The sequence below is a fragment of the Mobula birostris genome, chromosome 5 (assembly GCF_030028105.1).
Source record: "Mobula birostris isolate sMobBir1 chromosome 5, sMobBir1.hap1, whole genome shotgun sequence".
Lineage (NCBI taxonomy): Eukaryota > Metazoa > Chordata > Chondrichthyes > Myliobatiformes > Myliobatidae > Mobula > Mobula birostris.
In genome coordinates, this window is record NC_092374.1 from 18,239,729 (window position 1) to 18,383,907 (window position 144,179).

At 43.4% G+C, this 144,179-nt stretch overlaps 1 protein-coding gene across 1 annotated transcript; it reads right to left on the reverse strand.

Moving 5' to 3' along the window:
* Positions 1-10,279: 10,279 nt before the first annotated feature.
* Positions 10,280-79,696, reverse strand: LOC140197561 (15-hydroxyprostaglandin dehydrogenase [NAD(+)]-like). The gene is made up of 7 exons (XM_072257668.1): positions 79,114-79,696; positions 78,158-78,281; positions 69,431-69,537; positions 59,949-60,045; positions 17,968-18,044; positions 14,976-15,139; positions 10,280-10,577 (listed from the first exon to the last, which is right to left on the reverse strand). Exons 1-7 carry the CDS (start codon positions 79,204-79,206, stop codon positions 10,439-10,441), a joined length of 801 nt encoding a protein of 266 aa, XP_072113769.1. The 5' UTR covers positions 79,207-79,696; the 3' UTR covers positions 10,280-10,438.
* Positions 79,697-144,179: the final 64,483 nt, after the last annotated feature.

A 144,179-nucleotide genomic window follows, 5' to 3' on the forward strand; every position in this document is an offset into this window, starting at 1 on the left:
TTCTGTACCTCCTACCTGATGGCAGCAGTGAGAAAAGGGCATGCCCTGGGTGCTGGAGGTCCTTCATAATGGACACTGCCTTTCTGAGACACCGCTCCCTAAAGATGTCCTGGGTATATAGATATATATCTTCTTAGTGAAATTTATGGTTATTATTATATATCGCAATGTACTGCTGCTGCAAAACAACTAATTTCACATTTGCAGGAGATATTAAACCTGATTCTGATTGTCTCTATAGATACTGCCTGACCTGATGAGTTTCTCCAATACTATCTGTGTCTGCTCTGGATTTCCAGAATCTGCAGAATCTCTTGTGATAATGCCTTTGGTTTTTTTCCACGTTTACATAAACTTGGATTATTTCCCCTGTCAGAGTGTACGGGAAATATTTAGAAGTTTTATTTTGTCTTAACTTGTGTGATTCCTACTGTCTTGTTTATTATTTATTATTATTTATTGTAGTGTCTGCACTGTTTTGTGCACTTTATGCAGTCCTGGATAGGTCTGTAGTCTAGTGTAGTTCTTGTGTTTTTTTTCTTACGTAGTTCAGTGTAGCTTTGTGTTGTTTCATGTAGCACCATGGTCCTGGAAAACGTTGTCTCATTTTTACTGTGTACTGTACCAGCAGTTATGGTTGAATGACAATAAAAAGTAACTTGACTTGACTTGACTTGTCATTATGGTTATTGTAGTTTATTTTGATCATGAGTTATGTAAAATTTATGTCACTTTATTTTTTCTTAACTGCAATTTACTGTGCTGTTGCTTCAATAAGTTTAACTTTCATGGTGTTTGTCCTCTGGGTATATGGCTCAAGAAGCTGCTTTAGCCAAAGAATTAAAGAATGGGCCATGACTGGGCATGTATCTGGATAGTGGTTCAGCATCCAGAGCTGAGAACACAGAAATCAAAGACGTAGAGATCTGGAGAATTTCAGTCTATGTTGTAAGTGCAAAGTGTCTCCGTGATGTGTGCCCAAGAAGATGTCCAGAAATCTAATGTTGGCTATGATCATCTTGGGTGCGAAATGAATCAGGTTCCAGGAAAAACAAAAAGCAGCTAAGTCACCGAAAGAGATTGCTAGAGTCCATTAAAGAGAATCCATGGCTTTCTAGTAGTTAATAGTTCAACAGAAGACCTCAAGTATTCGGTATATCCGAAGAAATAGGAGCAGCATCTACCATCAGAGATCGTCATCACCCAGCCCATGCTCTTCTCTTGCTGCTGCCATCAGGTAGGAGGTACAGGTACCTCAGGATTCGCACCACCAGGTTCAAGAACAGTTACTACCCCTCAGCCATCAGGCTCTTGAACAAAAGGGGATAATTACATTCAATCTTGAGTACTAGCCTAAAACTACCCAGGACATCTTCAAGGAGCAGTATCTCAGAAAGGCAGCATCCATTATTAAGGACCTCCAGCACCCAGGGCATGCCCTTTCCTCACTGTTACCATCAGGTAGGAGGTACAGAGGGCTGGAGGTGATTCAGGAACGGCTTCTTCCGCCTCTACCATTCGATTCCTAAATGGACATTGGACCCATGAGCACTGCCTCACTTCTTTTATACTATTTCAGTTGTTGCACAATTTTAATCTATTCAATATACATACACTGTTATTTATTTATATGTTCTATATTAAATATTGCATCGAACTGCTGCTCCTAAGTTAATAAATTTCACGACACATGCCAGTGATAATAACATGATTCTGATTTTGATTCGTTCTATTTCTTGTGTTCCCAGAACGGATCGCTTGTAGGCCAGGCCAGGAGAAAGAATCTCGGGGTTGTATGTGGTGACATGTATGTACTCTGGTTATAAATTTTACTTTGAGCTTACTGAAATTTGATTAGGCAAGGGTTAAATCAGGGGATTTCTGGGCGGCATGGCTGTAAGGGCCAGAAGGGCCTGTTCCATGCCTTATCTCAACAAATAATAAATAAAATTGCTGAAACTGTGAGATTGGATTCTTCCTGGGACATTTTATAAAGCCTTCTGCAACGATCAGGTAACATTTACCACAGGAATTCTCCCTTTCTTTAAAGAGTTATTAAAACAAAACCTTCATTTCAGTTTGAGTTTCTTCCCTCAAGCATTTAATCTGACAAATAGTGACTCCCGCCACCATTCTATCTATTATCCCCATCACTACATTACATTGTAAACACTTTAAACCACTTTTTATAATTCTGTTTATATCATAAAAAGGCTATTATTTATGTACTTAGGCACTCTTTATTCCACGTCTGTTATTTAAACTCCAACTTTTACTCATGCACATTTTATTCCATATCCGTTCTTTAACCTCCTACTTTATTTTTATATGATTTTTTTCTACTTTATAATTGTTGAATGTTTGTCTTTTGTTGCATGTTACTCCCTGACCAACACACCCCAGCAATTCCTAATACATGTAAATGAATACGACAAATTAAGTTGGTCGTTGAAGTGCTTTATTTTACCACTGGGTCATGCTTGTGGCCTCTCTGAGTTTGGATGAGGACAGGGAAGAGAACGTGAGTTCACACAGAGCAATGAGGAGTTGTAACAGACCATCCCCTCTCTAAAACAAGTCTTCCACTGTATTTGGATGAGCTCCATCTGATTTTAGTCTGTGCCTCCCTTCCCCATGCATCCAGAAACTTCACACCTTCAATTGTCTATGATTAAACCACACACGCTTCACCTGCACCACTAAGTCTGTATGCTAGACCCACTGGAGGCAAGTCCAGATTCTCATAATTAATAGCAAAATCTAAAATTATATCCAGCAGACGAGTCAGATATTTCACCCATAGGCCAACAACCATCATCTCACCCATCCTCCACTTGTTTTTGTGCCTCAGTGACTGAAGCTGGGCACAGTATTATTGAAGGTGTAATTTGAGTAGTTTAAAGATTATATGCTTGATTTATTTGTCACGCGCACGTCAAAGTATACAGTAAAATATGTTGTTTCTGTTGAAAACATGCTGGAGGCAGTCTGCAGGTATCAATATGCTTTTGGCACCAACATATCATGCCCATAACTTACTAACCCTAACCTGCACGTCTTTGGAATATGGGAGCACCTGGAGAAACTCACAGGGAGAAGGTAATACTCCTTGCACAGTGGAGGCAATTGATCCCTGATCTTTCAGTTGGTGCTGTAAAGCATTATGCTATGCTTGTATCCCACCCGTCATCAATAGTGTTTGAATAAAATTTCTTTTAACTTTACATTTTCCACTTCAGTTTCCAATGTCTGCAGATCTTCTCATGTAAGTGATAATTATTTTCTGGTATTACCCTAATAAGCAAACACTAGTTTTATATCCTCTTCCACTAAAGGAAATAGTTGCTTTTGACCAAATCTTTCAATAAGCAACTTAATTAGACTACCCAGTAGGGATTCTGCACCCTTTTCATCCTGACCTCATAGTGATTAGTGTAAATTTTGCACATATACAAAAAAGACAAGGAAGTTAAGTAGATTTAGTAATATATGGGTTAATTGCACACTGGAAAGTTGAGGGATTGGCCTGATCACCAGATTCAGGGCTCTACGACCATCAGGCTCCTGAACCAGTGTGGATAACTTCACTCACCTCAACTCTAACCTGATTCCGCAACCTATGGACTCACTTTCAAGGACTCTACAACTTGTGTTCTCAGCACTAACTACCTGTCTATTTATTTATTAATTGATTGATTGGTTAATTATTCTTGATATTTGCATAGTTTGACTTCTTTTGCACATTAGTTCTTGTCAGTCTTTGTAGTTTCTCATTGATTCTGTTGTATTTCTTCCCTTCTACTGTGAATGCTGACAAGAAAATGAATCTCAAGGCAGTATATGGTGGCATATACCATCTTTTTAATTAATTTATTTGAATATTGGCCATTCACTACTTTCCTTGTGAAACTACATGACTGAAGCCTTACCTCCCTGTTGGTACTCTGTAGATCTTTGATGTTGCAGTGTTCACTGAGCTTAGCAATTAGCTTACAGATGTTTCATCACCAGTCGAGGTGATAACCTCAGCGCACAGTTCTTGGTGTTTCTCTCTGGGAGTGCTCGCGTTTATATTGGCCCCGATCGCTTGCCTCGGTCCTGATTGGCTACCACTTCAGTTGACCTTTTGAGTTCTATTGGCTGTTATAGGTTCGTAGATGGCATCTACTTCGATATGTTTGTTTCTGGAGTTATCAGAAGAAAATCACGCTTCTAAAAATTCTTGTGCCTGCTTTGTGCGTGATCCATAGATCTCTCTTTACCTTGTCTGTCCTTCCTTAATGACAAGAATATAATGCTATATTGGTGTTGGCGTGTGGCCAAGTGGTTAAGGCGTCGGTCTAGTGATCTGAAGGTCACTAGTTCGAGCCTCAGCTGAGGCAGCATGTTGTGGCCTTGAGCAAGGCACTTAACCACACATTGCTCTGCGACGACACCGGTGCCAAGCTGTATCAGCCCTAGTGCCCTTGGACAACATCGGTGGCATGGAGAGGGGAGACTTGCAGCATGGGCAACTGCTGGTCTTCCATACAACCTTGCCTAGGTGTGTGCACTGGAAACCTTCATAGGCATCCATGGTCTCACGAGACTAATGGATGCCTATGAATAATGCTATAACTGGGGTCAAATGTAATTTCTTATGTTTCTGTATCTTGTATCATATCTAATGTATTTTAACAAGAGAGGAGAATAAATTATATAAACATGTAGTTGTTTGCTCTCTGTAAATTATTAAAGGAAAGTGCTGAGAAGGCCACAGTGAGCTCAGCTCTGGAGCTGTGAGAAACTGTTCTATTAATAGAGTCAATATATGAAAACTTGTTAAATGCACACTGCTCATCTAACTTTGCATGTTAAATGAAATAAAGAAGTTACTAAACATATAGAGTGCAGAATTTGATACAAGCCCAACCAGTTAACATAGTCACCTTGTTTTAATACCAACATCTACATTATGTTCTACCTCGTGAAGGCAAAATTTGTCATTGAAGACCACCGCCACGCTCACAGAGACCACTGGTCAGCACGTACGGAAGCCCCACACTGCCAGGTTCAAGAACAGTGACTGCCCTTCACCCACTCAGTTCTTGAACCAACCGACACAACTGGTTATGCCAAAACGGGTATAATTTTAAGGTGATTGATGGAAAGTATAGTCGGAGGGGGAAACATCAGACGTAAGTGTCTGGCAGAGAGAGTAGGTGCATTGAATGCGCTGCCAGGGATGATGGTAGAGGCCGATACATTAGAGACACTAGAGTAGTTGTATACATTAGAGTGGTTAGCACAATGCTTTATAGTGCAGGCAACCGGGTTCAATTCCTGCTGCTGCAAGGAGTTTGTAGATTCTTCCCATGACCTTGTGGGTTTCCTCTGGGTGCTCCAGTTTCCTCTCACAGTCTAAGGAGAGGAACAGTTGTCAGGTTAATTGGTCATTGTAAATGGTCCCGTGATTTGGCTAGGTTTAAATCAGGGGATTGCTGGGTGTTGACTTGAAGGCCGGAAGGGCCTATTCCACATTGTATGTCAATAAATAAAATAAATGTTTAAATAGGCACATGGAAGAGAGAAAATATGGAGGTCTATGTTGGAGGGAAGGGTTAGAATGATCTTGGAGCAGGTTAAGTGGTTGGTACAACATCTTGGGCCGAAGGGCCTGTAGTGTTGTCTGTGACACGGATACTACAGTTCAGCAACACTGTGGAAGTTTACACTACAATGGACCTTTTTCTTTGTTCTGATTGTGTTCTTTCTTGTATAATGAATGTCAATGAATTCTTGTTTATGTTGAATCTCAGATTCTATGTGCCTGTAATACTGAAGCAAGTATGTTTTTCATTGAACCTGTGCACACATGCTCGACTTTGACTCTGTTATAATGTGGAAATAGCGACTGAGACAGTCGGCTGGTTGCCACCCAATCTCGCAACCATAAAGTTACTCTAGACTGGCATACATGACCCACTGTTACAACAGTAGACATAAGTGCCTTGAGTGATATTGACATCAGGCTGTTGGCGAACACCAAGGTCCCAGACAAGAGCAACAACATACATTTACGGTTATTCTTGTCTGTGGGAGAAATATTGGTCACTTCCAAAAGAATCATTTACTTAGCTCATAAATATTTTACAGCCCAATGTGTGTCATTGTAGTCATGGCAACTAGCTTTAATATAGTTTAGCCGATCAATTCAACTTTACAACAGTTAAGATAGTGCAGTAATATCTTAATTCATAGAAACAGGCAAATTTTATTTTCATCAAACAGTTTTGGCAATTTATCTGTACGTTCTAATCATCTATCAGACCCTTCAGCCCGAATGGTCCATCTGATCAAGATTCCTATCTAAGCCAGTCCTATTTGCTAGCATTTGTCCCATATCCCTCCCTTTCCTAACTATCTCCCTGTCCAAGTGTCTTTTAAATGTTGTCATTGTACCTTCCCTAACCACCATGTTGGTGGAATGTTTTGTAGGGATGGGTTATGATAGTCTTCTCTCACAGGGCAGATCTTTGGTGCATAGTGACATGTGGGTTCTGTAAAGTCCCCACATCGGTCTCTGAGTAGTTTGTGTAAATGTTATTTTAGTACATCCAGTAGTTAACAGAAATAAGAATGAGGAGCAGAGGAAGCCAGGTCACTCTGACATTGAACAAGATTGTGGCTGAACTTCTACTTCAGGTCTGTGTTCTGGCACTATCCCCACATCCCTCAGTCTCTCCTGATCCAGCTTTCCTTTTCCCTGTTCAGACTGAACTCAGTTATGGAGGGGTTGCACTCCTAAAAAAACGTGCATCGCAATGTTCTGCACCACAAACTCTTGACAGAAATGGTAAAAGTTAGTTAATTTTTTTGGGTTTTTTGTGTTTATTTAGTTACATTTTCTATTATATATTTCATAAGAGTGGATTCTTATTCTGTATCCTAATCCTTTTTTTGTGAATTCTCAAGAGTGAATTTCTGTTACACTGAATTGTTCTAACATTGGGGTGCATTCATTCATAAGGTGTGTATTTTGCTGTCCATTCCTGAATTGTCCTGGAGACTGGATACCTTGAATTGCCTCTTCAGACAGCAGTTAAGAATAAATTGTATCGATGGGTGGGTCTGGAGTCACCAAGAGATATCCTTCCTTATACACTTAGTGGCCTACTGTTGCTATAGCCCATCTGCTTCATGGATCAATGTGTTGTGTGTTCAAAGATGCTTTTCTACACAGCACTGTTGTAACATGTGGTGACTTGAGTTACTGTTGCCTTTCTGTCTGCTTGAACCAGTCCGGCCATTCTCCTCTGACCTCTCTCATTAACAAAGCATTTTCACCCACAGAACTGCTGCTCACTGGATGTTTTTTGTTTCTTTCACCATTTTCTGTAAACTTTAGAGACTGATGTGTGTGAAAATCCTAGCAGCTCAGCAGTTTCTGAGATACTCAAACCACCCCGTCTGGCACCAACAATCATTCCATTGTCAAAGTTACTTAGATCACATTTCCTCCCCATTTTGACTTTTGGACTGAACCTCTTGACCATGGTACCACAGTAATGCAGCAGTTAGTACGAGGCCATTACAGCTCAGTATGTTCCAGAGTTCAGAGTTCAATTCCAGCTCTGTCCTGTATGGAGTCTCTGTATCTCCTCCCTGTGGAATGTGTGGGCTTTCCCCAGGTGCCCAGGTTTCCTCCGACAGTCCAAAGATGTATCAGGTAGGTTAACAGTTTATTGTAAATTGCCCCATGATTAGGATAGGGTTAATTGAGGTTGTGGGGATGCTGGGGAGGAGTGGCTCGAAGAGCTGGAAGGGCTGACTCTGCATTGTATTGCTAAATAAATAAATAAATGTCTGCATTCTTTTATGCATTGGGTTGCTGCCACATGATTAGATAGTTAGATTAAAGACCAAGTGTACAGGTCTGCCTAATAAAATGGCCACTAAGTGTTTATTAATAAACCAGATAGATTTTTAATAGCTTTCTGGCAGTGTGTGGCCACCATTACTGACCTTCGCTTCGTATTCTGGATTTATTTAAATAATTGAATTTAAATTTCCTACCAGAGGGAATCAAAGTCCACAACCTGCAATACCGGATATTTGATCAGCAATCGATTTCTTCTGTGAAATTCATTGCCGCAGGCAGCTGTGGGGGCCAAGTCTTTACATATATTTAAGACAGAGGTTAATAGATTCTTAATTGTTCAGGGCATGAAGGGATACAGGGAGAAGGCAGAAGACTGGGGTTGAGAGGAAAATTGGATCAGCCTAATTCTGCTCCTATATCTTATGTTCTAAAATGTACTTGACCCGAACAAAGATCACCAGGATAAACATAATCTCAGCCATCCCTCATGGATGTTGTGTGATGGAATATGATCCTAGTTCTACCCTAGAGTCATTGTGGATGAGTACTGAATAAGACATAAATCTTCTCCTTGGATCCCACTTCTTTCTTGTTGCCACAACTTAGGTTCAAATAATTTCCCTTCTCTCCATCAAACTGCTCACTTAACTTCTGGGCAAAAATGGCTTAAAAATCAAAGAGCATCTTAAAAGCTTACAACTCCTTCACACACAAGTAAAAATCTGCAGATGCTGGAAATCAAAGCAACACACACAAAATGCCAGAGGAACTGAGGGGACCAGGCAGCATCCATGGAAAAGAGTAAAGAGCCAATGTTTTGGGCTGAGAACCTTCATTAGGTTGATAAAAATTGTTTCCGGGTTGTGGATATTGTTCGTTCAAACTTTGCTTTTCCACTAATCATAAAAACAAAGCAAATCCTGACAAAGGGTCTCAGCTCAGAATTCCTCTCCATAGATGCTGCCTGACCTACAGAGTTCCTCCAGCATTTTGTGCATGTGTTCTCTGGATTTCCAGCATCTCAGAATCTCTTGTGTTTTGAAAACAAAAGACCTCGTGAAAGCCAGATAATGTTATCAATGATGAAATATTACAGAGCCGACGTGTTTGATTTGAACAAATTAACATTAATCACTTCAAGTTACTTTTGCTGCCTTTGCTAAAAGATACAGTAATCTTTGGTCCCAGTGTGAAAGTGACACCGAAAGAAAAAGACTTTAAATGTCAAAATATAGACCCGCTAGAAGCATGTGATCCTTAAAGCTTGATTTTCACTTAAGTGGCCTGATAAAAAAAGATGTTGGTGGGGAGGGAAGAATAACTTGAGCAGAATAAGTTGGAGGAGCATTCTTTCTCTCTTTCCAGACTAACCTACTTAATGTTGAAATACTTAAATGGACTGTTTTCAAATCTCTTCACGATGCTGAAATTGATGAGGCTCTCCATTCCTAATCTCACAGAGAAAGGATGAAGCTTTGCACTGCTCCTCTTTCTCTCACAGGAATCATATTTACGACAGACACTCTAAATTTTTATTCCTTACGAAACCCTGAACTAAATGGCTGGAACTCTCCAATTCATGGGGGCAGCTGGCAAAGAACATCTATCCTTTTGCCCCTTCCAGAGAGGTGGTTGGTAAACATATCTACTCCCCAGCACTCAGCAACGTGGACTGCAGACAATGATGGGTGATCCTTGAGCGGTGCTGTAATGAGGTACGCTGCCATAAGGTTCCTCAGCCTTGATTTCACAGGTACCTTGGCAAAACTTAAACTTTCCCTCCTCTAAAATGCCCTTTAAAGCCTCTATTTCCCACCAGAATTTCCAGTCACTTTTTCTAAAATTTTGCATTCCCTGTTATATTAAATAGGTGACGGGGTGTAGATATATCTCTACTAAAGGAAGTGTAAAGTGCTCCTTTCCTCCGTTAGCCTGCAGGTTACCCTTGGGCGAGATGTAGTACCTGCTTAGCGATGCAAGTCACACAAGTCCTATTTATGCGACCACTGACGTCAGGCAGACAATCCCTGAAGAGTGTTGATAATGATAGGGGTCACCCCTCTTGTAAAGATACTGCCCAGAAGAAGAGAATGGCAAACCACCTCAGCAGATAAATTTGCCAAAAGCAATCCTGGTCATGGATGAAGACCATGATCGTCCACGTCATACCGCACGGCACATAATAATGATTATGACAATATTATATTAAAGGCACCGTAATAATTTTGATGGAATTTGAATGATTATTTGTCATTGTAGCCTGAAGTTTGAGCAGTTCAGGAATTATCCTGAAGTATACAATGCCCAGATAACCTTTTCTATGGAAGGAGCATCAAAATTCAAGCTGCTTTTAATTTACATCAAAATTAGCTGAAGGAATCCTCAATGATCTTACATTTCAGGACTGCATAAACAAAATCAATTTATAAATAATTTAATCCAAAGAGAAAGGACACCCAGGAACAAGTGTGTACTATCAGTTTGCATAGGTGCCAAAGCAAAAGTTCTTTCTGCTCCGTTGAGTCCCCTGTCCAGATAGTGCACTCCTGGCAAGACACAGCACTTCTTGGTGATAGTTTACTTTAGTGCTGGCTGAACCAGAGCCGAGTCATAATTTTCAAAGTGGATTCCCTTTGTCTTGGTTATTCTCATTACTGCTCCATTCAAGTCTTCCTCTTGAATTATTTTCATCAGTCCCTGAACGATTAATGCAGGGCTGGAAATTGCAAATAAAATAGAGGATAAGACAAAAACATATTCAACTGCATGCAGAAGCAATCAGTCCTATTAAGCAATTTAAAATGTGTTCTGCTGTTTACTACCATGACTGATATATATCCATGATCTAGAAATTAGATACCACCTTTATGTGAAATGTGCCTGTGCTAACCTACAATCAAGGATCAATTGACAAATAATGTGAAAGAAATTGTTTGCTTGGGTCTGGCTCATTAAGAAGATAACCTGTAATTTTACAGAGAGTATCTGGAATATGCTGACAGAAAAGGTGGTGGAATCCAATGCATTTGAAGATTTATTTCTTTGTCACATTTACATTGGAACACCAGAACATAAGACCATAAGACATAGGAGCAGAAATAGGCCATTCGGCCCATCAGGTCTGCTCCGCCATTCATTCATGAGCTGATCCAATTCTTCTAGTCATCCCCACTCCCCTGCCTTCTCCCCATACTCTTTGATGCCCTGCCTAATCAAGAACCTACTATCTCTGCCTTAAATGCACCCAATGACTTGGCCTTCACAGCCGCTCCTGGCAACAAATTCCACAGATTTACCACCCTCTGTCTACAGTAATTTCTCTGCACCTCTGTTCTAAATGGACGTCCTTCAATCCTGAAGTCGTGCCCTCTTGTCCGAGACTCCCCTCCCATGGGAAGTAACTTTGCCATATCTAATCTGTTCAGGCCTTTTAATATTTGGAATGTTTCCATGAGATCCCCCCTCATTCTCCTGAACTCCAGGGAATACAGCCCAAGAGCTGCCAGACCTTCCTCATACAGTAACCCTTTCATTCCTGGAATCATTCTCATGATGTACTGTATGTTACCTGTTTCAATAACCAACACAATCTGAGAACAAGCTGGGCACAGTCCGGAAGTGTTGCCATGTTTCCTGCACCAAAAGTTTACTAACTCTAATCTGTGTGTCCTTCGAATGTCGGAGGAAAGTGGAGCACCCAGCGGAAACATGCGTGAGAAAGTACAATCTCTTACAAGCAACGGTGGGAATTGAACCCCAATTCACAATCACTGGTGCTGTAAAGCATTACACAACCACTACCTGAACTGTTGATCAATCAATGTTTAATGAGCCTCCCCTCTATTGACTCCACCTACACTTCCTTCTGACTCGGCACACCAGCCAACATAAACCCTAAGCCCATTGAGGACCTAAAGACCACTCTCACCCCATCAATCTCTCTTCTCCCCACTCCCGTTGGGCAAAAGACAGAAAATCCTGAGAGTAGGTAACCCCACTCTCAAGAAGAGCTTCTATTCCACTGTGAATGGAGCCCTCCTACACTAAAAGATAAACTCCTGATCTCCATTCTACCTCACTGTGGACCCTGCTCTTTATTTCTCCACTTTCACTGCACGTCCGTTGTGATACTGTAACTGTCCAAGCATCCTTCAAATGTTGTTATTGTACCTGCATCACTCTTCCTCTGGCAAGTCATTCCAGACAGTACTTTGCCAAAGTCTGAGGCACACATGTAGAGCTAGGCTGCCTAAGACACTTCCACAGTACTGTAGTAATTTTATGTATTGCACTGTACTGCTGCCACAAAGAAAAACAAATTGCACGACATAAACCTGATTCTGATATATAGAAACATAGAAATCTACAGCACATTACAAGCCTTTCAGCGCACAATGTTGTGCCAACCATGTAACCCGCTCTAGAAGCTTCCTAGAATTCCCCACCACATAGCCCTCTATTTTTCTAAGCTCCACGTACCTATCTAAGAGCCTCTTAAAAGACCTCCACCACCTTTGGTGCCCTGACTAATCAAGAAGTTATCCATGCACCCACCACTCTCTGTGTGAAAAACTTACCTCTGACATCCCCCTTGTACCTTCTTCCAAGCATCTTAAAACTATGCCCCCTCGTGTTCGCCATTTCAACCTCGGGAAAAAGCCTCTGGCTATCCACACGATCAATGCCTCTCACCACTGCCGAATTCACTGCTCATCCTCCGTTGTTCCAAGCAGAAAAGACCAAGTTCACTCAACCTATTCTCACAAGGCATGCTCCCCAATCCAGGCAACATCCTTGTAAATCTCCTCTGCACTCTCTCTATAGTATCCAGCGGATACGGGTCTCTATCTGATCTGGGTCTCTATCGTGAACTGAGAGTGGGAAGGGGGCAGAGAGAGGGGAATCATAGTTGGAAAAAGGGGAAGGGAGAGGGGAGGGAACGGGAAGCACCAGAGAGACATTCTGTGATAGATAGATACATTATTGATCCTAAATATTACGGTAGAAATAAACAAATATTAGAAGAGAAGGAAGAAAGAATAAAAAAAACAAATTATCTTAAACAGTCTAACAGGAGGGGGCCATCACTTCCCCGACTATAAGTCGACTCATTATACAGCCTAATGGCTGAGGGTAAGAATGACCTCATATAGCACTCTTTGATCAATACACCAATTGTTTGGAATCAAATGAGCCTGCCCGGTGCCTCATTGCTGGGTGTGTCTGTACCTGCACCACCCACACCGCTGGCACCCCTCCAGCGGTGCTCCTCTCTCTCCATTCCCAACATCCTTTGTTCCCACCAGATTTACAAACTCACTCTCCACTCCACATTGTAAATACCGTACCGTGCAAAAGTCTTGGGCGCCATAGCTATAGATATGTGCCTTAGACATTTGCATAGTACGGTATACACCCCTCCCTCTGCGCAAAGAAGTTGTGCCTCAGATCCTTTTAAAATCTTTCCCCTGATCACTGCGAACCGTTACACTAGCTTCACCATCCCCTTTGCTCCTGATCTCTACATAGACAATACCACACAGAAACAGGCCCTTTGGCGTACTGAGCCTGTGCCAATCATCAAACACCTACTGTACGTATACTAACACCAGCACTCCCAACAATTCTCCCTGGATTCTGTCACAAACCCACAGAGTTAGGGTCATCGTTACTATTTACCTATTGAGATACAGGGTGGAATAGGCCCTTCGAGCTGTGCCACCGAGCAACCCCAGGTTTAACCCTAGCCTAATCATGAGACAATTTTCAATGACTAATTAACCTACCAGCCGGTACATCTTTGGACTGAGAGAGTTAGTTAGTTAGTTAGTTAGTCCTACTTTATTGATCCGGGGGGAAATTGGTTTTCGTTACAGTTGCACCATAAATAATAAATAGTAACCCCATGTATTTGTAATCATCCACCATGTCCACACTGACCCCCTGGATGGAAACAGGGGTCACCGGTACCTTAGCTAGTCCTGGTCTACCACCAGCTCCCTAGAAAACTGGAGCAACTGGAGGAATCCCACATGGTCACAGTGAGAACATGCAAACTCCTTATAGACAGCGGCAGGAACTGAACCTGGGTCGCTGGTACTGTAATTATACTATGCTAATTTTAAGTGGCCACTTAAGCTGCATGTTTTCTGCTGCTACATCTTATGGCCTAAGTCACGGGGAGACATTCAAACTCCACACACTCATAACCAGGGATCTGGATTGATCTCAAGTTACTGGAGTAAGAAACCACACCTTCACCAGCTGGGGTCACTTTGTTGTCTTGGAACCTCTTTTATTCCTCAGCAACTCACACAAAGTGCTGAAGGAACTCAGCAGGTCAGGCAGCATTTACAGAACGGGATAAACCGTTGATGTTTCAGGCTGAAACTCTTAGTCAGAACTGGAAAGGAAGGGGAAGAAAACAGATTAAGGAGGTGGGGGAGGAGGAGGAGGGCAGGCTAGAAGGTGATAGGAGAAGCCAGGTGGACGGGCGAGGGTGGATGAAGTGAGAAGGTGGGAGTGATAGGTGGAAAAGGTAAAGGGCTCAAGAAAAATGAATCTGATTGGACAGTGAACCACGGAAGAAAGGGAAGGAGGAGGAGCACAGACAGAGGTAATGGGCAGGTGAGGAGAAGGGGTAAGAGGGAAGCCAGAGTAGAGAACTGGAACAGAAAAAAAGGGGAAGGAGGGGAGAGAAATTATGGAAGTTAGAGAAATCGATGTTCATGCCATCAGTATGGAGGCTACCCAGATGAAATGAGGTGTTGCTCCTCTAACTTTAGATTGGCCTCTTTGTGGTAGTAGTGGAGGCCACAGACCAATGTGCCAGAATGGGAGGTAGAATTAAAATGGGTGGTCACCGGGAAATCCGATCTGTTGGGGTAAATGAAGGTTTTCCTTAATCCTCTCTGTCCACTTGTCTCTCCCAACATAAACTGCTTTTACCTCAGATCTTCATCTGATTTTTATGAAACAGTCATTGACCTAAAACAATGATCCTGTTTCACCCTTAACAGATAATACTTGACCGATTGATACTTCCCTAGATTTTCTATTTGATATCTTATCACAGACCATCGTTCTACATAAACATCTCTCAAAATGTACTTACTCTAATATTCCATAGTGATCAATCAATTCTTTGACAGTGTCCTTGAAAATGTAAAACTTCCCCATCATTTCCTGGCTGTCAACAGAGTTAAGCAGGGGAGTGTCCACAAAGGCTGGACAAATGGTGTTGACCCGGACTCCGTAGCCTGCCAATTTTGATGTGGCCTGAAAGCAAAGACACAGGGGAGTTACCTCCTGCCATGCCAAGTGGTCGAGTTAAGCACACACAATCTGAGGCAGGTAAAGGTCAGCAGATGAACCTCTGTGAGAATTCTAAGACAAGGCGAAGCTGGAAGGTTTGCTCACCTTAAGAATTTCTACTGTGCAGAAATAGGCTGGGAAGCCATTTTGTTTTTGGGATTGGCCCTTTACACCCTTTTACTTACTGCCCATTACAGCACTGGCGTTTGGGGCAGCATTGAAGGTCTTCCATCTCTGGCAGTGTTCGGGGCTTCCTTCATCACAGCAGTAGCTTCCTTTGTGTTTTCACTACTGTCAGTCACGGAAGTCCCAGGTGGAGGCTCAGGAATACCATTGCACTCAGGTGTAGAAGGATTCTTCATTGCTGTTTCCACAGCAATTTTGTTTTATCAGTCAGTTGTTAGTTCTGAGTTGAACCCCTGACCTGGAGGACTGGTGGACCACTCTTAGTCTGGCCTCTACCCTCTGACCTGTTTGGCATGGGTGACCATACCAACAGCCAAAGCATACAGCCTTGACTCCAGTCAACATAGCTCTCCGGGTCATTAAGGCATGCAAACCTCCAAACCCAGCAACAAGGTTGTGGTTCTCTTGGAGGTTCACAGCCTTTACTCATAGTGTAAAGGCAACGGTGGGCTTACATCTTGAATGTCAATAGCCAACAAGGTTACTCCAGCAAGATTGTACCCTGGACTGTGATGTCAAATTAAGGGGTAGGCCATTTTGGACTGAGATGAGAAAGAAATCTTTTCACTCAGAAGGTGGTGAACTCGCTGTGGAGACTCAGTCATTGAGTTCATTCAAAACAAAGATCGTTGCATGACTACAGTCCAATAATTTAACCTCTATTCAACTGTACAGTACCTCCAATAGTGTCGATAAGACTCATAAGCAAAATTCATAAACACAAGAGACTCTGCAGATGCCGGAAATCTTAAGCAGCTCATGCAGAATGCTGGAGGAACTCAGCAAGTCTATGAAGAGCAATAAACTGTCGACACTTTGGGCCGTGACCCTTCGTCGGGACTGGAAAGGAAGGGAAGGTAGAAGCCAGAGTAAGAAGGTGGGCTGAGGGGAAGGAGTACAAGCTGCCAGGTGATAGGTGAGGAGCAGAGGGGGGGATGAAGTGAGAAGCCGGGAAGTGGTAGGTGGAAGAGATAAAGGGCTGGAGAAGAAGGAATCTGTTAGAAGAGGACAGTGGACCATGGAAGAAAGGGGAAGAGAACAGTGGACCATGGAAGAAAGGGGAAGAGGACAGTGGACCATGGAAGAAAAGGGAAGAGGACAGTGGACCATGGAGAAAGGGGAAGAGGACAGTGGACCATGGAAGAAAGGGGAAGAGGATAGGCACCAGACAGAGGTGATGAGCAGGTGAAGAGAACAGTTCCCCCTTCCTTCCCAGTACTGATGAAGGTTCTCAGCCTGAAACATCAACTGTTTATTTCCCTCCATAGATGCAGCCTGATTTGCAGAGTTCCTCCAGTATTTGTGAGTGTTTCTTTAGCAAAAGTTACTAGTCTTCTAGTGCAGGGAAGCAACAGTGTGTACTGACTAAGTAAAACTTCAATGGCTTGAAGTCACTTAACACCCATTTGAGTTTGTTCATTAGTTGGGGTCGAACATGGATGTTGGCTTCTCTGCTATCAGCACGATACACGAGTCAGGGCAGTACAATATGGAGAGGGAGCTGTTGCCCGTATAACAGGCACCCCCTCTCCACGCAACTGATGAATCCAAAGGAATGGCAGATACCGATACAGTTTGGCACCAGCAGTGTTACAAGAGTTGCCAGTCAATGCTGAAATCAACTTAAGGCTGCCTTAGGGGCCTCAGCTCCAGACTCTTCCTTGGGGTTTACTCCCAAAGCCTTCCCCACGAGTGGGTAGAGCCACACGGCAGCACAGGTTTGAGATCAGAGGTTTCCTCCTCCTAGATGAGCTGCCAACCACAGCTGAACAGCTGTCCAAAGTGACTGGTTTCAAGGTGCCAGTGGCCTTTGCTCCTTCTTCTGTCAGTAGAAATATTTCCATTGGGCTTAGTAGCTGAGCCACATGTGAAGGCTAGGAGCCGGACTTGGTTGTCAGAGGCTATTTGAGATGCAGATCAACGGGAGCATGATGGAATGTGGGGAGAAGGCAGGAGATTGGGGCTGAGCGGGAAAACGATCAGCCATGACAAACTGGCAGAACAGTCTAGATGGGCCAAATGGCTGAATTCAACTCCTATATCTTATGGTCTTATGTTCTGAATTGGTAGTGGAAGCTCACGCTCACTACCACTGTACTCCACCCTCCCCACCCCCCATCCTGGGTTGTAACGACCTTAAGGAACCAAACAACTAGTACAATTGGGGTTTTAGTGACATGGTGATTTCAATGTTAAAAGCCCTTCTACAAACTGCTGCAAACCCAGTCCAGGAGAAGAGGGTGAACAACATTCTTTGTTAAGTGGCCTTCCTGAAGCCAGTTGTGCAGGTTCCTGGATGGGAAGTCTTTCTGCTTCGATATGCAGTGCAACAGAGAGCAGGTACAGAGAATGGTAACGTTTTAACATGAAGCACCAGGGGTTGCTAGCCATACGGTAGACCTAAAACCTGCTGGGGTGGCAGGGTGAAGAAACTCTGCATCAGTGTACCGGGCAAAGCTCCCTCGTGCCGAAATCCACCGGCAGTTCACGTGACCAGTGGACACGGCATTTTAAATGCTGTTTTAATCAGCTACATTAAGTATTAGCAAGAGAATGAAGTTGAGCAGGGAAGGTTAATGATTGTGGGAGGACTTGTGTGTACTCACTGCTATTGCCCTGGTGAAACCAACGACACCGTGTTTTGTGGCTGTGTACACTGGCCCATGCGGCGCTGGGTATATACCTAAAAGGATAAAACAAAACAAAGCAAGGAGATGAAATAGCTGAAACAAATAGGTAGCATACAGTACCGTATAAAGGTCTGTCTTAGGCACATATATATATAGCTGGGGTGCCTAAGACACTTCCACAGTACTGTAGTAATTTTATGTATTGCACTGTACTGCTGCCGCAAAAAATTCAAATTTTGTGACATATGTGGGTGATGATAAACCTGATTCTGATCTGGGTCTGAGGTGGACTGAGAGTGGGAAAGGGGCAGAGAGAGGGGAATCATGGTTGGGAAATGGGGAAGGGAGGGGGGGAGTGGCAAGCACCAGAGAGACATTCTGTAATGATCAATAAAGGAAATGTTTAGAATCCAATGATCTTGCCTGGTGCCTTCAGGGCTGGGTGTGTGTGCTCCTGCGCCAGCCCATCCCATCCCAGCACGCCTTCTCTGCCACCTGCCCTTTAAACCTCTGTGGCGCACCACCCACTGCGGGGAACCTGAGGGGGAACTTGTTCACTAGAACAGCATGGTGCGAGCGTGTTCTGAACTGCCAGCAGAAGTGGTGGATGGAGGTTTGATTGCAAAATTTAAGAGAAGCTTGGATAAATACGTGGATGGCACTGGGATAAAGGCCTGCGGTTCAGGTGTGGTTCGAGGGATTAGACAGGACAACAGTTCCGCATACTCTAGCTGGGTCAAAGGGCCTGTTTATGTTCTGTGAGAGCAAGTACAACAAAGGATTATTCAACATCTGTTTCACGGCGAACTACCTCATGGTGTTTAATGAGAGCGCAATCAAATACAATTTGGCGCTGAGGCAGACAGGAACTTCGAGCTGGGAAAGGGGTTAATTTAAGGAGTTTAGCAACATAAGGGAAGCAGGGGGAGAGAGTCATAGCGAAGGGTTCCAGAGTCACGAGTGTAGAGGCAGCCTCTAATGAAAATCTAGGAAGGGCAAGTGTCCATAACTGGAGCCCTTGGATGAAAACTTGGAGAAGGAATGGGGTGGGTGTAGTGATTTTAACAACTGAGATATGAATATTCAATGGAGTTTGTACAACTCTGGCAGCATGCAATAATGTTCCATTACTATTTACAAATCAGTCTCACATCTGCTTGGATTTACAGTACCATTACAATGAGTTATTTCATGATTAAACCTTCCAAAATGCAGAAGGAATTATAAACAAGAGGTTAAGGATTAAGATGAGGCTGCACATGGAGTATGGTGTACAGCCTTGGTGAGTACAGTATACAGTCTTTGTCATCCTGTTATAAGGAAGTCAAGCTGGAGAGGGTTTACGAGAGATTTACGAGTGTACTATCTGGACTAGAGGGCCGAAGATATTGGGTGTGGTTGGCTACACTGGAACTTTATTCCTTGAGGTGTAGAAGAATGGGTGGTAACCTCGTGGACGTTTATAAAATCATGAAGGGTACCAACAAAGTTCATAGTCTTTTCCCTGGAGCTGGGGAGTGCAGAGATATGGGATAAGAACAAGCCATTTAAAAGGGACCTGAAAGGTAACATTTTTACACAGAGGGTAGTGTGGGTCTGAAATGAGAAATGGTTCTCACAGCTACATTTGCAATGGTTACGAAGCATTTGGATAGGTAAATGGAGGGTCCTGGCCTGAACATAGGCAACTGGGAATAGCAGGCAGGATGCTGTGTTTGGCATGGACCCATTGGACCATGTTGCATTACTCTGCGAGAGTGAGAGAAACACATTTCTTCAGAAAGACATAATACAGTTCTGGGAGATTAGAAAGGAGAACAAAAAGAAAAACAACAGAACAACATGAGAGAGGTCTGGAGGGGGATGAGGACCATCACCGGGTTCCGGGAAACTAGCAACAGAGGAGCTGAAGGCAGTGTAGACAGGGCCAAAGAACTTAACCTGTTCTTTAACAGATTTGACATTGTGACCCCTGCCCATCCCCCACATGAGCCATCTGTTGTCGGCCCCCAACCAACACATATTCCACTCTCCCCTCCTACCCGTCCTCACAGTCCCCCACCCTGCTCTCATGACTATACCCCTTCCCCACACAAAACCACCACGGTGGGCTTCACGGCTGAACAGGTGAGAAGACAGCTGAAACGTCTCAACCCAAGCAAGACTGCAGGACTGGATGGTGTCAGTACCAGGGTGCTCAAAGCCTGTACCCCTCAGCTATGTGGAGTACTTCGCCATGTCTTCAACCTGAGCCTGAGGCTCTGGAGGGTTCCTGTATTGTGGAAGACGTCCTGCCTCGTCCCTGTGCCGAAGATGCTGCGCCCCAGCGGCCTCAATGACTACAGACCGGTGGCATTGACCTCCCACATCATGAAGACCCTGGAGAGACTTGTTCTGGAGCTGCTCCAGCCTATGGTCAGGCCACACTTAGATCCCCTCCAGTTCGCCTACCAGCCCCGACTAGGAGTTGAGGATGCCATTGTCTACCTGCTGAACCGTGCCTACACCCACCTGGACAAGCCAGCAAGCACTGTGAGGGTCATGTTTTTTTGACTTCTCCAGTGTGTTCAACACCATTCGCCCTGCTCTGCTGGGGAGAAGCTGACAGCGATGCAGGTGGATGCTTCCCTGGTATCATGGATTCTTGATTACCTGACTGGCAGACCACAGTACATGTGCTTGCAACACTGTGTGTCTGACAGCGTGATCAGCAGCAGTGAGGCTCCACAGGGGACTGTCTTGTCTCTCTTTCTCTTCACCATTTATACCTCGGACTTCAACTACTGCACAGAGTCTTGTCATCTTCAGAAGTTTTCGAATGACTCTGCCATAGTTGGATGCATCAGCAAGGGAGATGAGGTTGAGTACAGGGCTACGGTAGGAAACTTTGTCACATGGTGTGCGCAGAATCACCTGCAGCTTAATGTGAAAAAGACTAAGGAGCTGGTGGTAGACCTGAGGAGAGCTAAGGTACCGGTGACCCCTGTTTCCATCCAGGGGGTCAGTGTGAACATGGTGGAGGATTACAAATACCTGGGGATACGAATTGACAATAAATTGGACTGGTCTAAGAACACTGAGGCTGTTTACAAGAAGGGTCAGAGCCATCTCTATTTCTTGAGGAGACTGAGGTCCTTTAACATCTGCTGGACAATGCTGAGGATGTTCTACGAGTCTGTGGTGGCCAGTGCGATCATGTTTGCTGTTGTGTGCTGGGACAGCAGGCTGAGCGTAGCAGACACCAACAGAATCAACAAACTCATTCGTAAGGCCAGTGATGTTGTAGGGATGGAACTGGACTCTCTCACGGTGGTGTCTGAAAAGAGGATGCTGTCTAAGTTGCATGCCATCTTGGTCAATGTCTCCCATCCACTACATAATGTACTGGGTGGGCACAGGAGTACATTCAGCCAGAGACTCATTCCTCCGAGATGCAGCACAGAGCGTCATGGGAAGTCATTCCTGCCTGTGGACATCAAACTTTACAACTCCTCCCTTGGAGGGTCAGACACCCTGAGCCGATAGGCTGATCCTGGATTTATTTCATAATTTACTGGCATAATTTACATATTACTATTTAACTATTTATGGTTCTATTACTATTTATTATTTATGGTGCAACTGTACTGAAACCAATTTCCCCCGGGATCAATAAAGTATGACTATGACTATGAAAAAAAAATGAGACTGTGTGCATACTATCAGGAGACTGTTCCTTTGCAAATTGTACAAAAGCAACTAAATTTTGGAATTTTACCTAATTCAGTGATGCATTCATATGTTCATATAAATACTCAGAGATGAGTAATTGCAATGTGGCTGATCCACATATGCTCGCAGTTCATAGTGAAAAGCAAAAAGGAGATAAAGGACCCTAACCCTAAAGCCCTTTGAAATGGCGGGATTAGATCTGCACCTCATTTCACCAATCCTAAGGACAAGAGGCTTTGACCTCTGGAGGACAACATGAAATCTGTGCTCAAATTTCACTTCAGTAAGGCAGGAGCAGAGTACACTGCTGTAATCTAATAACACTCCACGTAGAAGAATACAACACAGAAACAGGCCCTTCAGCCCACATTGTTGTGCCGAACCAATTAAATTAGCAATTGAATGGCTAACTAAATGAATCTCTTCTGCCGATACAATATCTTTCTATTTCCTCACATTCATGTGGCTACCTAAACGTCTCCTTAAAGTTTCTGGGTTCTTCATGCTGCCTTAATGGCGATAGAGTTCTTCTTGTCCCTACCTACCAACTCATGAACCTCCGTATCCAACATATCATTGTCCACTACTTCTGCCATCTCCAAAGGAATCCACCACGAAACATATCTTTAGCAACAGCCCAATCCACTTTCTTTCTGCAGGGATCGCTCCCTCTATGATTCCCCTCTCTATTCGTCCCTCCACACTAATCTCCCTCCCGGCACTTATCCCTACAAGAGGCCAAAGTGATACACCTGCACATTCACCTCTATTCAGGAGGGCCACAAGCAGTCCTTCCGGCAATACTCCACCTGTGAATCCGTTGGGGTTGGCTATTGTGTCCGGTGCTTCCAATGCAGCTTCCCCTACATTAGTGAGACCCGTCGAAAATTGGGGGACTGCTTCATTGAGCATCTCTGCTCTATCGGCCAAAAGTGGAATTTCCTGGTGGCCAAATGTTTTAATTCAGAGCCCCATTCCAAAATGCCAGTCCATGACTGCCTCTTGTGCTAAGATTAAAAAAGGGCCTCCTCCTGGTCCCCCCTTCCTACCCTTTCTTCTATGGACCTTTCTCCATCCTCCCTAGACCTTTACCTTTCCTACCCATATGGCTACACCTATCACCTCCCCCCAGCTTTTTATTGCAGTATCTTCTCCCTTCCCATCCAGTCCTGAAGAATCACCTTGGCATGAAACATCAACTGTTTATTCACTTTCATAGATGCTGCCTGACCTGCTGGGTTCCTCTAGCATTTTGTGTGGGTTGCATTTCCAGCATATGCAGGATTTTTCATGCTCCTAAAAGTCCCTAGTGTATCTGCCTCTACCACACCAGGCAGCACATTCCAGTCACCTACCATTCTCTGTGTGAAAAAAAAACTTGCCCCTCACTTCGACTTTGAAATTAACCACTCTCACCTTAAATGCGTGCCTTCTGGGATTAGGTATTTCAACCCTTATATAAAAAAATACTGTCTGTCTACTCTACGCCTCTCAAAATCTTATAAATCTCTATCAGATCTCTCCTGTGCCTCTGCCACTGCAGAGGAAACAACCCAGGATTGTCCAGCCTCTCGTTAAGATACATGTCCTTGAATCCAGGCATCATCCTGCTAATCTCTTTTGGCACTCTTCCCAAAGCCTCGACATCCTTCGTATAAAGGAGCGACCTGAACTGCATACAATAATTATGTAATTACATGCAGCTTTATCCATATAAGTCATGGCCAAAACTAAATTATTGTAGGTGACCTCATCAGTGATGTAGTACTTTATAATCCAGGCACAGAAACGTAGCCTTGTTTGCTGTTCTCCCTGTTTACTCTTTTTTCCTGTTAATTTTTGAAATCCAGTCCAGAAATAGATAAAGTAATCGACAAGGCAAAGGAGTTACTACACAAAATCTGATCAGTGGATAGATAAAAGGGATTGCCTGAATAAGTGTTTCTATTTACTCACTAATACATATCCTGGAAGCTGGCATGGTTGGTTATTTATGTGTCCCTGGGTTTTTTGAGTAGGGTAAAGAGCACAAACAGCAGAAATTCCTGGCTTGTGCCAATGTCGATCTGTTAAGTTACTCTTTCTAACCTGACTTGCGCTTAGCATGCTATTTGTAGGATAAACACAAGTGATTCTGCAGATGTTGGAAATCCAGAGTAACACATAGAAAACGCTGGAGAAACTCAGCAGGTCAGGCAGCATCTGTTGAAAGAATAAACAATAAAAGTTTCAGACCAAGACCCTTCCCGGCCCTGAGGTGTGACCGTTTATTCATGATTGTTTAATGTCATTTCCAATACACTAGTGTAAAGGAGAATTGATACTCTGGAACTGATGTAGCACAAAAAAAACATTAAGATAAAGACAGACATCCTACCCTGCAAAAACTTATTTCAGAGAGGTCTCAACCGGAAGTCTCAACCTCATAGCAGTCTGTGTCAATGAATTTGTTAATTTTGCAAGACATCAGATTCACAAGTGTTTTGTGAGACAGCTGACTTCTGAATTCTGTCTTAATGTGCCACGTTCACAATAGCTGCTGTCTTGATTGATGAGCAGGCATAGTTTTTTGCTATTTCTGAATCAGGAAACATTTTCCTGAATAGCTTGCCTGTGTGCTTACACACCTGGATGGCAGGTTATGCTCAAAGATGAAAGATGTAAAGTACACCTCAGCTCTAGTGACCTTCTCCGTCAGACTTTGGTTTTCTGCTGAAAAGAACTGTCAAATACTTGAGCAGCCTTCCCTGCGCTTAGCCTCCCTAACATATTGTGGTCCCTAAAAGAAATAATAGCATAAGGTGTATCCTTATTATAGGTATGCGCTGCTTAACGTCCATAGTCACACACACACACACTCACACATTGCCTGTAATAGTCAGGATCAGAACTTACTTTTTTACATCGAAATGGGGGGTTTAAAATGACTGATTTAGAAGTTCTGTATCTTCAAGTTCAAGTTTATTGTCATCTGGCTGATTGTCCGCAAACAAAACCATCCCTGTCCGGACCATGGCGTAGCCACAATACATATATCACGCACACCACATAAAACAATATATTACCATATTACTTAATAAAGTGTAATTCAAAATGCATATAAAGTGCGCAGCACAGGTAAACAGTTCGCTGTCCTAATGACGAGACCTCAGTGGGGGCCAGGTATTTATTAAAATCGTTTTTTCTTCTGAAAACAGCAGTGCTTAAACCCAGCCCATCATGGGCTTCGATGTACCTGTAAGTGGAAGTATTTCAGGAAAAACCCCCTGAAGAATTTGCTCCTTGCGAGCGCATTTTTAAAGATGTCTTAGCGGATGATTTTGGAATTTCACTCCAATTTAAACCCCGCTCTAATCCCCTTGAAGACGCCAACGCGCCCTGCCCGTATATGACAGCCTCACGTAGTCAGGTTGTCATCGCCAGCCTTGGGAATTTCTTCACCAGGCTTTTGTACTTCATCAACGACAGTTGTCCGGATGATTTCAGCGTCATTACAGACGGCAGTAACTGAACTGATGGAATATGGAAGAGATAGAGAAGTCGACTGTAAAGCCTGCCCACAGAGAAAACTGATCAGTCTACTTAGCACAAAGAGAGATCAAGCAGGATTCATTCGTTTTCTTTCTTTCTTTTTTGTCCCTCTCCCTCTCTAAAAAATCGATTTCCGGGATATTGTATATAATTTGCGGGCATCAGGGAGCTGCTATCCATATGCGGGAGACTCCCGGAACTCCCGGGAGAGGTGGGATGTCTGTAAAGAGCACAATAAAAAACAACACAATATATTATAAATACATAAAGTATCTTATATACAGGTCAACCTTCACTCATCCGACTACCTGTAATCTGGTTCCTTCGATAATCCGGCACTGATTATGCTTTATGTGATCCTTCTGTAATTCCGCATTTTCACTAATCCGGCACTCCTCAGGTCCCAATGGTGCCGGATTAGTGAAGGTCGACCTGTATATAGATTCATTGTATAAGACCATAAGACCGTAAGATATAGGAGCAGAAGTAGGCCATTTGGCCCATTGAGTCTGCTCCACCATTCAATCATGGGTTGATCCAATTCTTCCAGTCATCTCCACTCCCCTGCCTTCTCCCTATACTTTTTGATGCCCTGGCTAATCAAAAACCCATATAGTGATGCTAGGCACTGGAGTGTCTGTATATAAGGCGACTGACATGAAATGATAAAGTAGTGGTGATGGGAAGTGTGGAGGTTACTTGTCTGGCACCGCTGTGCCGTCAATATAAAGAGGGGTGTGAGTTCTCCTAAAGCTGATAACTATCTCCTTTGTCTTGTTGACATTGAAGAAGAGGTTACTTGCCTGGCACTGGGGCTCAAGCTCTTCCACCTCCTTTCGGTAGGCAATGTCATCGTTATCGGTGCTGAGCCCCACCCCCTATCATGTCATCGGCAAACTTGACAATGCGATTCCTCAGGTGTTTGGCCATGTAGTCCGGTGTGAGCACAGTGTACAACAATGGGCTCAGCACACAGATCTGGAAGGCACTCATGTTGGGGAGGAAGGAGTGGTTGTGCATTCTGACTATCTGAGGTCTGTTGGTTAGGAAGACTATCACACAGTTGCATAGAGGTATATTTTTTTAGATTAGATTATGAAGACACGCAGTCCTCTTTTATTGTCATTTAGTAATGCATGCATTAAGAAATGATACAATATTTCCTCTGGTATGATATCACAAAACACAGGACAAACCAAGACTGAAAAGACTGACAAAACCACATAATTATAACATATAGTTACAACAGTGCAACAATACCATAACTTGATGAAGAACAGTCCATGGCACAGTAAAAGAGTTCAAAGTCTCTCAAATGTCCCACATCTCACACAGACAGGAGAAGGAAGAAAACTCTCCCTGCCATGCCCAACCACAGTCCAACTCTGAGTCATCCGAAAACTTCGAGCCTCCGATCGGCCCTCCGACACCCAGTACTGAGCACCATCTCTATCCAAATGATTCGACCTCAATCTTGGTCGTCAGCAGCAGGCAAAGCCGGGGATTTTGGGGCCTTCCCTCCAGAGATTCTCGATCGCGCAGTAACAACGGCAGCGAACTGGTGTTTCAGAAATTTCTCCAAATGTTCCTCTGTGCTTTCATGTCTGTCTCCATCAAATCAGAATTGTCCACAGCCCCTATTTAACTGATACAATATCATTTTCACCGGAGAGCTGTGCACGCACGGCGCGCTGCTATCTCATCCTCCCGCCTGACTGAGGAGAAGGAGTTTGCACAGATCCTTTCCATAAATGTTGCCAGTATTTGTAGGATACATTTTTTCCACAAACTGGACTACACAACCAGTCAGATAGAAAGTCAATGAATGCAGATGCTGGAAATCTGAAATTAAAGCAATAAATGCTGGCAACACTTACAAGGTCAGGCAGCATCTACAGACAAAGAAACCGAGATAACATTTCAGTGTGAAGAACTTTTATTGAGCGCCTTTATTCTGAAGGATGTTGAACTTGAGAGTTGCTACGCCTGCTCTGATGAATATCACCAGCATTTTCTGTTTTTATTAAAAAGCAGAATTATGGTGAAAATGAGACAGAGTTACATTCACCATAAGATAATGGAGCAAAATTAGGCCATTTGACCCATCGACCCTGCTCCACCATTTCATCATGGCTGGTCCATTTTCCCTCTCAGCTCCAATCTCCTGCCTTCTCCCTTCATGTCCTGACTAATGAAGAATCTGTCAACCTCTGCATTAAATATACCCAATGACTTGGCCTCCATAGCTGCCTGTGGCAAAGAATTTCACAGATTCACTTCTCTATAGCTAAAGAAATTTCTCCTCATCTCCATTCTAAAAGGATGCCCCTCTGTTCTGAGACTTGTGTCCTCCAGCTTTAGACTCTTATGTCATGGGAAACATTCTCACACATCCACTCGATCAAGGCCTTTCATCTTTCAATACGTTTCAATGAGGTCATCCCTCATTCTTCTGAATTCCAGTGAGTAGAGGGCCAGAGCCATCAAACACTCCTCATATGACAAACCTTTCAATCTCAGAATCATTCTCGTGAACCTCCTTTGGACCCTCTCCAATGTCAGCGTATCCTTTCTTAGACAAAGAGCCCAAAAGTGCTCACAATATTCCAAGTGAGGCCTCACCTGTGCTTTATAAAGCCTCAACAATGTATCCTTGCTTTTATAGTCTAGGCCTTCTGAAAGGGTGAAGAGTAAGGCAGGTCTCAGTGGAAAGGTTTATAAGTTTCATAACAAGGGGAATTGAGCATAGGAGCAAAGAGGTCCTTCTGCAGCTGTACAGGGCCCTGGTCAGACCACACCCAGAGTATTGTGTGCAGTTTTGGTCTCCAAATTTGAGGAAGGACATTCTTGCTATTGAGGGAGTGCAGTATAGGTTCACAAGGTTAATTCCTGGGATGGAGGGACTGTCATATATTGAAAGATTGGAGCGACTGGGCTTGTATACACTGGAATTTAGAAGGATGCGAGGGGATCTGATTGAAACATATAAGATTATTAAGGGATTGGACACGCTGGAGGCAGGAAGCATGTTCCCGCTGATGGGTGAGTCCAGAACCAGAGGCCGTAGTTTAAGAATAAGGGGTAGGCCATTTAGAACGGAGTTGAGGAAAAACTTTTTCACCCAGAGAGTGGTGGATATGTGGAATGCTCTGCCCCAGAAGGCAGTGGAGGCCAAGTCTCTGAATGTTTTCAAGAAAGGGATGAATAGAGCTCTTAAAGATAGTGGAATCAAAGTTTATGGGGATAAGGCAGGCACTGGATACTGATTGTGGATGATCAGCCATGATCACAGTGAATGGCAGTGCTGGCTCGAAGGGCTGAATGGCCTACTCCTGCATCTATTGTCTATTAGCCAAATGGTGGTAAATGGGACTAGCTGTGATGCACAGTTTGGTCAGCATGGGCTGAAGGACCCGATACTGTGCTGTACGACTGGATAGATACAGCACGAATGTTCCCAATGAGTGGCGAGTACAGGAGTAGGAATACCTTCAACACGACGACTTACATCCTAGGAGTTTAGAAGGAAGTAGATATGGAAATTCTTGAATTGTTCTTATAGATTAAATGTGGAACATTCCAAACAAAGGAGACAGGAAACAGGAATGACAGGCCAGTTATCCTGAAACCAGTGGTATGGAACGTGCTTGTTTCTATTATCATGGAAGTGGTTTAGAAACGCTTAGGAAATATTAACAGGATTGGGCAGGGTTAATGTGGATTTATGAAAGCAAATATGCCAAAAGAATCCTAACTGGTTGCGTTGTGGCCTGATATGGCAATTCTAACACACAGCAACACAAGAGGCTGCACAGAGTATGGACACAGCCCAGTCCATTACAAGCAAAGCCTTCCCCACCATTGACAGAATCTACAGGAAGGCAGCACCTGTCATCAGCAAGCCACACTATCTAGGTCATGCCTTCTCGCTGCTGTCAGGCAGGAGATACAGAAGTCCAAAGTCCTACACCACTAGGTTCAGGACCACCCATGATCCTGTTTTTGAACTGATCCTACTCCAGCAAGAGAAAACTATGGACAGCCTCTTCCACTACCATGGACTTGGCTCTGTACTGATGTCTTGTTTTGCATAGTCTATTTATCACTTCACTATCTAGTCTGCTCCTCACTGATAACTACAATACTATGCAAAAGTCTTAGGCATATGCAAAAATATTCTATAAAGTGAAGAAGATGCTTCTAAAAATGATGCAAAATTTCTAAATATAATTTTTTTCTATATAGAGCAGAAAACAGTAAAAAAACTAAATCAAATCAATATTTGGTATGACCATCCTTTGCCTTAAAAACTGCATCAATTCTCTTGGGTACACTGTAGTTCAATTTTACAATAAAATTGGCTGGTAGGTTGTTCCAAGCATCTTGGAGAACTTGCCACAGTTCTGCAGACTTTGGCTGTCTCGCTTGCTTCTGTCTGTCCACGTAACCAGAGGCAGCTTCGATGATGTTGAGAGCAGAGCTTTGTGGAGGTCATACCATCTGGAACCACATAAAATAGTGTCCTGGGGTCCACAGACCACTTGGTTAATGGTAGGGATCCAAGTCATAAAAAAATGTTGGGATCCCCTGATATAAAAATCTAGGGAGCCTAAGACTTCTGCAGAGTGCTATAACTCAGGTGCACCTCAAGGATGGGTGCTTAGCCTCTCTAAACTCATTACTGTGCAGCTCAAATGCCATTTATAAATTTGCAGGTGACACCCCTGTTGCTGGAGGAAACTCGCATGACACTGAGGACTGAGGTAGATGGAGTTGTGTCGCAATAACGCACTCAGCATCAGCAAGACAAAGGAACTGACTGTAGACTTCAGGAAGGGGAAATCAGGAGAATGCACACCCGTTCTCATTGAGGGATCAGTGGTGGAAAGGGTGAGCTGCTTCATCTTCCTGGGCATCAGCATCTCAGAGGATCTAATCCTGGGCCAACACATTGATGTATTTACGAAGAAGTATGAATACAGCGGTTATACTTTGCTGAGTGTGTGACGAAGTTTGGTGTGTCACCAAGACTCATACATATACAATTGAGAGCATTCTTGAGTACATGCATCAGAGCCTGATATGGAGCCTCCAACGTGTAGGATCACTAGAGGCTGCAGAGCAACATAGCTTCAGCGTATTATCGACTTAACTTGCTCCATCATGGGCACAATCCGCTCCATCATCAAGGATGTTTTTTTAATCTTCCCTTTTGCTCACAGTGCTTAGCAGTGGAGTCATTGAACACAGAGTTTAGGGCAACAGTGCAACTCATAGCTTGGCCATTTGGCCCACAACATCTGTGCCAAACACAATGCTCAGCTAAAGTAAATCCCTTCTGCCTGTACATAATCCATAGCCCTTTGTCCCTGCATATTTATGTGTCCATCTAAAAACCTTACAAACAGCACCATTGCATTTGGTTCCTTCACTTCCAATAGTGGCATCCTTCAGGCACCTATCACTCAAACATAGCAAAATGTCCTCCTCTCACCTTAAAGCAATGCCTTTTAGTCTTCACCCTGTGAAAAATATTGACTGTCCACCCTACATCTATGACTTATAATTTCATTAACTTCCATCAGGTCTCCCTTTAAAGCCTCTGGCGTGCCACAGAAAACAAATGTTTGCCCGACCTCTCCTTAAAGATAATATTGTCTAAATCCAGGCAGCATCCTGGCAAACCTGTTCTGTATCCTTTCTGTACTCACCTCAACTCTGAACTGATTCCACAACCTAGGGACTCCACAATTCATGTTCTCAGGGTCTACCTTTCTATCTATCAATGCAGAGCTTCTCTTTTACTGCACATTGGTCACTGTTAGTTTTTATTTGTGTGTAATTTTTCATTGATTCTATTATATTTCTCTGTTCTACTACAAATGTCTGCAAGAAAATGAAACTCGAGGTAATATATGGTGACATACATATCTTTTGACAATAAATTTACTGTGAATCTTGAAGATCCTTCCTGTAAATGGGGTGATGAGAACAGTACATGATACTCCAAACATGGCCTAGGCAAAATCTTCCGCAGCTGAAAAGAGTTGTTATTGGCTTGGTGGTGTTTGAGGAAGCGTTTAGACAAATACAGTGGATAAAAGATATTTTCCTGCAGGCTTCCATTCTTGTTTTCCCCATGTCACACTTCTGTAGCTCCCACAAAGCCACAATGCCTGCAGCCTACAAGGAGGGTGAGGTAGGTCATGTGACATTAACAACAGATCTTAACTTTATCAGCAAGTCACTATCCTACTGTCAGTGTGATGCTAATTTCATGTAAAGCAAGTCTGCTCAGGACTGCTGGTTTATAAATTATTAAATTAATTGTTGTTATTGATATGCAATGAGAGGCCAAAGATGTCCTTGCACATTCCAGCCAGTTAGTTGGTTAGCACAGGTTTTCAGAACACAGTGGGGCATGATGCAACGGGTTCACCCTTCTGAAAGATACTCTGGTCTCTGAGATAGAGATCACAAGATCGCTGGATGATGTGGGAAATCACACAGGTGTAGTGTTATAGTGTTATACTCCCTCTCAAAGTGTGCATAAAAGGCATTGAGCTCATTGGGGAGGGAAGCATCACAACCATTAATGCTATTAAGTTTCACCTTGTGGGAAGTAATGACATGCAAACTCTACCTCAGCTGTCAAGCATCCAATTGTGCCTCCATCTTCTGATGGGATTTGTTTTGCTCTCACCCTTCCATAGGTCGTTCCTGGACATCTTGTAGGGTATTGGATCACTGGTCTTAAACGCCACAGATCTGGCCCTCAGCAGACTGTGAACCTCCAGGGCTTCTGGTTTGGGAAGACTCGGTATACTCTCAAAGCCACATACTCTTCTGCATATTCCCTCAGATCCAAAGATGAATCCCTGAATATTGTTCAGACCACTGATTCAAAGTAGTCCTGAGAGCTCACCTCTGCCTCCCTTCACAATACATTAATGGTGCTCACTGCTTGTGTTGCAATCCTCAGTCTCTGGCAGGGTACTGTGAGTAAAAGGAAAGCTCTGTGTGCATGGGATGACGTGCAAGCGTTCTTGATGGTGGTATAACCGTGATTAAATATGCTGGCTCTGTTGGTTTTGCAGGTAGCGCGTTGATGGTAATTAGTCAGAGTTCTTCAAGCTGGCCTGGTTGAAGTTTCCCACGATGATCAGGAAAGCATCAAGGTGTGCTGTTTTGCGACTACCGATCACATTGTTTAGCTCCTATAGTGACAGTTTGACGTTTACCAGTGACAGAATGCTCACCATTACCAGGATAACAAGGGAGAACTCCTTCTGTAGATAGAATGGATCACACTTGACTTCTACTAAAACCTACTCTAAGATCAATCTAACCCTTCCCTCCTGCATAACTCTCCATTTTTCTATCATCTATGTGCCTATCTAAGAGTTTATTAAATGTCCCTGATGTACCTGCCTCTATCACCACCCTTGGCAGGGCATTACATGCACTCAGCATTCTCTTTGTGGAAAAAAAAAACTTACCTGTGATGTCCTCCCTATACTTTCCTCCAATCACCTTAAAATTATGCCCCCTCGTTTCAGCCATTTCTACCCTGAGAAAAGGTCTCTGGTTATCCACTCGATCTAAGCCTCTTATCAACTCCACCATGGACAGTCCTAAGCCCAGCTGCAAAAGGAGGAGGGTTGGGCATGGAGCTAGCAACCCCATCGTGTAAAAACCCAGTGCTACAGAAACACCAACAGAAGCTCCAAAGACCTCATCCCTGGGAAAGAAAGGATCTTCAAGGATGGGTTACACCTGGGAAGGACTGGCGAAGGACAGAGGATGGCAAACTGCTGTTGGTGGCCTATGCCCCAGAAGGGGTGATGACCTTAAGAGAGCAGCCTCTTATCATCTTGTACACCTCCATCATCACCTTTCATCCTCCTTCACTCCAAAGAGAAAAGCCCTAGCTCAATCAACCTATTCTCAAAAATACATCCTAATAAATCTCTTCTGCACTCTTTCCCAAAGTACAATACCCAGAAATGGCCATAATACTCTAGGGAGGTCAAAGCTAGTGTTTTATATAAGATCATTGTGGCTTAATTGCTTATGCCTAGTTTGACAAGAACACAAGAAAATAGGAGCACAGACGGTCATCAAAGGCACATTTGACATGATGGAAAATTTCTCGTGAGTAGCACCACCAGAATCAAGTTTCTGGAAGAGAAAAAGGATTCATCGTGGTTGGATGTCGAAGGGGTCAACAGAATTTTCCAAAAATGAACCATTATTCACAAAGAATGTTTGCTCTTAATTAAAACAAACAACTACTGATAGAAGCAACACACATCAAAGTTGCTGGTGTTAACGCAGCAGGCCAGGCAGCATCTGTAGGAAGAGGTGCAGTCGACGTTTCAGGCCGAGACCCTTCGTCAGGACTACTGATAGATATCATTTCAGAAAGCACTCCAGTGGGTAATGCAGGATATAGAATTCTACATTAAATGTTTTGTGAAGGCTAAAAGAGGTGTTGCTAAAGTTCAAGCTTTTCCATCTGAACTTGAACTGACTTCTAAGGAAGTTCCCAAGGTGCTGTGGAGCCAGTTCTCTACTGTTTGAGATCTGGTGTACAATTTGGAGTCAGCGAGGGACTCTCCAAGTACAGTTTGATGTTGCAATATGTCAAAGCAATTCACCCTTGGAAAGAAGCCACCAAAATGCTTGTTACCACATGAACCTAACTATTTGCTGAGATTAAGTAATGCAGGAAGAAAAATCAGCTTTACCTACTGAAAGCAAAGTGAATTGAAAACCACGATAAACTGAACTAATTGACCACAAAAAAACAGTGAACTTTTCTAGGTTAGGAAGCAAAGTCCTGAGGCAGGCCTTGAAAGAAGCATAACTTTGTTAATCTCCAGTTTCTCCTCAGCAACATCAATCACATGTCACTCATCAGCATGTCTAATACCAGAGGGCAGGCATTTAAGGTGAGAGGAGCTAATTTTAAAGGAGATATAAAGGACAAGTATTTTTATACAGGCAGTGGTGGGTTTCTGGAATGCACTGCAGATACAGTGGTGACTTTTAAGAGGTGTTTAAACGGGCACATGAATGTGAGGAAAATGGAAGGCTATGGACATTATGTAAGCAGAAGAGATTAGTTCAGTTGGCCATTTGGTAACTAATTTAATTGGTTCAGCACAACATTGTGGGCAAGAAACCTTGGGCTACTGAACCACTCAACACTAAGAATGTCAGGATCATAGCCCAATTCAACAATCAACTTGGTCGAGGAGTGTCTCTAATGTCTATGATTTGGTGCTCTATTAACAAGTCTCTTTGATGTATGCCTACTGTGAGGAAGTTTAACTCCTCCCTTCAACGGGAGTTCAGTGAGATTCTCTCTCAACTGCTTCCTCTCTGAGATAAGGGTCACAGCCTGAAATGTTGACTGTGATCGAGAACCATTTTTATGGATCAATAGTTTTAGACAAGGGTTCCGTGGAACCCCTGCTTTAGATGCTGCCTGACTTGTTGAGGCCCTCCAGCACTTCGTATAGGTTTCTCAAGATCTCTAGTATTTGCAGAAATCTATGGTGTCTACAGGTGGGTCAAAAATAGTTTACCTAGATCTCCTTTTCCCTAAAGGGAGAATTGAGTCTCTAAGTTTTCAACTTCTACAACAGTACCAGGTCTAATAATGAGATATTGTGCTAAATCTACTCTAAATCTTGGGAGAGATTCATGAAGTGGAGCAGCCATATAGACTGCTAAATTGAAAAACAGAGCCACTGACAGGCACTGTGCTGGCATGGTGGTGAAGTTAATGATCCAGTGAAAGAGCTGCATCAATGATTGTTATTATTTCATATACAACAAAAACAGCTAGCTCATTAATGATCTTCAGGGGAAGAACTCTCCTCTCCCTACTTGTCTGGCCAATATGGGACCCAGACCCACAAAATAGAGCTTTGACCAGCTGCCAATCCGGAAATTGGAAGTTTGGAGAAAAGGGTACTTCAATCAGGTCCACTATCCGAGGATAAGGGGGAGGAGCGGGTCGCTGAGTTTTGACCAGTGACCAATCGGCATTTGGGATTGATTAGTAAGAGGAGGGGCAAGCACAGTGGCCATTGTCTAAGTGGACATAGTCAGAGTGGTGATTGTAAGGCTTCAACAAAGAGGGGCTTCACTCAGAGAAAGCAAAGGAAAGAAAAGAAAAGCTAATTTTTTTTTCATTCTCCTTTATATCTGCTCAGCTAACAATAGGGATTGGCCAGGATAGTGAAATGCTCCTCTTGCAGGATGTGGGAAGGCAGAGAGAACTCCAGTGTCCCTGATGACTACAACTGCGTAAAGTGCATCCAGCTACAGCTTCTAACAAACCACGTTAAGGAGTTAGAGCTGGAACTGGATGAACTCCAGATAATTCGGCAGGCTGAAGGGGTGATAGAAAGTCCTATAGGGAGGTAGTCACATCAAAGGTGCAGGACGCAGGAAGCTGGGTGACATTCAGGAAGGGAAAAGGGGTTAAGGAGTCAGTGCAGAGAACCCTTGTGGCCATCCCCCTCAACAACAGGTATATCACTTTGGGTATTGTCAGAGAGGATGACCTAACAAAGGAAAGTCACACTGGTCAGGTCTCTGGTATTGAGTCTGTGTCTGTGACTCAGGAGGGAAGTGGGTTGAAAAAGCACACTGTGTTGATAAGGGATTCTTCAGTTAGGGGAACAGATAGGAGGTTCTGTGTGCAAGAATGAGATTCCTGGATGGTATGTTGCTTCTCAGGTGCCAAGGTCCGGGATATCTTGGATCAAGTTCTCAGCATTTTTAAGTAGGAGATGAACAGCCAGAGGTCGTGGTCCATATAGCTACTGATGATATGGGTAGGACAATTGCTGAGGTTCTGCAAAGGGAGTTCAGGAAGTTAGATGCTAAGTTAAAGGCCAGGACCTCCACGGCTGTGATCTGAGGATTCCTGACCATGCCGTGTGCTAGTGAGGCCAGAACTGGGAAGATTTTACAGGTTAATATGTGACTAAGGAGTTGGTTTAGGAGGGTGGGCATAAGATTCTTAGATTATTGGATTTTCAGCTAGGGAAGGTGGGGCCTGTACAGAAGGGATGGCTTGCACCTGAAATGGTGGGGGACCAATATCCTAGCGAGAAGGTTTGTTAATGCTGCGCAGTGGGGTTAAACTAGAGATTCAGGGGGATGGAGGCCAAAGTGCCAAACCAGATAGTGGAGAGGTTGTGGAGGCAGATGTTGGTAAGACCTCAGACAAAGTTAGGAATCCAAAGGTTGAGCATGTTGTGACTAGTGTCCTGAGCTGCCTATATTTCAGTGCAAGAAGTATCATTGAAAAACTGGAAAACAGTGCTGAAGATGGGGTAGGTAGTTTACAAACAGGCAATGAGTAGAGAGGAGAGTTTGTTGATAGGGCAAAATTGCAATCAATAGGATGAGTTGCAATGTAAAGAGCAGACAAAAGGGTGAATACAGGACTGAAGGTGTTGTATTTGAATGTGCGCAGTATACTGAATAAGGTAGATGAACTTGCAGCACAGTTGCAGATTGGCAGATATGATGTTGTAGGTATCAGTGAATCATGGCTGAAAGATTATAGCTGAGAGCTTAAATATCCAAGAATACACGTTGCCTGAAAAGGACAGGCAGGAAGGCAGAAGGAGTGGTGTTGCTCTGCTGGTAAAAAGTGAAATCAAGACATTAGAAAGAGGTGACATATGTCTGGAAGGTGTTGAATCATTGTGGATAGAGTTAAGGAACTGCAAGGATAAAAAAAATTCCTGATAGGAGTTGTATACAGACCCCCAAATAGGAGTAAGAATGTGACCTACAAATAACAATGGGAGATAGAAAACGTATGCCAAAAGGGCAATGTTACAATAGGCATAGGGGATTTCAATATGCAGGTAGATGGGGAAAATAAGGTTGGTGCTGGATTACAGAAGGGGGAATTTCTAGACTGCCTATTAAATAGCTTTTTAGAGCAATTCATGGTTAAGCCCACTGGAGGATTGGACATTGTGCAATTGATTAGAGAACTTAAGGTAAAAGAATCCTCAGCTGATCATAATATGATCAAATTCACTCTGACATTTGAGAAGGAGAAGCTAAAGTCAGATGTATCAGTATTACAGTTGAGTAAAGGGAATTACAGAGGCATGAGAGAGGAGTTGGCCAGAATTGATTGGAAAAGAACATTGGCAGGGATGACGGCAGAGCAGCAATGGCTGGAATTTCTGGAAGCAATTTGGAAGGCACAGGATATATACATCCCAGAGAAGAAGAAGTATTCTAAAGGAAAGGTGACACAACCATGGCTAACAACAGAAGTCAATGCCGCCATAAAAGTCAAAGAGAGGACATATAATAGCGCAAAAGTCAGCGGGAAGTTAGAGGATTGGGAAGCTTTTAAAAACCAACAGAAGGCAACTAAAAAAGTCAGTAAGGCAAAGACGAAATATGAAAGGAAGCTAGCCAATAATATTAAAAAGGATACCCAAAGTTTCTTCAGATACATAAAGTGTAAAAGAGAAGAGAGACTGGATATTGGACTCTCCAGTGGATATTGCTGGAGTGGTGGTAATGGGGACAAGGAAATGGTGGATGATCTGAATAAGCATTTTGCATTAGTCTTCACTGTGGAAGACACTAGCAGTAAGGTTGAAGCTCCAGATGCCGGGGGGCATGAAGTGTGTGAAGTTACCATAACTAGAGAAAAGATTTTTAGGAACCTAATAAGTCTGAAGGTAGATAAGTCACCTGGACCAGATGGTGTACACTCCAGGGTTCTGAAAGAGGTGGCTGAAGAGATTGTGGAGGCATTAAGTAATGATCTTTCATTAGATTTCATTAGTAATGATTCCGGAAAATTGTAAATGTCACTCCATTCTTCAAGAAGGGAGAGAGGCAGAAGAAAGGAAACCATAGGGCAGTTAGTCTGACCTCTGTGGTTGGGGAGATGCTGGCGTCAGTTATTAAGGATAAGGTCTCAGGGTACTTGGAAGCACATGATAAACATAGGCTATAGTCAGCATGATTTTCTCAAGGGAAATTGTTGACTGATAAATCTGTTGGCATTCCTTGAAGAAATTACAAGCAGGATAGACAAAAGAGAATCGGTTGATGTGTACTTGGATTGTGAGAAGGCCTTTGACAAGGTGCCACACTTGAGACTCCTTAACACGCTATTGGCCCATGATATTACAGAAAAGATTCTAGCATGGATAAGCAAAGAGTGGGAATAGAGAGCCCTTTTTTTGGCTGGCTGCCAGTAATTAGTGGTGTTCCACGGGAGTCCCTGTTAGTACTGATTCTTTTTACATTATAAATCGGTGATTTGGATGATGGAGTCGATGGCTTTGTTGCAAAGTTTGCAGACAATATGAAGGTAGGTAGAAAGGAAGGTAGTTTTGAGGAAGTAGAGAGGCTACAGAAGAACTCCCACAGATTAGGAGAATGGGCAAAGAAATGACAGATGGAATACAGTGTCGGGAAGTGTTTGGCTGTATGGTCATGCACTTTGGTAGAAGAAATGAAAAAGTTGACTATTTTCTAAATGGAGTGAAAATACAAAAAACTGAGGCACAAAGGGACTTGGGAGTCCTTGTGCAGGATTCCCTAAAGGTTAGTTTGCAGGTTGAGTCTGTGGTGGGGAAGGCAGATGCAATATTAGCTTTCTTTTCAAGAGGACTAGAATATAAAAGTAAGGATGTAATGTTAAAAGTTTATGTAGCACTGGTGAGGCCTCAGAGTATTGAGAGCAGTTTTGGGCCTCTCATCTTGGAAAGGATGTGCTGAAACCAGACAGGGTTTAAAGAAGGTTCACGAAAATGATTCCAGGAATGAATGGTTTGTGACATGAAAAGCATTTGATGACTTTGGGTCTGTATTCACTGGAATTCAGAAGAATGAAGGGTGACCTCATTGAAACCTATTCTTACGGTCAGAATTGGGGCAGCATGTTATCATAGCAGTTAGCACAACACTTTACAAGACCAGTGACCAGGGTTCAATTCCTTGCCACTGCATGCAATGAGTTTGTGCGTTCTCCCTGTGACCACGTGGGTTTCCTCCCACAATCCAAAGACCTGCAGGTCGGGAGGTTCATTGGCCAATATAAATTGTCTAGTGATAGGACAGGATTAAATTGGGCATTGCTGGGCCAGCTGAGCTCAAAGGGCCTGAAGGGCCTGTTCTGCATTGTTTCTCAATAAATAAATACATAAGTAAATTGGTCCTCAAATCTTAACTAATAAACCACTTAGCTCTAGTGCAAATATAAGAGACAGCAGATGCCGGAATCTGGAGCAACAAAGTGCTGTGGGAACAAACTCAGCTGATGAGTTAGCATTGGCTGTGGAAAATGACAGCCGATGTTTCAAGATGAGACTCTCCTTTTGGACTGGAAATAGACATCATGAATTAAAAAAAACAACAGCCCTGCCAGTGACAGGAGTGAATATATTTTCAAAAACTAATCTGTGTGCAACCTTTTCGTGAACGCAGGTCCTTGTAGTTTATCAATGTTCAAAGAGTTCAGTCAGGAATCCATTTCCACAGCCATGAAGATTTTGCAAATCTTATTTGAGTAATTATTCATCCACAGAATATGAATGTCATGGGGGAATGGCTACATTTATTGGGACAGCACGGTAGAGTAGCGGTTAGCATAACACTGACAGTGCCAACAATCAGCGATCAGGGTTCAATTATTAAAGATCCCTTTCTCCCAGGGCACGCCCTTTTCTCATTGTTACCGTCAGGAAAGAGGTACACACTCAGCAATTCAGGAACAGCTTCTTCCTCTCTGCCCTGATTTCTAATTGGGCATGAACTCATGAACACAACTTCACTTTTTTTTAATTATTTCTGTTTTACACTATTTTTAATTTAACTATTTAATATAAATACATATATTGTACTTATTGTAATTGATTTTTTTTCCTGTACTTGTCTGTACTGTTGCCACTAAGTTAACAAATGTCATGACATATGCCGATGATATTAAACCTGATTTTGATTCTAGTTCCGCATTCCGCCATTCCGTGAGGAGCTTGTACGCTCTCCCCATGACTGCGTGGGTTTTCTCCGGGTACTCTGGTTTCCTCCCACATTCCAAATGCGTTTCACATTCGATGTTTCAATATATATGTGACAAACAAAATTAACTTAGAGACAGAAGGGATAGGGTTAGTAATTTGTGGGCATGCAATGTTGAAGCATGGTGACAATTGCCTGCTGCCCCCAGCACATATCCAGACTCTGTTGATTGTTGAGGTAAATGACACATTTCACTGTTCTTCTTGAGGGTCATAAGCACACCAATTGGGTTTCTAAGCCCAGAGGCTAATCTTTTTATAAATTTCTCAATATAGAATTGTTGACTCATACAGTACAAAATCAGGTCCTATGGGCCTCTACGTTTATGCTGACTATCCAGTAGGGGAAAGTGGTTCTAAAAAGGAAAGTAAATGCTTCTACCCCCTTCCTTTCCAGTCTTGATGAAGGGTCTCGGACTGAAATGTCGACTGTTTATTCCTTTCCATAGATGCTGCCTGACCTGCTGAGTTCCTCCAACATTTTGTGCATTCCTCTGGATTTCCAGTATCTGCACACTCGCATGAGTCCAGACCAACTGAGGTACAATTGAGCCAATGAAATGTCAAACTAGAGTGTACAGTTTCTGGGGTTAAAATTATCTGCAGCATTTCCATTTGCAAAACATTACTTCCTGTTTACTTGCACATGTAGTCCTTTTCACAACCAAAGTACGTAAAAATAAAAGCCTATATATTCACTTCCTCCACCCAGTGCACTGTGCATGTAGTTACTTTATTAGGCTCATCCAACAGCATCCCCCAAACCAGCAAGTCAAGTTCAGCAAGAAAATGGGATAGCAAGCGTTCAGGTTCTTAATTCCATCTCTCTCAGTTGTTTCTTTATTGTCACTTTGACATTCCTCTTTGCATGACTGCAGATTGCACTACCTTCTTCCCACCATTCTGCTGTTTTGTACTTAACATTGTATCTAACCCCAGGAATCAACACCTCCCTTTGCAACTGGATCCTCATCTTCCTGACCAGCAGACCACAATCAGCAAGAACAGTCAGCAACTACTTCTCACACGATTATTACCTTATCTTTATTTGTTTTATTTCCAGCCCAATGGGCCACACTCCCCTGCAATCCATCTATTTAACCCTAGCCTTATCACAGGACAATTTACAATGACCAATCAACCTATTGGCCAGTCTTTCGACAGTGGGAGGAACCCCCATGCTCACAGGAAGTATGTTCAAGCCTCTAACACAGGGGTCCCCAACCTTTCTTTTGCATCGTGGACCGGTTTAATATTGACAATATTCTTGCAGACCGGTCGACTGGGGGTGGGGGGGGGTGTTCAAGTGGGTTAAACTCACCTCAACATGTCTTTTACATTTAGGGTTGCCAACTTTCTCACTCCCAAGGGACAAAAGTAACAGACAAATCCCGGGACACTTGTGTTTACCCCTAGAAAGACTACCATGACCATGAAGCCTTGCGGGGGCACTTTTGTGCGCATGCGTGACGTGCGCATGCGCGTATGTGCCGATTTTTCACACGAATCAGTTTTGGCTTAATCTTCCCAACTATACCGTACATACATTATTTCTACTTTATATAGGCTGTGTATTTATCATATCATTCCTGATTTTACTATATGTTAGTGTTATTTTCGGTTTTGTGTGTTATTTGGTATGATTTGGTAGGTTATTTTTCTGGGTTTGGGAACGCTCAAAAATTTTTCCCATATAAATTAATGGTAATTGCTTCTTCGCTTTACGCCATTTCGGCACGAAAGGTTTCATAGGGACGCTCTACCTTAGCGGGGGAAATACGGGACAAGGGCGGTCCCGTATGGGACAAACCAAATTAGCCCAATATATGGGATGTCCCGGTAAATACGGGACAGTTGGCAACCCTATGTTCAAGTTCAACAGTGCGTGACAGGGAATGAGGAAAGGTGCAGCTGACTCATCGTTTCCTCACGGCCTGGTAGCACATGCTTTGCAGCCCGGTACCAGTCCATGGCCCGGAGGTTGGGAACCGCTGCTCTAACACAGACAATATTGGAATTGAACTCCAAACGCTGATGCCCTGAGCTGCAATAGTGTTGCGCTAAATATTACCATTGCGCCCCGTCTCACCATGGTGCCCTACAAGGCTGCATCCTCATTCCCCATTTCTACTCCCTGGACACTCGCAACTGATTCTGCTCTCATTCCATCTACAACAGGGGCTCTCAAGCTGGACCCCTTGCTTAATGGCATTGGTACACCTGTAGTGGGCCATATCTTAAATAATGATGAGTCAGAGTGCAGGGAGTAGATAACCTCATGAAATGGTGTCACGTCAACAACCTATCCTCCAATGTCAGAATAACAACAGAGCTAATCATTGACTTCAGGGAATTTCGATTTACATCAACTGTTCTGAATGTGGGCCAGTTGGCAGCTTCAAGCTCCTAGCTGTGAATATCACAAATAGTCTGTACTGGTTTAACCATGCAGGTTAAGCCAAGAAAGTCAGCCAACATGACAATTTGCTGAAGAGAAATTTGGCAAGTTTCTTTTGACCCTCACCAATTGTTACTGACACCCCATTGAAAGCATCCTGTTTAGATGCATTACAGTTTAGTACAGCAACTGCTGTGCCCGTGACTGTAAAGAACTACAGAGAGTTGTGGACACAGCTCAGTATATCATGGAAACTATAAAAGGAGGCTATCTAGTTTCTGTTCAAACTTCTTAAAAAATCCATTAATTACTCACACTACCAGATGCTTGGAACAGTTATTACCCCTCAGCCATCAGACTCTTGAACAAAAGGGGATAACTTCACTCAACTTCACTTGGCCCGTCATTAAAATGTTCCTGGAACCAATGGACTCACTTTCAAGGACTCTTCAACTCATGTTCTTGGTACTTATTGCTTATTTATTTATTATTATTTCTTTCTGTTTGTCATCTTTTGCACTCAGGATAAATACCCAAGTTGGACAGTCTTTCATTGATTCTGTTTTGGTTATTATTTTATGGGTTTATTGAGTATGCCTGCAAGAAAATGAATCTCACGGTTGTATACGGGGACATATATGTACTTAGATACTAAATTTACTTTGAACTTTGAACAAACCTACCAGCTGTGGTATCTCCACCCTTATGGCTTTACCTTAAGCTGCAACTCAGCTGATTCTCACCCTCATCTCGAAGACAGAAATTGAGTGAGCTCAAGTACTCCTCCACAGACTTTGGCAAAGAAATGTAGGGAAAACACCAGCTGTGTTGCCTGATTTGGGGTGGCACAGTAGTGTAATGCTTTTAATATGCCAGCAAGGTGGGTTCAATTCTGCCAGTAAGGAGTTTGTACATTCTTCTGTAACTGCGTGCATTTCCTTCCAGTTCTCCGATTTCCTCCCACATTCCAAAGATATAGAGAGTAAGTTAACTGGTCACATGAGCATAATTGGTGGCGTAGGCTTACTGAGCTGGAAGGGCGTATTACCATTCTGTACCTTCAAACAGAGTACAACATTCAAAGTAAATTTATTATCACAGTATGTACTGTAAATGTCACTATATACTCCCCTGAGATTGGAACAAAGAAATACAATAGAATCAATGAGAAACTACACACAGATTAAAAACTGACAAACATCTAATGACAAGGAGTGCAAATGCACAAAAAAACTTAAGTAAATAAGTTCTCTAAATGAAACATTGAAATCTAGCCCTCAGGTTCTTGGAAGTGAAGCTGTCATGAAACATCATGATTTATTAAAATAGAACAAGAGGGTTATTCAAGTTAATATTTATTATAAAACAAGAGTTGCAATAGCAGCTTATTGAACCATTATCTCATCCCTGTTTACAAGAGATTGACCCATGTAAATTGGCTGGCAGAGTTTTTGTATTGGTACAGCATAGTCGCATGTAAAACATTAAAACAATATCAGCTTTGATTACTATTGTCAAATCTCCCCTCAGCCTCTTAACCCTCAACGATACGAGGGGAAGATCTAAGTTCCTTCAAAACCTTTTTGCAAGCCAATGTCTTTCTAATGTCAATACAAGAGACTGCAGATGCTGTAATCTGGATCGACATGCTGTTGGAACTCACTGGGTCAGGCAGATGACGTGGAGGGAAATGGACAGTCGATATTTCATGCCGAGATCCTTCTTGTGTACTGATGAGGGTTTTCAGCCTGAAATGTTGATGATCCATTCCCCTCCACAGATGCTGCCTGACTCACTGAATTCCTCTGGTGATTTGTGTCCCTCTCTGATGTGTGTGTACCAACTTTCAGATATCAAAAATCTACAAACCTGCCTTCCCAGTAAGACATTACAAAGCACTTCTTCCAATACCATGGGCTTATGACTGAGTGTCTTTTATTTAGAATTAATCTCTTGATTTTGCAGCTATTCCCCCTCTCTTCACTGTCAGAATATAAATTATACACGGTTTACACTCAGTGGCCACTTTATTAGATACACCTGTAATGCAAGTATCTAATCAGCCAATCATGTGGCAGCAACTCAATGCAAAAAAGCATGTAGACATGGTCAAGAAGTTTAGTTGTCAATCATCTGAATGGGGAAGAAATGTGATCTAAGTAACTTTGACTGTGGAATGATCACAGGTGCCAGATCGGGTGGCTTGTGTATCTCAGAAATTGCTGATCTCCTGGAATTTTCATGAACAATAGTCTCTAGAGTTTACAAAGAATGATGGGAGAAAAACAAAAAAAAATCCAGTTGGTGTCAGTTCTGTGAGAAAAAAACACTCTGTGGCCAACTTTCTTTGTAGTTTAACATTCTCTTTAAAGTCTCCTACAATCAATATAAAATGATGTCCCCTTGTATTAGATATTTCCATGCTGGGAAAAAGTCTTTGGCTGTCTATGTCTCTTATCATCTTGTATTCTTCTATCAGGTCACCTCTCATGCTCCTTTGCTCTAAAGAGAAATGTCCTAGCTTAATCAATCTAAGCTCATAAGATATGTTTTCTAGTCCAGGCAGTATCTTCATAAATCTCTTTACCCCCTTCTAAAGCAGGGGTTCCAATGCTTTTTTATGCCGTAGACCCCCTATCATTAACTGAGCGGTCCGTGGACCGCAGTTTGGGAACTGCTCTCTACAGTAACAGTGGGCATCCTCATTTATCTTCAGCTTGAGCTCATGCAGTTTGTACTGCTTCCTCAGACAACCAGCAGAAACCTCAGAAGCACTGGATGCCCAGCCACAAAGTCTGAAAAGACTGGGACTGTCTCCACCACTCCCATGCTACGCAGGCTGGACTTGCAGAGAGAGTGGTAAACACTGCCCAGTCCATCACAGGCTTCTTACTTCCTTCCATCCAGTCCACCTTCACAATGAGTTGCATTAGAAAGACTAACAGCAACATTAAGGATGCCCGCCACCCTGGCAACTCCCTTTTCTCCATTCTACATTCTAGGAGAAAATACACGAGGTTGAAATCCTGGGCAACCTGACTTAAATATAAATACTGAAATCCGATCAAACCACCTCTGTCATATAATCTTCCCGGTGGTGCTGCCACATTCTTAGGCCCTTAATTCTATTCTGTTATTACCACATTGCATTTCTTCTTGCACTATTTCAGGCAGCACTACAATCTTTGCACCATTCTGTTGTCTTATAGTCAATACTGTATTTATTAGTACAATGCTTCGACTGTGAGCTTTATGCCAACGAGGAATTTCCTAGCACCTTGGTGTGAATGACAACAAACTAATCAGCTTTGATCCGAGTTTATCAGAACGTCCTATAAGCATCAGCAGTTGCAGAAGAATAGGCAACTCAGTTCTAAGTCTATATTGATATTTTACCTGAACACCAACACCATCTCCTTTACTCCCTTCATATGTAAATATGAACAACAGGCATCAAAAATAGTGAAAGAAATATGACTCTCAGTTCTTGATTTCTCATCCAATAAGATCAAGACTGATCTTTTACCCGAGCACTAATGGTGGCTTCTTTATTCCCAACATCGATCTTAAATAAGCTCAGTAACTGAGCTTCCACAATCCTTTTAGTCCAAGGATTCTGAAGATCTAACAATCTTAATTGAAGAAACTCTTTCACAACTCTGTTCAAAGTAGCTGACTGTGACCCCTACCCAATGGGGGAAGCGTCCTACTTAGTCCAGCTTTTTGGGTATTTTGCTAGTTTCAAATAGTTCATCCTTCTTCAGAATGCAAGAGATTATGGACCCAGTCTGATTAATCTGTCCTTCTATCTCAATCTATCCTACCCGGTTCCAATCCAGTACACCATTGTCTCAGTCCTACTGTTGTACAGTGAGGAAACCAGACTTGTGTACAATATTCTGGCTGTGGTCCCATCCAGGCATCACTCTTTTATTCCATTCCCCTTGCAATAAAGATCCCTCTACAGAGCTTGTTTTTTTAATTGCTTTCCGTAGCGGAATAAAACCCGGGTGACCATGGGGAATAAGATGCAAATAAGGCTACTTTTACAGTGAATGAATAGGGGTAGCTGGAGTGAGAACATAGAGCTTCTCCCTTGAAGCCAATCCCAGTTACTACTTCATCATGAATTCCAAGCGACCGAACCTTCTTGACCAACCTCCCCATGCGGGACCTTGTTAAAGGAGTTGCTAAAGTTCCTGTAAGCATCCACTGCCTTGCCTTCATTAACTTTCCTGGTAACTTTCTCAAAAAACTCTAGAAGACTGGTTAGACGTAAATTATCATGCACAAATCCACGTTCACTATCCCTAATCAGTTCCTGTCTATCCAAATACTTATATCTGGCCTCTTAGAATACCTTCCGGTAACTTTCCCACTGCAGATGTCAGGCTCACCGACCTATTCTTTCCTGGATTAATCTTAGACAAGCAAGTATTATTTCCGTTTTACAAAGACAGTGGACTCTGGTAAATTGGGACACATTGGGACCAGCATCTTTTGTTCCAACTAAGAGGCTGCCCCAATTAGCTGGTTTCATGGAAACAGTTAATAAGGTATATAAAAAACAAACTAAGTAACATGTTATGTATTTAAATGAAATACAGAATACATTAGAACACCATCAATACTAATACACTATTATAAAACTGTTTATTAGTTCCTAACAACACACATCAAAGTTGCTGGTGAACACAGCAGGCCAGGCAGCATCTCTAGGAAGAGGTACAGTCGACGTTTTGGGCCGAGACCCTTCGTCAGGACCAACTGAAAGAAGAGCTAGTAAGAGATTTGAAAGTGGGAGGGGGAGGGGGAGATCCAAAATGATAGGAGAAGACAGGAGGGGGAGGGATGGAGCCAAGAGCTGGACAGGTGATTGGCAAAAGGGATACGAGAGGGTCATGGGACAGGAGGCCCAGGGAGAAGGAAAAGTGGGAGGGGGGGAAAACCCAGAGGATGGGCAAGGGGTATAGTCAGAGGGACAGAGGGAGAAAAAGGAGAGAGAGAGAGAGAGAGAGAGAGAAAGAATGTGTGTATATAAATAATGGATGGGGTACAAGGGGGAGGTGGGGCATTAGTCGAAGTTAGAGAAGTCAATGTTCATGCCATCAGGTTGGAGGTTACCCAGACGGAATATAAGGTGTTGTTCCTCCAACCTGAGTGTGGCTTCATCTTTACAGTAGAGGAGGCCGTGGTCTCCCCCTCCCCCTCCCACTTTCAAATCTCTTACCAGCTCTTCCTTCCGTTCGTCCTGACGAAGGGTCTCGGCCCGAAACGTCGACTGTACCTCTTCCTAGAGATGCTGCCTGGCCTGCTGCGTTCACCAGCAAATTTGATGTGTGTTGCCTGAATTTCCAGCATCTGCAGAACTCCTCGTGTTATTAGTTCCTAATACTATCGACAGAGTAATTCATGTGCGTTGTAAATGAAGATAATTGGCACACACACTTATAACTGCCTTCACGCAATGCTGTTGATAATTGCAGCCTCCAAATGTTCATTTTATTAGTGACATTCAAGATGGTTGTCAATATCTTCAAATTTTCCATAGTTCCTAACTTGTTCAAGTAGTGAAATCATTTCACTTTCATTCCAGGCCATTTCTGGCATCTACAAGCATAAATGCTTGAAACCACAGTGAATCAATCAGTTTTGAATTGTCTCACTGCGTATTTCTCACCAACTATCAGTGACAAAAATCACTGCTTTTTTTAAGGCAAACACACACAACTGATGCTAGTTTAGAACCTGTTCGCCAACAGTCTCCTGTCCCAATTAAGCACTTGGTGTCCCAAGTGATGGGGATCCTGGTTATTTTCCCCAATCAGTTTTTGTTCCTTGAGAGTTGTCCCAGATAAACAGGACTCCTGATTAACTGATAACCCAATTAACAGGAATCCACTGTATATACTGCCTTTCTTCAGTCCTACAATTATTTCTTGAATGATTTGCTATCACTTTTGAAGTTGAGTTCTAACAGTTTTCCTGCTGCGCCTACCATTTGGTTAGAGTTCAGTCTGCAGCAAGAATTAACAGAATGCTTGAGCTTTGGCCAGATTCAGCACATTAATTAAATCGCAAGCAAGGCATGCCAGCGGGATGTTCAGTAGGTCCAAAACCAGAGTCATAGTGTCCTAGTACATTACAGCACAGAAACAGGCCCTTTGGCACATCTAGTCTGTGTCAGACTGGTAATCTTCCTAGTCCCATTGACCATAGCTCTCCATACCCTCCCATTCTTGTACCTATCCAAATTTCTCTAGAATGCTAAAATTGAACCCTCATCCACCACTTGTGCTGGCAGTTTGTTCTGCACACTGAGTGAAGTTTCCTCTCATATTCCCCTTAAACATTGCACCTTTCACCTTTAACCCATGACCTCTAGTTCTAGTCTCACCCAACTTCAGTGGAAAAAAAGCCTGCTTGCATTTACCCTATCTATACCCCTCATAATTTTGTATACTAACTAGTCTTAACTAAATTCTACAGTACTGTTAACATGGTCTTGTATGGCAATTCGAAGCTGCAGAGACTGGTGAACGCTGCCAAATACATTGTGGGCACATCAGCAGTATCTACAAGAGGTGCTGCCTAAACATCTATCATCAAAGATCCCCGGTATCCTGGCCATGCCGTCTTAATATAACAGCTGCCGGGCAGGATGCACAGAAATTTTCACAGTCCCACACCACCAGGTTGAAGAACAAGGATTCAGTTCTTGAACAAGCCTGTGCAACCCTAATCACCTCAACAAAGCAACACTATGACCACTTGGTACAACAATGGACACTGTTCAAATTGCATACTTTCTGGTATACCTGTGATATAATTTACATTTCATTTATGTTTATAATGTGAATATTTTTATTTGGAGATACAGTGTGGAACAGACCCTTCCGGCCCAACAAGCTGCACCAACCAGCAACTCACCTATTTAACACTAGCCTAATCGCCGCACAATTTACAACAGCCAATTAAACTACTAACCCCTCATCTTTGGACTGTGGGAGGGAGCTGGAAAACCTGGAGGTAACTCACACGGTCATGGAGAGAATGAACAAACTCCCTACAGACAGCCCTGGAAATGAACTCTGAACTCTGATGTCGCAGGTGGTGGAAGCGTCACACTGACACGTTACCATGGCACCCCATGTTGTCACAATCTCCAGTAGGTCTTCCCATAAAATGACACAACATCCCACTTAAGAGTTGTAATGCGGTGAGAAGCCTTTTTCTGGCATAATATTTAAAAAAGACAAAGCTATTTTCCTTTCCATCAGCAGAAATAGAAATTTCTCTGTAAATGTTTCAACAGTGGTAATGAGTATGGCAATGGAAATTCTTCATCGTACAGTACTGTGCAAAACCCTTAGGCACACACAAGACCATAAGGCAAAGGAGCAGAATTAGGCCATTCAGCCCATTGAGTCTGCTCTGCCATTCCATCATAACTGATCCCAGATCCCACGCAACCCCACACACCCGTCTTCTCGTTATATCCTTTGATGCCCTGACCGATGAAGAAATGATCAACTTCCACCTTAAGTATACCCACGGACTTGGCCTCCGCTGCAGTCTGTGGTAGAGCATTCCACAGATTCACTACTCTCTGGCTATATATAGCTAGGGTGCCTAAGACTTTGGCACAGTGCTGTATTTTTCAACATGGAGCAGAGAGCAAGACTGTAAATCTGGCAGGATCACAGAATGTTGGGAATGGTGATGGTGTAGCACTGCAAGAGGGGAGTGCCAAGGGAAGGGGGAGGCACAGTTGCAGGCACACTGAACCTGAGACAGTAGGCAAGATAATTTGATTTCCAAACAATTGGTTTATTGATCATTAAAGAATGGCTCTCTGGTACTTCCTGCTCCCTCCCTTCTCCCTTCCCTTTTTCCCAACTGTGATTCCCCTCTCCCTGCTCCCTTCACAATAGACAGCCATATCAAATTCAGGTTTACCATCACCCACATGTCCTGAAGTTAGCTTTTTTTTGCAGCAGTAATATGTAATACATAAAGTTACTACAGTACTGTGCAAAAGTCTTTGGATCCCTAGATATATATATATATATATACCTAAGACTTTGGCAAGTACTGTGTCTCAGCGTGAGTGATAATAATAAACGAATTACCAATTCTCGCACAGGTTTGAAAACAGCTGTCTTTCCTTGTACTTGCAAATTACTGACAAGGCAGATCCAAGTGCAAAGTGTCAAACACTACCTCTCTGTGAACTTCTGCCACTTTGTCTTCATGTAAAGGATTCTTCTATTTGTTGTTTCTAGGATGGAAAACAAATAAAACATCCCAAAGCTTCCCAAAGCTTGCAGCTCAGCAACTGTGGCTAGAAGTTTGTTTTTCCAGGATTTCGATCTCTTCCAAGTGGAGATGCCTTCAGGCACGTAAACGAGACGTTTATAGAAGAAAACACACTCAGTGGCCACTTGATTAGGTACCTGCTTATTAATGTAAATATCTAATCAGCCAGTCGCATAGCAGCATCACAGTACCTAAAAGCACGCAGATATGGTCAAGAGTTTCATTTGTTGAGGTCAACCACCAGAATAGGGAAGAAATGACTTTGAATGTGAAATGATTGTTGGTACCAAATGGAGTGGTTAGTATCTCAGAAACTGCTGATCTCCCAGGATTTTCACACACAACAGTCTGTAGAGTTTACAGAGTGGTGCGAGAAACAAAAAAACCTCCAGTGAGCAGAAATTCTATTGGCATAAAGGCATTGTTTATGAGAGGTCAGAGGAGAATGGCCAGACTGATTCAAGCTGACGGGAAGGTGACAGTAACTCAAATAACCTTGTGCTACAGCGCTGTGCAGAACAGCATCACTGCATGCGCAAAATGTTGAACCTTGAAATGGAAGGGCTAAAGCAGCGGAAGACCATGACATACATGCAGTGGATGCTTTATGTGGTACAGGAGGTCAGTGCTATAAACCTGATGCTGATTTTGATTCAGATCTTTCACAAAAGTAAAAATGAACTTTTCAAACCTAGACTCTTGTGGAGCCAGCAGGAAACAGGACCACTCTTCTTGTCTTCACAGGTCACTGGTACTTCAAGACTGAATGTTCAGTCGACAGGAGATTGCACTAGAGAAGGCGCACTGGAGATCTATGAGGATGTTACTTGGGCTGCTGAATTTTACTTTTGTGAATAGATTGGGCTGCTTTCTTTGGAACAAGGCTGACTGGACATTTCACAGTGTTAAAAAAATGAGAGGTCCAAACAGGGTGAATAAGAAAGTTAGGTTTATCATGACAAACGCAATCTTTAAGCAGAGGCGTACTTGATTGACTGATAAGAAGAGAGTTACAGAAAAAATATTTCACATAGTGAACTCAGCTGATTATATTTAGCCTGTACTGAGTGAATCCTTGAATGGTCATGACTTGAGTTGAGATGAACCAAACATTGGAAATGAAAGTTATATAAATAATTTCATTTATGGTTACATAATCTCTTTAAGTGTAGTAGATTTCAACACGATGATTATCTATAGTTCTTTGGTAACATGATCAAATATCAGGACATCTTCTCCAAACATAGATTCATCATCCTTCATCATAGATTAACTCAGTCTTCGCTAAAGCAAAAACAACTAGTCTTCAGGTTGAAGTATGGTAAGTTTTAAATGAAGGAACAAGCAAATGTTGAAAACACCTACAAATATTTAAAAAAAACTAATACTTAAATTATTTTTAAAAAGACTACTTCTTCCTAGACAGTCCCTAGGGATGAAGGATGGCCTAGTTGCGACCCAGTTATAAGAGTTCCGAGGTGTCCAAGGAGACCGATGTAGAAATAGTAGACTTTTCCATAGATGGGGCAAGAGGTGCTTCACAAGCTGGATGAGTCTCTGGTTTATGAGAAGGTCTGCTCCCTCTGCTGCTTATTGAGGGTTTCTGTGCATTCCTGAAGAATGATCTCAAGATTCTTCAGGACCACTGAGCCAAAGCAACTCACCTTCCGTTTGGGAATGCAACGAGTTCTACCGCACTCCTTAGTTCCCTACTGCTTACCATGTAAGTCCTACCATGGTTTGTCCTCCCCAGGTGCAACCCCTCACACTTGTCTCTATTAAAATTCCACCTGCCATTTTTGAGCTGGTCCAGATCACTCTGCAACCTTTGATAGTCGTACTCACTGTCCATTATGCTGCCAACCAATAAATTTCTGTCAGCAATTTTTGCAACTGTTGGAATGACAGTGGCATAGTATCTAGAGACCACAGGCTGATTTCAGTCTTTAACTCTCCCTGAACTAGTTTTGGATAGAAATCTCCAGAAATTGGATTGGGACAGATCCTAATGATTAAATTGATAACTGTTGCTGCATTTTTTAAAACATAAAAGTTATACGATATATATACTCTGCTTTCAAAATGTTAGAGGGCAGCAAGTACCTGGAATGAGCTGCCAGAGTAATTGGTCAAGGTCGATACAATTGCAACATTTATGAGACTTTTGGATAGATACATAGAAGGGAGGGTCTTGGAAGGTTAATGGTCAAACATGGGTAATTTGGACTACCAGGGAGGATGTTGTGGTCGGTGTGGAAGAGGTCTCTTTCTGTGCTGTATTACGCTATGACTATGAATTATAAACTCAGCCACCTCCATCACGGGCACTAGCCTCACCACCATCAAGGACATCTTCAACAGGCGATGCCTCAAAACCCACTATCCATCGTTAGGGACCCCTACCATCCAGGATATACCCTCTTCTCATTACTACCAACAGAGAGAAGGTACAGAAGCCTGAAGACATACACTCATAGTCTTAGGAACAGCTTCTTCCCTTCTGCCATCAGATTTCTGAACAGACAATGAACACAAGAACACATGACTTACAGAATTTATATTTCTTACTTCAATTTATAGTCTATTTTATGTATTGCACTGTACTACTGCACAAAACAAATTTCATGACATAGATCAGTGATAATAAACATGATTCTGACTCTAGCCTTGTTTAATTTATCCTCATGGTCACCTTGGTTTAACTGTCAGAAGCATCCTGGAACTCACACTCCCTGCAGCTCAACAAGCTATTTAGACTCCTATCTAGTTCTGGCAAAGGGTTTTGACCCAAAACGTTTCCACAGAGGCAACCTAACCTACTTAGTATTTCCAGCATTCTTTCATTTCAGAATTCCAGCGTATGTAATTTTAATGCCCACAAGTCAGTGGGAATATTGTATTTCTTCGAAGAAGCTTTTCACCTCCCCTGTTATAGGAAAGATGTTATCAAGCTATAAAGAGTACAAAAAAATTTACAAGATTGTTCAAAGTATATTTATTATTGAAGTACATATATGTCACCAGTTACAACACTGGGATTCATTTTCTTACAGGCATTCAGAGAAACAGAACAGAATCAATGAAAAACCACACGCAACAAAGACAAGCAACCAATGTACAAAAGATAATAAAATGTACACATACGAAGAGGAAAAAGAAAGAAAATAATAATGGTAAATAAATAAGCAATAAATATTGAGAGCAACACACACAAAATGCTGGGGCAACTCAGCAGGTTAGGAAATAAATAATCATTTATTCTTTTCCATAGATGCTGCCTGGCCTGCCAAATTCCTCCAGCATTCTGTGTGTGTTGCTTTGGATTTCCAGCATCTGTAGAATTTGTGTTAATAAATATCGAGATCATGAGTTGAAGAGCCCTTGAAGGTGTATCCATACATTGTGTGATCAGTTTTGAGGTGAGTGATGTTGAGAGAAGTTATCCCCCTCAGGTTCAAGGTTCGAAGACCTGGGTTATAGGGAGAGGTTAGGCGGGCAAGAAGAAAATTGGCTGGGACATTGTTAGTCATTTTCTAGTGCTCTGATATGCGGTCCAGGGTTCAGAAACTAATGTGGCTGTTCAGCTCTACACTAGTTTTGTGCCAAGGTTGAGATTTTCAAGTTCAAGATAACGCCACCTGCCTGTGCTGGTGATGCCTCCCTCCCAGATGTGTTGAACAACTTCTACGCTCGCTTTGAGGTGGAAAATGACGTGGCAGTGTGGAAGACCACCCCTCCTCCAAATGACCAGGTGCTGTGTCTTACCATGGCCGAGGTGAGGAGAACCCTTTGCAGGGTCAACCCACAGAAGGCTGCTGAACCAGACAATATTCCTGGCAGAGAGCTTAGAGGATGCACAGACCAGCTAGCAGAGATTCTTACTGACATCTTCAACATCTCCCTGAGCAGCGCCGTCGTTCCTATGTGCTTCAAGGCCGCCTCCATTATCCCCGTGCTGAAGAAGTCTTCAGTGTCCTGTCTCAACGACTACCGTCCCGTAGCACTCACATCCATCATCATGAGGTGTTTCGAGAGGCTTGTCATGAGGCACATCAAGACCCTGCTGCCCCACTCACTGGACCCCCTGCAGCTCGCATACCATCCCAACCGTTCAACAGACGATGCCATTGCCATCACCCTCCACCTGGCCCTAACCCACCTGGACAAAAAAGACACGTACGTTCGAATGCTGTTCATAGACTTCAGTTCAGCATTCCACACAATCATTCCTCAGCACCTGATTGGAAACCTGAGCCTACCGGGCCTGAACACCTCCCTCTGCAACTGGATCCTAGACTTCTTGACTGGGAGACCTCAGTCAGTCCGGATTGGAAGCAGCATCTCCAACACCATCACACTGAGCACGGGGGCCCCACAGGGCTGTGTGCTCAGTCCACTGCTGTTCACTCTGCTGACCCACGACAGTGCTGCAACACACAGCTCGAAACACATCATCATGTTCGCGGATGACATGACCGTGGTGGGTCTCATCAGCAAGAACGATGAGTCAGCATACAGAGAGGAGGTGCTGCGGCTAACGGACTGGTGCAGAGCCAACAACCTGTCTCTGAATGTGAAAAAAACAAAAGAGATGGTTGTTGACTTCAGGAGGACACGGAGCGACCACTCTCCGTTGAACATCGACGACTCCTCTGTAGAGATTGTTAAGAGCACCAAATTGGTGTTCATCTGGTGGAGAATCTCACCTGGTCCCTCAACACCCGCGCCATAGCGAAGAAAGCCCAGCAGCTTCTCTATTTTCTGTGAAGGCTGAGAGGAGTCCATCTCCCACCCCCCACATCCTCACCACGTTCTACAGAGGTTGTATTGAGAGCATCCTGAGCAGCTGCATCACTGCCTGGTTCGGAAATTGCACCATCTTGGATCGCAAGACACTGCAGTGGATAGTGAGGTCAGGTGAGAAGATCATTGAGGTCTCTCTTCCCGCCATTAGAGACATTTACACCACACACTGCATCCACAAAGCAAACAGCATTATGAAAGACCCCACACACCCCTCATACAAACTCTTCTCCCTCCTGCCATCTGGCAAAAGGCACCGAAGCATTCGAGCTGTCACGACCAGACTATGTAACAGTTTCTTCCCCCAAGCCATCAGGCTCCTCAATACCCAGAGCCTGGACTGACACCAACCTACTGCCCTCTACTGTGCTTATTGTCTTGTTTATTATTTATTGTAATGCCTGCACTGTTTTGTGCACTTTATACAGTCCTGAGTAGGCCTGTAGTCTAGTGTAGTTTTGTGTTGTTTTACGTAGTTCAGTGTAGTTTTTGTATTGTTTCATGTAAGACCATGATCCTGAAAAACATTGTCTCGTTTTTACTGTGTACTGTACCAGTAGTTATGGTCGAAATGCCAATAAAAAATGACTTGACTTGACAAAGTAAATTCATTACCATATGCAACCCTGAGATTCATTTTCTTGCCAGCATACTCATCACCAGACACCTTTTTCCTCAGTCAAGGCTACATTGAAGGTGAAAATTAAACAGAAACACAAGGGATTCTGCAGATGCTGGAAATCAAAGGTAACATATACAAAATGCTGGTGGAACTCAGCAACATCAGGCAGCACCTATGGAAATGAATAAACATTTGACAGTTTGGGCCGAGACCCTTCATCAGACCTGAAAAAGGGTCTCGGCCCAAAACGTCAAATGCTTATTCATTTCTATAGATGCTGCCTGACCTGCTGAGTTCCTCCAGCATTTTGTGTGAGTGGCTTTGGACTTCCAACTTCTGCAGATTTTCTCGTCCTTGTCTGTAAAATATGACCTATTATCACAAAACTCCATCTTTCAGGTGATACAGTGATAAGGCTGATGAAATAACTGAAGTTTACAGTTGCCTCTCAGCACCAGAATCCCAGCTGCTCTCTCTGTTGAGCTTGAATGTTCCCCGTCATCTCAGGTCTCCTCCCACATCTCAGAACTGTGACAGTGAGAGTTGTTAGGTTAAATGGCTTCTGTAAGCTGCCTCTGGAGTGTGAGGTGTGCATTAGAACATAGAACAAGTACAGCACAGGAACTACCCCCTTGGCCCAATTTAACACCTAACTAAACACTTCTGTCTGCACAATGTCCATAACACTTCCATTCTCTGCACATTCATGTGCCTAAAAGACTCATGCATGTCTCTATTTTATCTGCTTCCACTACCACCTCTGACAGTCCATTCTGGGCAACCACCACAGCGTTGATCGTGAACACAGCCCAGCACATCACACAAACCAATCTTCCGTCCTTGGACTCACTTTACACCGCACGCTGTCGGAGCAGTGCTGCCAGGATAATCAAGGACACGACCCACCCAGCCAATACACTTTTTGTCCCTCTTCCCTCCGGGAGAAGGCCCAGGAGCTTGAAGACTCGTACAGCCAGATTTGGGAACAGCTTCTTTCCAACTGTGATAAGACAGCTGAATGGATCCTGACCCGGATCTAGGCCGTACCCTCCAACTATCCGGACCTGCCTCTTGGTTTTTTTGCACTACCTTACTTTCCCTTTTCTACTTTCTATTTATGATTTATAATTTAAATTTTTAATATTTACTTTCGATTTGTACTCCAGGGAGCGCAAAGCGCGGAATCAAATATCACTGTGATGATGTATGCTCTAGTATCAATTGTTTGGAGACAATAAAGTATGAAGTATAAAGTATGAAAGTAAAAAAAAACTACCCAGCATGTCTCTCTTACCTTAAATGCATTCCCTCCAGTATTAACCATTTTCACTCTGGAAGAAAAGTATTGTCTATCTACTCTACATATGTCTCTCAATCTTTATAAACTTCTATCAGATTTCTATATCTGCCACTCCAGAGAAAACTTTACAGGGCCTGTTTCTAGTCCAGACAAGAGTGAGAGAATTAAGGAAATATTGACAAACAAGAGAAAGTCTGCAGATACTGGAAATCCAAGCAACACACACAAAATGCTGGAGGAACTCAGCAGGCCAGGCAGCATCTACGGAAAAAAATACAGTCGATGTTTCAGGCCGAAACCCTTCAGCAGGACCCATTGAGATACTTTTACTCCAAACAATGCACTGACTTGACTGTGTTATCACAACACAGTAGTGTAGCAGTTAGTGCAACGCTTTTCAGCATTGGGGTTCAATTTCCGCCACTGTCAGTAAGGAGTTTGTACACTCTCCACAAGACCGCGTGAGTTTCCTCCAGGTGCTCTGGTTTCCGCCCACATTCATAATATGATCATCAGCCATTTCTAAGACTGCTCGGAATGAAGCTGGTGGCTGATCCCTTGCTGCATTATGAACCTTCCTGAGCTGTCAGGTCATCTGGGGTGGGCCTGCTTACTGTCCCCAGGGTCAGAACTAAACACGGTGAAGCAGCTTTTAGTTACTATGCTCCACATATCTGGAATAATCTTCCAGAGGATCTGAAGTCTGCCCCAACTTTAAGCTCTTTTAAATCGCGGCTTACAACTTTTTCGCTGTACCTTTTAATTATAATCTCCTACACTATAACTTTCAGTTCCTTATTTTTATGTGTGATTTGATTCTCTTTATGTTGTCTGAAATTTGATGTTTGATTTTTGTATCTTGTTTTGTGGAAAGCACTTTGAACTGTCCTGTGTTTGAAAAGTGCTATACAAATAAACTTGCTTTGCCTTCAAGGCTTCGTTGATTGGAAAAAAGGAACTCACAATACGTCCAGTATGTAACAAAACTAACAGAAGAGAGTTATTTCATCTCAAGACTGAGGTCCACAGAAAAAAGCTCTCTCATAGTCAGAGTACTCCAGCACAGGGACAGACTCTTTGTCCCACCTGCCAAACTGTTAATACTGCCTAGCCCCATTGTCCCCCACCTGGGCTGTGGCCCTCCATATCCCTCCCATCCATGTACTGTACTTATCCAAATCTCTCTTACATGTTGAGATGGAACATGTCTCCACAACTTTCACTGGCAGTTCATTCCACACTCACATTATCCTCTGAGTGAAGAAATTCCTCCTCAGTTTCCCTTTAAATATTACACCATATGATTCACCCATGGCTTCTTGTTCGAGTCTAACCACATCCTACATGATTCATAACTTTGTAGACCTCTGACAAATCTCCATTCATTCTCCAGCGCTCCAAGGAATAAAGTCTTAACCCATTCGACCTTTCCCTTTAACACATGTCCTCAGCTCCCATCAACAACCTTGTAAATTTTCTCTATATTTGTTCAATCTTACATTTCATGTAGGTAGGTGATCAGAATTGCACACAATGCTCCAAATTCAGCCTCACCAACATCTTATACAACATCAACATAACAGCCCAGCTCCTGTGATCAATACTTCGATTTATGAAGGACCATGTGCCAAAAGCTCTCTTCATGACCCCATCATCTGAATGTTATTGGAAGTAAAAACAAAGAAGAACATACTTAATGATGAAAACCAAGACAAAGGAAGGTTACAACTGTTACTTTTACTTCCAGGGTCCCTTATCACCCTCAAGGAATTTGTCCTGTTGCAGAGAGAAAATAACAGAATCTGAACCAGATGGAAGGCACGTTTGGAAACCCTAAGAGAACTGTTGACTCAAATCCATTGCTCAATGCTCTTGAGGGAGAATCTCTTGATGACATATCCCAACTCCCACCAGGTTCTTGAGAAAGTATGTTGCAACTGAAGAGCAAGGTTTGAGGTGGGACAGCCGACTAAAGTTTACAAGTTCCAAGGAAGAGGCTTCAAAAGCTTCTTCAAATGTAATAGTGAAGAAAATCAAGAGGAATTTAAAAAATACAAATACTTCTCAATTATAGAGAGTAGAAACCATCCAAGTAGGAGAAAAGCCTTCTTTTCAAAGTTCACAGTGGCTTTCACTGTATATATTTTATTATAAATAAAAGAATCATAAATATTTTCTCACCTGCTAAAGAGGCTATGTTCACTATAATTCCTCCTTTCCCACCATTCTGTTTGTTCATGTAATCCAAAGCTAGGTACGTTCCTCGGATCACAGACGTCTGGCATTTAAAAAAAGAAGCATATTTTCAATCAAGCAGTCTTTTTAAAAAATTAAGTTGCTCTCCAATAAACTGGGTTAGTGAAATACAGCAATACACACAAAATGCTGGAGGCCAGGCAGCATCTATAGAAAAGAGAAAACAGTTGATGTTTTCTCTGAGGCCCTTCATCAGGACTGGAAAGAAAGAGAAGTGCAAGGCGGCAGGTGATAGGTCAATCCAGGAGAGGGGGAGGGATGGAGTAAAAAGCTGGGAAGTCGATTGATGAAAGAGCTAAAGGAGAGGACAGAAGGCTACGGAAGAAAGGGAAGGCATCAAAGGGAGGTGATGGGCAGATAAGGAGATAAGGTGAGAGAGGGAAACAGGAGTGGAGAATGGTGAAGGGGTGGGGGGTTATAACTGGAAATTCAAACAATCAGTGTACATGCCATCAAGGTTGGAGGCTACCTGAGCGGGGCCTCATCGCGGTAGTAGAGAAAATAGAGAAGAGATGTGTTTAATTTTGTCTCCTAGTGTTGATCATAGCCTATTTGCCAAAAGAAGATTTGGATTGTTGTGTGAAATGTCAGTGCGGTTTTTCTTCCTATTTCTCTGTAACAAGCACAGGCTAATCTTATTGGAAGAAAGACATCTGCATTTCATGTTTGCTTGCCTCATTTCCAGTCATACAGTCTCAACCATAGTGCTGAACTCTCTATGGAACTTAGTCTAAGTGAAGAGCCTTAGACCTTGAGTTGGGTTGTCTGGTCTGGTCTGCTAAATAATGGGAGGCACATGTACATCTACTTAAAGATAAATATTAGTTTTATTTGTTGCATGTACTTGCAAAGAGTGAAATGTGTTGTTTGTGTCGATGAATGACCAACGCAGTCCGAAGGTGCGCTGGGGGCAGCCCGCAATTGTTGAAGGGTAATAACTATTCGTGAACCTGGAGGCTCTCGTACCTCCTTCCCAATGGCAGCAGGGAGAAGAGAGCATGACCTGGTTGGCGGGGGTTCTTGATGATGGATTTCTTATTTCACTACTCCTGTGCCCAAAATCGTGGGCAGGGTTTTTCCTTTGACGGACTGGGCTGAATTCACTACTTCGTGTCGGCTTTTCCGTGCATGGGCGGTGGTGTGTCCCTACCAGACATGGACGAAGATAATTTCTGAAAAAATTCCCATATGAGGGATTTGTTTTAAACTTGTTATTAAACTTAAAGCTGACATGAATTGGAATGCAATGTCTACAGTGTGGGAACGTACGGGTGAAGGAGACTTCACTGCAACTTTCCAAAAGGTTCTGAGGAAAGAATCGGGGGCACAAACTAAATTGGTGGAATGAACCAATGCAGACACAATGAAGATTTCTTTGTATTAACATGATTAAGTAATTATACCCAATGTGAATTCCCAATTTTGAAAAATACAGCTAAGGAACTGCAAAGTTACTTGTATTAGCTTCCAAATATTTTGGATCACAACCAAGATTTCCTCCCATACTAGTCAGCTTACTTTGTGAGACTGCTTTGTATAAACAGTTGATTTGCTTATTTTTCCATTTAATTAAATGAATTGGTTTGTAACATCAAATCTTGCTATATTTATTAATACCACTGAGTCAACAATAAATGCAGAATCGCACAGCACTTCACAGGCCCTTCGACCCATGGTATTCTGCCAACTTTTCAACTACTCTGAAATCAATCTAATCATTCCCTCCCACAAAGATCTCCATTTTATTTCCTTGTGGGCATTCACAGTAGAACAAAGAAATACAATAAAGTCAATAAAAAAACTGCAAAGATTGACAAACAACTTTCAAAAGACAAACAGTGCAAATACAAATACGTAAATAGACAGAAAGACAAACAAACAAATAAGACAAAAAAAATGAGTGTAGACTTGTTGAATGTGAGTCCATAAGTTCTGGAATCAGTCCAGTGTTGAGATAAGTGAGGTTATCATGCTGGTTCAAGAGCCTGAAGGTTGAAAGGTGGCATAATTGGGATTCAGAGAGGTAATAAAAGGGGCACAGCAACAGGCAATTCACTTCTCCCAGTATTTCTGTTCCACTCATCCCATCTAAATGTATCAGCATAATTCTCTATTCTGCTCCACTTTTACTGTGCAAAGGTCTGAGGCACACATACATGGTTAGGGTGTCTAAGACTTTTGAAAAAGCACTGTGTTTATCAACATGGAGCGGAGAGCGAGTTTGTAAACCTGGAGGGAGCAAAGAATGTTGGGAGAGGCGAGAGTAGAGCGCCGTAGGAGGCGTGGGACAGGTGGCAGATAGAGAGTGCCAGAGGTGGGGGTGGTGTGCTTGCAGACACGTCCAGCCCGGAGACGTCAGGTGAGGTCATTTGATTCAGAATGTCTCTCTGGTGCTTCCCACTCCCTCCCCTCTCCTTTCCTCTTTTCCCAACCATGGATTCCCCTCTCCCTGCCCTCCTTCCCACTCTCAGTCCACAACAGAGACCCATATCAGAATCAGGTCTATCACCACTCACACGTCATGAAATTGGTTTTTTTGCATTAGCAGTACAGTGCAATACATAAAGTTACTACAGTACTGTGCAAAAGTCCTTGGCATTGTAGCTACATACATATGTGCCTAAGACTTTCGCACAGTGCTGTATGTCCAGCCTTCTCACAGATGTATATATATACTGCTCATACCAAGCACTCCTCTGTGGGGAGTCCCATATTCTCAGTAATTCTTGGGTAAATAGACCAAATTCCCAACTGGACATACTTATAAGGGTATCAAGTTACACTCTTTCCGATAAGTGGAAGCATTACCATAGCATCCACTCTATCAAAACTGTTCATGACCTTAGATTCTGTAGTAGACTATACCTCACCCTGAGAGGAAAGGGACAGTCCGGCAGTATAACAGACTCCAAATGTACCGAGAACCATGGCTCTATCAGCCATCAAACGGGAATTACAAATGCAATATCTGGTGTTTGAAGAAAGCTACCACAGTCTATATCCATTTCAGAGAAAACCATTCAGTGAATTTATGAATCTATTCTTACTATAACCAAGAAGGAACACAAGAGATTTTGAAGGTGCTTGAAACCTTGTGGAAAACACACAAAATGCTGGAGGAACTCAGCCAGCATCTATGGAGGTGAATAAGGAGTCGACATTTTGGGCTGAGTTCAAAGTCCATTTATTATCAAAGTATATATACTGTATACAACCTTGAGATTTGTCTCCTTGCAGGCAGTCACAAAACAAAGAAACACAATGGAATCCATGATAAAACGACACACAACAAAGACTGTCAAACACCAAATGTGCGAAAAAATTGTGCAAACAATAAAAGTAAGCAAATAAATAAGACACAGAACAAGAACTGCAGAGTCCCCAAAAGTAGGTCCACAGCCAAGGAATCAGTTCAGGGTTGCTGCTGGTCCAGGAACCTGATGGCTGCAGGCCACAAACATGGAGACAGTTTAGCATTGAGGCAAGTAGAGCCTCACAGGAATATAAATTGAACACCAGTTCATCCTTCGCCCTCGGTTTTGATGCCTTGATCTTTTTAATCTGGCTCAGTGATTAGTTTGAGTAAATATCAGTTCAATTTTCACTCTCTCTGGTCTGGGCCTTGCCATTTCGATCCAGCCCAAAGAGTCGATCAGGCCTCAAGTCCACTCTGGCAATAGCCGCCAAGGCTGTGCCGGCATTCCTGAGAGCCCAGTTCTCTGAATCCTCCAGGATAACTCAAAAAAATGTCAGGTTGTTCAGCCAGGTCAAAAGCATAATTCCAAAAAGGAAATTACAGGCTGCGGGATTGCAGTCCCAAAAATTTATTTAATAGAATAAAGGTGTTTTATTTGCTGCTCGCAACATGTCGCTGTCTCACCAACTCCATCTCAGCACTGGCTGCCTATACCCCTCCATAGAGGCTGCCTGATTTGCTGGGTATTTAGTGTGTGTTGCATGACAAAGGTGGCAGACATTTAGTCCATTTGCTCAAGACCAGCTCCTGGCCCTATTAGTCCCATTAACCCTCTCCAGTGGCCCTGCAGCGTATTTTTTCATAGTCACAGTCATAGTCATACTTTATTGATCCTGGGGGAAATTGGTTTTCGTTACAGTTGCACCATAAATAATTAAATAGTAATAAAACCATAAATAATTAAATAGTAATATGTAAATTATGCCAGGAAATAAGTCCAGGACCAGCCTATTGGCTCAGGGTGTCTGACCCTCCAAGGGAGGAGCTGTAAAGTTTAATGGCCACAGGCAGGAACGACCTCCTATGACGCTCTGTGTTACATCTCGGTGGAATGAGTCTCTGGCTGAATGTACTCCTGTGCCCAACCAGTACATTATGTAGTGGATGGGAGACATTGTCCAAGATGGCAGGCAACTTGGGTAGCATCCTCTTTTCAGACACCACCGTGAGAGAGTCCAGTTCCATCCCCACAACATCACTGGCCTTACGAATGAGTTTGTTGATTCTGTTGGTGTCTGCTACCCTCAGCCTGCTGCCCCAGCACACAACAGCAAACATGATTGCACTGGCCACCACAGACTCGTAGAACATCCTCAGCATCATCCAGCAGATTTTAAAGGACCTCAGTCTTCCACTCAAGCTTCCTCCTGTACCTGTCTTTAGCCTCCCTGATCTTGGTTTTCAGGTCCCTCTGTCTTGCCCTCAGTTCCTCCCTATTTCCATCTCTAAACGCCCTCTTTTTAGCATTCAGGATGTCCTTAATATCCTTTGTTACTCATGGTTTGTTATTTGAATAACAAAAGACAGTTCTTGTCAGAACATTGCAGTCCACACAGAAGTTGATGTAATCAGTGATGCACTCTGTGAGCCCATCAATATCCTCTCCATGTGGCTCACAGAGTGCCTGCCAGGCTGTCACCTCAAGACAACCCTGGAGCGCCTCATAAGCCTCCTCTGACCATTTCCTCATTGTCTTCGAGGTTACAGGTTTACTCTTCACCAGAGGCACGTAGCAGGGTTTTAGATGCACCAGGTTGTGATCTGACCTTCCCAGTGGGGGGAGGGGAGAGGAGCTGTCTGCATCCTTAATGTTAGCGTACATCAAATCCAGAGTCCTCTCCCCTCTGGTTGTACAGCTCACATACTGCGTGAAGTTGGGCAGTGTTCTAGCCATGGTAACATAGTTAAAGTCACCCGAGATGGTAATGAGGGCACTCGGGTGCTGGGTTTGTAATCTGGCTATGATGGTGTAAATGATGTTACACCCCAACGTCGGGTTGGCAGAGGGAGGGATGTATACAACAACCACAATTGCATGCGAGATTTCCCTTGGCAAATAATATGGCCGGAGTCCAACAGCAAAAAGTTCAATATCCGGGCTACAGACACGTTCCTTGATCGTAATATGCCCCGGATTGCACCATCTGTTATTTACCAGAACTGCAAGCCCACCTCCTTTACGCTTACCGCTCTCAGTGCTATTCCGGTCAGCTCCAACGGTCTGGAAGCCCTCTATGGAAACGCTTTGATCGGGTTATTCTTTCTTACAATCCCTGCTTTGACCTTTTTCGGCACTGAAGATTAGATTTACCAACAGTCAGGCGACAAGCATGCCTTCGGATGAGAGTTAAAGCGGACTGACCCAGCATGCGACGAGGAACTCCTAGTGCTTGTTCTTGTAGAAATGAGACTCCAGGGCAACATCAGACTTCAGGCATGTCAGTCAGTGGCTTGTGCTAATATTATTCTTTTGACACAGTAGCTGTGTGCTACTGTAGATACTGTGTTAGATACTGTGTTTTACAATTTGCCCTGGAGGAACACAGCTTCGTTCAGCTGTATACACGTATCATTGAATGACAATGAAACAAACTTGAATTTAAAGTTAACAAGTATGGAGAATGTGCAGACACTGCATGATCAACAACTGATCAGGACTGAACCTGGAGATGCTGTGCTAACTGCTGAGCCAGTACATTACAACATGTAAGTGTTTTGTTGATAAAGCCCTCATGAGTTAGTTGACACAAGCCACACACACAATGCTGCAAACTTTGATGAACTCGGCCAAGAAAATCCCTTCAATTCGATTAATTTTTTAATGACATAACACATCCCTTGACTGTAAATGTCTTTTATATTCAGATATTTATCACAACATATTGATGAAGGTAGAGTAGTAGATGTAGTGTAGAGCAGTAGATAGATTTCAGCAAGGCATTTGACTAGGTACTCCATGCAAGGGTTATTGAGAAGGTAAGGAGGCATGGGATCCAAGGGGACATTGCTTTGTGGATCCAGAACTGGCTTGCCCAAAGAAGGCAAAGAGTGGTTGTAGACGGGTCATATTCTGCATGGAGGTTGGTCACCAGTGGGGTGCCTCAGGAATCGGTTCTCGGACCCCTGCTCTTTGTGATTTTTATAAATGACCTGGATGAAGAATGGGTTAGTAAATTTGCTGATGACACAAAGGTTAGGGATGTTGTGGATAGTGTGGAGGGCTGTCAGAGGTTACAGCAGGACATTGATAGAATGCAAAACTGGGCTGAGAAATGGCAGATGGAATTCAACCCAGATAAGTGTAAGGTGCTTCATTTTGGTAGGTCAAATATGATGGCAGAATATAGCATTAACGGTAAGACTCCTGGCAGTGTGGAGGATCAGAGGGATCTTGGGGTCCAAGTCCATAGGACACTCAAAGCTGCTGCGCAGGTTAACTCTGTGGTTAAGAAAGCATATGGTGCATTGGCCTTCCTCAACCGTGGGTTTGAGTTTAGGAGCCCAGAGGTAACGCTGCAGCTATATAGGACCATGTTCAGACCCCACTTGAAGTACTGTGCTCAGTTCTGGTCGCCTCACTATAGGAAGGTTATGGAAACCATAGAAAGGGTGCAGAGGAGATTTACAAGCATGTTGCCTGGATTAGGGAGCATGCCTTATGAGAATAGGTTGAGCGAACTTGGCCTTTTCTCCTTGGAGCGACGGAGGATGAGAGGTGACCTGATAGAGGTGTATAAGATGATGAGAGGCATTGATCATGTGGATATTCAGAGGCTTTTTCCCAGGGCTGGAATGGCTAGAACGAGAGGGCACAGTTTTAACGTGCTTGGAAGTAGGTATATAGATGTCAGGGGTAAGTTTTTTTTATATAAACACAGAGAGTGGTGAGTGCGTGGAATGGGCTGCTGGTGATGGTGGTGGAGGCAGATACGATAGGGTCTTTTAAGAGACTCCTGGACAGGTACATGGAGCTCAGAAAAACAGGGGGCTATAGGTAACCCTAGGTAATTTCTAAGGTAAGGACATGTTCGGCACAGTTTTGTGGGCCGAAGGGCCTGTATTGTACTGTAGGTTTTCTATGTTTCTATGCTTTACATTGAAACATACAGTCAGTAGACTCTTAAGTACCTAATAAAGTGGCTACTGAATGTTTGTAGTCTTCTACTGCTGTAGCCCGTCCACTTTAAGGATCAAATCAAGTCTAATCATCATTCAGACCATACATGAATACAGAGAAACGAGACAGCTTTTCTCTGGGGCCCAGGTGCATAATGTACATCCAAGAGTAAGAAAAAAAAAATCATACATCATACTCAAGAAAACACATGTATAGTTTAAGTCCCTGACTAACATTCAAATTGTTGGTACAGCTCTTGGCAATCAAGTCTGTCCTTCTGCCAGTCGGACACTAGAGGGCAGCACCGGCGAGTGAGGCCAGCTCCCAGTTGAGCACAAACCCCACACTACACTGCCTCCAGTTTGATGTGTCGTGCATTTCGAAATGCTCTTCTGCACACCACTGTTGCAACACATGGTTATTTGGGTAATGAGCTCTTCGGGCCTGAGCGGGGAGCCAAAGATCACTGGGCTCTAAGATCTTGAGAAGCACCTGAATTGGTTAATTGTTGTTTTACAAGCCATAAATTGCATAGAGTTCCTTGTGTTTTTCTCAAGTATAAAGCAATCTCATGTTGCTTTCTGTTTAAGCTCGCCAAGTTTATTTTGATAGGCTTAGATGTCTTTATTTTAGTGGATTCCTGAATATCATTAACCATGAATTTCTAGCATTGCAGTGTCACTTGGCTGCACCTCAGGCATTCATTTGGAATTATTATCAACTCCATTTGCCATTTCTACATCAGAGTCTGTCTTTCTTCTGCACATTGCTAGCACACATCGTGACAAATCGATTTACTGTCATCTTCCTATCAGCTTGAACCAATCTGGCTATTTTCCCCTGACCTCCCTCATTGACAAGGTGTTTTTACCCACAGAACTGCCACTCACTGGATTTTTTTTTCCCCTTTTTGGTTCATTCTCTATGAACTCTAGACACAGATGTGTGTGAAAATCTCAGGACATGAGGAGGTTCTGAGATGCTCAAACCACCCCATCTGGCAATAACAATCATTTCACAATCAAAGTCATTGAGATCACATGTGTTCTCTGTTCTAATGCTTGGTCTGAACAACACTGAACCTGTTGACCATGGATGCATTGAGTTGCTACCACATGACTGGCTGATTAGATATTTGCATTAACGAATGGGTGTACCGAATAAACTGGTCACTGAGTGTATAGTGAAATGCATCATTTGCATGAACAACTAATACAACCCAAGGCTGTGCTGGCCACCGCCTGAATATGTAATCACACACTCTGGCATCAAGGCAGTGTGCCCATGATGTTCAGCTCAACAACACAAACAACCACAGACCAGCAGCAGCAAAACAAGTCTATACACACACACACACACCTCCAACCCCCAGTTCAGGACATGTCCAGACCTCCAGCCTCCAGTGGACTCACTGACATCCGGTCTCCAACATCTTCAGACCCCAGACCACTTCACCAACCCCTCTCCCAAAACATATCCGCTGAAGATGACATTTCTTATTGCTGTATGGCTCACTGTGGCAGGCAGGTAGGCCTGTGCTTACCTCTCTGCTTTGATGATGGTGGTTCTGTGTTATGGATTGGACTACTGCGCTTACAGACTGGACTTTTTCAGACTTGCCGGTTTTATATTCTGTGTTTTTCGCCTGCTCCTTTCTGTTTTGTAGTGCAAGGGGTGGGAGTTTGGGGGGGGGGGGTTGATGTTTTTGGTGCCTTTTTTTGCGGGGAAGGGGGTTTTGGAATCAATGTTCTTGCTCTGTTTTGTGCAGGGGCAGTGGGGTTTGGAGGTTGATGATCGGGATACCGTTCTTTTTTGTGCAAGGGGGCGGGTTTGATGTTACACTCTGAATGACTTGCATGTTATTTCTTCGTTACGTGGCTATCTGGAGAAGACGAATCTCAGCGTTGTATATGGATACATATTTTGATAATAAACGAACCTTTGAAATAAAAGTGCAGCTTGTTGCGGTTGAGAAGATTTCAGAAACAATATTACCTTTTCCAATGGCATAACGTGGGGACACTGTGTTCTTACCAAATTAATGTTGATTGTTTGTTCCCAGTTGTTCTCATTGTTAATTCCAGCATTATTGCACAGTATATCCAGACTTCCAAAGCGTTCAAATGCTTTCTTAAAAGCACCTAAAAATCAATATAGGATGGAATCACAGAATAGTAAGATCGAAGAATATTTGATGTCATTTCTAGTACACAAGTGTAAAAGAGACCAAAATACAGTATAGTTACTCCGGATCTGATGCAGTGTATATATTTTTAAAAAATCACACTAAGACATATAATAAAAAAACACAATAAATATAAATGTATAACTTAGTGTATGTGTATATACATGCATATATATATATATACATACACACACATATACAGTAAATGCAGGATCTGGAAACTAAACACAAAATAATCTGCAGATGCTGGGGTCAAAGCAACACTCACAACACGCTGGAGGAACTCAGCAGGTCGGGCAGCATCCGTTGAAACGATGAGTCGATGTTTCGGGCCGGAACCCTTTGTCAGGACTGAAGAGGGAAGGGGCAGAGGCCCTATAAAGAAGGTGGGGGGAGGGTGGGAAGGAGACGGCTGGTAGGTTCCAGGTGAAAAACCAGTAAGGGGAAAGATAAAGGGGTGAGGGAGGGGAGGCAGGGAGGTGATAGGCAGGAAAGGTGAAGAGGAATAGGGGAAAACACAATGGGTAGTAGAAGGATGCAGAACTATGAGGGAGGTGATAGGCAGCTGGGGGAGGGGGCAGAGTGAAATAGGGATGGGGAAGGGAGGGGGAGGGAATTACCGGAAGTTGGAGAATTCTAAGTTCATACCAAGGGGCTGGAGACTACCTAGACCGTATATGAGGTGTTGCTCCTCCAACCTGAGTTTAGTCTCATCATGGCAGTAGAGGAGGCCATGTATGGACATATCTGAATGGGAATGGGAAGCAGAGTTGAAGTGGGTGGCTACCGGGAGATCCTGTCTGTTGTGGCGGACAGAGCGGAGGTGCTTGAAGAAGCGGTCCCCCAATCTGCGTCGGGTTTCACCGATGTAGAGGACGCTGCACCGGGAGCACCAGATGCAATAGATGTCCCCAACAGACTCATAAGTGAAGTGTTGCCTCACCTGGAAGGACTGTTTGGGGCCCTTCTCGCCTCATCAATGATGCCCTCACCCGCATCTCCTCCATTTCCCGCACTTTGGCCCTCACCCCATCCTTCCGCCACAACAACAGGGACAGAGTTCCCCTTGTCCTCACCTACCACCCCACCAGCCTTCGGATCCAGCACATTATCCTCTGCAACTTCCGCCACCTTCTACAGGACCCCACCACTAAGCACATCTTTCCCTCTCCACCCCTCTCCGCTTTCCGCAGGGATCATTCCCTCTGCGACTCCCTGGTCCAAATGTCCTTCCCCATGGATCTCCCACCCGGCACTTATCCCTGTAAGCGTAAGTGCTACACCTGTCCCTACACCTCCTCTCTTGCCACCATACAGGGCCCCAAACAGTCCTTCCAGGTGAGGCAACACTTCACTTGTGAGTCTGTTGGGGTCATCTATTGCATCTGGTGCTCCCGGTGCGGCCTCCTCTGCATTGGTGAAACCCGACGCAGATTGGGGGACCGCTTCGTCGAGCACCTCTGCTCCGTCCGCCACAACAGACAGGATCTCCTGGTAGCCACCCACTTCAACTCTGCTTCCCATTCCCATTCAGATATGTCCATACATGGCCTCCTCTACGGCCATGATGAGGCTAAACTCAGGTTGGAGGAGCAACACCTCATATACCGTCTAGGTAGTCTTCAGCCCCTTGGTATGAACATAGAATTCTCCAACTTCCAGTAATTCCCTCCCCCTCCCTTCCCCTATCCCTATTTCACTCTGCCCCCTCCCCCAGCTGCCTATCACCTCCCTCATGGTTCTGCATCCTTCTACTACCCATTGTGTTTTCCCCTATTCCTCTTCACCTTTCCTGCCTATCACCTCCCTGCTTCTCCTCACCCACCCATCTGTCTTTCAAATTTCTGGTTTTTCAACTGGAACTCCAGCCTTCTCCTTCCCACCCTCCCCCACCTTCTTTATAGGGCCTCTGCCCCTCCCCTCTTCAGTCCTGACGAAAGGTTCCGGCCCGAAATGTCAACTCATCATTTCAACGGATGCTTCCCGACCTGCTGAGTTCCTCCAGCGTGTTGTGGATCTGGAAACTAGTTCCCTCTTCCCTTTCCAAAGCCCACATCCTCTTGAGGGAGAAGACCTTCTACCTAATAATTCAAATTGCCTGTCCAATTGCTAAATATTTTAAAGAAGTTAAGCATTTAACATGCTTGTTATTATTATTTAATCTCAGGGCTCTGTACTCTTGTACATTCTCAGAGCACTGTCCCATTCCACACTGACACCATTACAGTCACTGTCGCGTTACAAGTTTTCAAACATATCAAGGGGGAATCAAATACGATTTCTGGGAACCTTAATTCTTTCTTTGCAAACAACTCCCATATTCCGATAAATAAAAGAAGTAAGATTAAGTTTCTCTTTGTTTTATTTCTTCATTTTCTGACTCACACCGTCATATGTAGTGGTTGCAATGACCCTCTGCATTGTTATACTGTCTGTACAGTGTCTTTTTTCCAGATTTTTTATCTCTCACATCTGGTTTGTTCCTTATTTCCAAATAAGGGATTGACACTGCATCCCTCCAATTCTCTCACACAACTTGCAAGTTCAATCAGAATCAGGTTTATTATCACTGGCATATGTTGTGAAATTAGTTTTGTGGCAGCAGTACAGTGCAATATATAAACTACTATAAGTTACAATAAAGAATATTAAAAATAAGTAGTTCAAAAAAGAGCAAAAAATTCATGGACTACTCAGAAATCTGATGGTGGAGGGGAAGAAGCTATTTCTAAAACATTGTGTGGGTCTTCAAGCTCCTGTACCTCTTCCCCAATGGTAGCAATGTGAAGAGGGCATGTGCTGCACGGTGAGAGTCCTTCATGTTGGATGTTGCTTTCTTGAGGCAGCACCTTTTGATGATAGTGGGAGGCTAGTGACCATGATGGAGCTGGTTGAGCTTGTACTTGCTGCAACTTCTGATCCTGTGCATTGGTGCCTCCCTTTCAGACAGTGATGCAACCAGTCAGAATGCTCTCCACAGTACATCTGTATAGAAATTTGCTAGAGTTTTCAGTGACATACCAAATCTCCTCAAATCCCTAATGAAATTTAACTGTTTGTATCAACTCAAAAAAGTGCTGGAGGAACTTAATAGGTCAGGCAGCATCTATATACAGGAATGGACGGTCACCAGTTCTGGTCGAAAACATAAATGCTGCCTGACCTGTTGAGGTTTCCCAGCACCTTTGTGTGTGGCTTCAGGTTGCCAGAATCTGCAGTCTCTCATGAGTCCAATTAGCTATTTGCATGACGACAATCAGAATATGTTATTAAGTTTTCTGACTTGCCTCCTGAATCATAAACAACTTCACAATGTAAGCAAGAGAAGGAATCGATTATGGACTTCAGGAGAACTAGCATCCTCATTGAGGGGTCAGTGGTGGACAGTTCAAGTTCCTGGGTGTCACCATCTCAGAAGATATATCCTAGGCACAACATATTAATGTAATCATGAAAATAGCATACCATTGGCTCTTCTGTTGAGAGTTTGAGAAAATTTGGTCTGTCACCAAAAAATTCTTACAGAATTTCCATAGATGTACAGTGATGAAAGTTCTGACTGGTTGCATCTGTGGTTGGTAAGGAGATTCCAATGCAGGGATCCCAAGATACTCAGGAAGTTGTGGACCCAGCCACCTCTATCACAGGCACAACCCTCTCCAACATCGAGGTCACTTTCAAGAGTTGGTGCCTCAAGATGATATCCATCACGAAGTACCATCCCTATTTGGTACATGCTCTTTTCCTCAGACCATCAAGGAGGGGTACAGGAGCCTGAAGGCCACACTCAATTGTTTGCAAAGTTTCTTCCCCTCTGCCAGCAAATTTCTGAACAGTCAATCTACCCATAAACCTCTACCTCAACATTCTGTATTTTGCACTATATATATTTGTAACTTACAGCAATTTTTAAGTTTTTGTACTGAACTGTTACTGCAAAACAAATACCACTTCATAAATAATAATAAACTTGATTCTGACATTTATCACTGCTTCGTATGCTGCTCACACATTGCATCATCGCTTACTGTGTGTGTGTGTATATATACACATATATATACACACACACACACATATACCCATTAGTTATTGACCTTTCTATGAAGGTGGAAGGAATTTCGTATCATAAGGCATATGGTGTGCTGGGGGGTGGTGGGGGGGGTGTGGAAGAGTTGAGTTCAAAAGCCGTGAGGTAATGTTGAGGCTCTATGAGATTGTGGAGAGCACTCTAACTGGCTGTATCACCATCTATATCATTAAGGACCCCCCACCACCCAGGACATGCCCTCTTCTCATTGCTACCATTAGGGAGGAGGTACAGGAGCCTGCAGGTACAGGAGGTACAGGGCAGCAGGCTGAGGGTAGAGGACACCAACAGAATCAACAAACTCACTCGTAAGGCCAGTGATGTTGTGGGGATGGAACTGGATTCTCTGATGGTGGTGTCTGAAAAGAGGATGCTGTCCAAGTTGCATGCCATCTTGGTCAATGTCTCCCATCCACTACATAATGTACTGGTTGGGCACCGGAGTACATTCAGCCAGAGACTCATTCCACCGAGATGCAACACTGAGCATCACAGGAAGTCATTTCTGCCTGTGGCCATCAAACTTTACAACTCCTCCCTTGGAGGGTCAGACACTCTGAGCCAATAGGCTGGTCCTGGACTTATTTCCTGGCATAATTTACATATTACTATTTAACTATTTATGATTTTATTACTATTTATTATTTATGGGGCAACTGTAATGAAAACCAATTTCCCCTGGCATCAGTAAAGTATGACTGTGACTATGAATATGACTGAAGGCATACACTCAACCATTCAGGAACAGCTTTTTCTTCTCTGCCATCCAATTTCTGAATGGATATTGAACCCATGAACACTACCTCACTACTTTTTTTTTTACATTACTTATTTATTATATTTAAAGTCATTCATGTTTTTATTATGTATTGCATTGCACTGCTGCTGTAAAAACAAATTTTACCACATATTCCAGCAATTTTAAATGTGATTTGGATCCTGAACTTTGGTTAGACCACATTTGAAGTATTGTGATCCACTCTGTTCACTTCATTATAGGAAAGATGTGCAAGCTTTAGAGAGGGTGGAGAGGAGATTTACCCGGATGCTACCTGGATTAGAGAACATGTCTTATGAGGATAGGTTGAGTGAGCTGAGGCAGTTCTCTTTGAAGTAGAAAGTAATGACAGGTGCCTTGATAGAAATGTACGAGATCATAAGAATAGAATGAGTAAATAGCTGGACACTTTTCCCCAGGGCAGAAATGGCTAATATGAGAGGGCATAACTTGAAGGTGTTTGGAGGAAAGTGTTGGGGGTTGGGGGGTGCCAGAGATCAAGTTTTTTTTTAATACACATAAAGTGATAGTTAGTTGTGTTACACACCTCGTGGGTATCTTGTGACTGTCTTATGAGCATGATGTAATGGTCTGTGGAGGTCACATGATGTGATTTTCCCACCAGTGTGAGGTCACATGATGACCTGTTCTCAACAGGTATAAAAAGGGAAACCCTGTTGTGACGCAGTTAGTTTCAGTTTAGTTTTGTGTTAGTTTGTCAGTTAGTCCGTTATGCTGCATATTTGTCTCATGACGCAGTTTTGTTTTAAAATGGAGTTTTCCTTTCTTTTAAAGGTGCAAAGATTGGTGCTAGCAGTTTCGCCAATTACTGCCGGTTTTGTGTGTCGCATCTATAATTTTTACTTTACAGTTCAGGATTGGAGAGTGAAGAAAGAAGTGAATAAAGTTGGAGTCGTTTAGCAGTTTTATAAAGGGTCAACCTTATTAAGTTTTCATTCAGAAATAGTGACATGCATCTGACATAACTCCTGCAAGAGCAGGGAAGTTTGTGCAGTGTTCACTCGCCAGAAAAAAGTCAGTTCCTTTAAGCCGTTGTATTTCCTTCGTCGTGAATCCTTTGGAGAAGCAGCAGTAATGTCATGTCTTTGAAGAAATCTGTTTCCAGAGAAATCTCTCCTTATTGACTGTGTAAATCACTTGAACTTTCAAATTTACTACTTTAAGAACTGTTCGAATCTACCACTTTAAGAACTGTGTTCGAATTTACCACTTTAGGAAGTGTTCCAGAGCTGCTGTATAGCAGTTAACTTCCGGTTAAGTTAGTCGTTTAAATATTTTTCCACTGTTGTTGAGCAGAGTTTAATAAATATTTGTTTATTTATAAAACCTGATTCAATTATATATTCATTGTTGCTGATTATGTAACACTTGGAACATGCTGCAAGTAGTCATAGAGGCAGATAATTAGGGACATTTCCGAGTCTGTTAGAAAGGCACACGGATGAAAAGAAAAATGGAAGGATATGTAGGAGGGAAAGGTTATATTGACCTGGTGTAGGATAAAAGGTCAGCATGACATCATGGGTTGAAGAGCCTGTGCTGTTCTACAAAATCGAACAACATGGAATCAGGCCCCTCAGTCTACGTTGACCACCCAGTACTCATCTAGACTTATCCCATTTGACAAAGATTGGTTCATCACATTTAACACCCTGACAATGCAAGTTTGCATCTGCATGCTTCTTACTTGCAGAGAGGGTAACAGCCTCCACCCAACACTGTGGCACTATCCTAGTGTGCCCTGATCTATTGAGAAGAAAATGTGAATCTTACAGTGCTAGACAATGTAAAAATATTGAGGAAAACAAAACTATCAACTTTATTGTCACTGATTAAATAGCATGAAACTTGTTTTACGGCAGCGGTACAGTGCAAACCTGTGTGGGGATCTTTAAAATCATTTTCCCAGGGTAGAACCGTCAAATGCTAGAGAAGGTGCATGCAAAGGAGATGTGTGGGCATGTTTTATCCAGAGGGAGAAGTAGGCACCTGGAATGAGCTGCCAGGGATGGAGGTGGAAGCAGTCAGAACGGTGTTCATTAGGAGGCTGCTAGACAGACACATGAAACTACAGGAAATGGAAGAATATAGATTATGTGCAGGCAGATTTCCTTTAATTTGGCATCATTTTGCCACACATGTAGTCTGAAGGGTGTGTTCATGTGCCATATCACTCAACATTTTACCTACAGTTCAAGTCATGAAGAGTCTAAATGACGTAAGAAAATTAATATCACTGGGACTGTTTGGTACAAGTCTAAGTATCAGAAAATACTTTGGACAAATATTAATACAAGAGGTGTGCGCGGGTGCGTCAGCATGTACTTGACATTTACTGAAATTACATACACGCTGCACTGTTGCAATTATTAACCTCTCCAATTGATGACACTGTGTTATTGATCAAATTAAGATTCAACTTGCCTTTCCTTCTTGCTTCAGGTTATGCGAAAATTAGAATTATAGAGGATTCCGGGCCATTGGTTAATCAGGGCAGCTGCTTATTTGGGATAACTCTTAAAGAACAAAAACTAATTGAGAAAATAGCTGGGATTCTCTTCATTTATTTGGAACATTATGCTGTTTAACTGGAACAGGAGACTTGCTGAACAGTTTCTAACTGGCATCAGTTGCGTGCAGTTGTTAGATACAAAACCATGCTTTGAGCAAACAGTTTTTAAATAGCATCAGTGGTATGTGCTTCTGTTTTAAAAAGTAATGATTTTTATCACTGGTAGTTGGCAAGAAATAGGCAGGAAGACAATTCAGAACTATTTTGCTCACTGGGGTTTCAAGCATTCAGGCTTGGAGATGCCAAATACGGCCAGGAGTGAAAGTAAAATGATCTCACTATTTCAACAAGTCAGGATCTACAAAGAATTTGAAGGTATCAACAATCATCTTGAATGTTACAATTAAAATGATGATTTGGAGGATGCAATTATCAAAAAATTGTCTGAAGGCCGTCGATTATCTACACGAGGTGTCTGCACTGATTTTGTTCATTTATAGTCAATCAAATGAACACAGCAGTGTACAGTCAGCTCCCGTGGCTCCAAAGAGCTGTTTGCATGCAACAGGGGCGCACCTCGGCACATCACTTCAACAGGCGGGTTGAACTTGGTGAGGGTAGCCATCAGTGGGATCGTGACATGCCTGTCCCAGCATGTGAAGTCAGCTCTGGCGGACTGGGCAGGTGAGACCTTCAGTGAGACCCAACGGCCAGGAAAGCTGCACGGCAATGCTCTGGAGAAGAAAGGGTATGGCGGGGCACAGAAGTGGTCATGGTCAACCACTGCAGCTAAGGAACCCAGTTGTGACGAATGTCTTACCACTAAACCCGGACTTCTAAGGTCAAGAGAATGAAGTGGAGTTTCCACTTTAAAAACCTTCCCGCACAGCTTCCTGCCATCATCAAATACGATGGACAACCACCAAACCAACTACTAGGAACTCGTACACAGTTTTATACTACTGTAGTAGCATCAATAGTGTTCTAATTGGTTCTGTATTCCATTTATATACACAACACGTTATTCAGTTTATCTTTTTCTTAAAATACGTTTTTAGCTATTTCCTTGAAACATCAGCTAATTGGGGCAGCCACTTAATTAGGCAAAAATGTACTGGTTCCAGTGTCACAATTAAGCAGAAACCAAAGAGATCAAGATGACACCCTTCACCACTTACATTTCAACTGTTCTTCAGATCCCACATCACAGGCAATGAACAAAGTGCTGCAACTATCAAATTCAGTATCCAAATCATTCTTACAGGATTCACCGGCAACGGCATTCACATCCAGGAGAACGACCTGAGGTTTGGGACAGCAGGGTGAAGGCAGAGAGTGAATGGAAAAGAGAGGAGCAACGCAGAGGACAGGGGGAGGTGGGGGAGACGGTCAGAATAAGGATGGGGTGTAGAATGAGTGGTCAGAGAGTGGAGGAGTGTGGGGAGGTGATGGCGGTGAAAGGGTGTGATGGTGGAGGGGAGAGGTGGACAGAGAAGAGAGGACGGATGGGGAGAGAGCACAGTAGGAGTGGAAGAGAAAAGAACAGTGGGGGTGAGGGAAACATGCACCTAACAGAGGCAATAAATGGTGAGAATAAGAAAAGGGGGAAAGGGGAAACAAAGCTGAGAGGCCAGAGAAAGAAAAGGAGGGAATGAAGGTGTAACTACAGAGGGAACATAGAGAAGGAATGAGAGCATGTTTAGGAGGAATGGAGAAGAAACAGAAGGGGAATGGGTGAAATGGGAATGTAGTGATAGAATAAATGGATGAGGGAAAAGAACAGAGAGAAGGGGAAGGAATGGCGCAAGAAGAGAGGAAGGATGCAGGGAAGAAACGTATGGCAGGACTGGAGTGGGAGAGAAGAGGGGAGGGATGGAGGGAAAATGTTGAGAGGGGAGGGCGACAAGGAATGACAAAGTAGTATACAGAGTGAAGATAGGGGACGAATGGAGAAAAAGAACAGAAGGGATAAACGCGTGGGCAATGACGCCAAGAAGAGAATAGTGGAGAAGTGGGCAGAGGAGAAGCGCGGCGCGATGGGGAGAGGGAGGGAGAATAGAAGGCAAATGAAATGGAGTGCCACAATGCAAGTGGACGGGGCTCAGCATCCCCACCGGCAGCGTAAGCGAGATACCTTACAGCCCTGCCGGAGCAGCGCTTCACTGAACGCCCTGCCGATCCCCTGCGCCGCTCCTGTCACTAGCGCAACTTTGCCGGTCAGAGCCATCGGCAGCCTCGGAGTGCTCGCAGTTCTCGGCGTGGGGAGCCTTTATTGCACGGAAGGAGGCGGAAAGAGCGAGAGTCCGTTCTCGTAGTTTAGGGGCAGTGACCTTTGTGTTCCACAAACTTCAGCAAAGCTCTTCCCCCCTCTCTCTCTCTCTCCCTCCCTCCCTCCCTCCCTCCGTTTACTGTGAACAGCAATGTTTATATCACGTGCTTCTTTTTCTCTTTCTTCGTTCTGAAAAAGGCTCCGCGAATTGAAAAGGTGAACGTATTTGTCCTCTGCAGCTATTTCCTGGCCTGCTGAGTTTCATCAACATTTGATTTTGTTATTTCAGATTTCAAGCGTCTACAACAAAGTAACCAGTCCTTCTTTGTTACTTTGACAAAACGTTTCAAAGTCTTGCCCAACCCCTGTTGGGCGCCACGGTAGTGTAGCGGTCAACGTACGGGTTCCCTTCGGCTGCTCCGGTCTACACACACACCAAAAGACGTATGGTTTAGGAAGTGATTGTGAGCTGTCCCGTGACGACATTAGGGTTAAACAGGTGGATTGCGGGGCCGCGCGGCTCGTTGGTCGGGAAGAACCAGTTCCGCGTTGTATCTCTGAACAAATAAAATAGCACTCTACTAGCAGGACCACAGAGATTCAAGAAGGTAGCTCGGCATCACCTACAGAAGATGATAAGTAATGGGCAATATACTATCACGTTCCACAAATTCAAAACGTATATTACAGGTTCCCGGGAAGTCGTAATCAATACACAGCTCAATGTCGTACATTTTTGTTAAGTGTAGTTACTGTCGACTTGTGGACAAAGAGTCCGCGGCAAGACAGCAGGAATATAACCGTGATAAGAGTTAAACTCCAAACAAGGGACCATCTGCGGATGCTGGAAACACACACACACACAGTGTTGGAGGAACTCAGCAGGTCAGGCAGCATCAATGGAAAAGAGCATGGAAAGATGTGCTTGGTGGAGGGATGCCGCTGGAGATGGCGGCAGTTACCGAGAATTATGTGCTGGACGCGGAGGCTGCGCCCCACCCCACCAGCCTCCGACCTGGCACTTATCCTTGCAAATGGAACAAGTGCTACACCTACCCCTACACCTCCTCCCTCACTACCATTCAGGGCCCCAAACAGTCCTTGCAGGTGAGGCGACATTTCACCCATGAGTCTGTTGGGGTAATGTACTTTAACCGGTGCTCCCGGAGTGGCCTGTTGTATATCGGTGAGACTCGACCTAGATTGGGAGACCGCTTCGCTGAGCATCTATGCTCTGTCCGCCAGAACAAGCGGAATCTCCCAGTGGCCACCCATTTTAATTCCACTTCCCGATCCCTTTCCGACATGCCCATCCAAAGCTTCCTCTGCTGTAGCGATGAGGCCCCACTCAGCTTACAGGGGCAACATCTGGGTAGCCTCCAACCCGATGGCATGAACATCGATTTCTCAAACCTCCAGTAATGCCCCCCCCCTTCTGTATTCTCTATTCTCCTTTTCCCTTTCTTACCTTATCTCACTGCCTCCCTCTGGTGCTCCTCCCCCTTTTTCTTTCTTCCATGGCCTTCTGACCTCTCCTATTAAATTAACTCCTCCTCCAGCCTTGTATCTCTTTCACCAATCAACTTCCCAGCTCTTTACTTCACCCCTCCCCCCCCCCGTTTCACCTATCACTTTGTGTTTCTCCCCCCCACCCCAACTCTGACTTCTCATCTTTTTTTCTCCAGCCCTGCTGAAGGGTCTTGTATGAAACATCGATTGTTTACTCTTTTCCATAGTCGCTCCCCGGCCTGCTGCGTTCTTCCAGCATTTTGTGTGTGTTATTTGTTTTGGCAATGGTTTCTGACAGATAAGTAATAGCCTGGACAAGGGAGATAACCTGGTCTTTTCACACAATTTGTTAATATCCTTTGATTTAGTAAGTGAAACTCCAAATTATCGCTCTACTGGACTGACCCGAGATTTGATATTCAAATCCTTAGAGCTGAATTTGAATTTGTGGTCTCAAGGTTCAATGATGCAAGTCAGTCCAGGCTGGAGTTGGTGCTGCCCCCCAACCCCATGTCCAGTGTTTGGTATGCCAGTTTAGGACTCGTGTGATCATGATATGACTTTTGCTGGCTATCGTGTGTGTGCTTTGTGCCGTGAATGGTTGTTGATGCTGTATTTTGCACCTTGATCCTGGAGTCAGGCTGTTTCATTTAGCTATATCCATGAGTATTCATGTGTGGTTGAATGACAATTAAACATATTAATTTGAATTGAATTAAAATCAAGTTGTGTTTTTTGCCCTACGCACAAGTACGAGATACAATGAAGTACTTACGAGCAGCAGCATGACAGGCATATGGATTCAGACAACACGCAGAATATAAATTCAAAATATAACTTATACAAGACAGAGAGGAAAAGAATCTGTGCTAAAAAAACACTAGTGCATGATCACAATAAGAAGCAAGTGTAGGTAAGTCTTACGTAGTTTTCTGCTGCTGAGGTGCAATTCGAGTTTGCAGGTCAGTTCAGGAAAAGAAAATATAGAACTAAAACACTACAGCGCATTACAGGCCCTTGAGTCCACCAATGCTGTACTGACCTTTTTAACCTACTCAATCATCAATCTAGCTCTTCCCTCGTACCTAGCCCTCCATCTCTCTATGATCTACATGCACATCTATGAGTTTCTTAAATATCCTGAATGTATCTGCCTCCATGACCTCCTCTGACAGGGCACTCCATGCATTCACCACTCTGTGTAAAACAAAAACACCTACCCCTGACATGTCTCATAAACATTCCTCCAAACTCCATAAAATTATGCCATTTACATCCCAGGAATATTCTCTGGCTGTCCACTCAATCTATACCTTTTATTCTCTTGTACACCTCTATCAAGTTGCCTTTCATCCTCCTCTGCTCCAAAGAGGAAATACCTAGCTTGCTCAACCTATCGTTATAAGACATGCGATCTAATCCAGGCAGTATGGTTGATAGTTGTAGAAAAGTAGCTGTCCCTGAACTTGGTGTAGAAATAAAAGCTTCTGTTGCTCCGTGAGCCAGGACCCTAAATTTGGGCCACCAGTACCATCTGGGGGGAATAATTTTTATAGTGAGTTTTGGCAGGGTATATACTCGTAGTGCTAGAAAATATGTGATAGCTTTCTGAGGTGGTAGCTTTCTGAGTGTTATCACTCAATTTATAACCCCATGCCAAAACACACTTTTCAAAACTATACATAGCACAGAATAAAGGATTCTACTTCAAACTGATCGATCTTTCTTATTATTGATGCTTTGTCTTTGAAAATTGGTGGGAATATAGCTCAGAGTATATGCTTTTCAAAAAAGTTGTTAAAATTAGCATCTCTACAAATGTTATCTATTACTGGCAGTGACAACACAGTAAGGTGTACTTCTCTTTTCATGTTCTGTTTCACATTTATATCTTATATATCACCTTTTATACATGTATTTATATCACCTTTGCAGCAGGTGATTTTTTCACCAGCAATGTTAATGTGATTTTTTTCTGTTTCAGGTACTGTGGTGGTGAGATAGTCCTGCACAATAGAGGAGAGAGAAGAGTAGATTTAGATCTGGAGTAGCTGAATCACCTTGCTTCAGAATGGAGAGCCATAAGCACAAAGAATCTACAAGTGTTTGTATTAAGAAGCAGTGTATCATACACCAGAAAACATCAAAAGAAGATGATGACCATTTAGTTAGTTCGCAAGACTATGAATCCTGGAAAACATTACTTGAAGCAGCCAAAGTGAAAAACTATGCTCCTATTTTAGATGTTGCTAAATAACTTGGAGAAAAAGAAGTCCAATAATCTACTATCACCGAAAATGCCAAAGCCTCTTCACCATGAAGAGAGACTTAGAGACTCTGAAAAGGAAAGCCAAGGAAAACATTACTGATGAAGCTGGTGAGAATACCTGTACATCAAAAGGGCCAAGTAGGAGATCTTCATCAGAAGCAAGGGTATATGATCAAATCTGCATTTTTGTAATAAGGTGAATATTCTGAAGGGCTCCAAATCGCGTGAAAAGCTTACACAAGCTGTACAACTCAGAGCTGACCAAACACTATGAGAATGTGCAACCCAAGAGGAAGATGAAAAGATTCTAGCAGTAACAAGCAGAGACATAGTTGCTGCAGAGGCCCACTGTCATGTTTCATGCTATAAGGATTATACCAGAATCAAGAAAAAGGAACCTGAGTACAAAGAGGATGGTTATGAACTGTATAAAAGGATTGAAAGGGAAGCCTATAAAGATCTTTTCAAGTATATCAGAACAGATATCATACCCAACAAGATGATTGTACAAGTCACTTCTTTGGTCACAAAACTTGAATCTTTCATGCTATCTGGTGGAGTTACGCTCCTGCAAGATTCTACAGGGAAGCACATTCATAGGAAACTGGAATCTGAGCTGGAAAATTCAATAGATATGTTTCCAGATGACAAAAGAAAATTATTAATGGTTCCTGAAAGTGTATCATTAAGGGATGTTGTCTTGGAAAATCAAACTCTACAGAGGGAACTCAAAGTTAGGAGGGCCAAGGCAACCAATTTCGACAAGATCATAGATACGACTTCATCACATACCAGGCCCTGTCCACACCAGAAGGATTGCTGAGAAAGACAGATAAAGCTACTTTAGCCACAACCTTGCAGAAAAATGTAGCAGTAGAAGAGCAACTCCCAGGAAACTCTGCTACAGTGGCTGATGGAATGAACTTGGTCCAAAGAGTGAAAGGTGATCAAGTTACTTTCAGAGATGTTGTCACAACAATTCTGCTTATGGCTCTGAGGGAAGGCAGTCAGAGTAGCAGAATAGATGTTGTGTTTGACACATACAAGGAGAACTCTATCAAGAATGGTGAAAGATTTCTACGGGGTGAAGAGACTGGTCATGAGTTGCAAGGTATCACAGGCACACAGATGGTGAGGCAGTGGAGGAGCTTCCTGACCAAAGTCAGTAACAAAAATAGTCTCATTAGCTTCATAGTCCATGAATGGAGGAAAGTGGAGTACAGAGCAAAGCTACAGGAGAAGATTCTGTATGCAACTGTGAATGACAAATGTTACAGAATCACATCTCAAGACAGTGAGGAGGTGTCAGCTCTTCAGTGTCAACGAGAAGAAGCAGATGGCCACCTACTTCTCCATGCTGCCATGCCACAAGAGAGGAATGCCAATCTGTAGTGATCTGCTCAGAAGACACAGATGTCTTTATCATGTCTTTAGCATTTTGTGACAAGATTGAGGCCCCATTGTTCCAGAAGTGTGGCACTAGAACCTGTACAAGGCTTGTAGACATTAGAAAGGTTGCTGCCACTGTTGGTATAGAGGTTTGTAGGGCTCTCATCGGGTTGCACACATATACAGGATGTGACACTAAGTGCTTTTGCAGGCAAAGGGGAGACAAGTGCCCTAAAACTTCTGACCAGCAACAGGGAAACACAGGACACATTCTCAGAGTTGGGTCAGGAATGAGACCTCTCCCCAGAACTGATGGATAAACTAGAGGCATTTACATGTCTCCTGTGTGCCCCAAAAGCATCGACCACCAAGGTCAATGAGCTCAGGTATCACCTTTTCTGTGCCAAAAAAGGTGAAATCAAAAGTCATCAACTCCCACCATGCAAGGACTGCTTAACAAAACATGCACAGCGAGCCAACTACCAGGCTGGTATATGGAGAAGATGTTTGGAGAAGGACCCACAAGTGCCAAGTTGGCAGAGGATGGAAGATGCAGAGAGAAGAGGAAGCTGAACAGTTGGTGGTGCACTGGATGGAAGGCCACCCAGCACTTGATGCCGTCCTGGATCTACTGGCCTGTAACTGTCCAAAAAAATGTTCACTCCCAAGATGTATGTTGCAAATGGCCTCAGGTATACTGACATGTGTAGACTGGCAGACTGTGAGAACCAGGCATCCACCTCAGAAAGTGTGGAAATTTGAGATGAAGAAGTGGAAGATTTGGAAAATTATTATGATTATTAATAGGTTATAAAAGTATGGAAAACAAAGTATGGAAAGCAGTCTTTGATTAAATATATTCATTTTATAACCAAATGGGGCCTAGGTTATGGCTGTGTGGAACCCCACATTTGAATTATTGTACTGTAATTCTATATGCAATGACAAAAACTTAAGATTGTTTTGATTTGATACAACAATATGGAAAATATCATGACATTGATGAAACTCCAGAAATCTCTCCAAATGAAGTTTTTTACCTTTTGTGAGGTGGGGTAACACTTTCTGCCGTGCTGATGTTAATATGGAATATATACAAAAAGTGATTACTTATTTGAAGTAATAAAGCTACCACTGGTACAAGGCTATCACGTATTTTCTAACTCTAGAGACGTATACCTTGCCAAAAATCACTATGAGCATTATTCCCCTCAGATGGTACCGACCAACCCTACTAGCTCACGGGCTAATTATTAAGGACCTCCAGCACCCAGGGCATGCCCTTTTCTCACTGTTACCATCAGGTAGGAGGTACAGAAGCCTGAAGACACACACTCAGCGATTCAGGAACAGCTTCTTCCCCTCTGCCATCCGATTCCTGAACGGACTTTGAAGCTTTGGACACGACCTCACTTTTTAAAAAATATACAGTATTTCTATTTTTTGCACATTTTTAAAATCTATTCAATACACATAATTGATTTACTTGTTCGTTTATTATTATGTTTTTATTTTTTTTTCTCACTCTGCTAGACTATGTATTGCATTGAACTGCTGCTGCTAAGTTAACAAATTTCACATCACATGCTAGTGATGATAAACTGTTCTGATTGTGATTCTTATTGTTAACCCCAGATCTATTGATGTTTATAGGGGTTAGCCTGTCTCCATTCCTCCTGTAGTTCACAACCAGCTCTTGAACAACAGTGTGAATTGAAGCTTGTTAAGACTATAACTCAGGAGCAGAATTAGGCCATTCAGCCCATTCAGCCTGCTCTACCATTCCATCATGTCTGATTTATTATTCCTCTCAGCCCCATTCTCCTGCCTTCTCCCCATAATCCTCGACGCCCTACGCAATGAAGAACCACTTTGAATATACTCAATGACTGGGCCTTCACGGCCATCTGTGGCAATAAATTCCACAGGTCCACCCCCACCCTCTAGATAAAGTAATTCCTCCTCATCTCTGTTCTAAATGGACATCCCTCTCTTATGAGGCTATGCCCTTTGCTCCTAGAATCCCCCACAAAAGGAAACATCGTCTCCACATTCTCTCTATTGAAGCCTTTCAATATTTGACAGGTTTCAATGAAATCTCCCCTCATTCTTCTAAAATCCAGCAAGTACAGGCCCAGAGCCTCATTCGTTAACCCTTTCACACCCAGAATAATCTTGTGGAGCTCCTCTGGACCCTCTCCAATGCCAGCACACCTTTTCTTAGATAAGGGGTCCAAAACTGCTCACAATACTCTACTGCAGTAAGACTAATGCCTTATAAAGCCTCAGTTTGTGTGCTTTAAATACAGATGTTAAGGGAGCAATTCAAGTTCTCTAATCAATGCTAATGTAGTCTAAAGGTACATTATATTTTTAATAATTAAACATCTGTAGCTGCAAAATTATAGGATTTGTACATCAATAACTATTTAATTACAATGCTTGTGATCCTAGAGGAAATGGTCTGAAATGTTAAGGTGTCTGGTGTGTTGGCCTTCACTAGTCTGTGATTGAATTCAAGAGCTGCGAGGTAATGTTGAGCTCTACAAAACCCTGGTTAGACCACATTGTGTTCAGTTCTGGTTGCCTCATTATTGGAGGAATGTGGAAGCTTTAGAGAGGGTGCAGGAGAGATTTATTGGATGCTGTCTCACTGCAGGGTATGTCTTGTGAAGATAGATTGGGCAAATTAGGGCCTTTCTCTTTGGAGTGATGATAGATGACCTGATAGAGGTATACTAGCTGGATAAGAGGCATAAATCGAGTGAATAGCCAGAGACTTTTTCTCCGTGTGGAAGTGGCTAAGGCAAGGTTTAAGCCTGGGGTTTGCAGCCCCCTCAGTTAATGGTAGGGGTCCATGGCATAAAAAAGGTTGGGAACTCCTCGGGTAAGGTGACTGAATGAAAGTACAGGGGAAGTTGTCGGAGCTAAGTTCTTTACACAGTGTGTGGGTGCATGGAATGCCTTGTCAGGGGTGGCGGCAGAGGCAGATACTCTCAAGTAGGGCTTCTCAACTGTTTTTTATGTCATTGATCCCTATCATTAACCAGGGGGTGAGTGGACCCCAAGTTGGGAATCCCTGCTCTAGCGGCACTTAAGAAACTCTTAGATAGGCACACTGATTATAGAGAAAATGGAGGATTTTGTAGGACGGAAGGGTTAGATTGATGTTAAAGTAGATTAAAAGGTCAGCACAACATCATCTGCTGAATGGCCTGTAGTGTGCTGTAATAGAAACATAGAAAATAGGTGCAGGAGTAGGCCATTCGGCCCTTCGAGCCTGCACCACCATTCAGTATGATCATGGCTGATCATCCAACTCAGAACCCTGTACCAGCCTTCCCTCCATACCCCCTGATCCCTTTAGCCACAAGGGCCATATCTAACTCCCTCTTAAATATAGCCAATGAACTGGCCTCAACTGTTTCCTGTGGCAGAGAATTCCACAGATTCACCACTCTCTGTGTGAAGAAGTTTTTCCTAATCTCGGTCCTAAAAGGCTTCCCTTTATCCTCAAACTGTGTCCCCTCGTTCTGGACTTCCCCAACATCGGGAACAATCTTCCTGCATCTAGCCTGTCCAATCCCTTTAGGATTTTATATGTTTCAATAAGATCCCCCGTCAATCTTCTAAATTCCAACGAGTATAAGCCTAGTCGATCCAGTCTTTCATCATATGAAAGCCCTGCCATCCCAGGAATCAATCTGGTGAATCTTCTTTGTTCTCCCTCTATGGCAAGGATGTCTTTCCTCAGATTAGGGGACCAAAACTGCACACAATACTCCAGGTGTGGTCTCAGCAAGGCTTTGTACAACTGCAGTAGTACCTCCCTGTTCCTGTACTTGAATCCTCTTGCTATGAATGCCAGCATACCATTCACCTCTTTCACCGCCTGCTGTATCTGCATGCCCACTTTCAATGACTGATGTATAATGACACCCAGGTCTCATTGCACCTCCCCTTTTCCTAATCGACCACCATTCAGATAATAATCTGTTTCCCTGTTTTTGCCACCAAAGTGGATAACCTCACATTTATCCACATTAAATTGCATCTGCCATGAATTTGCCCACTCACCTAACCTATCCAAGTCACCCTGCATCCTCTTAGCATCCTCCTCACAGCTAACACTGCCGCCCAGCTTCGTGTCATCTGCAAACTTGGAGATGCTGCATTTAATTCCCTCATCTAAGTCATTAATATATATTGTAAACAACTGGGGTCCCAGCATTGAGTCTTGCGTTACCCCACTAGTCACTGCCTGCCATTCTGAAAAGGTCCTGTTTATTCCCACTCTTTGCTTCCTGTCTGCCAACCAATTCTCTATCCACATCAATACCATACCCCCAATACCATGTGCTTTAAGTTTGCACACTAATCTCCTGTGTGGGACCTTGTGGAAAGCCTTTTGAAGATCCAAATATACCACATCCACTGGTTCTCCCCATCCACTCTACTAGTTACATCCTCAAAAAATTCTATGAGATTCGTCAGACATGATTTTCCTTTCACAAATCCATGCTGACTTTGTCCGATGATTTCACCGCTTTCCAAATGTGCTTTGATAACTGGCTCTGGCAGTTTCCCCAGCACCGATGTTAGGCTAACCAGTCTATAATTCCCCGGTTTCTCTCTCCCTCCTTTTTTGGTTACATTAGCCATCCTCCAATCCTCAGGAACTAGTACAGAATCTAAAGAGTTTTGAGAAATTATCACTAATGCATCCACTATTTCTTGGGCTACTTCCTTAAGCACTCTGGGATGCAGACCATTTGGCCCTGTGGATTTATCTGCCTTTAATCCCTTCAATTTACCTAACACCACTTCCCTACTAACATGTATTTCCCTCAGTTCCTCCATCTCACTGGACCCTCTGTCCCCTACTTTCTTAAGTACTGGGAATGAACTTCCATATTGGTGCTCGGGTATACAGTTCCAGGCATTTGAACTAGAGATAGGGAAAGAATAGTGATTAAAGTCCAAGCTTGAATGGTGTTTGATGTGCAAGGGAAGTGATGGGGTAGGATGTTCCCCTATGTGCAAGGGTGACAGATTCAAAGGTGTTGCCCATATTACCTCTTGAGATTGCCAACTAACATGTTGAACAAAGAGACTCTCAAGGTTTAATGCAACTTAATCTTTATTAGCACTTCTTGGCAATGATAATTAACACACACAAATTGCTGGCGGAATGCAGCAGGCCTGACAGCATCCATAGGAAGAAGCACAGTCGACGTTTCGGGCCGAGACCCTTCGTCAGGACTAACTGAAAGAAGAGATAGTGAGAGATTTGATGTGGGAGGGGGAGGGGGAGATCCAAAATGATAGGAGAAGACAGGAGGGGGAAGGATTGCTCCTTTGGCTTGTCCCACTTCCTCCAAACTAAAGGTGTAGCCATGGGCACCCGTATGGGTCTCAGCTATGCCTGCCTTTTTGTTGGCTTTGTGGAACAATGCATGTTCCAAGCATCCGTCCCCTACTTTTCCTTCGCTGCATTGATGACTGCATTGGCGCTGCTTCCTGCACGCATACTGAGCTTGTTGACTTCATTAACTTTGCCTCCAATTTTCACCCTGCCCTCAAATTTACCTGGTCCATTTATGACACCTCCCTTCCCTTTCTTGATCTTTCTGTCTCTATCTTTTTGGAGACAGCTTATCTACTGATGTCTACTATAAGCCCACAGGCTCTCACAGCTACTTGGACTATACCTCTTCCCACCCTGTCTCTTGCAAAAATGCCATCCCCTTCTCATAATTTCTCCATCTCTGCCGCATCTGCTCTCAGGATGAGGCCTTCTATTCCAGGACAAAGGAGATGTCTTCCTTTTTTAAAGAAAGGGGCTTCCCTTCCTCCACCGTCAACTCTGCTCTCAAACACATCTCTCCCATTTCACGCGCACCTGCTCTCATCTCATCCTCTTGCCACCCCACTAGGGATAGGGTTCCCCTTGTCCTCACCTACCACCCCACCAGCTTCCGGGTCCAACATATAATTCTCCGTAACTTCCGTCACCTCCAACGGGATTCCACCACCAAGCACATCTTTCTGTCATCGCTCCCTACATAACCCCCTTGTCCATTTGTCCCCCCATCCCTTCCCACTGATCTCCCTCCCAGCACTTATTCTTGTAAGTGGAACAAGTACCCTTACACTTCCTCCCTCACCACCATTCAGGGCCCCAGACAGTCCTTCCAGGTGAAGCGACACTTAGAAGTGAGTTGAACCTATGAGTCAGCTGGGGTGATATACTGCATCCGGTGCTCCTGGTGCGGCCTTCTATATATTGGTGAGACCCGACGCAGACTGGAAGACCGTTTCACTGAACATCTACGCTTTGTCCACCAGAGAAAGCAGGATCTCCCAGTGGCCACACATTTTAATTCCACGTCCCATTCCCATTCTGATATGTTTGTCCATGGCCTCCTCTACTGCCAAGGTGAAACCACACTCAGGTTGGAGGAACAACACCTTATATTCCGTCTGGGTAGCCTCCAACCTGATGGCATGAACATTGGCTTCTCTAACTTCCGCTAATGCCCCTCCTCCAGTTCTTACCCCATCCCTCATTTATTTATTTATTTATTTATTTATTATTTTTCCCTTTTTTCTCTCTCTTTCTTTTTTCTCTTTCTGTCCCTCTCACTATAACTCTTTGCCTGCTTTCCATCTTCCTCTGGGCTCCCCATCCCCTTTCTTTCTCCCTAGGCCTCCTGTTCCATGATCCTCTCATATCCCTTTTGCCAATCAACTTTCCAGCTCTTGGCTCCATCCCTCCCCCTCCCGTCTTCCCCTATCGTTTCAGATCTTCCCCTCCCCCTCCCACTTTCAAATCTCTTACTATCTCTTCTTTCAGCTAGTCCTGACGAAGGGTCTCGGCAAGAAACGTTGACTGTGTTTCTTTCTACGGATGCTGTCTGGCCTGCTGCATTCACCAGCATTTTGTGTGTTGCCCGAATTTCCAGCATCTGCAGATTTCCTCGTGTTTGTGGAATGATAACTAATTAAGGTATTTATATATTTAAGCACCTTTTATTTCATATCCGAACTTCAAACTCGAACCTTTTTTTCATATAGTTCTTTATTATTTATAATTGTTGAATATTGATTTTTGTTGTGGGCTGCACCCTCAGAGAGACAGTCTGTCTGGACTCTGGATCAGGGTCTCTTTGAGGGGGCATCTGCTGATGCTTGCATGCTGTGGGGGTTGTCAGTGTTTCTGCAGGCGCAGGTTTTGGGGGGGCTTGATGGTTTTGCTGCTGTTTGTGCGGAGGGAGGGGGTGAGTAGATTCAGAGGCTTTGATGATTATATGCGGTTCTTGTTTTGTAAATGTTGGCGAAGAGTAAGAATTTCAGATTGTGTACTGTATACATTTTCTGATATTAAAGTGAACCTTTTGAAACTTTGAACCTCTGACTAACAAATTCCTAATACATGTAAGTAAATAAAGTTGATCCTTGATCCTTGATTATAAATCTGGTTCTGACTCATTTGAGTTACTTAAGCATCTGTGCATACTACTGATGTAAAAAAAACTTCACATTGGTTTACTGTTCTATCTTAGTACTTTTTATATTAAATCAAAAGACAAATAGCTTGGAATTGAATACTCCCCATGTGTATGAATTGGCCAGATTCACTACAATTTTATAGTCGTTGAATTCAGAGCTCAGGGACCTCCTTCCTGTGATGGTTATTGCCATGCTATCACTCCCGATATCTCGGACTGCCCTTGTTTTGCACAATTTCTCCCGTCAATCTAAAGCCTTTCTTTGTTCTCACTCCTGGCTGGGATCTTATGATTTGAGGTTGTCACTCATCCAAGGACTGGGTAAACAAAACATAGCTTCTTTCCTTATTAGGCTTAGAGAGTTATTAATTTAAGGATGTATGTTAGTACTTTCAGCAGATTATGCAATCCTTTCAAAGGATGGCTGCCTTCAAACAGCATCATTTTGTTTCAACCTTTTTCTTGTGGTAAGACCACATAGAAAGAAATCTCTTCCTGATATGCGTTCACCAGGTGTCGGTCATGCAATCTTACTTCACTGGGTTTCTTTATTTTGTAGTTCCAGCAACAAAGAAACACAAGCACCACACACACACACACACACACACACACACACACACACACACAGTGTCTCTCTCTCTCTCCCCTCTCTCTGTCTCTCTCCCTCCCTCTCTCTCCCCCTCCCCCTCCCCTCCCCTCTCCCTCTCTCTCCCCTCTCCCCCTCCCCTCCCCCTCCCTCTCTTTCCCTTTCTCTATCTCTATATTTGTCTCTCTCACTTTGTCTCCCTCTCTTTCTGTCTCTTTCCCCCTTTCGCTATCTGTCTCCCTCTCTGTATTTTTCTGTTTCCCTCTTTATCTGCCATTCTCTCTTTCTGTCTCACTCCCCCTGTCCCTCACTCCCCTGTCCCTCACTGCCCCCTGTACCTCACTCTCCTCTGTCCCTCACTCTCCCTTTTCTCTCTCTCCCTCCCCCTCCCTCCCCTTTCCTTCCCCTCTCAGCTGCTCTCCCAATCCCACCTCCCTTTAGCTAGCAGAGTGTTTTCCCAGAGTCTGTCAAGACACTTGACGTCTTGACTCTGACTACAGAGGTTGGGGAGTTCATAGAGTCATAGAGTCACGGTTACACAGCACAGGGACAGACACTTTGACTCAGCCACTCTGTGCCAATTGGAGCTATCCAGGGTCATTCCATTTGCCAGAGCAATATAGCCAAATTGTTGGAGCAACTCAGCAGATCATGTAGATCATGTAGATCATGTAGATCATGGAGATCATGTAGATCATGTAGATCATGGAGAGGAAAAAAAAAACAGTTGACAGCTTGGGCTGAGACCCCTAATCAGGACTGAAAAGGAAGGTGGAAGAAGCCCAAATAAAAAGGTGGGGGAGGAGAAGGAGAGCACTAGAACGTTATGGGCCAAATACCAGCAGTTGAGCATTTGTCCTTAACCTTCTAATCCAGGGGTTCCCAACCTCTTCTATGCCATGGACCCCTTCCATAATTGAGATGGTCCATGGAACTCCTGTTCTACAGTTTTTCAATCTATCTACCCGTCCAACTACTCCATTTAGGTTTGTATTGAAAACGTGCAAACTAACAACTATTTGTACTTGAATTCATGCTGGTGTTCAAGACCAGCTAAAGCATTGTACCAAGAACAGTTTCCTCACACTTAGAATGCAAGAGGTGTATTCTAGCTAGGGAGAACATCCTGCATTGGGCCAAATGGCTAAGTTCTATTTGCATGTATGACTGCATTTAGAGTGATAATTCAGACCAAGCATCGCACTGGAGTGATGGGTCCACCTTTATCCAGAATTTTCATCCCTCCCATGCCTACAGCCTGTATTGGACAATCAATGTGTAACAATAAGCACAGGAGATTCTGCAGACACTGGAAATCAAGGATCAACTTTATTCATTATATTGATTTACATGTATTAGGAACTTGCTGTGCCCTATTGATGCAATGCAACAAAAAACAACATTCAACAATTATAAAAAAAAATAAAAATTAAGTTGGAAGTACAGATACGGAATAAAATGTGCATAAATACCAGCATGTATTTACAGTGGAAGCAGCATTATAAAAAGGGCTTTAAAATATATAAAATTCAGTGCAGTGACTGAGATAATAAACGGGGAGATGGAGTTAACTGGAATGATTAATCAGATTAACTGCCTGAGGAGAAAAGAAATACTTTTAAGGTGACACAGACTAGCCATAGCACTTCCCAGAAGGGAGCTTATGGGAAAAGGCAGTTCTTCCTGCTTGCTTCTTTGTCCTAGACACATAAAAGTCCTGCTGCAATGGTACAGTGCAGCCGGTGACCTTTCCTGCTGTCCTGACAGCTCACATAGTTTCCACATCGGGCAGTAATGGCTGATGTGCTGAGGCTCTCTAAGATGGCAGTGTAAGAGTTGCACCACAATGTTCTGGTGAAGATGGAATCCAGAGCAACACACACTAACTCAGAAGGTCAGGCAGCATCTGTGGAGAGTGACGGGGATCAATACACAGTCAACGTTCCAATCCCAGGACTGGAAAGGAAGAGGAAAGAAGCCAGAATAAGAAGGTGGGAGAGGGGAAATAGTATTAGATAGGTGAGGGCAGGTGAGGGGTATGTGGGTGGGTGGGGTAGGGGATTAGAAACATAGAAAACCTACAGCACAATACAGGTCCTTTGGCCCACAATGCTGTGCTGAACATGTACTTACTTTAGAAATTACCTAGGGTTACACATAGCCCTCTATTTTTCTAAGCTCCATATACTTATCCAGGAGTCTCTTAAAAGACCCTATTGTATCTGCCTCCACCACCTTCGTCGGCAGCCCATTCCACACACTCGCCAGTCTCTGCGTAAAAAAAACTCACCCCTGACATCTCCTCTGTACCTGCTTCCAAGCACCTTAGAACTGTGCCCTCTCATGTTAGCCATTTCAGCCCTGGGGAGAAGCCTCTGACTATCCACACAATCAATGCCTCTCATCATCTTATACACTTCTATCAGGTCACCTATCATCCACCGTTGTTCCAAGCAGAAAAGGCCGAGTTCACTCAACCTACTCTCATAAGGCATGCTCCCCCAATCCAGGCAACATCCTTGTAAATCACCGCGGCACCTTTCCTATGGTTTCCACATCCTTTCTGTAGTGAGGTGACCAGATCAGAGCACAGCACTCCAAGTGGGATCTGACCAGGGTCCTATATAGCTGTAACATTACCTCTTGGCTCCTAAACTGAATCCCACGGTTGATGAAGGCCAATACACCGTATGCCTTCTTAACCACAGAGTCAACCTATGCAGCAGCTTTGAGTGTCCTATGGACTCGGACCCCAAGATCCCTCTGATCCTCCACACTGCCAAGAGTCTTACCATTAATACTATATTTTGCCATCATGTTTGACCTATCAAAATGAACTACCTCACACTTATCTGGGTTGAACTCCATCTGCCACTTCTCAGCCTAGTTTTGCATCCTATCGATGTCCCACTGTAACTTCTGACAGCCCTCCACACTATCCATAACACCACGAGCCTTTGTGTCATCAGCAAATTACTAACCCATCCCTCCACTTCCTCATCCAGGCCATTTATAAAAATCACAAAGAGAAGGGATTCCAGAACAGATCCCCGAGACACACCACTGGTTACCAACCTCCATGCAGAATATGACCTGTCTCCAACCACTTTTCGCCTTCTGCGGGCAAGCCAATTCTGGATCCACAATACAAGGTCCCCTTGGATCCCATGCCTCCTTACTTTCTCAATAAGCCTTGCATGGGGTACCTTATCAAATGCCTTTCTGAAATCCATATACACTACATCTACTGCTCTACCTTCATCAACATTTTTAGTCACATCCTCAAAAAATTCAATCAGGCTCGTAAGGCACGACCTGCCTTTGACAAAGCCATGCTGACTATTCCTAATCATATTATGCCTCTCCAAATGTTCATCAATCCTGCCTCACAGGATCTTTTCTATCAACTTACCAACCACTGAAGTTATACTCACTGGTCTATAATTTTCTGGGCTATCTCTACTCCCTTCCCTGAATAATGGAACATCATCTGAAACCCTCCAATCCTCTGGAGCCTCTCCCATCCCCATTGATGATGCGAAGATTGTTCACAGCTCCCCTTAAACTGCAACTGCTTCCTCCAACTGATGCAGGTATATATGTAGAAATACTACAACTACCAAGGTCTCCACTTCTTCAGTGCTTTAATGTAGCAACCAATCAAAACACCTTCAACAGAACCTCACAAATGTACAACCTTTGTCACCAAATTCCTAAAAGGATACTGAAACTCCAAATTCTAGCTCAATGCACTGTGTGAAAATCTGATCTGTATGAACTGTTTGAAAGACAAGTTTTTCACTGTACCTCAGTACATGTGACAATAATAAGCCAATATCAATACCAATACTAAGATGTGGTGCACTTTCAAATCTCTTACTATCTATCTCTTCTTTCAGTTAGTCCTGACGAAGCGTCTTGGCCGGAAACGTCGACTGTACCTCTTCCTATAGATGCTGCCTGGCCTGCTGCGTTCACCAGCGTTTTTTGTGTATGTGGTGCACTTACTGCTTTTGGCTATTGGGTGGGATGAACATGCCCTTCATGTTCTCTGTCATGGAGACGTCAGGGAAACAAGCCCCTCAGTCTACGAGGTCTGTACCAGCCAATTTACATCAATCCTGCATTAATATTAACCCACAAACAAGAGAAAATCTGCGAATCTGAGCAACACACACAAAATGCTGGAGGAAATCAGCAGGCCAGGCAGCATCTTGGGAAAAAAAGTACAGTCGACGTTTCCGGCTGAAACCCTTCGGCAGGACAGGAGAAAAAAAGCTGAGGAGTAGATTTAGGGGGGTGGGAGGGGAAAGAGAGCCACTAGGTGATAAGTGTAACCTGGAGGGGGAGGGATGAAGTAAAGAGCTGGGAAGTTGGTGAAAGAAACAGAAGGACATGGAAGAAAGAAATAAGGGGGAAGGAGCACCAGAGGGAGGTGATGGGTGGGCAAGGAAACAGGGTGAGAGAGTGAAAGGTGGGGGGCATTACTGAAAGTTTGAGAAATTGATGTTCATGCCATCATGTTGGAGGCTACCCAAACAGAATATAAGGTTTTGTTCCCCCACCCTAAGAGTGGCCTTGTCACAACAGTAGAGGAGGCCATGGATGGACAAATGGGAATGGGAAGTGGAATTAAAGTGAGAGGCCACTGTGAGATCCTGCTTGTTCTGGCGGACGGAGCGTAGATGCTCGGCGAAGCGGTCTCCCAATCTATATTGGGTCTCACCGATGTACAGGAGGCCACATCAGGAGCACTAAACACAGCAAATGACCCCAACAGACTCACAGGTGAAGTGTTGCCTTACCTGGAAGGGCTGTTTAGGGCCCTAGATGGTAGTGAGGGAGGAGGTTGGTTTCCGATCTCCATTGTGGAAGCAGTAATTCATGGCACAGGAAAGGTTACCTGGTTTGGGGTGTTCATGTCAAGTGAAAAGGGAAGCAGGCTGAATAAATTTTGAACCCAAGCTCTTGGTTCTCAACTTTGTAGATTTCTCACATCAAACATTCATTCAGATACAACTTAAATGAGATCATGCTTTCTGCCTTTGGAAGTTCTTCAGGCATTGAGATCCAGCCTATCAAGTTCAGGTTAGCTGTTGTTGTAGGCGTACATACACAGGGTATAATTGCCATGAAAATGAGCTTTCGCAGCAGCAGCACAGTATATTACAAGACGAGGACTCCATAAGCTAACATATGGTACACACGATTCAACTTAATTTATACAGAACTTACGTGTGCTCTAAATAAACGTACTACATGTGTAAGACTGAGAGAGAGAAAAGAAATATAGTCCTAAGGTTTTACAATTTGGTTCAAGAACCTGGTGGGAGTGGGGAAGAATCTGTTGTTGAACCTTGAACTGTGGATCTTCAGGCTCTTGTACCTCCCGCCAAAGGGCAACATCGAGAAGAGGGCTTGGCCTGGATAATGAGTGTTCCTGGTGATGGATAATGTCCTGAGTGGTGGGGAAAGCTGTACCCATGGTAAAAATGACTGTGTCCATTAGTGTTTCGGTGAGAAATGTTTCCTGTAATTCTTTCATTTATTTCCCTAAATCTATGTCTCCTATCTCTGACCTCTGTGTCAAGGAAAATATACTTTTTCCATTCACTTTCCGTAACTTTATGCACCATGATTAAATTTCCCTAAACCGTTGCTGCTTAGCTTCATCTACCGCTCACTCTCTCTGAATGATAGACGAAGCTTAGATATGGCTTAGATATGCTTTTAGTTTCCCAATTGCTATATTCAAAAGAATTCATTTGTTAATAAGTAAAACAGACAGGAGAGTGGAAGAGTGGAAAAATAGGAGAGGGAGAGGGAGCAATTAATGGATCCCGATAGCTTAAATGCTTTAAGAAAAAAAAGGGGCATTTCTTCTTATTCTCAAGAACACTTTGGGAGCAAAGATTTATTTGGTGGCCGTGGCAAACGTTGGATATACAGAGGAGTTAATTAGTCAAAGCAACTTAACGTGAAGATTTTCATTGTGCCTTTAAATTTACTTTCTTACTTAACTTATCAAATATTCAAAGGTCTAGATAGAGTAGACATGGAGAGGGAAATCTTAGGGCCAGTTGTCACAGCCTCAGAACAGAAGGAAGTCCCCTTAGAAATGAGGAAGAATTTCCTTAGCCAAATGGTGGTGAATCTGTGGAATTCATTACCACAAATGGCTGAGGAGTCCACGTCAGTGGTTATTCATTATAGATTATAGTTAATTGGGATACATCAAGACCAGTACATTTTGGCCCAATTAGGTGGTTGCCCCAGTTAGCTGAAGCTTCATGGAAATATCTAAAAGGGATAAAAAGGACAAACTTCCACTTAATAGAGTAACAGATTTTTCACTGATGTCTTGTTTTCCGGTCCTTTTCTTCATTATTTTGTTCGATTTATGTTCTGTGTGTTGCCTGAAGTCATGGGCCTGTAAGGCCCTTTCAGGCAAGCTTTTCATTGTATCTGTACCTCACTGCATTTGTGCACAAGACAACAAGCTCAACTGGACATAAAAATTTTGGAGGATCGGTACAACTAATTCTAAAAGGCTGTTCATGCTGATTATCTTGGCATTCTGTGATGTTTCAGATGGTTATACTTGGAAATTGGAGGACTATCAAAACACTGGTTCTGATTTATTCCTTTTCCAGCATAAAATGTTTCAGGAATGTGTTGATTCGTCTCTGATTTGTAGATTGTAATTCCAGAGTATACTTCCATAGTCAGTAATTCTAAAACTATCACTGGATTTGTACACTTTGCTGTTCACTGAGATGTAAGCATTTTGGACACTCAGTGGCAACATTAGACTGAGAAATTACATTAATATGTGTGACATGAAACAAGCAACATTAAAAAAATTAGTTCATGGTTTACACAATACACTCAGTGGTCACTTTAATTGGAGTACCTGCACACCTGCTTGTTAATGCAAATATCTAATCAGCCAATCATGTGGCAGCAACCTAATACATAAAAGCATGCAGGCATGGTCAAGAGGTTCAGTTGTTGTTCAGACCAAATATGGAAGAATTGTGACTTTCACCATGGAGTGGTTCTTGGTGCCAAACGGGGCAGTTTGAGAATCTCAGAAACTGCCGATCTCCTGGGATTTTCACACAGATACAGTCACCAGAGTTTACAACGACTGGCACAAAAAAACAAAAAAAAATCCAGCGAGTAGCAGTTCTGTGGGGGAAAACAGCTTGTTAATGAGAGTGGGTGGAGGAGATTGGCCAGACTGGTTCAAGCTGACAGGAAGGTGACAGTAGCTCAAGTAACCACCTGTTACTACCGTGGTGTGCAGAAGAGCATCTTTGAATGCACAACACGCCAAACCTTAAAATGGATGGGCTACAGCAGCAGAAGACCGCAAACGTACCTTCAGTGGCCATGTTATTAGGCGCATGGTGTATTTTGCGTCTGTTCAGTAATTTTAATGGCTCTCTTGCAGTAACTGCTCTCTGAAACTCTGTGAAACATGACTTCTCGGTAATAATAACTGGCTGGTAAAACTGACAATGTAATTACCATTACATGCAGCAGATGGATCTGATCTGGAGCATCTCCAAGTGATTAACGTGGTAAAGTATCATTCAGATTACTCAATGAACTTACTGATTCTTCCCTTTTACCATCAGATTTCTGAACAGTTCATGAACCCATGAACACTACCTCATTATTTTGATCTATTTTTGCATTATTTATATATTTTTAATATATATTCTTTTTAAAACATAGCAACAACAAATATGATTATGTCAGTGATAATAAATATGACTATAATATGGATTTTGGGAAGTCACATACGGTAGAACTTTTGCAGTGAATGTCAGGGCCCCGGGGACTGTTGCGAAACGCAGGGATCTTGGTGTGCACGTATCTTGTTCACTGAAAGTGGAGTCGTGGGTAGATAGGGCAATGAGGAAGGCTTTTGGCATGTTAACTTTCATAAGTTCAGGCAATGAGTATAAAAGTTGGGCGTCATGATGCAGTGGTACAGGTTGCTGGGGAGGCCACACTTGGTACTTTGTGGTCAGTTTTGGTTGCGCTGATATAGGAAAGATGCTACTAAACTGGAAAGGGAGGAGAAAAAATTTCACAAACGTGATACATGGACTTGAGGGACTTGGTTATGGGCAGAGGTTGGACGGGCTAGGATATTATTCCTTGGAGCGTAGGAGACTGAGAGATGATCTTTTAGAGGTGTGTGAATTCACGAGGGGCATAGACAGGGAGAACACACATCATTTTTGATCCAGGCTTGGAAACTTATGAATGGGAGAGGGGCAAGATATCACAGGATCTTGATAGGCAACTATTTTACTAGGGTAGTATCTTTGTGGAATTAGCTGCCCGAGGAAGTAGGTGAGGAATGTACTTTGTTACAATAACAACTTTCAAAAGGCAGTTGGGCAGATACATGGACAGGAAAGACTTGGAAGGTTGTGGGTCAAACATTGACAAAATGAGCATCTTGGTTGGAATTGACCAGTTGGGCCAAAGGGCCTGTTTGCAAGCTGTATCACTCCATCACTCAATGAATCAGAGATTGTTAGATTAGATTACACTCAACTTTATTTTCATTGTGCCGAGTATAGATACAAAGCCAATGAAATGCAGTTAGCATCTTACCAGAAATGCAAAGGATGCAAAGAAGGAACTCTTCTTCCGCCGTCTTCATCTCCAAGCCTACTTCTTCGGCAAGGACTCTTCCACCTCCACCGATGACCCCTTCTCCCATCTTCAACCCTCCTCCTCTTCATGGACACCCCGCTCTGGTCTTCTGCCTGCTCTGGATCTCTTTATTGCTAACTGCCGACAGGACATCAACCGTCTCGACTTCATCGCACCTTATTCCCATTCCAACCTTACTCCTTCCGAACGCTCTGCTCCACTCCCTCCACACTAATCCTAACCTTACTATTAAACCCACCAATAAGGGAGGTGCTGTTGTAGTCTGGCGTACTGACCTCTACCTCGCCGAGGCACAGCGACAACTCGCAGATACCTCCTCTTATTTACCCCTCAATCGTCACCCCACTAAGGAGCACCAGGCCATTGTCTCCCACACCATCACCGACTTCATCTGCTCAGCGGATCTCCCATCTACTGCTACCAACCTTATATTTCCCATACCTCGCACTTCCCGTTTCTACCTCCTACCCAAGATCCACAAACCTGCCTGTCCTGGCCGACCTATTGTCTCAGCTTGCTCCTGCTCCACTGAACTCATTTCTGCATGCCTCGACACGGTTTTATCACCCCCTGTTCAATCCCTTCCTACCTATGTTCGTGACACTTCTCATGCTCTTAAACTTTTTGATGATTTTAAGTTCCCTGGCCCCCACTGCTTTATTTTCACCATGGATGTCCAGTCCCTATATACTTCCATCCCCCATCAGGAAGGTCTCAAAGCTCTCCGCTTCCTTTTGGATTCCAGACCTAACCAGTTCCCCTCTACCACCACTCTGCTCTGTCTAGCGGAATTAGTCCTTACTCTTAATAATTTCTCCTTTGGCTCCTCCCACTTTCTCCAAACTAAAGGTATAGCTATGGGCACCCGTATGGGTCCCAGCTATGCCTGCCTTTTCGTTGGCTTTGTGGAACAATCTATGTTCCAAACCTATTCTGATATCTGTCCCCCACTTTTCCTTTGCTACATCAACGACTGCTTTGGTGCTGCTTCCTGCACGCATGCTGAGCTCGTTGACTTCATTAACTTTGCCTCCAATTTTCACCCTGCCCTCAAGTTTACCAGGTCCATTTCTGACACCTCCCTCCCCTTTCTAGATCTTTCTGTCTCTGTCTCTGGAGACGGCTTATCTACTGATGTCTACTATAAGCCTATTGACTCTCACAGCTATCTGGGCTATTCCTCTTCTCACCTGTCTCTTGCAAAAATGCCATCCTCTTCTCGCAATTCCTCCGTCTCCGCCACACCTGCTCTCAGGATGAGTCTTTCTATTCCAGGATGAGGGAGAAGTCCTCCTTTTTTAAAGAAAGGGGCTTCCCTTCCTCCACCATCAACTCTGCTCTCAAGCGCATCTCCCCCATTTCACGCAACTTTGCTCTCACTCCATCCTCCCGCCACCCCACTAGGAATAGGGTTCCCCGGGTCCTCACCTACCACCTCACCAGCATCTGGGTCCAACATATTATTCTCCATAACTTCTGCCATCTCCAAGGGGATCCCACCACTGAGCACATCTTTCCCTCCCCCACTCTGCCTGCTTTCCGCAGGGATCGCTCCCTGCGCGACTCCCTTGTCCATTCGTCCCCCCCAACCCTCCCCACTGATCTCCCTCCTGGAACTTATCCTTGTAAGCAGAACAAGTGCTACACATGCCCTTACACTTCCTCCCTTACCACCATTCAGGGCCCCAGACAGTCCTTCCAGGTGAGGCGACACTTCACCTGTGAGTCGGCTGGGGTGATATACTGCGTCCGGTGCTCCTGATGTGGCCTTCTATATATTGGCGAGACCCGACGCAGACTAGGAGATCGTTTTGCTGAACACTTACGCTCTGTCCGCCAGAGAAAGCAGGATCTCCCAGCAGCCACACATTTTAATTCCACATCCCATTCCCATTCTGATATGTCTATCCACGGCCTCCTCTACTGTAAAGATGAAGCCACACTCAGGTTGGAGGAACAACACCTTATATTCCGTCTGGGTAGCCTCCAACCTGATGGCATGAACATTGACTTCTCTAACTTCCGCTAATGCCCCACGTCCCCCTCGTACCCCATCCGTTATTTATTTATATACACACATTCTTTCTCTCTCTCTCCTTTTTCTCCCTCTGTCCCTCTGACTATACCCCTTGCCCATCCTCTGGGTTTTTCCCCCCCTCCTCCTTTTCCTTCTCCCTGGGTCTCCTGTCCCATGATCCTCTCATATCCCTTTTGCCTATCACCTGTCCAGCTCTTGGTTCCATCCTCCCTCTCCTGTCTTCTCCTATCATTTTGGATCTCCCCCTCCCCCTCCCACTTTCAAATCTCTTACTAGTTCTTCTTTCAGTTAGTTCTGACAAAGGGTCTCGGCCAAAAACATCGACTGTACCTCTTCCTAGAGATGCTGCCTGGCCTGCTGCGTTCACCAGCAACTTTGATGTGTGTTGCTTGAATTTCCAGCATCTGCAGAATTCCTCGTGTATGCAAAGAATAGTGTTATTTACAAAATAACTGCGAATAAAAAGTAAGTGCTACAGCACACAAATATAAAAGTACTGAGACAGTACAATATGGGTGCAATACTGCTTCGTGCTGTGATGTGAGGTTCAGCAGGGTCACAGCCTCAGGGAAGAAGCTCTTCTTGTGCCTGCTGGTGCGGGAGCGGAGGCTCCTATAGCACCTACCGGATGGGAGGAGAGTAAAAAGTCCGTGGTTAGAGTGAGATGCGTCCTTGATAACGCCTTTTGCCCTGCCCAGGCAGCGTTTATGGTAGATGTTCTCAATGGTGAGCAATTGGGTGCCGATAATCCTCTGGGCAGTTTTCACCACCCACTGGAGTGCTTTGCGGTCCGATACAGGACAATTGCCATACCACACTGAGATGCAGTTGGTGAGTATGCTCTCAATAGTACAGTGGTAAAAGTCCATCAGTATCCTGGGACAGATCTTGATGCTCCGCAGGAAATAAAGGCGCTGTTGAGCACTTTTTGATCAGGATAGAGGAGTTCAGGAACCAGGTGAGATCCTCAGAAATGTGGACACCAAGAAATTTGAAGCTTGATACATGCACCACTACAGTTCCATTGATTTAGGTGGGGACGTGAGTGTGGCTCCTAGCGTGCCTGAAGTCCACAATGATCTTGGTCTTCTGGGCGTTAAGGGCCAGGTTGTTGTCGGCACACCACACGGCCAGTTGCTGGACCTCGTCCCTGTAGGCCGTCTCGTCATCCCCCCGATCAGGCCAACCATGGTGGTGTCGTCTGCGAACTTGATTATGGAGTTAGAACCATGTACAGGAACACAGTCATAGGTGAAAAGGGAGTACAGAAGAGGGCTCAGCACACAGCCTTGAGGCACGCCGGTGTTCGGGGTGAGAGTGGAGGAGGAGAGGTTGTCTAACTTAACTGATTGGGGTCTGTTAGTCAGAAAGTCCAAGGTCCAATTGCAGAGGGATGAGCTGATACCAAGCTGGTGACGTTTGGCGATCAGCTTGGAGGGGATCACAGTATTGAATGCCAAACTAAAGTGAATGAACAGCATTCTGACGTAAGAGTTGGGTCAGGGCAGAGTGAAGTGCTGTGGAGATGGCGTCCTCTGTTGACCTGTTGATGTGATAGGCAAATTGATGGGGGTCCAGGGTAGTGGGCAGGCAGGATTTCAGATGTGATAGAACCAGTCTCTCAAAGCAGTTTGCAATGATGGGGGTGAGTGCAACTGGGTGGAAGTCATTCAGGCCCGTGGCTGTGGAATACTTCGGCACTGGCACGATGGTGGTGATCTTGAAGCTTCTGGGGACAGCTGCCTGGGCCAGGGACAGATTAAAAATGTCCGTGAAGACCCCGGCCAGCTGCACTGCACAGACTCTGAGCACACGGCCATGTATTCCATCCAGACCAGTTGCTTTCTGTACATTCACCCTGCTCAGGGTGGAGCAAACATTGGAGGTGGAAAGTGAGAGAGGCAGTTCACCAGGTGGGAGATCCGCTTTGAGGGTGACCTCCTTGTTCTCTCGGTCAAAGCGAGCGTAGAAGTAATTGAGCTCATCAGGGAGGGAAGCAGAGCTGGGAGGGGGCACAGTACTAGGTGGTTTGAAGTCTGTAATGACCTGTATGCCATGCCACATGCACCTGGGGTCCGAGGAGTTGAAATACTCATCGATTCTCTGTTTGTATATGTGTTTATCCACGCCACATATATATGTCACAGCCACGCTCAAAGAGGACATGCAGGAGGGCTCATCCACTGCGGCAATATGGTAGTGCTCAAAAACAAGAAGGGTGCAATCATTCCGATGGGGTTACACTAAAGGTCTCCCAAAAGCCAAGAGGAATAGATACATAGACATATTATGAAAAGTGAAAACAACAGGGTTGTTATAGTGGGTGATTTTAACTTCTCCAATATTGCCTGGGACTTCCTCAGTGCAATAGTCTTAGATGGGGCAGAACTTTGTTAGGTGCATCCAAGAAGTTTTCTTGAAACAGGATGTACATAGTGCAACTGGAGAAGATTCCAACACTGGACTGTTTTGGGAAATGAGCCTGGTCAGGTGATTGGTGTTTCAGTGGGACAGAATTTTGGAGAAAGCTAATCAGGGCTCCTTAGTTATGAATAAAGAAAAGTCTGGACCTTGTTGGTGAGGGGTGGAGGCGGGTTGTGGAGGAGGATGTTCCCAGTAGGGTGTGGATAAACTATAACATTAGTAGACTGGAGCTAGGGACATTCGCTGGGAGAAACTGTTTTTGAGCAAATCCACGCAATGACATTTAAGACACTTCCAGATGGGCTCATGTCTATGCAGAGAATGAAAGAATGGATCCTGTGCAGGCAGAAGTGGTTAGTTTAAATTAGCATCAATGTCAGCACATACATTATGGGTCAATGGACATTTTCCTGTGCGGCATTGTTCTGTGTTGCACGTATTTCTGCTGCTCTTTTAGAACAATAACACCGTCATTTTAACACTATCCAAAGCTCCTCTGTTTACATAATCTACTCAAACAAGGCAGTTTGTCCTCCCTGCTGTTCAATTTGACAGCAATTTGTTTGATGTCAGTTTTGGATAGATTTTTGTTGCGCCATCTGGCCCCACTCTTTCACCCTGAATGGGGTATCTGCCATTGCCAATACTGGGACTCAGGCAACATAGGTGGTAACCTGACCCCTATGGAAAAGAGTACAGTCGACGTTTCAGGCTGAAATCCTTCCGCAGGTTTTGGCCCGAATCGTCGACTGTACTCTTTTCCATCAATGCTGCCTCTCCTGCTGAGTTCCTCTGGCATTTTGTGTGTGTTGCTTGGATTTCCAGCACCTGCAGATTTTCCTTTGTTTGTAACCCGGTTCCCAGTAGTCTTGTATGGTAGAGAGATACTTTATTAATCCCACAGGATATTACAGTGTCACAGTATTATTACAAGCTTACAGATATACAACAATAGAAGAGAAGTAAGAAGAACAAATAAATACTAGGTTATCTTAAACAGTCCAACGGGAGGGGGCCATCACTTTTCTGGCTATAGGTTAACTCATTATAGAGCCTTATTGCCGAGGGTAAGAATGACATCGTTGGGTGGATTTAAAGATGTAGAACCGTTTTAGGAAGTTTGCTAGCTGTTTGACTATAATTTGCCAGATAAAATACTTGTGTCTTGAAATTCACCTGAGCAACAGCCAAAAAGAAAATCCCTTGTGTGGAAGAAATATCCCATTAATGTGGATCTAACCAAATATGTGGATGTTTCTGAATAAGTTCACACCAACTTTTGATGCAAAATATTTCTGTTCTCTGTCATTGTTTTTCTGGCTTCTAATTCATCTTAATGATGTCAATAGATGTGTGCCACTGAAAATTTGTCTCTTGTGAGGTTGTCAACCAGTTTGGTTTGGGCTGTACCTGAGATGGCAAAATGGAACAACAGCATGCCAGGCGGCACTGTAGTGTAGTGAATAGTGGAACGCTGTTACTCGTTAGTGACCCAGCTTCAATTCCACGGCTGTCCGTGAGGGGTTTATGTTCTCCCCATGACCACATGGGTTTCCTTTGGGTTCTCCTGCATTCCAAATACGTACAGATTAACAGGTTAATTTGCCACATGGGTGTAATTGGGCCAGAAAGGCCTGTTACTGAGCATATCTCGAAATAAACAGATAGATTAACTCCAGATGCTGAATCTTACCTCCAGTGACCCTGGTTCCATCCTGACCTCTGGTGCTGCCTGAGTGGAGTTTGCATTGAAGGTAGAAGGTGGCGGGAGGAGAAGATGGCAGCGCGATGTAGCGTGCGCGGCCTCTCCGGTGAAATGATATTGTATTTGTTAAATAGGGGCCCGTGCACAATCCTGATTTGATGCAAATGGATGTGAGAAGCACGGAGGAACACCTGGAGAAACTTCTGAAATGCCCGGTTCGCTGCCGCTGCTACTGTGAGATCGAGAATCTCCGGAGGGAAGGCCCCAAGTCCTCGGCTTTGCCTGTTGCTGGCGGCCGGGGCTGGGGTCGAAGTGCTTGGCAGAGATTGTGCTCGGTGCTTGGTGTTGGAGGGCTGGTTGGAGGCTCAAAGTTGGACTGTGATTGGGTGCTTCCAGGATGCTGCATCAGCAAGTTTGCGGCGCTGCAAGCTCTTGGCAGGGAGAGTTTTCTTCCTTCTCCCGTCTGCATGAGATGATGGGACTTTCGAGAGACTTTGAAATTTTTACCACGCCCATGGCCTGTTCTTCATCAAGTTATGGTATTGTTGCACTGTTGTAACTATATGTTATAATTATGTGGTTTTTGTCAGTTTTTCAGTCTTGGTCTGTCTTGTGTTTCTGTGATATCACACTGGAGGAACATTGTATCATTTCTTAATGTATACATTACTAAATGACAATAAAAGAGGACTGCGTGTCCTCATAATCTAATCTAATCTAACCTAATTTTTCTCTCTGTGAATGAATGGGTTTTCTGAACTCCTCTTGTATCCCAGAGTTTCCTGTAGGTTGCCCCTGTTGTATATGGGTGGAATTGGAATTTGTTGGTTTCCTCATCTCTGTTCTAATGGGACATCCTTCTGTTCTGAGGCTGTGCCATTTGGACCTAGACTCTCCCTCTATTGGAAGTATCCTCTCAATATCCACTCTATCCAGGTCTTTCAAGCTTCTGTAGGTGTCAATAAGATCCCCCCCCACCCTCATTTTTCTAAATGCCCGTGAGTACAGGCCCACAGCCCTCAAACACTCACAACTTTGATGTCATCAAGGACACTGAACAGCCAATTGTGTTATCAAAAATTCTCACATAAAATATCAGGAAATGGAATTTACCATCTATCTCTATGCTACTAAAATTCTCATGCTCTGTTTGTCTGTTTGTCTGTTTGTGACCTCTAATTAGCCCAAATGGTGCATTACAGCGGCACTTTTTTTGACTAAATCGACTTGCGCTAACTTACAGAATGCATGCAAAGTTCAGGGTTATATTTTCGTATAAAATTGCTCACTCGTCAATCAACAGGCCCCACTTTCCACAACCTGAGCCGATTCCAGCTTTAATGAAAACTGTGACGCAACACCATGACGCATGCGCACGGCCAGCCTCAGCAGCGCATCACGATGCTCACAGCAGCGACACCAACTGCAGTGATAGGGCAGGGCTATCATGTCCATTTAGGAGAGCACCAACCACATCATCAAGAAAAATCAGCATCCTGGAGGCTTTGGTGTTACGGCTTTGTATCTTCTATCAAGCATAAGGGTAAGAAAATATGGACAGCCTAATTATGTCACGTGGAAAGAGAAGGGGGGACATTATGGTCAAGAGATGATGCCAAACTTTGTTGGGAAGCGGCAAGGAGAGGGAGAGAACAAGCATCGGATGAGGACAGGGCCACATGAATCTAGGATCAAAGAGTCAGGACAAAAAGATAAGAGAAGAAGAGACAGAGGAGGAGGGGCATGCGCATCTCCAAAATGACAACAATAGGCACAGAAGGAGGAGAGAACAAGAATTGGATCAGGCTAGGGCCGCATGACTCCAGGATCAGAGAGAAAGAACAAATGGTAGAAGAGATGAAGAGACGAAGGATGAAAGGGCTGTGCGTCTCCAGAATGAAAAAAACAGGCAAAGAAGGAGGAGAGAGGAAGAGACAGAGGAGAAAAGATCAACTCGAGAATATGCAGCAAAGAGTAATTATTGCGAGAGTTGCTGAAGATGACAATGGCCACTTTCGATGACACTACCTCGACGGAGAAAGAGCAAGGCAAAGTGCACGACTTGCACGGCGTAACATTTCCACTGATGCTGGTACGATGACCAGAGTATGTCCTTACTGTCGTGCCTTCCTATTCATTGGAGAAACCACACATTTCTGCTGTATGAAGGGAAAGGCCAGGATAGGCAATTTGCAGCCTTTACCTAATGAACTCCTCAATTTATACAGCAATGATGAACCTATTGCAAATGAGTTCAGGAAGAACATCAGGCAATACAATTGCCTCATCCAAATGACATTCTTTGGTGCCAAAGAAGTCCTTCCAACTAAGAATGGATGGAATCCTTCTGTGATTATTCAAGGCCAAATCCATCATTACATCAGACATTTAATGCCAGACCCCAATCAACAAGCCCGATTCCTTCAAATTTACTTCATGGATCTTCAATACAGTGTAGAATTGAGAATGGGGATACTCCAGAATGATGGAATTCAACGCGAGGTTGTTGAAATATTGGAAAACCTACCACGATAACGAAACTCATACATTGCGTCCCTTTGATGTGCAAAAGAACCAATTCGAGGCATACCAGAGGCATCCATTGTCATTGATCCTGACCGGAGATGAGCATTTGAACATGAGAGAAGATCTAATGCACAAACTGCCAACGAAGTCACCGTCATTATATCGAACAGCACCGAACCTGAAGCAAGATCATGGCACATTGTGTTGAAAAAACGAGGAGGTGATTTGCAAATAATTTCAGAGTACCATCATTCATATGACAGCTTTCAATGCGTACTCTTCTTTCCACTTGGAGACGATGGTTCGCATCATCAACTCTGAATGACGAACAAAAGAAACTGACGGCAATGCGTTATTATGCATATCCAACAATGAACCATGAGAATGAGTTTAGTAACCTTCTCAGAGGAGGACGTCTATTCCAACAATGCTTGGTCAATATGGCTGCTAAGATTGAAGGCGAGAGGCTGAACTACATCCGAATGAATCAAGTAACCTTGAGATCAACAACATACAGAGACCTGACTGATGCATTGAATGATGACGATGATTTCAGAAACATCGGAAGGCGCATCATCCTCTCCTCAACATTTGTCGGTGGATTGAGATACATGATGGAACAATGTCAGGACACCATGATGTATATACGGAAGTATGGTAATGCTTCATTGTTCATTACAATGACATGCAATCCAAACTGGCCCGAAATCCGACAGCATCTTTTCTCGCATCTGCGACCAAATGATCGGTCGGATTTAATTGCGAGAGTGTTTGACTTGAAGAGAAGGTTGTTTATGAAGTACCTCACTGGAACAGATGGTCTCTTTGGTAGGTGTATCGCTTACATTGTAAATGTCAAATACCAAAAGTGGGGTCTGCCTCATTTGCACTGTCTGCTGTGGCTCGATAAGGCATCCAAGCCGAGACCACAAGATTATGATAGTGTCACGTACCCCTTGACGGTTTAAAGAACCAGCAGAGATGGAAAACACTGATGGAAACCAGAGATGGAGTCCAGAATTGCTATTAACTAATGATATTTATTAGTAACTACGCAATACAGTGATATAAATGTAGATAAATCAAACAGGTTAGCAATGATTATATATAAGTAAGTATATCAATAAGTGTGGAAGTATATATGAAAAACCAAGCTTCCTCAAGTCTAGGGGTAAAAAGATAGTCTTACGATGACGAGTAAAGTTCAGTTCAGTTCGTGGTATTGAGTAGAGTAGTGATGGAGAGAGAGAGAGATTTGAATCTTCAGATGAGCTGACGCCATTGATCTTCCCGTTGTCCCCCGAAATTCTTTAGAAGTCACCGACTGTGACCACAGCAAAGGGGACCGTTCTTCTGTAGTGGAGTCATCAACCCCCAGGCAAGGGTTGGATGCATGGACAACTCCCCACTGGTCACCACCTTTTTTTCACTGCAAGAGCCACTGGTCGATCCACCTGATTGATCCTCCAAAAAACCCACTTTTTCTGTGGGCACAACAAAGCTCACTTAGTGTCCAAAACATATGCCTGAGGTCTATATCATCTGACCTCCTTTTTATCTCACCGTACTGAGTACCAACTGTCATTCAAATAACTCCTCCTTCCCTTCTCTGTGTAAGAAATGTACAAGCAGGCAAATGTCCTTGGGAAGTATAAACATGCTGCCGAAAAGTCATAACATCGATTGTCCATCAAATAACACCGTCTTCGGTCACCATAGCGACTTACGAGCTGCTCGCTCTCGCCAACTCAGCAGAAGTCCAAAAGTTCCTCGTGCCTTAAGGTGACAGTCCAACAGTTAATCTTCATCTCTCTCTCTCTCTTTTCAAAACAAAATGTTGGTGTTAGATAACTCTCTTTCTCTCTTTTCAAAAGCACAGTTCATAGGGGTAATTCAGGACCCTGTCACACCCCCTTCCTTCAGAGAAAAAAAAATTGATGAAGATGAAATTTTTTTTAGTCTAAATGTAAATTACAGAGTTTGAAACTATACATGTATGATCATCAGATGACAGAGCAAAACGTGTACAATTTCCAACTAACATCCAGATAAGCAATCAGCTATAATATTGTCAGTGCCTTTCACATGTTTGATTGTCAGATCAAATTCTTGCAATATCAGACTCCAATTTAACAACCTTCTATTCTTATCCTTCATCTTGGTTAGAAACACCAACAGATTATGATCTGTGTAAACCACGGGAGGTCTTTGAGCAGGACAAATATAAACCTTAAGATGTTGTAAGGCCAGAATAAATGCTAACAATTCCTTTTCATCAGTTGAATAATTTTTCTGGTGCACCTTAAATTTCTTTGAGAAATAAGCTACTGGGGGTTCAATGTCATCCACACCCTTCTGTAACAGAACTGCCTCAGCAGCTTTCTCACCAGCGTCTGTTGCTATAGGGAATGGTTTGGAAAAATCAGGTGCTTTAAGCACAGGATGATAACGCAGGATGGTTTTCAGACAGTCACGTGCTCCCTGGCAAAGATCACTCCATACAAATGTTTCACTCTTCCCTTGGAGTTTTGTTAGGGGGAGAGCGATGTCAACAAAGTTCTTACAAAACTTACGATAATATCCAACCATTCCTAAAAGCCTTCTCAAAGCTTTCTTGCCGGTCGAAACAGGAACTTCAGCAATAGCTTGAACCTTGACCTGTACAGGAGCCAGTTGGCCCTGGCCTACCACATAGCTAAGATAAATAACAGTAGCATGACCAAACTCACTTTTAACGAGGTTCATAGTAAGATTGGCCTTGGAAAGTCTGTCAAACAGTTTTTCTACCACTGCAATATGCTCTTCCCACGTGTCATTCCAGACCACTAAATCATCAATATAAGTTCCTGTGTTTTCTAAACCTCTAATCACAGAATTGATCATTCTTTGAAATGTCCCTGGAGCATTTTCCATCCCGAAGGGTAAAACATTGTACTCATACAGTCTAGATGATGTCACAAATGTTGATATCTCTTTATCCTTCTCTGTCAAAGGAACACCCCAGCATCCTTTTAACAAGTCAATTTTTATAAGGTATTTAGCCTTCTCCACTCCATCAATACAGTCATCCACTCTCTTTCCTGGTTCTTTCTTGTTTCCAATTTCTTGTTCAACCATCTTACTTTTCTCAAAGTTCATTCTGTGAAGATGCTGTTTCATGGGCTGGGCTGAATTTATAATGTCGTGATGCACTGCACCTGTGCCCCATTTCAGAATGTCAGAAAATATATCTCCATGCTTGCCAATTAGTCCTTTCACTTGTTTTTGTGGTGTAGGGTCCAACTGATGGACCTTATCAGTAATATTTCTCAAAACAATGGAATTCTGACATCTTGGATAAACATGTTTTTTCATCCCATTATCAGATTCCACGACTCCTTTTTGTTCCATAACAATTCTCCTAGGTGCAATTCTAACGAACAAGTGTTTTATTTTGATTCGACCATTCTGTAAACTTTCCTTTGCAACGTCACAAATCTTAGTAAATCCTTTCCAGAATCTGAAAACATCATTAAGCACACTGACACATGTTTCCAAATCAGACCATAGTTCTCTGAGTAGTGTCAAAGGTCCTTTTGGCCTGTAACTGAACACAGGTTCCAACAGATTACCCTCCAATGGCTTTTCAATCACATCTCCAACAATAAATAAGAGGAGGGGAACCCGCTCATCCCAATTTTTTCCATTTTTCACCCAGTGTGCTTTAATCATGGTCTTAAGAGTTGAGTTGAACTGTTCCAAGGCTCCCTTGGACTCTGTGTGATATGCAGATGAGACCATGTGCTTAGCTGCCAGTTCTCTAACTATCCCCTGGAATGTTCTCAAAGTGAAGTTACTGCCCTGGTCAAGTTGAATTTCTTTGGGCAGACCTACCAGTGTGTAAAACTTACTGAATGACTTCACCACAGTCTTGGCCTTGATGTTTTCAAAAGACACTGCTTCAGGGGACTTAGACACAGCACACGTAATTGTTAACACATATTGATAACCAGCTACAGTATTTGGCAATGGGCCTACACAATCCACTATAACCCTAGAAAAGGCTCACCAAAAGCGGGTATCAGTTTAAGTAGTGTTACCTGAATAACTTGATTAGATTTCCCAAAATTCACAACATCCTTTCCTAAACTAGGCCAGTAAATTTCCTTCATAATCCTGTTCACTGTCTTTCTCACCCCATGAGGTCCAGCTGAAGGCATATTATGAGCCATGTTTAAAATTTCAGCCCTGTAAACTTTCGGAATCACCACTTGATGTTCAATAACCCAATTCTCACTTGCATACACAGTGGCTGGTCTCCACCTCCTCATCAACCCCCCATCTTTAAGGTAATATCCCATTGACTCTCTCTGAACCTCCTCTCCTGTGAGAGCTATCTCCTTTAAAGCCACCATTTCAGAATCTCCCTTCTGTTCCTCTATAAATTCCTTCCTCAATAAGGACAAACCTTCCTCATACACCTTACTGTCATCAGTTTTACTACCCGCTAAGTCCTGCGTAAATCTGGAAGGTAGAAAAGTCTGTGACACATCATCATAATTTAAACCTCTGGTTTTGCTATCATAGGCCCCAACAGGCTGCCTAAACATGCTTCAATTACCTGTGCATATAGAGTAAACATCAGTCTTTCTGTGTGAAATCTCAACAGCAGCTCTGCTCATCAGTTGAACAGCTATATCAACCTTATCTTGGAGAGGTGTCAACATTCCTCCATTGTTTACTAAACTTAGTACCATCACCAGGCTTATGAGGACCATGTATACATTGTGGAAGAGACCAAACAATCCATCCATCTGATTACAACCTTCACTTCGACTTGCTTCCATAACAACTTCCACCCCAAAACCATAACAAATCTCCTCTCTCTCCACAACATTATAACCTTGCAGGTGTGTACCTCCAAATGTCCAAACAAAATTCCACAGAGTAGCACATCTTTCCTCAGCAGGCCTTTGTCCTGCATGCAGGGTCAAAGGTTGCACAACCAATCCAACCTTTTCCAGTACTTAATCTAAAAGTCCAGGAATAGCACGTTTCCCATTACTTCCATTAACACTTACCTCATTAATTTTTACCTCATCACTAACTTTTAAAACACTGTCTAATACAAGTGACTGAGAATCCTCACATTCCATTGGTACCAAGGTTAACCTCTTACTCACTGAACCAAGATCATCTGACACAAAATCTGCATTCTTTTTCAACCAAGTCAGACACCTCAGACTTTAACTGAGCTTCAACACAAGGTTCAGAACTCTGTGAATTCACAGGTACTTTAACAACCTGAACACAGGCAATCGGGACAGCTGCCTCTTCTGGGCTGTCATCACTTGTCCCAGTTTCAAATTCAAGGTCACCACGAACCTCCCAGCTATTCTCTGGCTAACTCTCATCTGGAGTAATTTCAAGCTTGTGGGTTAAAACCTCTTCGTCTGCTTTCTTAACAGACCCCCGCAGGGTGGCGGCATCCTCCAAACCTAGGTATGCTCTTACATCATCACGAGAACAACTTTTAAATTCATCACACTAAACAGCTCTTCCAAGCTGTAAAAATCATCAGGGTCCGACACTAAACCTTTCAGCTGCCACATCTCCCTTTTCATCTGTCCCTGTCTTTCTGCTTCTCTAGCCTCATGGAGCCTCTGCCTTTCTGCTTCCTCAGCCTCGAACTGTTTTAATTGCAATTTCAATTTCCACAGAACTTCAGCCTCAGTAAGTACCTTACCTTCAGCAAATAACTCTAACGCCTCCTCATCAAACGTTCCCCTATCTATATAGTGCTGGGCTATTATCATCTGCATTTGAGCTTTCCTCATCTTAGTGGTCACCTTTCGTCTTAACTTTGGAGCAATTCCCAACAGCACATCCCTCTTAGCATCATCCAATGCCTCAGGGGCTGGTTCTGCCACAAACTTATTAACTTCATAACTCCATTTCTGCTGATATTCCACACAACCAAATCAAAAGGGATTTTCCCCTGATCAGTTCAAGCAAGGCTCCCAACCAATTTGTTCATATCGCGGATGCAGGCCTCAATCTTGTCACATACCCCGTGATGGGTTAAAGAACCAGCAGAGATGGAAAACACTTTGGAGTCCAGTATTGCTATTAACTAATAATGTTTATTAGTAACTACGCAATACAGTGATATAAATGTAGATAAATCAAACAGGTTAGCAATGATTATATATAATTAAGTATATCAGTATGTGTGGAAGTATATATGAAAAACCAAGCTTCTTCAAGTCTAGGGGTAAAAAGACAGTCTTACGATGATGAGTAAAGTTCAGTTCAGTTTGTGGTATTGAGTTGAGTACTGATGGAGAGAGAGAGAGATCTGAATCTTCAGATGAGCTGACACCATCGATCTTCCCGTTGTCCTCTGAAATTCTTTAGATGTCACCAACTGTGACCGCAACAAAGGGGAACGTTCTTCTGTGGTGGATTCATCAACCCCCAGGCAAGGGTTGGACACATGGACAAATCCCCACCGGTCACTGCCTCTTCTTCACTGCAAGAGCCACTGATCGATTTACCTGATTGATCCTCCAAAAAACCCACTTTTTCTGTGGGCACAACAAAGCTCATTCAGTGTCCAAAACATATGCCTGAGGTCTATATCATCTGACCTCCTATTTATCTCACCGTACTGAGTACCAACTGTCATTCAAATAACTCCTCCTTCCCTTCTCTGTGTAAGAAATGTACGAGCAGGCAAATGTCCTTGGGAAGTATAAACGCTGTTGAAAAATCATAACATCGATTGTCCATCAAATAATGCCGCCCTCGATCAACAGAGGACGCTATCTCCACGGCACTTCAGTCTGCCCTGAACCACCTGGACAGCCCCAACTTTTACATCAGTATGGTGTTAATTGACTTTAGTTCGGCATTCAATACTCTGATCCCCTCCAAGCTGATCGCCAAACTTCACCAGCTTGGTATCAGCTCATCCCTCTGCAATTGGACCTTGGACTTTCTGACTAACAGATCCCAATCTGTTAAGTTAGACAACCTCTCCTCCTCCACTCTCACCCTGAACACCGGCATGCCTCAAGGCTGTGTCCTGAGCCCTCTTCTGTACTCTATTTTCACCTATGACTGAGTTCCTGTACACGGTTCGAACTCCATAATCAAGTTCGTAGATGACACCATGGTGGTTGGCCTGATCAGAGGGGATGACGAGATGGCCTACAGGGATGAGGTCCAGCACCTGGCTGTGTGGTGTGCCGATAACATCCTCGCCCTTAACACCCAGAAGACCAAGGAGATCATTGTGGACTTCAGGCATGCTAGGTGCCACACTCATGTCCCCACCTACATCAACAGAGCTGTAGTGGAGTGTGTATCAAGCTTCAAATTCCTTGGTGTCCACATTTCCGATGATCCCGCCTGGTCCCTAAACTCCTCCATCCTGACCAAAAAGGCGTAACAGCGCCTTTATTTCCTGTGGAGCATCAAGAAAGCTCACCTCTGTCGCAGGATACTGATGGACTTTTACCACTGTACCATTGGGAGCATACTCACCAACTGCATCTCAGTGTGGTATGGCAATTGTGCCGTATTGGACTGCAGAGGACTCCAGTGGATGGTGAAAACTGCCCAGCGGATTATCAGCACCCAATTGCCCACCATTGAGAACATCTACCATAAACGCCGCCTGGGCAGGGCGAAAAGCATTATCAAGGATCCATCTCACCCTAACCATGGACTTTTTACTCTCCTCCCATCCAGTAGGTGCTACAGGAGCCTCCGCTCCCGCACCAGCAGGCACAGGAAGAGTTTCTTCCCTGAGGCTGTGACCCTGCTGAATCTCTCATCACAGTGCTAAGCAGTATTGCACCCATATTGTACTGTCTCAGTACTTTTATATTTGTGTGCTGTAGCACTTACTTTTTATTTGCAGTTATTTTGTAAATAATACTATTCTTTTGCACTTACGGTCAGATGCTAATTGCATTTCATTGGCTTTGTGCCTGTACTCGGCACAATGACAATAAAGTTGAATCTAATCTAATCTAAAATTATGAAAGAAACTGACATAATGTTTAATTATCATGAAAATTCTAAAATGTTGTAATAATCCTGAGGAACAGACTCCAAATATAAAATTAGTTTCCAAGACCAGAGAGGAAGTCAACAGTAAGTGCGGATTTGCACACCAATCTTAATTCCTCCTTTTCCAATAACACTAATTTGGTTTTAACAATGGTAATGACACAGAAGTAGAGTTCAGATCAAGTCAATTATTTTCAGTTGATTTCATCTGCAGTAGTAGTTATGAGGGTAGTACTGATGAAGCTTGGATTTCTGCCCTTAACTGCTATATCAATATTCCAGAATTTTTGGAATAATAAAAAACTAAGATATATCAGTTTCTATGTTAATTTCACGTGCATGTTTTAAATATACATTACTCTGTATAGAATATTTTAAACATTAGTTAGAGCTTTCTATTTGTAGCATTCTGCCTGTGAGAATTCCTTACAATTCCATTGATTACTCAACCTCATTAAAGGCATCAAAGGTAATAAATTCTATTTCTATACTTTAATATCTAACTTTATTTTTATTGTACATAATTCTTTTTCCATTATAAGCATTGAATATTGTTGTTTATTGTTGCATGACACACCCTGATCAACAAACCACAGCAAATTCCTAACACATATAAATGTGTGGTACCGTGCTGAAGGCTTAGGCACATACATATAGCTAAGCTGCCTAAGATATTTGTGTAGTAGTCTAGTAATTTTAAGTATTCCACTGTACTGCTGCTTCCACAAAAAAAAAATGATGTTTCATGGCATGTGAGTGATGATAAACCTGATTCTGATCTTGATCTCTATTGTGGACTGAAAGTGAGAAGAGGGCAGGGAGAGCGGAATCATAAACACAAAATAATCTGCAGGTGTTGGGGTCAAAGCAACACTCACAACACACTGGAGGAACTCAGCAGGTCAGGCAGCATCACTGGAAAAGATTGATCGATATTTCGGGCCGGAGCGAAGTGTTCCGGCCCGAAACATCGATCGATCTTTTCCACTGATGCTGCCCGACCTGCTGGGTTCCTCCAACGTGTTGTGAGAGCGGAATCATATTTGTGAAAAGGGGAAGGGAGCAGGAAGCACCAGAGAGACATTCTGCAATGATCAATAAACCGAATGTTTGGAATCAAATGACTTTGCCTTGTGTCTTAGGGCTGAGTGTGTCTGCACTTGTCTGGCCTCCCCCCTTCCCCAGTATTCCTTCTCTATCAGCTGTCCCACACTCCACCCTTTCCATTCACAATATCCTTTGCTCCAGTCTGATTTGCAAACTCGCTCCACGTTCCAATTGACAAATACAGTACTGTGCAAAACTCTTAGGCTCTCTCACTATATATATATGCCTAAGACTTCTGCACAGTTCTGTATATGGTGAACAAATTTGATCCATGATCTTTGATCCCAAATACCTGACTTTGCCGTTCTGTTACCAGTTCATCGTCTATTGTCTGAACTCAAGAATTAAGATCACATGGTTTTCCATATTTCCTCTACCTCCTCTCTCCACCACTCTACTCCATCACTCCTCCATCTCACCCTCATTAAACCACAGAAAATCAGCTAACAGGAAGGCCATTCTCCCATCATCATGATACTGACCAAATAAAAGGATGAAGCAGGTTATTGTTTTTATTATTATTATTTTTAGTATTGTTGTTTTTATTATTGTTATTATTATTATTAAAGTTGACGCATGGCCAAGTGGTTAAGGCATTGGTCTAGTGATCTGAAGGTCGGCAGTTCGAGCCTTGGCTGAGGCCAAGTGTTGTGTCCTTGAGCAAGGCACTTAACCACACATTGCTCTGTGACGACACCGGTGCCAAGCTGTGTGGGTCCTAATGCCCTTCCCTTGGACAACACCAGTGGCATGGAGAGGGGAGACTTGCAGCATGGGCAACTGCTGGTCTTCCATACAACCTTGCCCAGGCCTTTACATAGAATAGAATAGTACAGCACAGTACGGGCCCTTCGGCCCACAATGTTGTGCCGACCCTCAAACCCTGCCTCCCATATAAGCTCCCACCTTAAATTCCTTCATATACCTGTCCAGTAGTCTCTTAAACTTCACTAGTGTATCTGCCTCCACCAGTGACTCAGGCAGTGCATTCCACACACCAACCACTCTCTGAGTAAAAAACCTTCCTCTAATATCGCCCTTGAACTTCCCACCCCTTACCTTAAAGCCATGTCCTCTTGTATTGAGCAGTGGTGCCCTGGGGAAGAGGCGCTGGCTATCCACTCTATCTATTCCCCTTATTATCTTGTACACCTCTATCATGTCTCCTCTAATCGTCCTTCTCTCCAAAGAGTAAAGCCCTAGCTCCCTTAATCTCTGATCATAATGCATACTCTCTAAACCAGGCAGCATCCTGGTAAATTTCCTTTGTACCCTTTCCAATGCTTCCACATCCTTCCTATAGTGAGGCGACCAGAAATGGACACAGTACTCCAAGTGTGGCCTAACCAGAGTTTTATAGAGCTGCATCATTTCATCGCGACTCTTAAACTCTATCCCTCGACTTATGAAAGCTAACACCCCATAAGCTTTCTTAACTACCCTATCTACCAGTGAGGCAACTTGCAGGGATCTGTGGCCATGTACCTCCAGATCCCTCTGCTCCTCCACACTACCAAGTATCCTGCCATTTACTTTGTACTCAGCCTTGGAGTTTGTCCTTCCAAAGTGTACCACCTCACACTTCTCCGGGTTGAACTCCATCTGCCACTTCTCAGCCCACTTCTGCATCCTATCGATGTCTCTCTGCAATCTTTGACAATCCTCTACACTATCTACAACACCACCAACCTTTGTGTCATCTGCAAACTTGCCAACGCAATCTTCTACCCCAACATTCAGGTCGTTAATGAAAATCACGAAAAGTAGAGGTCCCAGAACAGATCCTTTACATTACTAGTCACAACCCTCCAATCTGAATGTACTTCCTCCACCACGACCCTCTGCCTTCTGCAGGCAAGCCAATTCTGAATCCACCTGGACAAACTTCCCTGGAACCCATGCCTTCTGACTTTCTGAATAAGCCTACCGTGTGGAACCTTGTCAAATGCCTTACTAGAATCCATATAGATCACACCCACTGCACTACCCTCATCTATATGTCTGGTCACCTCCTGAAAGAACTCTATCAGGCTTGTTAGACATGATCTGCCCTTCACAAAGCCATGCTGACTGTCCTTGATCAGACCATGATTCTCTAAATGCCCATAGATCCTATCTCTAAGAATCTTTTCCAACAGCTTTCCCACCACAGACGTAAGGCTCACTGGTCTATAATTACCCAGACTATTCCTACTACCTTTTTTGAACAGGGGGAGAACATTCGCCTCCCTCCAATCCTCCAGTACCATCCCTATGGACAACGAGGGCATAAAGATCCTAGTCAGAGGCTCAGCAATCTCTTCCCTCGCCTTGTGGAGCGGCCTGGGGAATATTCTGTCAGGCCCCAGGGACTTATCCATCCTAATGAATTTTAACAACCCCAACACCTCCTCTGCCTTAATATCAACATGCTCCAGAACATCAACCTCACTCATATTCTCCTCACCATCTTCAAGTTCCCTCTCATTGGTGAATACCGAAGAGAAGAATTCATTGAGGACCTCGCTCACTTCTACAGCCTCCAGGCACATCTTCCCACCTATATCTCTAATTGGTCCTACCTTCACTCCTGTCATCCTTTTTTCCTTCCAGGCCTGTGCCCTGGAAACCTTCCAAGGCGTAAATCCATGGTCTCATGAGACTAACGGATGCCCATTATTGTCATGTACTGAGATTATTGCCTGTGTGCCATTCAGACAGATTATGCCATATGTATGTACCTTGAGGTAATGAAGAAAACAGATTGCAGTTGATACAGTATCAGCTACGGAGACAGAGCAGTGAATGTGGATGGATGAAAGGCAAGGGGAACTACATGGTAAACTGGGAGATCAAGATTTTATATGTAATCAAGATAGGTTCTTAATTAGTAATGGCGTCAAAGCTTCTGGGGAGAAGGCAGCTGAATGCAGCTGAGAGGGAAAACAAATCTGCCACGATCAAATGGCAGAGTAGACTTGATAGGAGAAATGGCCTAATTCTGATCCTGTGTCCTATGGTCTTATAAAAATACAAGTCATCATTCTGAAAGATTATTTCTCTCTCTCCAAAAATAATGTCCAACCTTCTTGTCTTTTCCAGCACTTCTGCTTTATTTTCATATTGATATCATCTAACATTATTTTACAGTTGGTCACTTCAGGCAGGGAGTTCCAGAGATCTCAGCCAGTGAAGAATGACAACAACATTTTCCTCAGTTTGATTTTGCCTGTGAGAAACCATATGCTTGAAGTAGTTTTAATAAAATCCAAAAAATAAATTATCTGTTAGAATAACAAGAACATTTATTATTGCTGACATTCTTGGAATATCAACCCAAGTACGCCATGTGGTCAAATTGGTTATAAAAAAGAATGAAAACAGAAGTTTCATTGGTGACCGTAGTGAGATAATTGTAATGAAAATAAATATAATGAAATGTTACAAGAATGGATGTTCTGCAAACACAGGTCCAAATTGGTGGAGCTGATTCAATGAGCTGAATGGGCTAATTCTACTCCTATATAGTATGGTCTTTGATCAATGTCAGTGAAACAAGAACTGGTCATTAATTTCAGGAAGAGGTTTCATGCACATTTTGCTGTCTATATCATTGGTCTGGAAGAGGAAAGGGTTGAGTGCTTCTGATTCCTAGTGTCCCAGTCCAAACGTGTAGATGCCATAGGCAAGAAAGTTTACCAATGCCTCTACTTCCTTAGGACGCTAAAGAAATTTGGCAAGTTACTGTGGACTTTACCAATGTTACACATGCACCACAGAAAGCACCCTATCTGGATGCAGCTTGGTATGGCACCTGTTCTGCACATGACCACAAGTATTGCAGAGTTGTGAATATAGCTCAGTGCATAATAGAACCCCACCTTCCCTGTTTGGACTTTATTTATACTTTTTGCTGCAGCCAGACATTTTCACCCACCCCAGACATTTGCTCTTCTCTCCTCTCCCAATGGGCAGAAGAGATAACAACCGAAAAGAACATACCACATGGCTCATGCACAGCTTCTACTCCACTGAAATAAGACTATTAATTGGTTCTCTAGTACAGTAAGATGGAATCTTGGCTGCAAAATCTCCCTCTTTATGATCTTGCATTTTATTGTTTACCTGCACTGCACTTTCTCTGTAGCTCGTAGGCTTTATTCAGCATTGTTATTGTTTTACCTTGTTCTACCTCAATGCAATGTGTAACGATTTGCTCCGTCTAAACAGTATACAAGACAATCTTTTCATTGTATCTCAGTACAGGTGACAATAATCAATAAATTCCAAAACTATTTCTTCAAATCTTTAATCTTCTATTGATTAACATAAATCTGTGCCTAGGTACAGTTTTTGTGAAACAAATCATTTGGCAAAGCATAGGAGCCAAACAAATACAGTTGTTGATAGTCAGCCAGGAACTAATTAAACTAAAATAATTTAATCCTGATTAACCAACCTGGTCATAAGAGCACAGATAAAGAACATAGAACACAATGTTGTGCTGACCCTTAAACCCTACCTCCCATATAACCACACCCCACATAAATTCCTCCATATACCTGTCCAGTAGTCTCTTACATTTCACTAGTGTATCTGCCTCCACCACTGACGCAGGCAGTGCATTCCACGCACCAACCACTCTCTGAGTAAAAAACCTTCCTCTAATATCGCCCTTGAACTTCCCACCCCCTTATCTTAAAGCCATGTCCTCCTGTATTGAGCAGTGGTGCCCTGGGGAAGAGGCACTGGCTATCCACTCTATCTATTCCTCTTGTATACCTCTATCATGTCTCCTCTCATCATCCTTCTCTCCAAAGAGTAAAGCCCTAGCTCCTTTAATCTCTGATCATAATGCATACTCTCTAAACCAGGCAGCATCCTGGTAAATCTCCTCTGTACCTTTTCCAATGCTTCCATATAGTGAGGTGACCAGAACTGGACACGGTACTCCAAGTATGACCCAACCAGAATTTTATAGAGCTGCATCATTACCTTGTGACTCTTAAACTCTATCTCTTGACTTATGAAAGCTAACACCCCATAAGCTTCCTTAACTACCTGTGAGGCAACTTTCAGGGATCTGTGGACATGTACCCCCAGATCCCTCTGCTCCTCCACACTTCCAAGTATCCTGCCATTTACTTTGCACTCTGTCTTGGAATTTGTCCTTTCAAAATGTACCACCTCACACTTCTCCGGGCTGAACTCTATCTGCCACTTCTCAGCCCACTTCTGCATCTTATCAACGTCTCTCTGCAATCTTCGACAATCCTCTGCACCATCCACAACACCACCAACCTTTGTGTCGTCTGCAAATTTGCCAACCCACCCTTCTACCCTCACATCCAGGTCGTTAATAAAAATCACGAAATTAGAGGTCCCAGAACCGATCCTTGTGGGACACCACTAGTCACACCCCTCCAGTCCGAATGTACTCCCTCCACCACAACCCTCTGCTTTCTGCAGGCAAGCCAATTCTGAATCCACCTGGACAAACTTCCCTGGATCCCATGCCTTCTGACTTTCTGAATAAGCCTACCGTGTGGAACCTTGTCAAATGCATGTAGATGTAAAATCCATGTAGATCACATCCACTGCACTACCCTCATCTATATGCCTGGTCACCTCCTCAAAGAACTCTATCAGGCTTGTTAGACATGATCTGCCCTTCACAAAGCCATGCTGACTGTCCCTGATCAGACCATGATTCTCTAAATGCCTATAGATCCTATCTCTAAGAATCTTTTCCAACAGCTTTCCCACCACAGACGTAAAGCTCACTGGTCTATAATTACCCGGACTACCCCTACTACCTTTTTTGAACAAGGAGACAACACTCGCCCTCCTCCAATCCTCCGGTACAATTCTCGTGGACAACGAGGACATAAAGATCCTAGCCAGGCACTTTACCCATCGTGTTTGCTCTGCCAATCAATTGTGGCTGGTTTGTTATCCCTGTTAATCTCACTCCCTATAACTATAAGTCTTATGACCCACGAGCAGAATTAGGCCATTCAGCCCATCGAGTCTGCTCCACCATTCCATCATGGCTGATCCTAGATCTTTTTCAACCCTGTACAACTGCCATCTCGCCATATCCTTTGTTGCCCTTACTGATCAGGAAAGTATCAACTTCTACCTTAAATCTATCCACGGACTTGGTCTCCACCGCAGTCTGTGGCAGAGCATTCCGCAGATTCACTACACTCCACCTAAAAAAATACTCCTTACCCATGTTTTAAAAGGTCACCGCTCAATTTTGAGTGTGTGCCTTCTAGTTCTGGATACTCCCATTGTAGGAGACATCCACTCTATCTATCCCTTTCAAGATCAGGTAAGTTTCCATAAGAACCCCCTGTGTTCTTCCAAATTCCAGAAAGTACAGGCCCAAAGCTGCCAAATGCATGTCATATGTTAACACCTTCATTCCTGGAATCATCCTCTTGAATCTCCTTTGGACTCTCTCCAATGACAACACTCCCTTTCTGGAATATGTGGCCCATAACTGTTGACAAACTCCAAGTGCAGCTGACAAGTGTGTCATAAGGCCTCAGCATTATCTCCTTGCTTTTATATTCTATTCCCCTTGGAAATAAATGCCAACATTACATTTACCTTCTTTACCATAGACTCAACCTGTAAATTAACCTTCTGGGAGTCTTGCATGAGGACTCCTAAGTTCCACTGCACCTCTGAAGTTTGAACCTTCTCCCCATTTAGATAATAGTCTGCACTATTGCTCCTTTTACCAAAATGCATTATCATACATTACCTAACACTGTATTCCATCTGCCACTTTTTTGCCCATTCTTCCAATTTATCTAAGACCTGCTGCATTCGCATTGCTTCTCCAGCACTGCCTATCCCTCCACCTATCTTCGTATCATCCATAAACTTTGCCACAAAGCCATCAACTTCAGAACAATGTGAAAAGTAGCGGTCCCAATATTGATTCCGGGGAACACCACCAGTCACCAGCAGCCAACTGGAAAAAGCCCCCTTTATTCCCACTCGCTGCCGCCTGCCTGTTGCCATTCCTCTATCCTTATCAGTATCTTTCCTGTAACACCATGGAAGTTTATCTTGTTAAGCAGCCTCATATGTGGCACCTTATCAAATACCTTCTGAAAATCTAAGTAAATGATATCCACTGCTCTCCTTTGTCCAATCTGCTTGTTACTTCTTTGAAGAACTCTAACAGATTAGTCAGGCAAGATTTCCCTTTACAGAAACCATCTGACCTTGACTTATTTTATCATTAGTCTCCAAGTACCCTGAAACCTCATCCTTAATATTGGACTCCAACACTTTCCCAACCACTGAGGTCAGGCTAAATGGCCTATAATTTCCTTTCTTTTACCTCCCTCCCCTCGTAAAGAGTGCAGTGACATTTGCAATTTTTCCAGTCTTCTGGGACCATGCCAGGATCAAGTGATTCTTGAAGGATCATAACCGATGCATCCAGTATCTCTTCAGCAACCTCTCTCAGGACTCTGGGATGTAGTCCATCTAGTCCAGGTGACTTACCCACCTTAAGACCTTTCAGTTTGCCAAGCACTTCTTCCTTTGTAATAGCAATGGCACTCACTCCTGCTCCCTGACACTCACGGACATAATGCACGCTTCTAGTGAATTCCACAATGAAGACTGATGTAAGGTACCCATTAAGTTCATCAGCCATTTCCTTGTCCCCCATTACTGCCTCACCAACATCATTTTTCAGTGGTCCAATGTCAACTCTCTCCTCCCTTTTACTCTTTAGATAACTGAAAAAAACTTTCGGTATCCTGCTTTATATTATTGGCTAGTTTGCCTTCATATTTAATCATTTCCCTTCTTATAGCTTTTTAGTTGCCTTTTGCTGGATTTTAAATGCTTCCCCATCATCCAACTTCCCACTTTCTTTTGCTACCTGATATGACCTTTCCTTGGCTTTTATGCAATCCTTAACTTCCCTTGTCAGCCATGGTGGCCTACTCCTGCCATTTGGGGACGACTTCTGTGGGATGTATCTATCTTGTGCCTCGTGAACTATTCCCAGAAACTTCAGCCACATCTGCTCTGCCACCAACCCCACCAGTATCCCCCTCCAATCCACCTGGGCAAACTCCTCTCTCCTGCCTCTATAATTCCCTTTATTCCATTGTGGTACTGATACGTTTGACTTATGCTCCTCTCTCTCAAGTTGCAGTATGACTCAAACATATTATGATCACTGCCTCCGAAGGATTCCTTTATAAGCTCCCTAATAAGATCTGGGTTATTACACAAAACCCAGTCCAAGACTGTCTGTCCACTAACTATTGAGACCCCTATTACTGTCTCCATCCTCTGCAGTTCCCCACCCACCTGAGCCACAGGCCAAGACTCCGTGCCAGAGGTGTGGCCGCTGTTGCTTCACCCAGGTAGTTCGCACCCCCCCCCCCCCCCCACCAGTACTCAGAATGGCAGTACTTATTGTTAAGGGAGATGGCTACAGGGGTGCTATCTGATGGTCTCCCTTCCCCCTCCAGACAGTCACCCATTTATCTGTCCCTTGTAGCCTTGAAGTGACTGTAGCTCCTGTCTATCACCTCTTCACTTTCCCTAGCAAGCCGAAGGCATTGAGCTGCAGCTCCAATTTTTTAACACGTTCTTTAAGGAGCTGCACCTTGATCCACCTTGTGCAGATGTGGCCACCAGGTCTCCTGGAAATCCCACATCTGACACCCAGAACAGAACACCGGGCCTGTAGATATACCCCCATCCTCTCAAGAGTTAAATAAGAAAAAGAAATAAGGAATGAACTTACCCACTTACCTCACCTCTGCCTGTTCTCTCCGAAGCCCTGTTGAGCCAATGCCTTACCAAGCCTTACTCAGACCACTCCAATGACGACCACTCCCATGATAACTGTTCCTCTAGATGGTACCCCTCTTTTATGGAGACTCAGTTTTTAAAGCAAGAAAGCTCTTATGTGGGAAGGCTTGACCTTTGACACTCCCACTAACCAAGAACCTATCAACCTCAACTTTAAATATACCTAATGAATTGGCCTCCACAGCCATTTGTGGAAAAGAATTCAACAGATTCGCCACCCTCTGGCTAAAAAAAAAATCCTGTTTTAAAGGGATGTTTTCTTCCGAGGCTCTGCGCTTTCGTCCTCGACTCCACCACTATAAGAAGCAGTTTGTCAGATTTTTTTTGTTTGTTTCTGCTCTATAATATTTTCACAACTCATAAAGAGTAAAGTGTAACCCTATTGAGCATACTTTGAGGTGAAGGATTGATTATTGACTCTTTCTTCTTGGCACATGGGTTTGCTCCTCAATTCATCCCCTGTAACATTTCCTAACAAGGCTAAGTGTCATGTCTTTATTGGGTGACAACTCACCCATGACAAATCTTGGAACATTTTTCTACTTAAATGGGTTATATAAGTTGCTGTTTGTGAGGTGAGCAACAAAGGTTACAAGAAGGATCACCAGGTAAAGTTGAAAAGGAGATAGAGACGAGAAAGTGGACAGGATGATACTTGGTCCCATATCTTCCTCAAACAGATCAGAATGAGTAGACCAGCAGTGACTAAGTTGATGGAATTTTGAACTGGAAAATACACATGCATACTAAAATGAAAATCAGCAGCTTTTCCTCCTTTCCCTTCTATCATGCATAAGTCTTTAGTTTTGAGCTGGACAAATAACATATGGGGTCTGTGGAACTTGGTGACTACGGACAGTGTGGCGTCTAATGTGAAGCTAGATAGACATGAGGGAGGTGGGAGAAAAAGGTTGTGCAGACTGATTTACAACAAGCAGACTTCATGGAAATCCAAGGATCATCAGTATTGGCATGAAACTGCACTTGGAACTCTATCTATGTCTTATTCATTTTCCTTATTTGTATTTCTGAGTAAGTAATAACACTGTTACTTAAATATTCTCTTACAAGTACATGCCAATTTGATCCATTGCCATCTTGAGGAGAATGGGTTGAAATTACAGAGTGTGATTTAGTGCACATAGATTCAGTTTTTATGAACTACAAAAATTGGGCAAGAGTGTGCTGTCATCCCGCAGTAAATCCTTGGCAAAACATCGGTTACTTGTGCAACAACAACTTCGCACTTTACAATAGCAAGACCAAGGAATTGATTATGGGCTTGTACAGTTTAATACATGGCTAATGAATTGGTGTAGGAGGGAGGGCCTAAGATTTTTGGATCATTTGGCTCTCTGGCAGGGAAGGTGGGACCTTTATTGAAGGGGTAGCTGCACCTGAACAGGAGGGGGGGGCTAATATCCTAACAGGAAGGTTTGTTAAGGCTGCACGGTGGGGTATAAACTAGAGTCGCAGGAGAATGGGAACCAGAGTGCTAGAACAATATGTGGAGAGGTTGTGGAGGTATATGTTAGTAAGACTTCAGACAAACTTAGGAATCGGAAGGCTGAGCATGTTGCAACTAGTGTCCTCAGCTACATACATTTCAATGCAAGAAGTTTCATAGAAAAGATGGATAATAGCGGTGAAGATGAGGAAGCTGGTTTACAAATAAACACAGTGTGGAGTGAGGAGGGGCTGTTGATAGGGCAAATTTGCAGTCAACAGGATGAATTGCAAGGTAAAAGGCAGACAAATTTGAAAAGGGTGAATACAGGACTGAAGGACTTGTATTTGAATGAGCAAAGTATATGAAATAAGGTAGATGAACTTGCAACACATTTACAGATTGGCACATATGATCTTGCAGGCATCACCAAATCATGGCTAAAAGAAGCTTATAGCTGGGAGCTTACTGTCTGAGGGTACAGATTGTATCGAAAGCACAGGCAAGAAGGCAGAGGGGGCAGTGTTACTCTTATGGTACAAAATGCAATCAAATCATTTGAAAGATATGACATAGGGTCAGAAGGTGTTGAAACATGATGGGATAGAGCTAAAGAACTGCAACGGGAAAAAAGAACCTGATGGGAGTTGTATACAGACCCCAAACAGTAGTAAGGATGTGGTTTACAAATTACAACAGAAGATAGAAAATGCATGCCAAAAGGGCAATGTTACAATAGTAATGGGGGACATCAATATGCGGGTAGACTGAGAAAATTGGGTTGGTGCGAGATTCCAGAAGGGGAATCTCTAGAATGCCTAGGGCTTTTTAGGATAGCTCGTTGTTGAACTCACTAGGGGGTCAGCTATTGTGGATTGGGTGTTGTGCAATGAACCAGAATTGATTAGAGAGCTTAAAGTAATAGAACACTTAGGGACAAGTAATCATGATAAGATTGAATTCACTCTGAAATTTGAGAAGAAGTAGCTAAAGTCAGATATATCAGTATTACAGTGGAGTGAAGTGAATTACAGAGGTGTGAGAGAGGAGCTGGCCAGAACTGATTGGAAAAGAACACTGGCAGGGATGATGGCAGAGCAGTAATGGCTGGAATTACTGGAAACAATTCAGAAGGCACAAGATACATACATCCCAAAGTGGAAGAAGTATCCTAAAGGAATTATGACACAACCGTGGCTAACAAGAGAAGTCAAAACCAACATAAAAACCAAAGAGAGGGCATACAATAGAGCAAAAATTAGAGGGAAGGTAGAGGTGGGAAGCTTTTAAAAAAACAAAAGAAGGCAACTAAAAAAGTTATTAAGGAAGTAACGATGGAATACAAAAGCAAGCTAGCCAATAATATTAAAGAGAACACTGAAAGTCTTTTCAGATACATAAAGTGTAAATGAAAGGCGAGAGTGAATATCGAACAGCTGGAAAATGATGCTGGAGAGGTAGTATTGAGGGACAACGAAACAGCAGATGAACTGACCAAGTATTTTTCATCAGTCTTTACTGTAGAAAACATTAGTAGTATGGTGAAAGTTCCAGGTGTCAGGGGGCATGAAGTGTGTGAAGTTATCATAACCAGAGAGAAGGTTGTTGTGAAACTGCAAGGTCTGAAGGTAAATAAGTCACCTGGACCAGATGGTATACATTTCAGATATCTGAAAGAGATAGCTGAAGAGATTGTGGAGGCATTATTAATGATCTTTCAAGAACCACCAGATTCTGTAATGGTTCCAGAAGAATGGAAAATTGCAAATTTCACTTTACTCTTCAAGAAGGGAAAGAGGCAGAAGAAAGGAATCTGTAGGCCAGTTAGTTTGACCTCAGTGGTTAGCATGATGTTGAAGTTGATTATTAAGGATGAGGCCTCAGGGTACTTGGAGGCACATGGTAAAAACTCAAGGGAAAATGTCGGCTGATAAATTTGTTGGCATTCTTTGAAGAAATAACAAACAGGATAGACAAAGGAGAATTGGTTGATGTTGTGTACTTGGATTTTCAGAAGGCCTTTGACAAGGTGCCACAGATGAGGCTGCTTAACAAGCTATGCGCCTGTGGTATTACAGGAAAGATACTAGCATAGGTAAAGCAGTGGCTGATTGGCAGTCGGCAAAGTGTGAGATAAAGGGATTCTTTTCGGACTGGCTGCCAGTGACTAGTGGTGTTCTACACAGTTCTGTGTTGGGACTGATTTATTTTATGTCACATGTTAATGATTTGGATGATGGAAATGATAGCTGTATTGCAAAGTTTGCAGATGATGTGAAGATAGGTGGGGAGGCCACAGAAGGTTTTAGACAAATTAGCGGAATGGGTGAAGAATGGCAGATGGAATATAGTGTTGGGAAGTAAATGGTCATGCACTTTGGTAGAAAAAAGGAAAGAGTTGACTATTTTCTAAATGGAAAGAAAACACACAAAAAAACTGAGGTACAGAGGGTCTTGGGAGCCCTTGTGCAGGATTCCCTAAAAGTTAATTTGCAAGTTGAGTCTGTGGTGAGGAAGGCAAATGCAACGTTAGCATTCATTTTAGGAGGACTAGAATATAAAAGCAAGGATGTGATGTTGAAACTTTATAAAGCACTAGTGAGGCCAAACTTAGAGTATTGTGGCAGTTTTGGGCCCTTTATTTTAGAAAGGATGTTCTGAAACTGGAGAGTGATCAAAGGACGTTCATGAAAATAATTCCAGGATTTAATGACTTGTCAGAGGAAGAGTGTTTGCTGGCCCTGGGTCTTGTATTCACTGGAATTCAGAAGAATGAGGGATAAACTAACTGAAACCTAACAAATGGTAAAAGGCCTTGATAGAGTGGATGTGGAGAGAATGTTTCCTGATGTAGGAGAGTTAAGACCAGAAGACACAGCCTCAGAACAGAGGAGCACCCGTTTAGAACAAAGATGAGGAGAGGTTTCCTTAGCTAGAGAGTGGTGAATCTGTGAAATTTTTCGTCATAGGCAGCTGTGGAGGTCAAGTCTTTATGTATATTTAAGACAGAGGTTCAGAGATTTTTTGATTGGTCAGGGCATGAAGGGATACGGAAAGAAGGCAGGACTTTGGGGCTGAGATGAAATTCTTATCAGCCATGATGAAATGGCAGGGCAGAGTTGATGGGTCAAATGGCCTATTGCTACTCCAAAGTCTATGGTCTTATGGTCTTACAGACCATACGAAGGGGAGGTCGGGAGAACCAGTCCTCATTGAGGGGATCAACAGTGAGATAGGGTGAGCATGAGTTTCTGGACATGGGCTGAATCCTGGGCCCAACATATTGATGTAGCTATACTTCATTAGGAGTTTGAGGAGATTTGGCATGTAATTTTTTAGAGATGTACCACGGAGAGCATTCTGATTGGCTGCGTCACAGCCTGTTATGGAAGCTCCAATGCCCAGGGTCACAAGAGGCTTCAGGGGGGATTATAGATGCAGCTAGTTTAATCACAAACACAAGCCTTCCCGCCACCAGGGTTATCCTCCAGTGATGGCATCTATCATTAAAGACCCTCACTATCCAGTATGACCTCCTTGTGTTACTACCATCTGGGAGAAGCTCCAAGAACCTGAAGACCAGCACTTAATGTTTTAGGAAGAGTTTTGTCCCCTCCATCATCAGATTTCTGCATGGTCCATGAGCCAATGAATACCACTTCATCATTTGTCTTTTGCAACTATTTATTTATCAGAAACTTTTAGCAATTATAGCAGTTTAGATTATGAGGACATGCAGTCCTCTTTTATTGTCATTTAGTAATGCATGCATTAAGAAATGATACAATATTCCTCCGGTGTGATATCACAGAAACACAGGACAGACCAAGACTGAAAAACTAACAAAAACCACATAATTATAACATATAGTTACAACAGTGCAACAATACCATAATTTGATGAACAACAGGCCATGGGCACAGTAAAAAAGTTCGAAGTCTCTCGAAAGTCCCACATCTCATGCAGATGGGAGAAGGAAGAAAACTCTCCCTGCCATGCCTGACCACAGTCTGACCCTGAGTCGTCCGAAAACTTTGAGCTCCGATCAGCCCTCCGACACCGAGTACCAAGCACCATCTCTGCCGAACGCTTCGACCCCAGCCACGGTCGCTAACAGCAGACAAAGCCAGGGATTTTGGGGCCTTCCCTCCGGAGATTCTCGATCGCACAGTAGCAGCGGCAGCGAACCGGGCATTTCAGAAATTTCTCCAGATGTTCCTCTGTGCTTCTCACGTCTGTCTCCATCAAATCAGAATTGTGCACGGCATCCTACTTACAAATACCGAGATCATTTCACCGGACAGCTGCGCGCTTCGTCGCGCTACCATCTTCTCCTCCCTCCTACTTGAAAACAAACCAAAACCACTACATAACAGAAAAATATCACCTCCTGGCCTATTCCCTGGTTCTAATCAGACTAAACTGAACTTGGACAATGTGTGAATATGCAACTATACTCATTTGCTTCTACCACAACCCAAGCCACATGACAGATTATCCATAACAAATGTGCAATTCAAAATACAATACCGACAGACAAAAAAAAGATACATGGCTCCTACGGTAATTTTTATGTTTTGCATTGTACTGCTGCCACAAAACTTCAATTTTCACAACGTGTGTCAGAGGTACTAAACCTCATTCTGATTCTGAACCACTGTGATGTTTGGTCACAGCATGGGATCTGATAAAAATCGGGGAAGGAGAAGCAAGGGGAATGAAGTGAATGCCCGTGTTGTGGTGGAGATTAGACAATACCGAATGAGAAAAGTGATGTTGGTGTTGCCCAAGATAAGGCGGCAAAAGCCTGTTAATCACCTTGGAAGACGTAAGTAGAAAGGGACTAAAGGAAAAAAAGGGAGACACAATGAAAAAAAAAGTAATAAAAAAAATTAGAGCAAGTGACATTCCAAGCACTGGGGCAGGAAAAACAGCTGATGTTGGAAGTATAAAAAAAAGAGAAATATCAGAAATATTTAGCAGACCAGGCAGCATCTTGAAGCAGGTAAACAGAGTTAACAGTAGTCATGGTAACACAGCACAGAGAAAAGAATCCTGTAGATTCTGTGCCAAACAGCAAGCACCCATTTATTCCATTGCATTGATTCAATTTAATTTTCTTCACATTGCCCTCGGTTATTTCTGTCAAATCCTTCCACTCAATATTTCAGGTGGATGACTTTTCATCGGGATACCTGCTCTGCTACAAACTTGCTTATATGAAACTGCAGAGTGCAACATTAATTCCCAAGAATGCACCAACACTATATGAGTGGGCTGAGTATAAAATAATTCAATCAAAATATCATTACATTGATAATTGTCACAGTTGAAAGTTCAAAGTAAATTTATATTATAAATGCACATATATGTTACAATATACTACCTTGAGATTCATTTTCTTGCAGGCATTTACCAAGAAAAACATAAATACTATTGGATTTCATGAAAAGTGTACATAGTTGGACAAAGACCAACAAACACCCTATGTGTAAAAGAAAGCAAATAAACGTGGATGTGATTAAAATACTTTGCTTGAGGGAGAAAAGCCAAGAGTCAGAATCTGATCAAAAGAAATTGGCCAGGGATTCACGCAGGGAAATGTGAATCTTTGGAAACCTCTGATTCAGTGAGTTGTTAACCATTAGTCCCTCACTCTGACAGACACTTTGACAGTGTAGGATCGGGGACTGTATACATTGTTCTGATATTTAATTCCATCCAAGAACTCAGTGAACAGAGGAATAGGTTTGCTGTGACCTGAATAGTTCCAGATTCTAATTTTCCATCTATAAAAGGAACAATGACTATTCCAAAACACGTTCATAGCTGTGGAGTATTTAAGAACGTTATATAAGGGCTACATACATTCACCTCTCATTTTAGCATTGGTTCCTAAAGTTGTTATAGCTGGGGGTGGTAATGGAGACAAGCTCCCTCTACCTATTAAATGCTCCCAATGGCATGCATCTCAAATAGTCTCTGACAGCCAAGTCCAGCCCCTGGTCTTCATGTGTAGCTACTAAGCCCAGCAGAACCATATCTACTGACAGAAGAAGGGGCAAAAGCAGGTTGCAGGCAACTTAAAATCAGTCGCTTCAGGCAGGTGAGTCTCCTCAACTGTGGTTGGCAGCTCATCTAGGAGAATGAAAACTCTGATCTCAAACTTCCACAGCTTTGTGGCTATACACACTCATGGGGCAGGCTTCGGGAATAAATCCTGAGTTGGATTCCCTGAGGCAGTCCTACAATGAGTTCAATGATGACTGGCAACTCCTGTGAGGCTGCTGATGCCAAGTTGTATCAGTCTCGGCTGTCCCTTTCGATTTATCAGATGCATGGAGAGGGGAGCTTGCTTCGTGGGCAACAGCTTACTCTCTCTATTGTACTCTGTTGTCTTGTGTATCTTGACAGCTAGGACACAACATCCATGGTCGGCGTGACCAAGGGAGGCCTCATTTTATCACTAAGTAAGCCATAAGCTACACGAGCACATTGCACTCTGCCTCTGAAATCCACTCAGTTTCTGAAGTTCAGTGCACTGACACTGCGTAGTGCATTGAGTGAAGATGACTGAGGCAGGGGTTGAATTTCTAGGGAAGGCTGTTTGCTTTTTTCCCCTACTCTTCCACCCTTCTTTTTCATCTTCCCTCATTTATTTCTTTCCATTCCATTCTAGGTGTTGTGAAATTGCATGCTCCAATATAGCAGCTCCAATTTCATGCTGCTATAATTCCAATCATTCTTTTCGGCATTGCTTAATCGCCAGCTTGCATATGCAATAACACTCTTCGCCTCTCGCTGCTGTTGGTATAACACAGCTGCTAGCCCATGCTTGCAGGCATTAGTCTCCACTATAAAGGGCTGGGAGAAATCGGCAAAGCCAAGGATGGGGAACTGGTCAAACAGCCGGTTTGTTTTACTTAGACTCCCTACATTAGTACACAAATTCACTACATCATGCCGTGAACCTGAAATCTTTGAGAATCCCTGAATGAATCGTCAGTAATAACTGCAAAAGCCAAGAAATGATGTTAAGTCCTTAGCTGTCGATGGTACTGGCCACTGCTGAACAGCTGAGCCCTTCTCAGGATCGGTGCCTGTCCCCTTGGCTGATCTCTGGTGTCCTAATACCTGACCTCTGACTGCAGAAAATGACACTTCTCCAATTTTACCTTCAGACCAGTCTCATTGAGGTGTTTAAGCACAGTATCGAGCCTCTACAAGTGTTCCTGGAAAGTCTGGATACACCGGAATATCATCCAAGTACACAAGCATGATTTGGAAGGCTAAGTCGTTCATGGTTGCCTGCATGAGCCTTTGAAAAGTTGCCGGTCCATTGCAGACCCCAAACGGCATGCGAAGATATTCATACAGACCAAACGGGGTCGAAAAAGCAGTCTATCACGCTCCTCTACCACCACTTGGTGGTAACCACTCGTGAGGTCTATTGTCGAGAAAAATTGTGCTCCCCTCAGGGCATCAAAACTCTCATCAATATGCGGGGGTGGGAACGCGTCGTTTCTGGTCTTAAGATTCAGTCTCTGGTAATCTACACACAGTCTTATGCTACGATCAGCCTTCCGGACCAACACCACAGGCGAGGCATACGCACTATTGCTCTCCTGAATCACACCCTTCTTCAACAACTTTGAGATGTGCTCTTTCACTTCATTGTACCGATTCGGTGGAACGCGACGGTACGGCTGTGAAACAGGCTCATCATCAATGAACTGAATTTCATGCTTCACCTTGTCCCTGTACCCAAGGTCTTCCTCTTCAACTGCGAAGATATCCAGGTACTTAACCAGTAAAGCTCTTAGCCGAGCTTGTTGTCCTTCACTACCCCCAATGTCGAGCTCGTCTAGAATTGACTTTAACTTGTGATTACTACACTCCTCCTTTACATCCACTGTCACGTGACCAACGCCAGCTGAGGTCCGCTGAAATCCCACTGAACATTGTTGATCACTGTCCACGCACTGCACCTTTGACAGGATACTCAGCCGGGTCCTAGGTGCGAGCCGTACATCCTCGCGAGAGAGGTTTAAAATCTGTACTGGCGCTATACGATTACCAGAGTCAGTGAGCGTAGGAATGACGACAACACCTCCTGGTAAAGGGGTGTTAAATGGCTGAAGTAACATTTTATGGTCATTACCAGCATGGCCAGTGGTCTTGCTAGCCGCAATGGTGACTACAGATCCAGCAGGTATGTGCTCAGTATCTTTTCCCAATACTCAGACTACTGCTTTCTTTTCAGTAGTGTGCATCTGCACTTTCTGGAAAACATCTCTCCAATCAGAATCCAGCTTCCCTTCTAAGGTTGTGTCAAACTCTGCGTAGACAAGTTGCCTACACTGGCTGATAATGTTCATGCCTACAATACATGGGATAGGTGGTTTGGTGCTAACAGGATCCCTGACTACTAGAAAGCCACAATTTGGTATCTTCTTGCCCATTGCTTGAACCTCTAGCTCTAGATACCCAAGGTAAGGAATATCAAAACCGTTTGCAGCTGTTAGCCTAAGCCAGCCAGCAGTGGACAACATGTCCTCGTCCTGTCCATTCAAGTGTTCTCGAAAGAACTGCTCGGTCAGGGCGCTTACTTAACTACCTGCATCCAACAGACAATGGACAGCAACACTTGATACTTCAAGCTCAGCAACTGGACATGTTCCTATGGCGCGTTGCAGCAAATGGTCACGGGATAGCTGTACATTATCTGTATCTATGAGGTTCCGCCGAATTGCCTGACTCCCAACCTCTTGAGGGCGGGAGGATGCAGACTCCACTTCCTTTGCACCCCGCTTCTGTGGGAAATTCTTGGCCAAATGTCCCCCCACCTGACAGTTGAAACATATTGGTATCCCATCTTCTGTGAACCTAGGCTGTAAATTACGTCTGCCACCAGTAGCGCGTGTAAAATCCCTCTGCACAGTGAGATCTTTCACTGCTTGACTCAATTCACAAAGGGCTTTGCCCTGCTCTGCAACTACTTTAAGGATGTCACCTAGTGTGACGGACTCAGATTCCCGAGCTTTAAGAATCGAGCACTGTGCCTGGCTACTGCTACACTTTGACTTTTCAGACTTTATATTTCCCAGGGGCTCTTCTACGAGCCACAGACGAACCTCCTCTTGCACTTCTATCATTGAGGACTCAGGGTGGTCATCAGCCCGGTCTTCCTCAGCATCACTGCGCATATGTGCTTCCTCTAAGGCTGCACCCCTGAGTAGGGACATCACAAAGTCATACTGATCCTGGTCAGACTGATTTCTAGTATGAAGTGCACGTTGTACTTCTTCAATAAAGTCATCAACAGACCTCCCATCTTTCTCAACATCCCCCGTAAATGGAACAATGTGTCTTTCCCTTTGGACATATACATAGGACCTTTTGCTTAATTTATCTATGGTTGTCATGGCTTCATCATATCTACTATGCAATTCCCTAATTTGTACTTTCAAATCAAGTTCAACTGGTGTGTCCTCTGAGTGTAACATAGTAAAAGCTCAAGTCTTTAAAGTTTTCACAACAAGCCTGCAAAAGGAGTTACTGCCATCCTTGGCTGCAAACGCGATGGCTTCATGGCCCGCAGTTCCCTGGATCTACATGTTCATTCTGTGTCCTGACATCCCAGCCCATTCCGAGGCTCTACCGTGCTCTCCTTGCAGCAACAGGCGCTCCCTCCTTCTGCCCGACAAGAACAGCAGTCCTGGTCTTCACCACTACCGTATTTGGTATTGTATATTATACTGCATACAACAATCAGAGAACCTCTAAGCTGGCTAGGAGTTAACCCCACTCTTGGTACCAAATTTTTGTAGCCTGGGGTAAATACACACTCAGGACAACAAATACTTTTTTGGGTTTTAATTCCTTTATCTGTTTTAGATTTTTTAGTGCCAGAAGAGGGTCTCAAGACAAAACGAACAAATTTACAACCAGTTCCTGCCACTACAATCTCAGTTTAACTTTCAATCCACACCCTTGTGTATCGACGAATTGCGTATGCAATATAAAAATACATAAAGAAAACCGCACAAAACTAATACAAAACTAATACAGAACTAATACGGTAGTGGCAATTCTGAAGGAACACAATACAAAGAACATCAGAATCCCACAAACCCTGTACCTTATGCATAGCAGTGAAAATGTAAGCGAATACGTCTCATCTAAGACGTCTACTCCCTTTTAGTACACATGTGCTTAACTTCCAAACAGAGACTAAACATTCACGTTACATTGTTCATTCACAATCAGTCATGATGCAATAATGTTAGACAAAAGGTACACTTTGGTACAACTTTTACGAGGTATTGCCTGGTAGTTAAATTACAGGAAGACTGACCTACTTGGCTGGTAAGGAACTTTGCACAAGCCACGCTATCCAGCGTTGACACCTTCACTGGTTAAAATCTAAAGCATCCACATGTAAAACATGTCAAATTACCGATATTCTCGATTCGCCAGCAAGCATAAATGAACTCACATGGACATCGTCAATAAATACTCACCTTTCCTCACCATGCCCAGTATCTCTGGGAGGAACTTAATCCCAAAGCCCCACCAGCTTCTTCAGCCGAAAACAAAAATGGTCTCCCCACCATCCCACATGTGTGGGATGACATCACTGTCTCCACTTAAAGGCACAGACAACTATTCTAGCATTACCCGGATGGATGCCTAAGTACACTTTTAATGACAATTAATAAGGTTTGCTGGTCACGCGGTTACATTTACACACACAAAGCTGTCCTGATGAAGAGTCTTGGCCTGAAACTGCGACTGTTTATTCCCCTTCGTAAATACTGCCCAACTTTATGAGTTCCTCCAGCATTTCTTGTGTGTTGCTCATTCAGCCAATTAACTCTTGTCGTAGAATAATCTTCCCTGAGATGTTGTAGACTGAACTATAAGGGAGCTCCTCCAACATCTGAAGTGTTTTGTGAAGGACCAAGGATCAACTTTGTTCACCATACACATTTACATGTATTAGGAACTCTGCTGTGGTGTGTTAGTGTGAGATGCAACAAAAAGCAACAATCAACAGGCTCAGAATCAGAATCAGGTTTATTATCACTGGCATGTGATGTGAAATTTGTTAACTTAGCATCAGCAGTTCAATGCAATACATAGTCTAACAGAGAGAGAAAAAATATAATAATAACTAAAATAAAACATAATAAACAAGTATATCAATTGTGTATACTGAACAGATTCAAAAAATGTGCAAAAACAGAAATACTGTAAATTTAAAAAAGTGAGGTAGTGTCCAGTGTGCATTTAGGAGTCAGATGGCAGAGGGGAAGAAGCTGTTCCTGAATCGCTGAGTGTGTGCCTTCAGGCTTCTGTACCTCCTACCTGATGGTAACAGTGAGAAAAGGGCATGCCCTGGGTGCTGAAGGTTCTTAATAAAGGACGCTGTCTTTCTGAGACACCGCTCCCTAAAGATGTCCCGGGTACTTTGTAGGCTTGTACCCAAGATGGAACTGACTACTTGTACAACCCGCTGCAGCTTCTTTCAATCCTGTGCAGTAGACCCTCCATACCAGACAGTGATGCAGCCTGTCAGAATGCTCTCCACCGTACAACTATAGAACAATTATACAGAATAAAGAATTTTCTAAGATAAAGCTAGAGGTACAGATATGTGCATGAATATGTAAATAGTGGATGTGTATATTTACAATATAAACAACATTATAAATGTGGTTTAAAGTGTTTACAGTGCAGTGGCTGGGGTAATAGAAAGAGGGGGTGGTGGGAGGATAACTAAAATGGTTGATCAGATTAACTGCTTGGGGGAGAACATTTTTAGGTGGCATGAAGTTTTTGTTCTAATAGCCCTGTTTTAATAGAAGTGAGATATTGGCAAAGGCAATTTGCTGGGCGGGTAATTTTGCAATGAAGAGCCCTGCCTGTTATTTTTCTTTCTGCCCGGAGCTGGTGATTTATTCTACACTTGCCAATGTTTTTGTTTATTTTTACTGCATCATACATCAGCTATCCTCTTAAGCAACACACATCAAAGATGCTGGTGAACGCAGCAGGCCAGGCAGCATCTGTAGGAAGAGGTGCAGTCGACGTTTCAGGCCGAGACCCTTCGTCAGGACTAACTGAAGGAAGAGTGAGTAAGGGATTTGAAAGTTGGAGGAGGAGGGGGAGATCCAAAATGATAGGAGAAGACAGGAGGGGGAGGGATGGAGCCAAGAGCTGGACAGGTGATAGGCAAAAGGGGATACGAGAGGATCATGGGACAGGAGGTCCGGGAAGAAAGACAAGGGAGGGGGGGACCCAGAGGATGGGCAAGAGGTATATTCAGAGGGACAGAGGGAGAAAAAGGAGAGTGAGAGAAAGAATGTGTGCATAAAAATGAGTAACAGATGGGGTACGAGGGGGAGGTGGGGCCTTAGCGGAAGTTAGAGAAGTCGATGTTCATGCCATCAGGTTGGAGGCTACCCAGACGGAATATAAGGTGTTGTTCCTCCAACCTGAGTGTGGCTTCATCTTTACAGTAGAGGAGGCCGTGGATAGACATATCAGAATGGGAATAGGATGTGGAATTAAAATGTGTGGCCACTGGGAGATCCTGCTTTCTCTGGCGGACAGAGTGTAGATGTTCAGCAAAGTGGTCTCCCAGTCTGCGTCGGGTCTCGCCAATATATAAAAGGCCACATCGGAAGCACCGGACGCAGTATATCACCCCAGTCGACTGTCCTGTCATTCCTGTGCCCAGCGTCACTTCATGTACATATGATCTATATAGGCTATCTTATGTATTTTTTTTATTTTTGTGGGGGTTTATTATTCTTGTGTTCATTATCTTATTCTGTTTTTCATGCTGCATCAGACCTGGAGTAATTATTGTTTTGATCTTCCTACACCTGTGTACTGGTAATTACATTAAACAATCTTGAATCTTAAGTAGTGCATAGTCATATCACAAATGTGGCTGCTGAGTTTAAATGGTGGATGAAAGCCCCAGAGAGTTTAAAGACATTGGGAAGGAGGATCCTGAGTTTAAAGGGAGCATGAGAATGGGGCTTCAGTGAGTTTGGACACTATAAATTTGAAGGGAACATGGGAATGAGGCCTCAACTAGTTTAAAATGAATGATGGTTTGGGTCCAGATCAGTTTAAAGGGAACATAGTATCGGGCCCCAATGAAGTTTAAAATGAGCAGGGGATGGGCTCCCTGTGAGTTTGAAGGGGACATGGAATTGGGTTCTGATGACTTGAAAAGGTTTTGGAATGGGGCAGTAATGGGCTTAAAAAGAGCATGAAAAAAGGCCTTGGTTCAGTCCCTTCTCACCTACATCTATGACACTTCACGTGCTCTCACTCTCCCCTCATTTTTACCATCTGTGTCCAGTACTTTTACACTTCTATCCCACATCAGCAAGGCCTTAAAGCTCTCCACTTCTTCCTCAGTAGAAGACCCAACCCAACCCGTTCCCCTCCTCCGCCACCCTCCACTGTCTGGCAGAACTGGTTCTCACCATCAACCATTTTTCCTTCAGCTCCTCCCATTTCCACCAGACTCAAGGGGTATCCGTGGACACCCACAAGGACACCAGCTATGCCTGGCTCTTTTGTAGGCTTCATGGAACAGTCCATGTTCTGAGCCTTCCCTGGTAATGCTCCCCAACACTTCCTGTGCTACATTGACAACTGCATTGGTGCTGCTTCATGCACCCATGCTGAGCTCGTCAATTTCATGAACTTTACCTCCAACTTCCACCCTGCTCTTAAATTCATTTGGTCCATTCTTGTCACCTCTCCCCCTTTTCTCAATACCTCTGTCTCCATCTATGGAGTCAAACTGTTTGTCCCACGACTGTCTTGACTATACCTCTTGGCACCCTGTCTCCTGTAATAACGCTATTCAATTTTCTCAGTTCCTTTGTCTCCACCACATCTGTTCCCAGATTGAGGCTTTCTTTTCCAGGACATCAGAGATGTCCTCCTTCAAAGAACAGTGTTTCCTTTCCTCTACCATTGATGCTTGCATATCTAACACATCATTCTTGACAAATTCTGCCATCTTCAATGGGATTCTAACATCAATCACCTCTTTAGCTCCCCTACGCCCTCTACCTTCCACAGGGACCACTCCCTCTATGATTCCCTTGTCCATTCATCCCTCCACACTAATCTCTCTCTCTGGCACTTATCACTGCAAGCAAGAGAAATGCTACACTTGTCCATTCACCTCCTCCCTCACCTCCATTCAGGGTCCCAAAAGTCCTTCCATGTGAGATAACACTTTGCCCGCAAATTTCTTGGGGCCATCTATTGTGTCTGGTTCTCATGATGCAGCCTCCTCTACATTGGTGAGACCCATTGTAAATTGAGGGGACCACTGTCGAGCTTCTCTGTTCCATCCAGCAAAAGCAGAACTTCCCAGCGGACATGCATTTTAATTCTTATTCCAAATCCTGTTTTGACATGTTGATCCATGGCCTCTTCTTTTGCCAGGATGAGACCACCCTCAGGGTGGAGGAGCAACACCTTATATTCCTATCACCTCCCCCTGGTACCCCTCCTTCTTCCCTTCATTCCTATAGTCCACTCTCATCTCCTATCAGATTCCTTCCTCTCCAGCCCTTTACCTTTCCTACCTACCTGGCTTCACCTATCACCTTCTAGCCAATCCGCCTTCCCCTACCCCAACTTTTTTTTTTCTCTGGTTTCTTCCCCCTTCCATCCCAGACCTGAGGAAGGGTCTCGGCCTGAAATGCCGACTGTTTATTCATTTCCACAGATGCTACCTGACCCGTCGAGTTCCTCCTGCAATTTGTGTGTGCTGCTC

Bases quoted from the DNA above. Each gene is read 5' to 3' on its own strand.
- LOC140197561 (XM_072257668.1), bottom strand. From the start codon at position 79,206: ATGGCTCTGACCGGCAAAGTTGCGCTAGTGACAGGAGCGGCGCAGGGG. The intron at 60,046-69,430 runs GTAAGAACACAG...TTTAAATGCCAG, and splicing joins AAACAATCAACATTAATTTG to ACGTCTGTGATCCGAGGAAC. The intron at 15,140-17,967 runs GTGAGTACACAC...CTTTGCTTTCAG, and splicing joins GTTTCACCAGGGCAATAGCA to GCCACATCAAAATTGGCAGG.